General features: G+C 38.7%; 3 protein-coding genes and 1 long non-coding RNA gene across 6 annotated transcripts in view; 1 reads left to right on the plus strand and 3 right to left on the minus strand.

Moving 5' to 3' along the window:
- Window positions 1–1392: 1392 nt before the first annotated feature.
- On the minus strand, window positions 1393–11039 carry mettl14 (methyltransferase 14, N6-adenosine-methyltransferase non-catalytic subunit). Its single transcript, XM_007551845.2, has 11 exons — window positions 10697–11039; window positions 10275–10363; window positions 9031–9118; window positions 8045–8122; window positions 6542–6629; window positions 6368–6458; window positions 6149–6290; window positions 4845–4937; window positions 3832–3948; window positions 2031–2241; window positions 1393–1887 (listed from the first exon to the last, which is right to left on the minus strand). Exons 1-11 carry the CDS (start codon window positions 10760–10762, stop codon window positions 1583–1585), a joined length of 1368 nt encoding a protein of 455 aa, XP_007551907.1. The 5' UTR covers window positions 10763–11039; the 3' UTR covers window positions 1393–1582.
- Window positions 11040–13918: 2879 nt separating this feature from the next.
- Window positions 13919–41809, plus strand: prss12 (serine protease 12). Its single transcript, XM_007551846.2, has 13 exons — window positions 13919–14399; window positions 17376–17514; window positions 18406–18578; window positions 19370–19520; window positions 20095–20273; window positions 20881–21022; window positions 21122–21342; window positions 24981–25122; window positions 30237–30442; window positions 31010–31088; window positions 32867–32989; window positions 38313–38608; window positions 40703–41809. The coding sequence occupies exons 1-13, from the start codon at window positions 14072–14074 to the stop codon at window positions 41023–41025; spliced, it is 2502 nt and encodes an 833-aa protein (XP_007551908.1). The 5' UTR covers window positions 13919–14071; the 3' UTR covers window positions 41026–41809.
- A 2309-nt stretch (window positions 41810–44118) lies between these two features.
- Window positions 44119–98377, minus strand: ndst3 (N-deacetylase/N-sulfotransferase (heparan glucosaminyl) 3). 3 transcript variants are annotated; one of them, XM_007551849.2, is made up of 15 exons: window positions 97931–98377; window positions 93155–94417; window positions 78450–78537; window positions 77438–77592; window positions 75106–75291; window positions 67434–67562; window positions 58103–58285; window positions 57538–57634; window positions 56112–56235; window positions 55407–55581; window positions 54209–54379; window positions 53856–53965; window positions 48006–48108; window positions 46299–46409; window positions 44119–45277 (listed from the first exon to the last, which is right to left on the minus strand). In XM_007551849.2, exons 2-15 carry the CDS (start codon window positions 94151–94153, stop codon window positions 45248–45250), a joined length of 2661 nt encoding a protein of 886 aa, XP_007551911.1. In that variant the 5' UTR covers window positions 94154–94417; window positions 97931–98377; the 3' UTR covers window positions 44119–45247. The 3 variants fall into 3 exon arrangements, with proteins under 3 accessions (XP_007551911.1, XP_007551909.1, XP_007551915.1); XM_007551847.2 differs by lacking the exon at window positions 97931–98377 and adding an exon at window positions 96296–96591; XM_007551853.2 differs by lacking the exon at window positions 97931–98377 and adding an exon at window positions 96296–96591 and having other exon boundaries at window positions 44119–45282.
- A 30901-nt stretch (window positions 98378–129278) lies between these two features.
- Window positions 129279–144179, minus strand: part of LOC107836202 (uncharacterized) — a 39202-nt gene continuing 24301 nt past the window's right edge. The window contains exon 3 of the long non-coding RNA XR_001662068.1: window positions 129279–129474. This is a non-coding gene — a long non-coding RNA (uncharacterized LOC107836202). The remainder of the gene's footprint in view (window positions 129475–144179) is intronic.

Below are 144179 nucleotides of genomic sequence, written 5' to 3' on the forward strand. Positions count from 1 at the left end.
CAGTCAAAATGTCAAGTTAACAATGCATACTTAATTAAGGGAGTTAACAACTGACAGTCTTAAAATAAAAAAGGGGGTGGCATTTCTTGAACAGACTCTCCCTCAGTATGGCATTACTGGAAATTTGTCAGTAACCAATCACCTTTGAGAACTATTGCAGTTGGTGCGCATGCAGAGCACCATGTCAAATATGTTGGCAGTAAAAACTGCAATGTGAGAAAACACTACATGTGTGAAGCCAAAGCGACGACACACAGGGAATGTTGTAGAGCAGACACGGTTTCACCCATGGTTTAAAAAAACAATCTGCACTGCTCAGATTTGATGCTTGTGTCTAGATCGGAAAGATATTCTTTTGAATTTTACAAATACTTTAAGCTCAAAATATTATGGGACCTAGACTCACCAGGCACTATTGGTGTGGTGGTTATGTCTCACCACAATTGAGCCCTTTTTACCTTCAGAGTTCTCTTAATTCTTAATCGCACAGGTTCAACAAGGTATCTGAAACTTTTAGATTTTAGTTCACATCACGCAACCGTAACAAATATGCTTTCTGTGATGCCATCACATCCCAAAGGTGGAACTGGACTGAGATCTGATGGCTGTGGAGGCCACTGAAGTACAGTGAACTCATTGTCAAGTTCAAGAAACCAGTTTGAGATTATTCAGCTGAAACTCGCCATCAGAAGATGGTTATACTGGCCATTGTGGGCTGGATGTGGTCAGCAAAAATACTTAAGTATTTTCTGGTGCTGAAACACAGCTCAGTTGGAATTACTGATATTTTCTCAGCACCCACAGTGTACTGAGAAAATATCCTCCACACCATTTCATACCAGGGAGCAGCTTCAACGATAAATGCAAAACAAAATCGATCCATGCTTCTTTTTTGTTTATGCAAAATTCCAACCTGGCCACCTAAATGTCATTGGAAACTGGACCGAGTAACAATGGCTTTTAAGCCACCTTTGACTTTCCATCATCTTGGAAAGATGATGGAAAAGATGAGAACAGACTTGTTCTCAAATGAGAGAACAAGTCTGCCTGTTCTCATTTGACCTTTGACACCATCAAGACATATTTATTCATACAAGCACCATTCTCCACCAAACCCCAGAAGTTTGGCTGTATGCAAAAACTCCTGTAGATCAGCAGTTCATAATCAGACCAGTTCATCTGATTATGAACTAAAGATCATGCCACATTTAGTCACCTAAATCCTCTTTCTTCTCTATTTTGATTCTTGCTTTCAACTTGAGCAAATTGTCACATCTGGATATGCAAAAATGCATAGAGTTGCTGCCATGTGATTGGGTGAGTTATTATTTGAGTTTACAAGTGTATAAATACAAACATCACACAGAAAGAATCTAGAAAAATACAGAAGCATTATGTGAAAAAAAATTTATTTTTAGAAACATTATTTGAATCTAATCTACAGAATTTCTATGCAAAAATATTCAAACTGAGCAGTTTTAAAAAGATCCATACCAGTAAAAGTTTGTTGGATTCTCACTGACCACAACAACTGAGTAAAAGAAAAACCACAAAAAAGGAGCATCAACAATCACTCATCATTCTAGCGTGGCGGAAACCCCCGATGTGGCCCTCCCCTTCCCCTGAACCCCCCTCTGTCTCCACGGAAATTGGGTCTGTTCCGTTCTCTCCCTCTGTCTCCGCCTCTCCCAGCATTTGGCCCCCCGCGACCCCCTCTGGGTGCTCCACCTCCACGGTCCGACTTGAGTTTCACAGGTGATTTTGGCCGCAGCCTCTCTATTTCTTCTGTGCAGCCAGATAAATGGGAGTCGGGCATGGGGAAGTGTGAGGCGTAGGTCTCCGGGTTAAAGTTGGTGTTCGTTAATGTGGGACCAACAGTCACCCAGCCTGGAAGCAGAAAGAAAAACAGTAGTTACATAACCAAGATCAGCTATAAATCAAAAAGAGCAAAAAGAATTTAATCATGAATCCAAATATTTTTAACATTTTTTGTATTTTTATTTTTTACAATAAATGTCTGACTATCCCACCTGGTCTGATGGTTGAGTCTCTTCCAAACAGGTGCAGCCTCCTGCGACCCAAACAAAAATGCTCAATGATGTGGAAGATCTCCACCGGTTTCTCCACATTTCCCATCTCAGGCTCCTCAGTAATAATCAAGTCAATGTCCACATTGGCATGGATGAAGTCGCCATCAGTACTCCTTCGCACAGTTCCCTTGATTCCCATCAAGCAGTGCTCCTGGAATAAACACACCTTACTCATAAGTACATTTTATACCACATTGACTCGTAATATAAAAACCTAACTTATGTCCTAATGTGGAATATTTTCAGGCATAAAGATAACAGGTAAATTATTTTATCACGATTTTTTTTTATTTTTATGAAAGCACACAATGAAACGGCAGCAATTAAAAATGTTGCTGTTACTTGGGCAACAGAAAACTACAAACAAATACATTTGTGACGTATTCAGTGGACATTCGTCCCTCTAATAATACCGATTCCTTCCAAAATTGTTCTGTGTCGCCCATCTAATCAGCAGTCATCATTCTAGTCCCTTCATTTAGTTTCCTTAAAAACTAGATAAAGTGCAGATAGCTCTGACAAGAAACAACAAGAAAGTGATAGAGCAAACTAGTTGGTTTTCCTTCCTGTTCCGTGTAGAGGTTAAGCTACCAGGAAAAAAGTTGGGTCACCCCATGATCACTAAGTCTTTTTAAAAGGTAGAGTCTCTGAGAACAGTTCTTCAAAATATAGTCAGTGTTTTTGGCAAAGTTGAGCTGACTGTCCAGGAACGACCCAAGGTATTTAAAATTTGGCACAGTTTCAACAGGTTGGCCATCGAGAGAAACTGGAACCACTTTAAGATCTTGTTTAGATCATTTAATTAGCTCTACATTCTTAAGATAATGAAAAATTAATAATAAAGACTTTGCGGTATTCTGATTTAGTAATGTAATTATATTAGCTGCGTTACCACCCCCACGGCACTAGAGGCAGTAACAACCCTGAAAACATGCGACTAAGGAGCAGATTTAGAAGTACACCGAAAGCTACAGAATCAGAGCTCCTCCGCAGCACTGATTGGCTCAGCAATGTAACGTGATCCTCTGCAGCAAGTGATGGCAAAGCGGGGCGTCATAACGACTTTACACAAGTGTGTCTTTACCTCCGCGGCAGAGGCTCCGCCGAACCCCTGAGACCGACTCATCGAACCCCTGGGGTTCGATCGAACCCAGGTTAAGAACCACTGCTCTAACATGAAATGTTCCTGTTTTGGTGGGAACAAGTTTTTCCAGAATGGCACTGCCTGAATTCTTTAGACAGTTTCACTTCAAAACTCTGGACTTTTCCAGATTAAAGTTTTTTTTACATTTGTCAAAAAATGTGGGCTATTTACAACATCTTGGTGGAAACATATTTGATATTTATGAATGTTGAGTTCAGACTAAAAACAGAAACTAGAGATGGAGCAGAAAAAGACTTATGAAGAGAATAAGTGACCATTATCTTTACAAAGACTAGGCTGCCAATTTAATCTTGATTGTGGTTGAGCATTGACCTGGAAGTCAAATACTGAAATATCTGATTTCTTTGTTTTTTAGCCTTGTCATTAAATGCATCACAATTAAGAACTACCACAATTATTGGTGTAAATAGTTAGTTACACAAGATACTTTTTTTAACAGTGTGACAATTAGGGGTTTGAGGAAAATTTTTTTTTTTTACCTCGTGATCAAAATCCGCAATTTTATATAGTAGTTTACATGAACATACAATTGCAGCATATCAGTTTATTTGGTTCTTATGTGTATGTGCATTGTACCTTAGTCCTCTGAAAAACTGCTTTTGGGTCCAGGGCCTTGGTTTTTCCTGGGTTATTCTTGTTGGTTTTGATCCAGCATATGTCCTCACACCTCCTGAAACCCCACTTTCTCAGGCACTGAAATCAGGTTAAGGAGTTTGTAACAAGAGCATTTGGTAGCTCATGCCAACATCTGACTTCTTTATTAAAAGGTTTGATAGTAAGGTTTCCTTGGTAGGATGTAGATCAGTTATGCTTCCAGCAGTACTTAATTAAGTTAAACAAACACCAGACAGCTGCTTTCGTGCCAGTGTGGCCAGTTACTAGGTCATCAAAACAGCTTGAAAGCTATAAAAGTAAAACAAACTTATATAAACTTTGAACTTTTCTTTTATACTTGTTACTCGTTCAAAATGAGAAAATCTTAGAAAAAAAAAACATGCTCAGAGTCAACCAGGAACTCTAAATTTCTCTACTTAGAAAAAATGTTCAGAGTTTGCATCCTTCAACAGATTTAAACACACAACCTAAATCTCAAGTCCTTTTTAAAATGTGAAAATTCCTGCAGAGTCAGTACTGAAACAAAACAAAACAAAAACTGTTGCATTAAACATACCAGGACATGTAAAAACCACAATAAAAGACATTTTCATCCCACAGGGCGAGGCTGTGACTCATTGTGACTGATAAGTCTAATGGATTAACGTCACAACAGTAGACAACTGTCATCAGGAAAAATAAAGGTCTTTGTGAGTTGTTTTGCCAAGCAGGAAATAAGATGCCTATGGTGGCGAACAAATACCAAGCATAGTGCAGGTATGAAGGAAAACACACGAAAGGCGCCAAAAACCCAACAGTTAACATGTTACCAAGGTAATGGGACAGGTCTCAGTGACAAGAAATGAAAAAAAATAAGTTAAAATAATATTTATTCATGCAAACCAGGAAAGAGGAAGAAGTATGTTTTAAAGTATGATGAATTAGCCTGTTACCAACAGCAACTGGTGTCTGAATTAATCACATAAGGCTGTTACCATTCTGCCCAGGTCCAGACCTTCTCCAGAGCCACACCAGAGAAAGACGAAGGAGCGTAAAGCTGATATCTCCTCAATCTCCAATCTCATGATCTATAACAGCCACAATTGGAAAATAATTAAAATAATAAAAATCCCCATAGTAAATATATCATAGAAATGAGTAAACATTTTATATAATACTAAGTCTTAATATTATAAGCTCTAAAAAAAGTTTCACTAGTTATCAAACAGATCATTGCACAGTCTTGTTGTTCTTTGTTGCTGTTGGAAATCTTTATCAACACAAACCAACCAGTTTATTTTGCCGTTTTGTTTTACACAGAACAGCTGGCTCATAGTAGTCACATTTTCACATATGATTTTATTACAACCATTTTTTTTATGTTTGTTTATGTTGTCATTTGTGTTTGGAAGTCAGATTTTTCAAACTTCCCATCAAAAGCTCAAGAACACCTCTTAACATCTAAATATCCCCACATGTGTTACTAAAGCCACCCAAATTCAGTATCCCATATAGCTGGCATCCAATTACGTATCTTTTAAAAGAGATGGAAGACTGTTTCCATCACTTTTAAACCAGTGAGACACCAACAACCTCCATTTGCCAAACTCAACGGAAAACGGAGGTTGTCAGCGTTGTCTACCATTATTATTATATCTTTTAACTATGATGTTCTCTCTCTCTCTTTACAGAAGCTACATTTGGTCTGGCATTCTGTTTAGCTTTGACACTTTCCTGCAGGTAGGCACTGGCTGAAATACTTAATACCAATAACTTAACATTCACATTTGCTCTATAGATTTTGGATCACTGCTTCTGTTTTTATGGGTATGCTTTGTCTTCTCAAATTGTGGGAAGTTTGTTCCTCTTAAAGGGGAGTTTTCCTCCCCACTGTCGCTACATGCATGGTCAGTAAAGGAACTGCTGTAAAGTCTACAACACAATGCAAGCGACTGTCCACTGTTGCAAGTCAATGCAATCTGCTGGGCTTCCTTAGATATAAAACTTAACTGCATTGTTTGATAAATAGGATCAATTAGGATGTATGGGTGACTGGATTGACATTTTTTGTTTGTCTTTGTAAACCATCTAGGGACATGTGAAGTGAGGCTATGTAAATAAACTGCACTGAATTGAAAGCTTAATAGATTTAAGTTGCTTTTTACAAGAGAAGTCAAAAGCAACACTGTTGCAATAAATTCTAGTGCCCCTCCAAACTAGGTCAAATGATATTCAGAAATGAATGCACTGGGTGCAGCTACTAAATAAGAACCAACGATAAAATAAATTATGTACTGACATCATCCCAGGTCCAGAAGCGTTCTGTGTGACTGATGCCTGACTCCCTGTAATATTCCTCCAGGGGAGGCTCAATCAGGATCACGTCAAACTCGCTTTTTAATTCCCGCAGGTCGAAGTGCTCCGGATCCGCCTGGAGATACCTGAACACAAATTTGTATATTTAATACATATTTGAAACCAGGTTAAGCATCACAGCTTAAGTAGTTATTTAACTTACATAGGAGGAATGTTGGTGCTGGAGATGTGTTCATCTTTGAGTCTAATCAACTCTCGCAGTTTAGGATACTCTTCAAATCGGTCAGCCAAGCCTTAAACACAGAAGACATAGTTCGCACAAGAACACAAGCCAAAAAAACACACAAAAAAAACCAACTATAAATAATATACTCACCAACGTCCCTGATGAAATTTTGTGGTCTGTGTCCAGTGTCTACAAAGTGCTGACAATAGTCATTGTGGGGGTTCAAACTTTGCGTACCCTGAGAATTTTAGAATGGGAGAAAGTCAGTGAGGAGGGAAGGAAATACATTTGCAAAGTAGGGCAAGAACCAAAAAAACATTATTGGGTGTTTTTAACCCATTTTACAATTTAACTTCAATGCACATGAAAATACTTAATTGTGCCACAAGGGATAAAAATGTTATAGATTTCATATGAACAAAAGCTAAGTTGTCCATCATTGCCATCATTTCTGAGTCATGTACGTTGAAATGAGTGCATACTTGACAATGAAATGAAATACCTCATTTACTGTTAGAATCTGCATCTCCAAAAAAAAAGAAAATTGTCATATTCTATAAAAATAAATACAGTACCAAGCAAAAATAGTCATTCTAGGGAGTTTAGGTTAAATGCATGGACTAGAAGAATATCAACGTGTGACAAGGCGGAGATGAAAACTGAGCCACAGTTTTGCTGCAGATTCTCTGCTGGATTGAAGTCTGAACTTTGACACCTTCCACTGACAGTAAGTTAACCGACCCATCAAAACTTGTCCTTCAAGCTGCAAAGTCACAGCTAAAATAAGACTTGTTTATCTCAAGAGCGTCACCGTCTGAAAGACATGAATGATGACCAGTCATGTGTAACACGCCTCAAGGTGACAAAACATAGCTTTTAGTTTGTATTTATTTTCTTTAGCTTTTCATGTCTGCCAAATCTAATGTAGTTCAGACAGATTTGTGATTTTTTTTCACATCTAGTTAAATTCAAAATCCAGACAGACTGCGAAGCAGGGGTCAATGTTATATACCAATAATTTTGTATATTATTATTATAAGTATCCAATAAGAATTGGATATTTATTGGTATCCAATAAGTCAAAATTGAATACCAAGATTTATGGATGTTTTTTTTTTTTTTTTTGCATGTCATGAAAGAAACTAAATGTAATGATTACAGGAGATGACAAAAAACTTGAATTAAACACGTGAGTGTCAGTAATTAAAGAATATAAACTCTGTAAAAGTAGTTTTTAAAAAGGTAAAAATATTTTCTGTTTTTTTCCCCGAGGACCTTAAATGCCTTGGCAACTCCACTTTATGTTAGTCAAAACAGAGTTATTTAAAATCACAACTTTCCAAAGGGCGAAACTTGTTGCAGGACATACCAGTGCCATTGACGTCTTAACTAGGAAGTGCTGCAGACTTCTGGAGAGATTCCAGCATCATGTGGTTCTGAGTATTTATCAAAATCTTCTTCCTGATACTGTCCTGTAAGGAGGGGTTTTGTTGACTTACCCAACACTAACCAATTAAAAGTTTCATCTACAGTTATTGGAAATTATGACGTAGTTAATGCAGGGCACAAGTTCTACTGCCTCAATAAAATAAACTTTCTAAACTAATCCTCTGATGACATTTTTGAAAAAGGGTGCAAAAAATATGTTCCAACCTTGAGGAAAGTACTGGAATCCTTGTATACTTCCTCGTACGGGTTGCTCTCCTCTTCTTGCTGCACTTCTACTTCATCCTAGCTCACACAAACACAGCATGTACAAACACACAATTTAGAATGAAGACATATGCATTTTGTGTAATACAAGCAACACAATATTGATATATTTCTACAAATGTCAATCATTTGTTTAAAAGAAAAAAAAAAAAAAGAGAGAAAAATCACAATCATTGTGAATTGACTTTTATGGAGCCACAATTATTAATAGTTGGATTCTCTGTTGTGATTATATATGAAAATACAACAACGAGATTAAGAGAACTGACCTTGAAGCCAAAACAAAACAAAACAAAACGAAAACCTAAGAATTTGGAGTAAGAAACAAAAAGGGGAAAAACATGATTAATTTTCTTTTTCTGGTTTAGTGGGCAGTACTAAGAGTGACATAACACTGAGGTCACTAAATGAGTACAGGTAGGCTGACCCGATACCAGACTGTGACATAAAAAAAAAATCATGAGTTATTGGCTGAATCACGTCACAGCCCTTAAAACATTTCCTTGTACTCTAAGAAAAAATATAAAAACACAGAGATCAGATATCGGATATGCAAAGAGCATCCTAACATTTAACAATGTCCTCTGACTTGTAATGAAACAACTTTAAGTGAATTGTAAAATGGAGTCAAAGAGAGTGTTAGACAACCAGTGCTTAACATTTAACTTAATCTTCAGCAGAATTCAGGAGATTGTGTTCCCTGCAGGTTTATTATTTGTAAAAATACAAATGCATTCGTGGAAACTTTACAAGAAACATGATTCAGAGTGCTGTTTGCCTTTTAATTAACTTGTACCAAATGCTTTATACATTTTTTGTAAACTCTGTTTCTATTTTATGCCATCAGTAAGCCTGTTTTTAAAGATAAAGTGGACACTTCTTTAAGTGGTGTATATGCATGACAAACATCGAGTCAACACACTCACTTTTTGCTCTTCTACATCTTCCTCTGTTTCCTCTCCGTCTGTCTGTGGCTTTTTTTTAGAAGGAGGGGCTGAACTATCATATGAAGCTCTGTAAAACAAAACAGTTATAATGTCCTCAAGTGCCTGCACATTCTAAACAAGATGCGACCTTTGACAGTGATCATATTTTTGCTTTGACAGACTGCATATACGGTCATTTTTATTCCTAATCGCACCTGCTACAAATTAAACCATTCCACATCTCAACTGCGTTATAAAAAGATGCAATGCAGGACAACTGCTTCTCAGAAAAAACAAAAAAACAAAACTGTAGGCAAAAACCCAACTGTACGCATGCAAGTGGTATTAAATGCACGTGCTTGTTTTACATCTATGGAAAAAAAAAAACAATGCATTGCTGCTTAACAAAAAAAGTGCCTTCCGGAAAGGTGATGAAAAGAAACAGAACTAACCACATTGTGTTCATACCAGCTTTGCACATACAGAGTTTGAATTTTTTCCAGTTCTTTTTTTTTTTCTTCAAGGATAAAACAATATTTAGTTGTTTACACCTTCCCATCCTTTGTGATCAAAAAAGCTTTCCCACAGTACAAGATCATCTTTCACTGTGAAAAGGACATGTTAAGGCTAATGTCCAGTAACTGTTTTCCTCCACACTTTGCACTTTTGCATGTTGGCCAAAAAAATTATTCATTATATTCTCATCTGACCAGAGTTCCTTACATAGTTTTAGACAAATTTCAAAGCAAATGTATTGTGGTTTTCTTTCAACAACAACTACCTTGAGTACACAATCAAAAATTGTCCTGTTGACAAATTCTCCCCGGCTCCGACAGAAGTGACCACAGGTCTGTTGACTGTGATAACTTAGGTGGACACCCATGTTTTGACAGATTTACAGATGTGTCTGTACTCCTTACTTTTCAGGTGATGCTTGTGGATTATGACATGTCATAAAACTGGGATATAATTTTATATCTTAACTCTGCTTTAAACTCAACAGCTGGAGTTATAATATGAAAATATGTGAAAATAACATTTATTATGCACAATTCTTGGTTCAGACCTTGTCAAATTTGGATTAAACGTCTACACCAAATTTTAAAATCCTATACTGAAAGAAAATATAGATTTGGAAAACTAGGCTTTTTAAATTAATCTTCTTAATCTGATTTTCACTTTTATTTCTTTTCAAATGTATTAATAGCTGCAGATATTGTCTGTGTCAATGTGTTTTATCTTACCTGCATATTTCTCTTGTCTCTTCTATCTCTTTGAGCTCATCTTTACTGTGCAGGACAACTCCAATGCGGTCTGCGCTCTCAGCTCCTAACTGTTGGTTGAAAAGAAGAACAAACATTACAACTATACAGCATAATGTTAGTAACGTGTCTTAAGCTATGTCTCCCGTCAGTCAATATCCTGCTTTTTTGTTGTTGTTTATTTTTGCAATGTTTTAGCTTACTGTTAGCTAGAGTCTCGAAAATCAATCCGTTGCATTAATTTACACAGGAAGTAAAACTAGTACCCGTTTTCTTCAGATATGGGGGAGTTATGTAAGCACCTGTCGATCAAATTAAGTTTTGTCCGTGATAAAGAGTTTATTCATCCAGTATAAGCCTGCAGCTATTGCTGCTAAAGCTAACTGATTGATTTGTATACTTGCCTGCTGAGCTAAGAGTTGCCTCCTTAGCTTTTGTCTCTCGCGTATCTCTTGAAGTCGGCTGTTCATTTCTTTAATAATGGCTTAATAGTTTCTTAAAATGCACATAAAGAAAACTCAGTCAAGATGCATTTAAATCTCTCCATACATCTAACAGTAGCAAGTTCCAATCAAAACCTGCTAAGGGAAGATAGCCGCTAAAATTCACAATAGGTACGCTTGTTATGTACACTGGAACACACGACTTTCTCGATGTTGAAATCTCTTCAAGCGCGGCTTTTGAAACTGGGGCTCTTTCTTTAAAGACAAGTCTAACTCTGTGTTCAAGTAAGGAATTAAAGAAATTGAAGTATTAATTGTTCGACTGTAGCGGCGAACTGAATATTAGTTTGTAACCCCGCTCACGTGGGCGAGTACCGGTGTAAGCCGACTTTGTTTGCCAGTTTTCAAATGGTCGCCCCGTGATGACGACACCTATGACGCCGTTCTTGGCGTTCACAGATTCCCCTTCAAATAATTTTGAAGACACCTCTTTTTAAAAGAACATTAAGAGGTAGATTATATTTTTACCGATTGCTGTGAAATATGAACATGTAAATACATTTCTTGAAAAATATTCTAAATACTTTGGTGCTTAGAGAGCAAGCGAGGACTTCAAAATATAAAGAGAAAAGTTGTGAACAACCAGTGCGCATTACCACTGTGCTCTGGTAAGCTATCAATTGATTTAGTTTTGCCCCACATAAAAAAAGGCAAGAGATCAGTTGCACTTAGGCAAATGACTGACACTGACTGTATTTATTACAATGGAAGTGTGCAACTCATAGGCAATTCTTGGCAGGAGCTGCAAGGACCACTGCTTCTGAAGAACTGGTCCTGGCTCCTTCAGCCCCTGTACTGAAGAGATGAGATAATACTAAATCAATTTCTTATGCGTGCTCCCACAGAAATTGTAACCTATTTTTTTTATTTATTTATTTATTTATTTATTTATTTATTTATTTATTTATTTATTTTACTTTTACGGTTTTACTTAAACAATGAACGAAATTAAGCTGTTGCACTTTTACCTGCAGTCGTTTTGAGATAGTATTGAAGTTTTCATCTGCTAGATCAGGGTTATCCAACCTGCAACTCTGGACCTGTAAGAGACTCTTTGAATCTCTCTCACTTAATATATAAAACAATGAAATACTGCCCTTTCTTTTTTCCCTTCCCCCTCCCCCAACATTACTAAATGTGGTAACACTTTATTTGAAGGGGGGTGAATAAGACTGTCATGACACTTTCATAAACATGACATAACACATGTCATGAACATGAATAAGCCTTCATGAATATAAAGCGTCATTCGGTAAATTATGACACTTTTAATACAAAGTTGACATTATTCAAAATGTCTTTGTTATGACAACTTGACATTAACCAAGAAATCATCACTGATCAAACTTTACCTTTAATAACATAAAGTTACCTAATTTTTAAAGTGCAATCATTGATACTTTTATAACAAATTTATATCAGTAATGATTTCTTGGTTAATGTCAAGTTGTCATAACAAAGACATTTTGAATCATGTCAACTTTGTATTAAAAGTGTCATAATTTACCGTATGACACTTTATGACAACAGTTATAAATATTCATGAAGGCTTATTCATGTTCATGACAGGTGTTATGTCATGTTTATGACAGTGTCATGACAGTCTTATTCACCCCCCTTCAAATAAAGTGTTACCCTAAATGTTCCCTAAACTGCTTTGAAAGTCCATTTAAGACAAATCTGGATAAATAAAAGAATTGAATGAACACAAAGTGTCCATCCTGACACAAACTCTGAAAGAACCTTCAATGATGCTTGTCTAAATGTTCCTGGCAAACCCATTACAATTTATAACATAACTTTAAGGGGAAACTTTAGGAACTCATGATGGTTCTCCAAACGTTACATTTTGAAAGTTGATGATAATTTTCACAGAACCTTTAGGGGGTGTTCTCTGAAGGTTCTCTAAGGGTTACACAGTGAAAGGTGTTTATACTGTTCTGGAAACTTTTAGGGAATTATTCTCTGAAGGGTTTCCATTCGTGTATTGGCTGAACCTGCTTATCTTTTCAAGGTCAAGGGGGAGCTGGTACCTATTTCCAGAGGCCATAAAGCAAGAGGAAGAGTACACCATGGACAGATCGCCAGTAGATAATATTCAGTGAAGCTTTACAACTTTACAACTTTCCCTGAAGATTTTCAGGGAAAGTTTCACAATGTAAAAGTTACATTGTGAAGGAGGTGAATTCTCTTTAGAAGAACTTTGGGCAAAATTCCCCAAACAATCTTTAAATGGGACATTGTAGATAAGATGGGGGATCTTTAGGAAATTCTATACTACTGGTTTTTTATTAGGGTTGCATTGTAAACATTGCAGATATTTTTTTTTCAGAACCTATAAGGAATGATTTGATTTGAAGTATAGTAAATGGTTACTTTGTTAAAGTTGTAATCTTTTCAGAATATTTTGGGAACATTAAAAATGTCCATATATTTTCACTGTCCGATGTTGAATATAACCGTTTAATGTTCCTTGAGAAGGACGCTTTAATAGGCAAAACTACTTGGTCATAACAGGCAGCCTCCTCTGGTCCATGAACAATAATGGCTCAGTGCTTAGACATGACCACATGATCAAAGCATAACAAATAAAAAACTAAGTAATATTTATGCCTAATTACTATAAGTTATTAATTAACTTTTCCGAGGCTAGTTCATTTATATGCAAGTCCTCGTTTTATTTTTGCTATTAACGTGCAATAGCAGCAGATTAAAACATATCTATAGAGATGTATTGTTGTCACACTGCATTAGTAGATACATCACAATCTATAACATGATGCAAGTGGTCTGACTGCATTAAAGTCCAAACCCAATTATCTGTCAACAGATCAGCAGGATGCAGTGTGATCATATAGTCTGTGGAAGAGCAGAGAGGAAATCCCATAACGTCAAGAAGAAAAAACAAAACAAACAAACAAAAACATTTGCACTGAGAACATCATCATGTCCGAAAAAGAAAAAGAAAGCTTCAAATTGATTACGCTGTAGTTATTTTGTCAGATCTTTTAATCTTTAAATTCGCCGCTAGGTGTGGTACAGAATAAACATGAATGAACTTATTCGATTAATCACTGATGTTAATCCCTTTTTTCCACCCCTCGGTGAGTTTCCTCCCCATCAGCCCACGCAAAAAAGGATCAATCCTGGTCGTTTTCCTCCTAACACTCTCTTCCCAGTGCAAAGCGCTGAAGCTGACTGGATGAGTGAGAGCCCGTCAGCTGATGAGTGAATTAGATCTCCGCCGTTATCAGCTGTTCGGCTCACAGACCTAACATGAGTGCGGCGTTTCTTGCCTCAGTGGTCGTGTTTGTGTTTGCGAGCGACTGTTATTCCAGCAGCCTCCCCTCATTCATCCTGCCGTTCACAGACTGCGCACGGAGCCCGGGAAAGGATGGTTCATACCGGGGAGCCATCGACGTGACCGAGTCCGGCAGCCGGTGCATGAACTGGACCGAGGTGGCCGGATTCAAAGAGCGCTATCCGGGCAGAGGGATAGGAGAGCACAACCACTGCCGCAACCCTGACGGCAGGATCCGTCCCTGGTGCTTTTTTAGGAACCACAAAGGCAGAGTTGACTGGGGGTACTGCGACTGTAAACAAGGTAAACATGCAGCTTATTGCCAATTAGATGTTTTGTGTGTGTGTGTGTGTGTGTGTGTGTGACATGACCAGCAGACATAAACACGCATAATTCACGTAATCTGATTAATTATTTAAAAATTGATGCAGCTTTAAGAAAAAAAAAATCAATTCTGTTATGTGTTGGTAATTTTGAGCTGATGGAGAGAGGAGTCTGCAGATGTTTTCCAGCGGTGTGCAGCGCAGTGCCTGCGGGGCTTCCTTTATGAATGGACGTGTACTATTTAGTTGCGTAGTATCAATTATAATCATGAAATGTGTTTGTTTAGGTGGAAGAATGTGGTTTGTTACTGAAAAATGGCGACAGCAAACCTTGCATCTTTGAATTGTTCTAGCTTAATGAATACTTAAGCAGTGTCTCTATTTGAGGCGTTTTTTGTTTTCTGTTACAAAAGGAGGGAAGCTTCTGACAGAGTTTTCTCTGCAGCAAGTTCAGATCTGCTGAAAGCAAAAAGAGGCACACCTTTTCCTCCCAAGCCCAGTTTATGCGTGTTTGTGTCGACACAGGCATACCCATAGATATTGTGTCTTCTTAATTTGTGATATTAAAGAAATGATCTTGAAGGTACATGTCAATAAATTTGAATGTCAAAATGTTAACTTAGCTCAATAATTCAGTTCAAAAGGCAAAACGTATAGTGATTAATTATGCAGAAAGTGGCATGTGCAGAAGTGTTTACTTTTGTTAATTTGCAACATCATGGCTTACTAATGAGACCTAAATTCAGTTCTCAAAATATAAACTATATGTCCTGTTGTACAGTGTGTTCACTCAGAACTCTTTTGTGGCTCCTTTAGAATGAACTATTGCATCATCATTGTCTTGAAAAGGCCCAGGTTCCTTTAACAGGGGCTGACAGGGGCTGACTTTGGACTTGATAAAACACAGTGAACCAGGAGAAGTTTATGACATGGCTCACCATATAATCAGTGATATATAAAATCATACTGGATCAAAAGCAGCTTGGATTGTACCTCTTTACTCCTTCAAATAAAGTGTAAAATTCATAGACAAGATATGCAAATTGCAAGCAGAAAGAGCCCAAGCCCTGGTCCTTTTTGCTGCAAGGTACCAGGTTTTTTCTTGTCATCCATATTTTATGGGAATATGGTAGATTTTTAGCAAATCTACCTACTTGGCTGTTCAAGTCATGCATATTAACAGGAAAAAACACACATTTGAATTACAAGCATGCAAAAAAAAATGCTAGCTATATCAGCTTCTACATGACCAAAAATGACAATATTTCTTAGTTTTTCTTTGTAATATTAATATATCATTCGTGCAAGATCTGCATGCATCTAAAAGTGCTAAAGGCACTTAACAAGTTTAACAAGTTTCTACAGAAAGCTCATTGTTAGAGTAAATATTTTTTCCAATGAAGTATGCAGTGCTGTGACAAACTACTACTAATAATTTACCAAAACAATATTTTTTTTACTACAAATAAAGTGTATTTATTTTGTATTATTGTTTTTGAAAAGGATGAAATAAAATTCAGTTTACATGCACTTCATAAAAGTGTGCATTTAAAAACATACTGCCATAATGTATGTTCCCTAAATTCTGCAAGAAACCAAATTTGTAGAGCAGTGTCAAACCAGAAAAATGTGCATTTCTTGCAAAAATGCAATGTAAATGCTGTAAGCTGAATTTTTTTAGTGGGAATTGGAGAAGCATTTGAAGTCAACTGCAGATGACTTGCAGGAATGGAAGACATAGGCCTAAGGAGCAGAATAAAGTCTGTAAAACGCAAATAGAAAAACTGTAGAAGAGGAGTGAGGAGTGACTTTTGGTCAATACAAAAATCCCACCCAAAGAGCAATAGAAATGCGGGTTTTACTTTGTAAACAGAATTTACAAAGTAAAACAATAAGATAACAATAGTTTATGAGCTAAAATGAGCTAACAAGCTAAAGCCAGCTGAGTTAAAAGGAGTGTAGGAGTTACGGTTAAGAATCTTGGAAGAAGTTTGGACTCAGGGTTAAAAGGAGAGATGGATTTTGATTTGGCATAAGGGTTGGAAGGATTTTATTGGAATCTTCAGAGCTAGAGAGCCATTGTTTTTTTGTTTGTTTGTTTTTTGTCTGAAGACTGAGCATAATGCAAAAAACTTGAAGATCGATTTCATAAAACCTGTAAAAGATATGGAAAAAGCTGAAATAAACAGTAGTTGACTACACTTAGAAGTTTGAATGGTATTTCTGTCTGAAGTAGTAGTTACCTGTGAAAGAGCGCAACGATTGTAGCTGAACTTTTCAAAAATTATGTAATGTTCCCTTCATTTCTAAGGGGCCGGAGATGTTTACAGAAAGCTGAATATTTGATAAGATGTCAACACGAAAAGACAGTTGTAATGTCCTGAATAAGCAGAATATGGTAAAAGTTGAATGGTTGAAATAGCACAAATTATGCAGAAATATTTAAGTAGAGATGCCTACAGCATTCACGCTAACAAGACAACATGACGCCTGTACTGTCAAAAGTGAATTACGATACATAAAGGTCACTCACAAAATCTTGAGTCATTTTATGTTGCCAGGACAACCGCACATGCCTGTGTTCTGCCTGCCTTTGTCTTGCCTTTTTAGTCTTGTATGAAATACTCAAAAATCAATCAAGTTTGTTCTTCTTGTCTTGTTGAAATTTTGCAACAAACAGTTATTGCTTTAGTTTTTTTTTTGTGGAAAACATGTGGCGTGGTAAGCACCTGAGATAAGCGAATACTTTTTTGCGTACAGAGCAATAATCTCTATAGCTGTCTCATTCCTAGATACTGATGTGGTGTTATTTAAAAAAAACAGTTCTGTTTGTTTGAGTTCTCTGTTCTTTACAAATTTTACCGAACCTTAATGTCTCCACACTTATCACGCACCTTGTCATTAACGGTTTCCTAACTTTGCAAGATTATTTTCTCCTGTCTCTTCTCCACCCCAGGCTCGGTCCGTCTGCAGGGAGGTCGCTCCAAGCTTGACGGCAGGGTAGAAGTGTATCTGGGAGGAGTTTGGGGGTCCGTCTGTGGCAACGACTGGAAGGACGAAGATGCCGGAGTGGTCTGCAGACAGCTGGGCGAGGGGTGAGAGTTAGCAGCATGCATGCATTCACATGTGTCCGTTTGCTGCCTTATCTTCCCACATATGTGTTCAAACAGAGGTGCAAAGGGAGAATCAATATCTGTCATCTGTTAGAAATTCACAAGCTGGGGCTGGCGCTGTTAGCAACTCATCAGGCATATGTTCTAGGAACTGTTCTCATTTCTTTCCAAAGTGTGTGTACTTTTCTTTTATGACCTTTGCATCCCTTTGCCCTTTTTTCCCTTAGGTATTTAATTAGCTCAGTTATTTACATTGCTGCAAGCTCACTCCTTTCCCCAGCCGACCTTTGCGTGCGACTCGTCTCGTGATTCTAACTATGAGGTATAGGTATGCCAGAGAAAGGTCTCAGGGGAGCCTGTAGAGCAGTTATTCATATCAGATCGGTTCATAACATGGGGCACACTTGCTCCAATGAGGAATCTGCTTTCCCTGGAAAACACAGTCACTCTATATGCTTGCTACACATGCTGTCACTAACACCAGCACAGACCCGCATTCTGACACTAGTGCGGGTCTGTGCAGCATGTGTGCGTTCACACAGAAGTCAATGAAAGCACACAGTCAAAAGGAGGGAGGGCAAATGTCAGCCATATATTAGCTGGAAGTCTCGCTGATGACTTTCCCATACTGTTATTGAAAGCTGCTGGTGAGCAAACTGAAAGCTGGGGATTACAGCAACCAGTTCCCAGAGGCCTGTAACCCTAATGTCGGGATGGACTTACTGAATTTCCAATTGATTTCTTATCATGTAGCAAGAAATACATTTTTTATACATATAATTGTTTAGCATTTAACAAGTCCAACTGAAGCATTAGACTGATGTTAGTTTTGTTTTGCACAAATAACCTATGTGCCCAACAATCTCCTCTTAGGGTGTCTGGTCTTGCTCGTGCAGTTCCTGTGTTTCGCCGCCCACAAGCCAGGCTTCACTGGTTGGCGGTTCATTGTCAGGGAGAAGAGCCAGACCTGCTCCACTGTCCCAAAACTACCTGGAAGGGCGAGGAGTGTTCTCTGGCTGCAGCGGTTACCTGCACCCAACAGAGGGGTAGGCCTGCCTCATGTGTTAGGAATGATTCTGCGATTGATGTATCGATGTTTGTTTGAATAAAAGAAGGTCTGAAAAGCCAGCAAAGTCCCACAGCTCTAAAATAGTCAACATGAACTCAATACTTTATGTAATAGACCTACATAACCTGTTGCATGCTAAAGTATGCCTGCACACACACACACACACACACACACACACACACGTACGCTCTGTGGTAGAACTTTTTTCGAGCGCAGTTGCCCAGGAAGGCAATGGCCAGGCTAGTGGTGCATGGGTCCAACTGAATTTTTTTCTAATATAAGGGGGACACGTCCCGTTCACACAGAATTATTGTGACGCCCATGTTCCTCCTAACTTACCTAATTTACCACAGATCTCTTTGCTGCTTCTTTATTGAATGCTCTTCTTAGCTAGTTATTAGTTTAGAAAGACAGCTATGTATTGGTCAGTTATTACTTGTGTCATATGCTTTCAATGTTCAATGTCAACTGTGTGATGTTTTACGCTTAGTCAATAGTTTTGTAACCCAGAACCTTATCCCTAACCTGTGCCACCTGCCACCCTTTTTCAACATACTTCCATTTAACAGTTTTGTGCTAATTTGTGCATGTTTATCAATTAAAGTCCCAATTAACATTTCCCCAATTCTGGGTTTTATACAGCAAAATCAACAAAAGTCCAAGTGTGTAAGCTTTTATTAAGAGTGAAGATACTAATGAGTCAAGATACAAAGATCCTGGTATAAAGATGTGTGTAAACTTGTGAATTTCATTTTGTGTGCACATAAGTGGTTGGGACCCTTCCTTTACGGTTGGTTGGACGTCAGTCAGAGTCAGAAGGCAGGGTTGAGGTGTTTCACGCGGGACAGTGGGGTTCCATATGTGATGACCAATGGGACGACAGTGATGCAGAGGTGGTGTGTCGACAGCTGGGGTTGAGGTAAAAGTAAGGCAAGACACACACACAGACATATATACACAAACAAATTATGTTGTTTGTTTTATTTTTATTTTAATCCAGAACATTTACTAACAAATTGTACCGCAATAAACAGGAATACACATTTTTAGTATTGAGGAACACGTATGACAGAAGGAAAGTGAAGCAGAATAAATGTGGGTGGTGAGCCATCTTTCTCTCCACGTGCCTCTAAAAGTATGACAAGTATTCTTTCCATTCGGACACAGAGAGAGGAGTGAGGAGTAAAGAACATCTGGGAGTCAAACAGTGAATCAGTCTCATTGTTCCTGCATGGATTCTCACACCATGGAGCTATGCATATTTAGCAATACTATGTTCTCTGCAAATGTGCCGCAATGGTTGTGATTTACACAATCGTATGTGACAATGAATTATTTTGTTTAAAATTCTAAAATGCATACAGTTTAAATATGAACTGTGTCTTACACCGTGTTTTTTGTGAGGCACTATTTGTCACACATCAATTTTGCGCTGCATCAGAGTTACTGCAGGGCAAATCATCTATTTTCTGTACATTGTGTTTTCTTTTCAGTGGAACTGCGAGAGCTTGGAGCCAAGGACATTTTGGCAAAGGCACACGCCGCGTCTGGCTGGACGAGGTGCGCTGCTCAGGCAATGAGCTCACTTTGGAGCAGTGTCCAAAAAGTGCCTGGGGAGAGCACAACTGTCTGCACTCTGGGGATGCTGGAGTGTCCTGCAGTCCTCTCACAGGTAGATCAACAGATTCCCATTCAAAAGTGATCAATAAACTAACATTTGTCATGATAACTGAGCTCTCATAAGAAGATCCAGCTCTTCCTGTTTTAACATTTCCTCACAGTCCAACAAACCCTTAGAGGTAATGCAGGTATTTTGACTTGACAGGTGCAGGTGAAGGAGAAAGTATGACTGTACATATTAGTTCAACAAAAAATAAAATAAACAATCTGATATTTAGAATAAAACAGTGTTGATCCCATCAAAATAATTCACAAAAAAATCATGAAATCAAAGTAAGAAAAAATACTTCAAAGTAAGTAGAAATACTAAATAAAAACATCACATCAATAAAAACATCACATCTTACTGGACCTGACAACACAAATGCATTCATGTCCTTATTTGGTTTTTAATGCTTTGAATTTTTAAGATTTATTTTATTTTGTGTCCTGCTATGTAGGTATTTGAATTCTTTATATTCTTTCTGTGTTTTTGACTTTGGTATTTCACACGAAACACGAAAAAAAAAAAAACACGAAACAAGAAAACTCTTCAAAAACAAAATGCAAAACTATAGTCAACACGAGCGCTTTGCTCTCTTGTCTTCCCATCTCGACAGATGGTACAGTCAGGTTGGCTGGGGGGGCTGGAAGCCACCAGGGACGTTTAGAAATCTTCTACCACGGTCAGTGGGGGACGGTGTGTGACGATGGTTGGACAGAGTCAAACACCCAAGTTGTGTGTCGACAGCTTGGTTACAGGTAATTCGGCATATTTATTTCATCTCACTTATGATTTACAATCAAATCCTTTGAATACGGCTTTATCTGTGGACGCATGACCTACGTATTACATGGCAGGGTGGGCGAGACGCTCCCTTCTGAAGGACTCAACATGAACCCAGCTCCACGGTTTGGGATTGGGTCAGGTCCAATCCTTTTGGACGACGTGAGCTGTACAGGAAAAGAACCCAGCCTGTTGTTGTGCAACAGAAAGGAGTGGCTCCGCCATGACTGCACACACCATGAAGATGTTAACATCGCCTGCAGCTCTGAACGAGGTGCCGACAGACCTCCAACTAGTAAGAAAGCATTTTATCTCACTGTCATGCATGCCTTGTTGTTGGCATGTAAGGGTGCAAGACAGGAAAGTTTTCTGAATGCTTGCGATTGTGATTAGATGTTGCCGACCATAGCTGAAACCAGCTTAGTGTCATATTAACATAAATGAAAGTGGTATATTATTGATGACTTTATGAAGAAGTTTAAGTTAATTTACCACTCAGTCATGGCAGTGGTTTCCATAAAGGTGTTGCTGAACAAGTATTTGCCTTCAGGAAATGATGATGGTGTGTCTCAAAAATTCATATCTGATTTTTACATTTTGCACAGAAGAAACTGAGGGTTTTGTAATTCTTTAGTGATCATTAAAATGCCTTTTTCAAATCATTCAAATCCATGTTAATTTTCAACAAGTTAAAAGGAATGTATTGTTTTAGGTTATTAGTTTTTAATCTTTTATATGGCGGCTGCTTAAATAAACAATAGCCTACAGGGAAGTGTAGTCCTCAGCCTTTTAGTGTTTTTAAAAGGCTACATTCTTTAACAAAAAAGGAAGAAAAATGACACAGTTTTTATATTTTTTCACAAATCTCCAAAATATGGTGTGCATTTGCAAAAAGCATCCCCTAATCATGATGTTTCTCGTGCTACATAATGGGATATGGTGTGTTTAGGGTGATCTACAGCATTAGCTTTTCACTACTGCATTTTATTGAGGGGTGTCAGAGTATAAGAGAATGAAAACAAATGCATTCAACAGTTTTAAAATGTATATAAAAACAGAAATTCTTGTCCATGAAATTTTACACTAGTACTTTTATTTGTCAAATTAGACTTCAGTCCAGTACGCCACACTATGTCGCAACAAACTGTTAAAACAGTCAAACTTTTAAAAAGAAATGCATAAATGCATCTCTAGTTGTATAACCCCAGTTTATAAGCATTTTCTTGTCACTATCCAGTGTTAGCATTAATCCAGATCATCTGCAGACACCCTGGAACTGAATGTTGCTGGTAGCAGTTCACTGGAAAAGAAAACACAAGCTGATCTGATCTGAGATCTTTACCAAACTGAACCTACAGACAATTAGATTTCAGATTAGGAGAGGCAACATTCTCGATGTGATACAAGGAAGAAGGTGAGGTCATCCATCGTAATCTCTGCAGCCTGTGCTTTTACTTCATCATTCTCAGCTCTCCTTGTGAAATCACTTTATTAAACCTACTCATTGCCAATGTTAAATAGGTGATTCGCAGAGTTTCCACACATCCAACTAAAAAGGCAAAATTGCGCCCAGCACCAGTGTTATTCTACGGCCTACTGGAGCAGCTTTGTCACCATGTAGTTGTAGCTCTTTATCAGAAGAGGCTTGCGTGTCATAAGCAGCTAAACAAGGAGAAATGTTGAATGTTAATCGTGTTTGTGACTGCAACTTTCTGGCACCAGTAAAGTTGCGATAAGCCTAGAAAGGAGTATAAGAAAGTACATTCAGATTTCACATGGTTATTCTCGATAAAGGTTTTATGAAGCTCAAAGGGAGAGAGATGGCGTTTTCAGTGTGTGGTTTTAGGAGGTAGTGTTGGGAAAGAATCTGAAGAACCGCCTCTTCCCACAAACCCCCACTTAATATGTGTTTTAGAAGTGCAATATGTATGTGAGTGTATTTATGTCTCAGTGTTTGTTGGTATGTGTACAGCTCTCTCCTTCCCCTCCTAGCATGCCAAAGGGAGATTTGTCTGGGTTTATTTTGGAAATGAATTAACAGCAGATCAACCAGGCAGTGCTATGAACTCGCTCCTTCTTTCACTCTTGTTAGAGATCATTACACAGAGCTTTGTGGGAACATTGGTGCTTTGTGTTGGTGGTGGTGTGTAGAGGTGGAGTGTGACTTATAGAGCCTACCTAGAGTGGAGCGAGGGTTTAACAAAGTTCAGTATATTGTATTCTGTTGAATTAATTTTTGGGGGCTTGTTTTAATTCTGAAATACTGCTAAGGAGAAAGTGTGGTCCAGTAATTTCGGCTTGGATCAGTTTATGAATAATCCAAGCATACAAAAAAATTCAAAAAAATCTTTTGTATTTTGAGCGTTTCAGTCACTTTTACACTGATGTTGAAACACACAGTCAGACGTTTGCTTATACTCATCATGGCAATAAGTCTCATTAATTTTTGCTCAAAATTTTAAACACCATTTAATCACTCTTGGAATTTAGATTTATTTTAAATAGGTTATTTTCCAGGCACAGACCCAGTTATTCAGGATAGTCGGCAAATCTTCAGTACACCTAAGGTCAAGGTTTCAAGCATTTACAGTATTTCATTTGTTCATGACTTGAAATACGGTTAATAATATGGCAAATTCACTTACTGCCAAAGCTGCACAATGTTCAGATTTGTGACTCAGAAATGTTTCTTTGTATGATCTACAGTATTTTACTCAACAGCATTAATTAAAAAAATAAAAAATAAAAAAGCTATGAAAGATCTCTCTGTCATTGCTTGTTTTTGATAAATTTGGTTGCTATCAAATTAACAGAGAGGATCACATCTTTTGGAAAGTGACTTAAGTTAATAAATGATGGAAACACAAATGAATGTGTGTTTGTGTTAGCTAATAGCAACAGAAGTGTTTCTGTTTTCTGGGAAGGAACACAAACATTTCCTCATTCACCAGCACTAAGCGAGGAGGAAACATTCCCACAATTATCTCCTCAGCTTTAATCTCTCACACCTATTGTTCTTTAAGACAACAAGTTTTTTTTGTTTTGTTTCTTTTTAAATGTCAAATTCTGTTGCGGTTATACTGAAGGCCGCAAAGAGTATGTTTGTGTTATCCTGGAAACTTACTGTCTACAACATTCATCTTGCACATGTTCAATAGCTTTAAAGCATTCTCACAACCTATTTCTTCTCAAAGCAAACATCAGAAAGTCTGTCCAAACTTTGACTTAGTAAGAGTGTAAACTGATAGGTTAAATCTCCACATGGAAAACCCATCGGTGTCTACTCAGATGGCATCAACGTACGTGCATATGTTTGAGCAAGCGTGCACACCGAATAACAGTCAACATAAAGCTATGACTGATGTGACACACGGTGTGTTTGTGCATGTGTGTGAATAACTTTTGAGAGAGACAGAACAGGACAGATAGAGGAAAGAGCAGAGAGCGAAGGAAAAATAAAACACTCGTCACAGACTGAAAAGACTTTGGGAGTTTCCCGTTCCACGCTCACACGCGCAATTAACATTTCTGTAAAAAGGCAGACAGGTGTGCCCACTGCTACCCTGTAAAGTGCGTGTCAGCTCAAGCTGCCTTTACAGAAACATTCTGCCCTGGAGGATCAGGTTTGTCAGGAATGCGTGAGTAGTTCGTTTGAACCTTCCCAAACTCTGTTTGAAGCGTCTTCGGCAAGTAGAAATGAGTCTCTGTCATTGTCACAGCCTAAATTAAGACAAATGTAGAACCTGTTTCATGTCAGCAGAACTATTTTTCCTGTCACCAAAGTGCTTCTTACGTGTGAAAATACTGGGTTCCTTACTGGAAATCCTGTTCTTATGGTACCTTGTAAAGTTTTCTAAAACCGCCTGTAGTCTTTTCATATTTGGTCATAAATCAGTCTGGATTTAATAGAGCTGCTTTGTGTCCTTTTTCCAGGTATCCCTGTGCGGCTTGTGGGAGGGGAAAGCTCCAGGGAAGGTCGAGTTGAGCTCTTTCTGTCTGGACAATGGGGGACTGTCTGTGATGATGGATGGACTGATCAAGACGCTGAGGTGGTGTGTAGGCAGCTGGGCTACAGGTATTGATATTTGGAAATTGCCTCTATGACAGCTTTGTACTTCTAGACACAAGGCTGTAAAGAGCATGTCATGAAATCCCCTGAGGTTTACTCAAGTAAGATATATTGTTCGTCGTTTGGAAGTGTCAGTGTCACACACACTGCTTAAATATGTAAAATTCCAGCCTGACCAGTGACAAAAATGAATTAGGTTCCTTATTTTCTTGGGTTTTAAAGACCTACAAAGAAACTCCTCTGTTAGTATTTGCAAATGCTCAGTTTAATGGTTTTCCTGCCTCCACAAGCCAGAGTGGCAATGAGTAATCTGCTTAGGCTGAACTAGAAGTTCTCAAAGAAATACAAACTTGAACACGGGTGCTATTGCCAATGATGCAAAAAAGAAAAATTGCAAATAAATTGGTAGGAAAGTGAAACAATGCCAGTAAATGCGACCTGTATGTGTTCTGCAGTGTAAACGGGCAAACGGCCTGAAAGTGTCCCGCATGCGCACTAGAGGGCGCAATAGCGTCAGCATTCTAAGTGTTCTGCCAACTGCCATAAAAAGAAGAAGTGCTCGGTGTTTGCGGAAGTAAACATAGAGGCCAACGGTGGAGCTTAGCTTACATATTTGAAGTTGTTGTCCGGGCGGAGCAGCATATTAACAACTTAATCTTCATTATAGTCCATCATGGTTGTTGTTTTTCTTCCCACTTGCGCTTATCAGGACGCAGAATAGTGAGATTTGTTGTGAATCAGTGACGTTCAGTTCGGATGAATTCGGCCTAAACGTTAGGTCGCATTAGAATCGGATACGTATCGGATATGGGTCACATTCGAAAAAGAATCCGACCTGTGCTGTTCACACTGCCATGGAAAGATCGGATACAGGTCGCATTACATCAAAAATATCGGAATTGAGTCACTTAAGGCTGCAGTGTGAACGCACCCAATCTGGTATTTTGTTGCAGAATGATAACTGTAGCATAGTTGGACGGTAGAACGGATTTTGCTAAGCAGACATTAAAGAACAAGCAAGTAAAATCTTTGTATTTATACTACCATATTTTCCGCACTATAAGACGCACCAGATTATAAGGTGTACCTTCAATGAATGGCCTATTTTAAAACTTTTTTCATATATAAGGCGCACTGCATTATAGGGCACATAGAATAGACGCTACAGTAGAGGCTGAAGTTATGATATGCATCCAGTAGATGGAGCTGCACTAAAACAGTCCGACTCCGTTCGGCGAGGAGAGCCTTCCGCGACTGGGCCGGGGCGTGGGCGGACGATGGTCACCCCTCTCCTATCGCGCACAGCATGTTTGTGGAGAGCATGGTGCTAAATTACCTGCAGATGACCTGATTCTAGACGGTCGGTAGGTAGATAGGTCAGTCAAACTTTATTAACAAACCAGCTTTCTGACAATTATCCCAGCATGCAACGCGCGCTTCTTCTTCTACGGGTGAAAATGAAGTCGGTGGCTGCTTACCGTAGTTGCTAGACCTGTTGTGGCTCAATATTGGCGCACCGGATTATAAGGCGCACTGTTGGGTTTTGAGGAAATTGAAGGTTTTTAGGTGCGTCTTATAGTGTGGAAAATATGGTATTTGTTTTGATAATTTATAAATGTTGTAGCTTTAACGTTTACAGAAAAAAAATTATACAGACTTGTAATTAGATGCAGTTTAACTTCATTCACAATTTCATTATTTCAATAACATTAGATATACATATCTTTACATATACAAAAATCTATTTTTCCTTTGAACCTCTTGAGGAGTAGGTTTCCACTTATCCAAGATGCATAAAGCAGCTAATCTACATTAAATGGGAACAGCACATGTTGCTGTGCTTGCAGCAAGATATCATCTTTGAGAGTCACCTAAATCTCATAGCATCTTCTTAAACCATTTATTTGCAGTTGTGGTCAAGATCAGGATGTTGGAAATAGGGTCAAATTCTGGAGAAATACTTAGTTTGATTTTGTGGCTTTGGAACATCGTCATGTTTTACATTAGGCCAAACTAAGTGAATTCAGACTGCCTGCTCTTTTTGCACAATCCATCAGCACCTTTTTAGATCTGGCATGTGGGTTGTGTTTCTTTGTCTGGTATGTTTTTTCCACTTCAAACTCGATCACAAATATCCTCGCAGTAGTTCACGCTGAGTTGCAGGCAAGCCATCTAAGCACAGGGAGTAGAACCACTGCTTCTCCTCATTAAGACAAGCCAGTTGAGGGGGACTTGGTGTCTGGGTAGGATGCCTCCTGGTCGCCCCCTTGGTGAGTTAGGGCTTACTAGAGCTGCTTGCAGGGCATGCTGGAAGAATCGCGGTTTTCAGCTGGACTGGGAATGCCTTGGGAATCAACAAGCATTCCCAGTCCAGCTGAAGGGAATGCAATGAGAATCCCAAGGCATTCCCATTTGAGCCACTTGGGAGTTCGACCAAATGGCTCGGGAGAGTGAAGTCTGGCCCTTGCTCCCAGGCTGCTGGCCCCTCGAGCTGGCCCCAGAGTAAGCAAAAGATCATGGATCGCTCACACTGAGTTAAAGGCAAGTCAGCAGAAAAAACAATCCTTCAGCTAGTATTAAATTAGGATAATATATTATTTTTTTTCTGCTTTCTATATGCTAATAATTGCCCTCTAAACTTAATAAATGCTTGTGTAAACCAATGTGGTGGCAACAACATTCACAAAGTGTTTGTTCTGAGTGGTGATAAGTCTTCCATATTGGTGTTGATGAATCCTATTTGAGGATTGTTTTAATTTGGCCATATTTAAAAGATTGCAAGCATGAATGACATGTTTGTGTCTATGCCACAGCATTTCAGTCAACTTTAAGTCCAGACTTTGGCTAGGCCTATCCAAAACCTTATCATATATATGTCTTCATTCAGAGATGGACATGCTGGTTTGATTTGTATCATTGTCTTTCTGCCTAACACTGCTAATGGCCATCATGGATCATTCAAATTAGTGTATAATTAAGGACCTGGGTGGTTTTAATGGCCATTTTCCCTTAAAAATGTAATCAGCTTTTGAAATGTTATTATTTTTATTTGATCAGGTTATGTTTATCTGTGTTGTTTCATGAGCTCAAACATGTGTGACAAAAAAAGCACTGTAGAAACTGCCAGGGCTAACAAATGACCAACATTATAATTTTGCTTACTTGTGAAGCATCTTTGTTCTTTTTGAGAAACGAAAGTGCAGCGATGGAGAACTGAACAAAGACAAAAGGTTTTCATTTTTCCTGACTCAGTAAAAGAAAAAAAACAAACAAAAAAAACGGTCTCTCAGCTACGCTCTGCTGTGAAATATTCTTTTCCAATACAACATCTGGAGAGCATAACTCTGGAAGAATTAAAGGCAAAAAAGCTGAAGGTGTATAACATCCATGCTAGTTTCTGCCTTTTGTGTCATGCTGGGTGTGGTGATGGCTTATTACACAGGTCCCTAGATGTAAGGAAAGTAGTTTTAAACGGACTAACACATAAAATATGCACACACTGTCATTGTAAACTTGCATCTTGATGTGAAGGGAATTGATATACATGTGAAAATATTTTTATGTGGAATTTTGAAGAATTTTGTTACTTTGTTTAAAAGTTGGAGCATTCTGTAAAATATAAATCAACATGGAATATACACCAACATTTATAAGCCTATATTTAAATAATAAAAATAAAATAAAATAAAGGAACAACATGAGATACATTGTAATGTTTATCACTTTATTGCTTCATGTTTTCAACTTAACACATTGGAGTTGAGTTTCAACTCACAAAATCTGGTATTCATGGAGAGTGGCAAGAAAAAAACTCACTGTTAAAAGCAAACATGTGGAAGAAGGTCCTCTGGTCAGATGAAATTGAGAATGAACTTTTTGGCCATGCTAAACCCAGTGCTAAATCCATTTGAAAATTTGTGACAAGATCAAACTACCGCTAACTCTCCATCTAATTGCACTCAGTTTGGGCTATTTTGTGAAGAAACATGGGCAAAAACTTCAGCCACGAAATATGATAAGCTTGTAGAGATCTACTTCAAAAGCGGTTCTGCAAAGAATTAACCCCCACACGACATTTGATAGACTCCAATTTTAAAGTTTTCTACTATACTATTAAGTTTTCTACTATGCATACGGTAATTATATTTGCAGGACCTTGTGTTGAGAGAAAAAAAAATATATTGATATAGAATGATGAAATCGATTATTTTTCAAACTATTAAAATTTAGGTCTCTGCTGTTGAAGGAACTTTTATAATATTCTACAAATATTTATGCGTCCAAGATGAATTTTGTCTCGTTCCCTTTTACCATTTATTATTTTTACACTGGTAAATCATGTAGAAACCTTTCTTAGCTCACTTTTGTTTCCATGTAAGGTGGGATGTTAATTCATTTTGGTTGGGAGACTTCATGAATTTATTGCATTATCACAGATGTCTTCAACTCATCAACCACCATTTTCACATTGACTTGATCATTCACTTCCCCATTCAACTGTTAAAACAGATGTTCTAGCCGACATGCCTATTGGAAAGAAAGGTGTCCACATTGTTCAGTCGGTAGCATGGAGTTTCCATCGAAAGCAGATTGTATTCTACTTTATCAATTACACATGTGTGTGCTGTTAGAGAAACCCACAAACGAGGCATGATGTCAGTTTCTAGGCTTGCTTCCAAGTGACATGAAGGTTCACCCTCTGCATGCTAAGTATTGCTCGGGGAGCTGTCGGAGACACACATGCATAACAAGATGACTTTGTAAGAGACATCAGATCCCCAATGGATGACTGGGGTTACAGGACTTGTCACCCACCAAACTCCAGGGACGCAACATAAGAAAATCTCTTTCAGCTATCTTTTCAATCTTAATTAAAATCACAGCTAGAGACCATACATTCACACCCACAGCCTAAAGGCTCCTGATATCACATTGTGTACTAGAGCAGATTGTCAAAGTGTTTAACCTGGTTTGGATCACAACCTATAAATACCACACTATTCCATCCAAGTCACCTAAGTTTTATTTTCTTTCTGTTTTTGTTTTGCAACTTTTTTTTGTTGTTGTTGTTGTTGGTTGCAGAGGTTTCTGTTACATCTCATGACATCTGTTCTATCCAGAGGTGCTGCAAAGGCCCGTGTGATGGCATACTTTGGAGAAGGGACCGGTCCCATCCACGTCGACAACGTGAGATGCAACGGCGAGGAGCGTTCGTTGGCAGACTGCATCAAACAGAAGCCCGGCACGCACAACTGCCGCCACAGCGAGGACGCCGGGGTCATCTGTGACTACGGAGAGTCGCAGCACAGCAACAGAGAGGTCAAAGGTCAGTCAAATTATCAACATAAACTTAGATCTCATACATATTATTGATGATGGATTAAACAGTGCTGTATATGATTGACCCATTTTGTGTTGATCTATGACATAAAACCCCAATAAAATACGTTAAGTTGTGTGGTGACGCCATGACAAAAATGTAAAAAATATCAAGGAGCACAGATACTTTTGCAAGGCCTCCCGATGGCAAAATGGTCGATCTATGTTTTTGCTTCATCCTGCAGTAAGAGCTAGTTTACAAAACTAGGCATGGTCTGCACAATTCCCATTAATTAAAGCCAGTGACTAGATGGTTTTTCCTCACTGCTGAGATTTTAACACACATTATGTTCAGACTCCGAAAAGGAGCCCTAATTAATTATATTTCTAATTGATTTCAGCTTCATATTTTGTATTAAAAGGTGAATTTCAAACCTCTTTTTTTTTTTTTTTTAACCTGTCTAAATATTTAACAAAAGGAAAATCCGAGCTGAGGTTTATGGTACAGCAGTCATCATCTTTCCACACATTCTCTCAAACACACGATCAGCGGCTCCTCTTTTGTCCCTCTCAGATCCTGTCAGCTCAATTTGCGGTCTGCGTCTCGTACACACTCGCCAGCGCCGGATCATAGGAGGAGAGAACTCTCTGAGGTAAGATGGAGGGGACAGATGGGATTAATAACAGAACAAAGAGAACCAGTCAGAGAAAATGACCACATTTCAAGTTTACACGTCGCAAATGAGTACCAGCTGATTCAAAGGTAAAATATGTTTCCAGCTCTGGGTTTTGTGGGTCAGATCTAAATCGATGTATGCTTCTTATGTATTAATAAGTTACGCAATGAATAAAATTTCCTTTACCTGAAGAAAGATATTTGTCCTTTCGTAAATATCAAACTAATTGCAACAGAGGAGGCAGATTTTTTAACAAGGGTACCTGGAGAAGTCAGGAAGTAGCTTTAATCTTTTTTATAGTTCTGGGTTCCTTTGGAAAAATCAAAACCAATTATGGAAGAATGTTTGAGTTTGCTGATTATATTCATTATTACTTAAGATTTATAATGAATGTCAGAATATCTAATAGACAACAACAGAATCAGATTTATTTAATATTAACATATGTTTTAACGTTTGAAGTTTACCTCTTTTATACAGTTGCCGCATATCAAGTGAATTTATATATGTGGCATTTATATATGTTTGCTAGATTGTTAAATCTAGCAAAAGATTTAACAAATCTTTTGCTAGATTTGTTAAATTATTCTTATTCCCTTTTTTCACTTAATTTCTCAGCTGTATGATGCAACCCCATTTGTTTCAAATAATAAAACCAGCTATCAAAAAAAACAAAAAAGAATCGACATCAAAAGTTATATATCTATATATGCATAAATATATTCACACACACACACACACACACACACACACACACACACACACACACGCGCGCACACACACACACACACACAGTATATAATAGTAATATTGCAAAGCATTTTTGAGAAAAGTTATTTTTTTAAAGAAACTTGACTTTGACTTGAACTTTCTTCTGCTAAAAAGTTGTAAGCAATTTTTTTAATCATTTTGTCATCAGTTGTTGTTCCAGACTCTTGATCTAAAGTGATTTGAACCCCAGAAAATTAATTTTAAGAACCTCTGTCATTTTTTTTTTTGATATGTAAGAACCATTTTGTTTCTTTTTGGCACATACAATTACCAGTATGTTATGAAACTTTAAATGAATTTTTAATGAGCTGTCAATCAGCTGGGATAAAATAACAGCTTCTCTTCATCTAATACCCTTTGCTACCTTTACTTCTAACATAAAGGTTATGTTTCCAGTTTGAAACTAAAACCAAGATTTTAATTTACTTGCTTAAAAGTAATGAATACATTTGAACTCTGAAGGAGAAAAGTTTAGGTATGTTGGTATAGGAAAGAGTAAAACAGAAAAAATGTTTTGTAGAGGGAGTTGTTAAGATGAAGGCAAATATAATTTAAAAAAATCAAAAGGCACATTTGTTGCTGACTAACGAAGGTAAATCTACGATAGTTCTGCAGATGTCAGAGCGAACTTCTCGTACGTTTTTTATTACTGTGGTTCAGAAGTGAATGTTTATACTTCACTTTGCCTCTTGTGAACTCTTTCTGACAGGCATGTTAGTGTTTCCCCTCCAAACAACCATGAATCATGTGCTCATGTTACTATAATGGTTTTCTGTTTGTGTCTCTGTTTATACATATGTCTGTGGAATGGCCACATGCACCGATTTAATTCTAATTTGTTGCGTTGCCTAAATGGAACTAAGTTAATCTTAAATGCGACCCTGCAAATTTCTTTGTCTTGTTTTTTTTTATCAATTGTGTAGTTGCTCTGTTAGTGATAAGGAAGTGTTTGTGTGTGCGGGTGTGTGTGTTTGTGTTTATAGGGGCGGCTGGCCTTGGCAGGCTGCCATTCGTTTGCGAGGATCTCGAGGAGATGGGAGGCTGGTTTGTGGTGGGACACTAATTGACACATGCTGGGTCCTAACCTCAGCGCACTGCTTCAAAAGGTCAAAAAACAAACACTTTATCATGCTTGCTGTTTTTCTACTAAAGTCCTAAACATAATTTAACTGAGGTAAATGTGACAGTGCTTCTGCATACATTGACTTTAGCATGTTTGGCCTTCGGTTGATGCATGAGGCCTAAATTCAAATGAGCTAACTCCACAGGCTGTTGCACACTGTTTCAGGAGTAATTGACGGTGATTTGGCTGTAGCATAACGCAGGTGAAAGGAAGCATGGTTACATGTGGTTCAGGATCCTTGACATGGTCCCAGAAACATGAAATTAATCACTAAGCAACGACTGAAGAGGAAATAAGGATTAAGGAAGACTAACCACAGAGTCTGCAGTTACTGCTTAGAAAGTACATGCTGAGATGTTTCTTAGGAGGAATATTTTTCGTTTCTTTAGGTTTCAGGTTAGGTCACTGCAGTTAATCGCAGAACCACAACTTGCTACATGAGACGCTCCACCGCTATAAATCTTGATGTTTCCACATTTCAGATGTTTCCACTTACAAGTCCAGTTTCTTCCCTGAGAAACCGGACTTACATTTACAGTCAGATGTATGCTTTTCATTAAAAACCTCTTTACTTTCCAATATAAAAAACACCATAAAGAGCATTTGTGTGGCAATTTAAGGACACTTTGAACTCCCAGAATATGTAGGACTTCATAAAAGTTCAGCATTGACTGAAATGATTAACATTCAGCAACATTTACATTTGTTGGTTTCCATTGTGAATAAGTATAAAAATCCTTGCAGGAAATACGTCTTCTACTACAGTGCAATAATCTCACACTGAAAAGAACATACTGCTGCATTTTTTAGTAAGCTTTAGAGATTGTTTAACCTACCTTATCGTGTGGTAACCAGATAAACATGGGTTGTAATCCAACCTCATTCGTGTTGTTTGAAGTTTTTGAATTACAATAGAACCACAGACTATCAAGTATTTCAATGTAATTACACATGGAGGGAAAACAAAGTAGTGCATAACTCTAAAGTGGAAAGAAACTTAATCTGAAACTCCTGATTTGGATTCAGTGCCATCAATTGTTTTCAGGAGTTGCAAAAAGAAAATAGAGGTGTTGTTAGTGAGCAAACAGCACAATGACCAAGGAACACTGCAGGAGTAGAGAAGAAAAAAAAATAAAGCAGGTAAGTTTTGAACTTCACATTTGCTTAAAATAAAACATTCAGGTTTTTGACTTTAAGGTGGTAAAATGTGAAAAAGTTTAAGGGGGTTAGTACCCTTTTAAGGTACTGCAATGATTTAACTGTACATATAAACTGGCTTAGGCGAGTTGCTATGTTCTTTTATCTTTCCTATTTTGAAAAGTGAAAAATAGGTTTCTGTGTAAGCTTACAATTATACCCAACGAAATTTGAAATTGAATTAGAAGCTCATCACTTGTCAAGCTACCTTCAACTTCAGTCAAAGGTAACTGTTTCTTTTATTTTCTACAGACTGAGTGGGATGACTAGTGATGTTCATTCAATATACAATATATATATTTCCTTTAATGTGGGATTATTTTCTCCTATAACAAATGAACTCAAACAAATGTTGGAGTTTCTTTTTAAAATAGAAGATGATTTTTTTTTTCTCACAGTTCTTTACCAGTGGTGATAGAAAATGTAGAAGGTAGCTGTAAAGATGTTTCAGATAGCAGCACTGACTTATTCATGAGCCCTTTTCTCTTTTGCTTTAAACAAATCATTACGTAGTTTATTTAGAGAAGTATTACTGTCTCCAAACAAATCATTACGTAGTTTATTTAGAGAAGTATTACTGTCCAAAGCTAGTTGACAGGAGAGTGTCGTCACGGGAGAGAAAAAAACATGCAGGCCTTGTCTAAAGTTATGACAATCTATTATGGTGTGCGTAATTAATGAGCTTTAATGAGCTGCTTGCACACTTATTGGCTTGGGTATTGCTTTTGTATTGGATACCTTCATAATTGACCAACTGAGTCACGGTATTGAGTAAATTATATTGTTATTACAGTCAGGAATGCATTCAACACCAATAGGGCATTGTTATCCCTTTCAATTTTGTAACATTTCACAGAAGCTAAGAGCACACCTAAATACCAGGCATAATATAATAAATTGTTACAAAATAGAGAGGGGTGTGTACATGTCTTTATTGTTATAATGACTCTGACTCGTTTCACGTAGGTTGTCGTCTAAGTGGTTTTGAAAAGCTTTTGCTTATCGTAGTTTACGTTGAGTAAGCGTGACAGTATTTAGGTGGATTAGGAAGGATTCATGTAGGACTTAAAATACACTGCCAATACTTTTTGCGAGGATTTGAGTTTCTGTGTCTATTGAGTCTCCGTATTGCCCGTATTGTCCTGTCTACCCCTTGGTTACACCTGTTCCTTGTTTCCCCTGATTGTCTCCCTGTGTATTTAATCCCCACCTGTGCTCCTTGTTCCTTCTCGGATCCTTGTCTTGTCTGCCGTCCTGTTGCCTGTTCCTGTCATTATTACACCAGTTGCTACTAGAGATTAGCTCCTAGCTTTTGCTCACTCTGTGCTGCCTGGAATCTTGTATTTTCATCATTAGATCATCATTTACTCTCCATTACCTGGGTCCGCTGTGTCTGCCGCACCACTCTACTGCTACATTTTATGACATTTTTCAGTTCTATGTTATCAAAATCCCTCTTTGCTATGTCACAGCTCAGTATGAACACTTCTTTGTAAGAATGTTGTAAGTACCTTCAAAGGTCAAACTATTGAAGCTATTTGTTGTGCCTGCCCTTAAATTACTCTTTCATGCTCCAAGCTGTCAGTCTTGACAGCTCGGTATGACAGCTTCCAACAGTCATTTGCAGCATGTAAGTGGGAGAGTGCAAAGACCAAACTGGGGACTTTTGACTTCACTGCATCAAGTTTGGTAACAGCCAACATACATTATGGTGGCAATATCATTCTGTGGGGGACACTTTTCCTCAAAGATTACAAGAAAGCTGGTGGCAAAGTGATAAAATCTGAAAAGGTTTAAGGGGCACTGATCATTTTAGAAAACACTGTGTTGCTTTCACTGCAGATGTGGGCAAGTTTAGGAGAGTAGCTACTTTCTTAAAGCCACACTCCTTTAATGGTACACCATGAAATTGCTCACATCTAATCTCATTGTGCTCTCTAGCTTTTCGGTATTTTTTTCTTTTGTTCTCAACATGATACATAGTCTGCAAAGATCAAACTGCTGGAGCGTTTTGTCTTGGTAGTCTGATCACATGTTGCTCTTTCATGCTCCAAGCAAATGACAGCTTGTAACAGTCTTCTTCAGTATGCAAGACAGAGTGCAAGGGCTAAAAAAGGGGACCTCCTGCTCTCGGTCACAACCTCTATGAGCGGTAGCAACTAAAATAAGCTAAACCACACAAAACATTCATAAATTCGAAAACAAAAAGCAGTCGGTACATAACAACAAAACATAGGTTTCATTTGTGCTGAAGTTAGAAAATTGTTTCACCAAACCTATAGCAATAGTAGATGCGTAAAAGCTGATCTGAGGTCAGCGGTCACATGCATCCGGCACATTAAGTCTATTTATACATTGTATCTGTTCCGAAGAGCTTTTGCCAGCAGTATTAGAGGAGATACTTTCAGTAACAAGAGCGTGAAGCGAAATGTAGATTTGCTTTTAGGAAAGGATCTTGAATCATTTATTACTCCATAACCACTATTAGCTTTACAAAGATTGCACATGTCTGCGAATTTTAATGTACTTAAGCGGTTGGCCAGTAGTGTCTCCGCACCCCCATAAACACATTGGCATTCGCCGGTTGAGAGATCTTTCCGGAAACACTTTGCCGGGTGTAACTGGACACAAGTGGAGACTTGGCTCCGTCTGAAGGCCTGCTCCTTTCACTCCTCGTCTCTTCTTTCTTTTCCATCCTTCACTGTCCCTGGCTCACTCTGCCCCACCCTCCATCTCTCCATCTCATTTCGAGAAAGCCAAACGTGCCTGACAGCTACAAATAAAGTGACTGCTGAGAACATTATGATGATAATAGACATATGAGTCACATGAAACCAGCACAGGCACAAAGCAACAAATTTGTGCTATTTAATCGGTTTGTTTAACCCAGGGTGCAGCTACATGGTGTGCAATCTTTTCTTACCAAAAAGGCAGATGCACTAAAATGTTGAAACATGATTTCAGAATGTACAAAGTGAGAAAGCCCTAATATGTATTGAGCTTTTTCACATCTTGTCATTCTACAACTTTAAATTAGGACTTTTCTTGATAGAACAAAATGTAGAGCATAATAAACAAGTGGAAGAAAAAGATCCATGGTTTGCCAATTTATTTACAAACGTGAAAAATGTGGTGCTTTCGTCTTCATCCTCTTCTGAAAACCTTAAATAAAATCCACTGTGGTCATTTGCATTCAGAAGCCACCTTAACCTCAGTATAAATGGAGCTGTTCTTTAGTGAACAATCAGCATCACAGAGCAAGGAACAGCAGCCAGGTCAGGGATTAAGCTATGCAGAGGTTAAAAGCTGGTAGGGTTAGGTCATCAACTATCCCAAGCTATGAAAAGCTGACAGACCACTTTTGAATCCATCATTTAAAATGACCAAGAATATAAAACTACAGCATACCAACCACAACATGCCATGAACTTAAACTGAAAAACAGATGAACTGTGTTGCAACAGCTAAAATGAGAGATCTGTTAACCTACTAGTCTAATGTCAAGAAGGAAGATGTTTTTCTGTTTAAATATTTGTCACAAGCCGTGTAAGGGAAGAGCAAGCACGGGAAATAAAATGTTACTTTTGGTTTTGGTTCTCCCTCATTATACCTGGTGGCAGCATCATGCTCTGGGAACGTTTTGCTTAAGGAGAGACGGGGAAGCTTGACAGAGTCGATGGAAAAAAAAAATAGATGGAGCTTAGAATGGCCCCATCAAAGTCAGACCTAAATCCCATTGTGATAAAAACTGAAAACTGATGATTTCTGGTGAGAGGTTGGCTGACCTCCATCCAACCTGACTCAGCTTGGGCTATGTAGCAGAGTATAGTGGATAAACATTTTTGTATCTAGTTGTGCAAATCTGGTAGAGGCATAACCAAAAAAGATGTACATATATATAAAAAAATATTCTATGAAATATATAATAGGGTTTGCTGAATAAAACTGCATGCTTCACTGTGCATATTCAAAATGATAGCTCGTTTTCCTTCTATTTCCCAGTTGTACACACAATAAGTGTCTTCTCTCACATAAATTCCCAAGAAAGTACACTTTTGTTTTAGGTCGCAAAGTAAAATGTGAAACTAAAACTTTCTTGATTTCCACAGGTACGGAAACAGCACCAAGCAGTATAAAGTCAGACTGGGGGACTACCACTCCCTTGTTCCAGAGGAGTATGAAGAGGAGTACGGCGTTGATCAAATCATCCTGCACCCGAACTACCACTCCCACAGCAACGATTATGACCTGGCCCTGGTCCGCCTGTCACCGGGGGCGGTGGGCCAGGCGCCAGGAGAGTGTGTGTCGTTTAGCCGTCATGTCCTTCCCGCCTGCCTGCCCATGAGGAAAGAGAAAGTGCTCAAACAGGCCAGCAACTGTCACATCACAGGCTGGGGGGACACAGGTCAGTTTAATGAATACGTGTAGAACAGTTTTTCCTCAAGTTCCTTTGAATACAACGACAAATACACAGGATTATTTTTATATTTAAATAAATATATATAAAAAAATAAGAACAGAATAAAAATGTTCACTAAAAAACAAAGTTTGATATGAAACAGTAATACGTGAACTAAAGTATTATTAAGTCATTTTTTGATTGAAAGTATAGATTAATAAGTGAAAACAAACTAAACCACCAATTGTGCGCAAAGACATAATTGCGCACAATTATGCGCAATTATATTATGCGCGATAGAAAAACATCGTCTGAAAATTCTTGTGCCTTTTCTATTACAAAGCCAGATATGGTAGCAACGAACGTCTCTTGTAAATTGCACTCGTTCAACTTCACCCCGCGCTTGCATGCGCGGACACACACATCTGTTGGTGATCTTTCAACTACATGCTGGTGTCATTAATCACCTCAAACTTATCACGGAGGCCTGCACACTGTCATGCTTCTACTGCGCAGCAACAGCTTGTACTCAACACGTGGAAATGCTTTTTGATCTTCTTCATGCCCGTATGATTCCTAACTGATAAAATATCCATGTTTGAGTGAACAGGTGGGAAAGTTTTACTGCTTTACTTAAGTGAGGGCATAGAGGCTATTTAGAGTCTGTGATGTTCAGCAGTGAGTGTCTGACTCAAGGCTTCATGTCTACTTTCTACAGCTGTTTATGTTTGGCTATCTGCCACCGCTGATATCAGACATGCAGGCAATTTTCCACACACACTCACTCACCAGCCAAGGCTGCTATGGATATTTAATGACGGTGTGTGTGTGTGTGGCCTCTGAGACAAGACAAAAACAATGCCGCCTCCTCAGCAGAGACTTGTTGCAGTTGTAGTTACCCCAAGTTTCTCTGCTACCCCTCAAAGCCAGGATGGCTCCTGTTCATGCCGCCCCCAAACTCTGAATTATGGAGCAATCATAATATTTGAACTTTAGCATCGTTAATAAACTGAACTGAACAGCTTTTTTGAAATGTCATGAGTGACCCTTTGTTGAGTTTTGCTCAACTATAAGGCTTCTGTGAATTTCTAACATTGCCATGTACATCTCTGGAAATAATTAAGCGACCCCTGCACTGAACCCCATTGAAAACCACATTTTTGTTTGGAATTTCAGAGACATGTTGTCAGTAGTTTGTAGAATAAAATAACGATGATCATTTTACTCAAACACATATAAACAGTAAAATCGGGGAAACTGATCATTTTAAGTGGTCTCTTAATTTTTTGCAGAGCTGTGTATTAGCGGATCTAAAATGTGTGCTTAAATGTTAAAAAAAAGGCACATTTTGGGTAATTGGGGAAGCAGTTGTGTCATTTTTTTGTGTTTCTTTTACTTACATAGTGCATGCAAATAGGGGTGTAAAATGTACATGTACATGCTACTATTGTATCAAAAGATCAAGTAGTAGTTTACTCTTATTCTTAAAGTTATTTTTTATGTACATCAAAAACATCTGGCTATTATTTCTGGTACAACAGCCTAACGCTTGCAGTGTTTCCCAGGTTGGACTTCAGTAATTTGTCCTGCCTTGTCGCACGTCAGCACTATATGCCTTGTGTGATTTAAATTGACCAGATAACGTGTAAAGTGACGCGATGCACTGCAGCGCTCATGAAAAGTGCATTTCTTAAAAGTGAACCCAGGTGTTGTAAAAAGTTTTAACTGGACACAGCGCCACAAGTTCTGGTTGCGTTCAGCTGCCGATGTGAGCGAAGCCTCAGGAGTCCATGACAGAGTATCTGAAAAGTGCAGCATTGAAGTACTGCTGTGATTCGATTGTTGTAATTACATTTGCGAATAACTTTCATGAATGGAAAGCGTTTAGAGGCTGTGCTAATCAATCCAGTTGTGAAAAATGTGATACTAATTTGTCCTGATAATAAATTTTTGTTGAAGACGTCGTCAATGCAGATGTTGAAATAGTACGAAGAGCCATACGCTACCCTGCATTTTGAACTAAACCCATCCTTTTTTTTTATACTCAAATGTTACCAGAAATCACAAAAGCCTTTAACTCCTATCTCTTTGTTTTTCCAGGACGTTCATACTCAAAGACCCTTCAGCAGGCCACGCTGTCCCTTCTCCCACGCCGCCACTGCCAGCAGTATTTCCACAGTGCTTTCACGAGCCGCATGCTCTGCGCCGGGAGCTTCCAGTCAGAGAGGCGCGTGGACAGTTGCCGGGGTGACAGTGGAGGTCCGTTGGTGTGCGAGCGACCAGGAGGGGGCTGGGTGGTTTATGGGGTCACGTCCTGGGGTCATGCTTGCAGGACACAACAGTCCCCTGGTGTTTACACCAAAGTCTCTGCCTTCAGCACGTGGATTCGCAAAATAACCGGACGTGATGAGAAAACACGATGAGGGCTGGCAAACTGAAAGAAGTGACCACTCAGGACTCTATTGGTCAAATGAAAAACAAGGCAGCAATACATTTCACTTATGACAATCTGTTGTCACGGTAATATACATATTGCCTGACGAAAAGGCAAAAATAGGATTTTCAGGTTAAAAGTGTTAAAAAAAACAATGCTGAAGTTTCTTCACACTTATGAGTATGCCATAGCTGAAATATCTGTTGTTGTAAAATTATCCATTATTTAAATTATGTTTTGTGTGCAAGCTTTTATTGTGACCTTCTTGTCATTTTTGATACTATGTAGTTTGTCTTAAAAAAGGGACCAAACATATAGTGAACAGTCTGTCCATGAATATGCATACTTGCACTAAAAATCACCTTTTTTTTATTTTTATTTAACTGTGTGACGCTCAGAGAAATGTGCTCTCAAGCCCCATTTCAGTCTTGTGTAATTTCTCAGTTGTGTTTTAACTTATGCAAGAATCTTATTTCATGTCTTAATATTGCTCAGGCCTTTATCTTTTATGTTCAGTAATGTATTGCGTTTGATGTTGTGTGCTGAGTAACGTTTGCACAGATAGACAATATTCCTCTATCGAAACGTAAACGGCATTTCCAAGTGGTTCTTTATCGCAGCCACACTTTCTTCTTGTGTTGTAATTACAGTGTTGGACACTTCTGTTACTGAAGAAAGACATTAATGTCAATATCTCTTTTACCATGTTTACTTTGTTTATTGTTATTTCGTTGTAATATTTACTTATAAAGGAAAACATTTGTAAGGATTTATAATGTGTTATCTCCTTATTTATCACGCTATAAATATTTTTAATAGATATTTTTTTAATGTTCTAACATATAAAGAATATTTTTTGTCCATGTCTTAAAGTCAGAATATAGTCAAAAGTTTCTGAAGTTTTGGCAATATTGTTGCATGGCTTTGATAGTTGCAATGCAACAATAAATGTGTGGCAAAATGTTTACCCAACACAAAAGTAGTGATAATGAAGTCTATGGCAGCAGATTTCACAAAGTATCTGCAGTCAAAAGAATGTTTGTTTCATAAAATGTCTTTTTAAATGTAACTTCCTTCTTTAAAACACAATTGAAATGTTAAAAGGACCAATTATGGATATTCTTTCATACTTTTCAGCTTCAAAGCCCTAAAATGTAATAACTTATGTTTGGGTTTAAATAGCCATAAGCTATTTAAACTTATCGTTTCTGCAAAGACATGTGATTAGGTCGTTGAGTTTCACTTTGGATTTTGTTTTGATTGTCGCAGCTCTAGCAGGTGACAAGTTGCTGTAGGGACAACATTTTTTTAGACATGTTTACAGCAAAGTGTCAGGAAGAAGCACTGTTTTAGACACACCGTCACCTACACGCCCAGTGGCAGAGGAATGTTGTGGAGCGTCGACATGAATAGCAGCTTGTTTCCTTTAAATGAAAACAAGAAAATGTCCCAGCTGTTACACCAAGTAGCTGCATCGTATAAAATGTGGTGCAAAGACACATTTTTAGTCAGCATTTGGTGTTTCATTGGCTTGAGTCTTTATGGTAAGTACTATGTCAGTACTGTAAAGAACAGGTAGAATGTGTCCCATAAAGCTTAAAAAACAATAACAGTATAACTTCCCAGGTAAATGGCACATGAGATCATTTCAAGCCACAATTTTCGTCTACAGAAACTTTAATGTGACCTAAAGTCCTAAACTTATAGAATCTGGTATGCACTATTTTAACGGATTACTCAGAAAGTGCTGGTTGGATGACAATACACACATTAAACAAAACATGGAAATAAGAAAAGGCTTACTTGAATCAGCCAATGTGGCATTGAGAAAAGAAACATTAAACTTGAAAGTTACCATGAATCTCAGGGAATGCATTATTATTTGTATTTTATTTTTTTTAACCAGTTAATCTTTTGCTTAGGTCACCATCTCTGCCAGAAAAGCAAATAATTCAATTTCCGTTTTAAATCTCAGTCTGCCCTCATGTGGCCACTACTACACATTACAACGATCAATTGCAGATATTTACAAAACCTTTTTAACTTAAAAAGGACCATACAGTCCTTTTTAACTTACCTTCGATCTAAAACAGTTTCTCCTCATGTGCTCAACCTTTAACTGGTAAGTCGTTGACACGCTTTCTCATTTGATTTGCACATGCAATCTTCTCTAGTTCCTACCTGGCGTCGGCTATTGTGAAACTGATAATCAAATTCAGTTTTATTGATGTTTCCTAATTTGGATTCTTTGGCTACGTCAGTAGATGACAGCAATAGTTTCTTTGTCGAAGAAAAGAGAAAAATAAAGAGAATTTTTTTATTATTATTATTCCAGATTCATTATTTTACACACAAGAAAGATAAGGGTAATTGTAAAGAGATCTTTCAACTTTAAAGACTTAGAACTCATTGCAATAAACACCAGTAAAAACACACATAGGGTAATTATCAGAACTGTTTGATTGCTGTAACAGCAAAAACGATCATTCCATTTATTATTAAGAAGGTTATAAATCATTTTTAAACTGATTTTTAAACCGATAGTGCTTCTACACCCTGCGATGCCAGTCTCATTTCTTATCAGAAACAAACATCCTGTAAATATATTTACAGTATATTTTTCCCTAGAGTATGGAAAAAATATAGAATAGTACATGCGAGACAAAATTACTTCTTGATTTGTGAATTTGTTGACTAATGTGTGGCTTCAGTTTCATTTAGCTCTATAGTTATGTACGAAGCTGTCAGTCTGCTGGATAAAATCCCAACACATTGAAGTTTGTGGTTGTAACAGGACATAATGCGAAAAAGTTGAAGGAGTGCGACTCATTTTGCGTACCAGTGTTGAATCGTAGGGTATTTGTTCATTTTACACGTTATTATCTGATATAACATAACAGAAAACAATCTCTGGTCTCTGTTTTGAGATGATCAGGGAAATGAATTTGCAAAAAAAAAAAAAAAAACTTCCCATACACTCCTTTTTAACTTACCTTTGATCTAAAACAGTTTCTCCTCATTCATACAGAACAGACGTATCCTTACAAATGGGTCGGTATGCTCACCAAAAACACAACAAACATTTTATGCTGACAGTCATATGCATTTTTATTTGAGTTTTGGTTTTGTAATTGACAAGTAGGATTGTTTGCATTCAAATTTAGGCTAAACTTAGGCCACTGGTTTTCAAAGGGAAAAATAGGTTTAAACCTAAATGAGACACAGACAAAAAAAAAAACAAAAACAACAACACATAATCTTCTTCCACTTTAAAAAAAAAATCCTAAAATTAAATGTGTTATTTTATAATTTCGAGTAGTTTTGGTCATGTCTTTGCAGTTCTTAGAACTGAAATAATTCTCTAATAAATGAACACAGCATACTCCTGCATGACCTGCTGGGAAAATCTTGACCGAGTTTCGCTTTTAGCTCCAGATGCTCATTTCCAATCCAAACCTTCTCCCATAGAAGTGTCATGTGATGCACTGTGGGTTGAAACAATGCTACCAAATCTGCCTTACACCTGTTTTACCAAAAAGATTCATCATTCAAAAAATAAAAAATAAAAAAATAAAACAAGGAACAGCCTATCATTCACCCTGAGTCCACCTTGTCTTTGCTTTTTATTCTTACATCATACAATAAGATCTAAATAAAACAAAAGGGTAAAAGTAAACCTTCAAAGGTATGTATTATTTTATCCTGGTGGGAAACAGAGAACAGAACTCAGTGCAAAGGAATCTCTAAGTGAACCACGCACAGCTGACCAGCGCTGCCCTGGTATCATAACTTAGCAGAGATATCAAACAAACAAACAAACAAAAAAAAGAATCAAAGTCACTCCAGGTCTGCATGAGAGTCAGTTCAGAACAGGTTTTGGCCATTCAGAACCTGCCAAATCCTCCATGTCTCACACAGCTCTGTCTGTTATTAGAAGTTGGCGCTTGGTTTTAGTCCCAGTTTCTTTAGAGATCCATTCATCCATCCATCCATTCATCCATTTATTCATCCATCCGTCCGTCCATCGAAGCGCACAAAGATTCTTCGCCCCATCACGCCTCTCCCGCTCTGTCCAACAGCGCCGTAGCTCGCGGGTGAAACGAATCCACCCGTCCTTGGCTTCACCTCAACGTGCACAAAAAGGCCACAGACAGCGCGCTTTTGAAGGTCAGGAGCTTCTGGTCACTTCCCGATCTCTGATAGCTCGACCTTTACCCCTGGCTCATGGACTGAAATGTTATCTAACCTTCAGAAAGGGGTAAAAGGAGGGAGGGTTTAAGAGAGGGAAACAGAGGAGAGGGAGGGGAAAAAAATGGAATGAAGTACTTTAATTGCACTGTTGTTTTTTTCCAATTAGAGTCAAATGTTACCTGGAAAGGGTAAAGCCTGACTGGCACAAATGCCCATGAAAACCAAATGGCATGTTCATATGAAACTGAGTCATTTGAAGAGCGCCTGCCATCTGATAAGGAGGTTCTCTGGAAGATCCCTTTGGACATGCGCTAGTTTAGAGCCCTTCTTTCAAACTTCGATCTGTCAATTCTGTCATAAAAGTCCAAATTTAAACTGAATAGTGGGTCCAACAATGTGTTAATAGAAATGAATACTTTGGCTTCATCACATAATGGATAGTCCCTAGAAAAACTGCTGATACTCCATATCAGAAGGAATCACTTGAGGTGAAAATATGACAAGAATAGCCACTAAATGCCCCACTCCCTTTCCTTACAAACTCCTTTTGATGTGGAGAAGCGGTGGCTCTGCACTGAGCCTCCCCCGTGGATAATGAAGCACCTCCTGCTTTCTCCAAGGCAAAGCCCAACTACCGTAAGGAGGAAGCTCAGCTGAGTCAGCTGTACCAGATATAGATTATGATTGTTCTTTCAATCATAATCTATACCTGGTGATGACTGGAGCAAACCAAACAAATAAAAATTGAAATGGTTTTATCACAGGACAATGGATGGAGGTCTTCTCATTGTTGACTTTTCTGCACTTTTGGTCACTGAACTCTCTCATTTTAGAGAAGTTCATTAAATTATTTTGGGGGGAAGAAAAAAAACGCAAGATGTCACACTACAAAACAGAAAGTCAAAAAGTGTAAAACCTGTAAACAAGTAGATTCTAACAAGTAGACCGGTGCAGGTTTTGCCCAAGACTTTGTAAATGGCTGTTTTTTTTTTCTTGGTTCTTTATATTTCATATCTGTATTTTTAACCTTTAAAAGTGCATGTTCACTGGTGAGATGAGCATGGAACTGACCTTCTGCAGCTCCTCTCTCAGCCATGAGGGAAGGGGCTGTCCGAGCCGATGTAGCAGCTTTGACAGCTCTACATTGTGCTCCCTGTAATATCTGGAGAGATATGCACGTGCCTGAGGAGCGGAAGAGAAAGAGAGGAAAAGACGTTGAGTGTGTGAACAAAGATGATGGCAGTCAGGTGGCAGAAGTAAGGAGAAAAAAAAAGAGTCAGGAAAACCAAAAGTCCAGTCATGTTTCAAGAAGTTAAAGGACAAGAAAGCATTGCAAATGATGGTTAAACGTTCAAAAACATGCAACAAATTTTGTAAGAGCTCACTGGAGGCTACAATTTACAGACTGGCTTGTTTAGTGTTCAGTTTTTAAAGTTTTGCTAACGATTCTCAGTTGGTTTTACTAAATCATCCTAAAACAACATTAATGTAAACCATTAAATTGTAGCGTTAGCTGTGTGTTTAAGGCTGATGTTCCCACATGAAAAAACTAATTCCCAAAGGATGATGTCGCCACCACCATGTTTCCATAAGGTGTAGAATCACTGGAGGGTAAGGCTAACAGTTGTCTTGTCTAGAGATTCTCCCAACTGAGCTGTGGCTCTCTCTGCTTCTCTGATTCATCCTCTGTTTGAACGGCCTGTTGCATCAGGTGAACCGTCACGTGTCTGCAGGTCTGTCCCGCACTTTCTGTTCATGGATGTTTAAAGGTTGGGATATAGTTTTATAACCTGGCCCTGCTTAAAGACTCACAGAATTCTCCCTGATCTGTCTGCTGTGTTTCTTGGGCTTCACAAAGAACTTTTGTTCAGTAATGTTCTCTAATAAAGCTCCTTCACGAGACAGCTGTATTTATAGTGAAATTGAAATGGATACAGACAGATCCTATTGACCAATTGATCAATCAAGGAATCAAGTTTATAGAACAAGCTACAAAGTTGAAAAGAAAACACTATACAGTCAACAATTGAACAAACATTACGCTTTATGTGTCAAATTAATAAGGCAAATATGTTGTGTTGGAGTAATTGAGGCTTCCATTTCAGAATCATGTTTATCATGTAAAACTCCAATAAAATACGATTAAAGTTTGTGGATGCAATGAGTCCAAATATGAAAACAGTTCAGCGGGTGTGAATACTTGAGCGCCGCTCTATAATTATTTTCCTCTCTTGTCTCTCTGCCCTGCTGTTCACTCTGTCGCCTCCCCTTGGCCTCTCCTTGTGTCTCCTTGGTTGAGGCTCAAATAAATTTTAATTACAGGTGACGCGGAGGCACAGCCGTGAGCCATGCGTGAACACGTGTGGAGAGAGGATGTATCTACGCGAGAGCAAATGTGTGATTCATCGTCTGCAGCCTCTCTGTGGAGCCATGAGGGAGGACAAAGATTTATGGATTTGGGTTTTCTCCTTCTATCTTTCATCTCCCTTTATCCCAATCTGCCTTGTTCTGTTTCTCATTGTGGTTTTTATTAGGTCCTCCTAATTAGGTTTAAAGCGTCTGGCTGGATCTGATAGGGTTACAGTGGCCACCTCTGCTTTGATTCTTGTGGGGGGATATTTTTGCCTCAATGATCGAGAAAGAGATGGGTTGTCACTGCCAGTAAGCTGGCTCGATTCCTTTTTGTTTCAGTTGCTCTCTCAATCCGTCACATTGCAATACATGCACCATTTTCCCCCTGAGCGCAAATGCCTTTTAGTTAACAGGAAACAAAATTACCTCTGGGTCCATAGGAGGATACTTCCTTCCTTTGCTTTTTCCCAGACATTTTGTCTTTCCTCCCTCCAGGAGCTGGCACCAGAAGCCCTTCTGAGGGTCAAAGCTGAGAACAGAGGAACACAGAAAAGAGGCAAAAGTGTCACTATGAGCGGTGGAGGGAATGGTTTCTTTTGGCAGTTTTGGGTGTGAAAAATTATTTTTATAAGTTTAATGTCATTTAATGTCTGTCTAGGACAGAACATAAAAAGAGATTTGTCTTGGTTATTATTAAGCTCATGAAAAATCAATAACCTTGAGAGCAAAGTAACCCAAGGGCTGCACATTATGCTTGTCATCTCCAGACAAATGTACAATGGATACAATTAGAACACTTTCAATTTTCACGAAGTCACACAGCGCCTTGCAATTTGTACACGTCAGACTTTTGTAGTCACAACCTTATGTGAGAGACCAGCGGTAAGTTGTGGATATTCGTGAAATGGAATTACAAGAAGATTTTCAAATTTTCAATTGATACAAATACAAACCTAAAAAAACATGATATATATCTGTGTTAACTCTCTTTTACTTATTTTTTGTTTTAAATTCTACCGAAATGTAAAAGAAAAAAAAAGAGGGGTGCAACTACTTTGCTGAGCAAGGTGGGGGTGTATTTATTTGTACAACACAGTTCTTTTTCAGATGTCTGGGAGTTTGTTCCACATTAGAAGAGCATAGAAGCTGAATCCTGCTTCTACAAGTTGGGTTCTGGTTCTGGGGATTCAGGGTAGCCTAGGACAAGAAGACCTGAGAGGTTGACACAATGAGAACAAATAAGATTTATAAACTAACAGAAGTATTTTAGGTTCTATTCTCTGAGCTAAGGGGAGCCAGTGTAAAGAGTTTGGAACTGGGCTGATGTCCTTTATTATTTTAGTGAGGATGCAAGCAGCAGCATCCCGGATCAGCTGCTGCCGTCTGATTTACTGCTTAGGCAAACCAGTGAAGACACTATTGCGGTAATCAATTCAATTATATATATATATATATATATTTTTTTGAGATCATGAAATCTACACACATTAGTCCTTCAATCGTGGAGATGTTCTCCAGATAGATGACGAACTTTGTAATTGCCTTTATGTGTCTCAGAAGATTTGTGTCTGAACCCTGAATCTGGATGACTTCATCCAGATTTCAGGCCTGATCAGTAACACATGCCGTTGTAAAATCTATGCATATTTTAAAAGGTTTTATTAGTTTGTTAAAATTATTAGATTTTTACTAGCAATTGATTTTAACTTTAATTATGTAACATGATATTGTGCTCTGTTATCACCACTTTCTGAAGATATTCTTTAGACCAGATGGGGTTAAAAGATGCAAATTATTTCTTAATCTGCATACATTTTTGGGCTAGTAAAGCAAAACAAGCACTAAGAGGTCTGCTTCAGTCACAAAAGATGAAGGAAAGAAAGAGAAGATTAAAACATAGCCTTGAGTGTTAGGAATCTGTCAGACTGCTGGTGTGTCAAAAAAGAAATGACAGGACAAAAGATTATGCTTTTGTCTAACTCCATCCTCAGACAACACACAAACACACACACACGCACACACACAGAGAGAGCATCCTCATTATTCCATCAGAACCTCTTCCCAAGTTATTTGTATGCGTGTGGGACGGTGATTGAAGACAGAGCCATTCTTTGTCCTGGTCGGAGCCACAAATTCTGGATGTCACTGTCTTGAAGCTTGAAGCTTTGCAGGCTGATTGCATTCTGATGAGTAGTGCTTGAGAAATAAACTGTTCCCCACTCATCCAAAGCATAAAAGCTACATGTTTAATTTATGTCATCACACATCATGATGTGGACACACATATAGGAATGTACATCAGTCACTAAAGAGGCGGAGTTTGTGGCTGCAGCTCAGAAAGACTGAGGAAGCTGGGCGTTTAAGGTTTTGTCATTTGTCTTGCATTAATGTCTCTTGTGGTTGTGCTGTTTTTGATCAATTTAGGCTTTTGGACTGAAACACTGCAGAAAAGTAAGCTTTGTGTTTTGTACTGTTTCAGCTGTAACTCAGACAGGCAGGCGGTGAATACAAGCAGTATATACTCTGAGGGGCAAACGTAGAAAACTATTTGCAAATGTTTAATGTTGGTAAAATTACATATGCTTCCACTTATGCAACTAGATGCCAAGGCAGATCTGTGCACTTCACTTTGAGCATTATACATGAATTTGTGTAGAAACTCCGCATAGTTATGTATTTTTACACATTTTACAGTCACAGCAACAACCTTGCCATCCTTAAAAACCTGAGCTGTTTGTGTTTTGCAGATTGATATCTTTTGGATTTATTATGTTTTTGACTGGACAAAGTCAACTGTGGCCTCAAACAGAAATTGCAAATTACAAAATCCTCCCCTCACTCGTCTGAGACAGGAAAGTAACTGAAAATTTTGGAAAAATAAGTTATGAAACTCCAATAAAACCATATAACAAGTTTTAAGCACTGTTCTATGTACGGTGCTATATTAGCGCGCATGTTCTGTTCATCAATAAAAAGCTTTACACAACGCATGCAGTCAGCTTAAAAAATATAGTGGGGCAACGGATGAGAAAAGTTTTAATGTAGCACATTTGCTCCCTTTACCATAGCTTTCAGAGATGCCACATGCCTGCACATCATTCCTGTTCATGTACTTACATTGTATTAAATTTTAAATGACCTCGACTAAATTAACTTAATTCAGCAAAAATCTGTGGCATTGGTCTTATTTATCCAAAGAAACTGAGTTTCTGCATCTCATTAGCTGTAAGTAGTGAAAATGAAACCTTGAAGTATTCTCAGTTTAATTAGTGAAATTCTTTACAATTAAATTACTGAAATAGCAAAACTTTCAAGCAATTCAGTGAGATTTACTGGTAGCATATATTGTCAAGGCTTCAATTTTCTTACATTTAGGCATTGTGTTCAGTTAAATTTCTCAAATGTGTTAACACACTCCACTTCTTCTGTTTTGTTATTTTACCCAAACAGCAGCAATTAATTAATGTATCCATTTCTACTATTAGCACTCTCTTATCTTTAATTTTTTTCTCCTGTTGAAGAAAGGAGAACATCCTTCCATCACCAAAAACTAATTTGCTGTGTAATAAACAGCACATTTTCCCTCCAATCAAACCTAACCTAGAAACACTAAAATCTGAATATGTTTCCAAGATAAATAGCAACACCAGAGCTAGTGACATAAAAAGCAAAATAAACCAATCAAGAAGGCTGGTTCTGTTTTGAGGACGACTCTGGAACATTTGGAGATTATTGTGCAAGAAGAATTCTTCATAAAATCAAGAAAATTCCTCAACAGCAACAAAGAGTCTCAGACAGCTACAGGAGATCCTTTCTGCCTACAACAATCAGCATCTACAGCAATTTTTTACAGAAAATTGTATGAGTTACAACATTTAATTTTTTCCATAGAATTAATAAAGTATTTTAAAACTGAACATAAATATGGAGTAGTAAAGGTCCCTTTGAAAGTCCACTGCAACCTGGAGATCTAAAAGACAAGTAGCAAAATAAAAAAATGCCACAGATCCCCTAATATTTGGGACAAAGAGTGCCGACAGGTTGGCGACACAACAATCATCTTTGCTTTTCTCACTATGTGGGGTAATTCAGGGCAAGCAATATTTCCAAGCAATTACAATAATAATAATAATAATAATAATTTACGGTTTTCCTTGATAGCTTTGATCCACTTAAAGAAACTGGAATGAACTCAGATTACATCTCAGCAGAGCAGAAGACACCTCTTAGAAGTATATTAACCCTTTCTCATTGGTGTATTAACCCTTTCTCATTGGTGTATTAACCCTTTCTCATTGGTGTATTAACCCTTTCTCATTGGTGTATTAACCCTTTCTCATTGGTGTATTAACCCTTTCTCATTGGTGTGACAGACTCTCCTCAACCTTTTGCAGCAGTTAACACAAAGTGTCAGTTCAGTCGCTCCAAATTCCATTGTTTTGGTTATGGTAAATAAACAGAAATCACATGTTCCCAGCTACGAAAAACAACCTCATTCTGTATAGAACCACTGAAACACATGTTTCACTTTCCTTCACACAAATCTTAATCTGTGGGCCTTAAAAGGTGTCATGTCTATATTGTTCTTCATCAGCATAGCTGGAGAAAGAGTCCAAAGCAGATGAGGGTGAGTTATTGTACTGCAATAGATATTGTTTTAATCCTCATAATTTCTTATTTTCTAAGAAATTTCATTTTGGTTTACATTTAATTTTTTAATTTTTTATTTTTTTTGCAATACTTACAACATTTCAGTTTCCAGCCACATTTGGACAAACATGGCATACAATTATACAGCTTTAAAGCATTTCTGATTCAGGATCCAATTTGTCACAGTTTATGTAGAAACATACTAAAAGGCACTGGAATGAAAGAGATGTAATGAGCTACAATGATAAGCAATGGTGCATGAATGCTGCATTTTGTTCCCCATTATGATCTGATTGACTGAAAGAGCTCGTACACTTGTTTCGCAGTGTGTGTTGTTTGATGGCAATATTTGCGTTTGCTTCTCATTTTAAATGCTTTGGCACAGTTAGAACCTTCTGTCACTTTGACCATGAGTGCCACTGTTTAGCCGTTTTTGTGTTAATTGTTTTGAAAATGTGGAGTTGACAGCTGCATGACAGCAATCAAGAAAAAAAAAAACTGTAAATGATACGGTTAAGTTACGCATTACTGTAAATGAGTACAAGACGATGAATATGTATGCTGATGAACATTATTACTGCACGTGCATTTTCCAGTTCAAATCTGTGCACAGCGTTGTGCAGAAGCAAAAGTATGAACTCATTTATGACAAACATAAGAAACACCCAGCTTTGGGTAAACCTGTGAGCAACTGTAAACAATATCATGAGTAGAAGCTGAAGTTCACTTGAGAGAAATTGTTCAATTCAGGAGATATTTTCAGGAAATAAAGAAATAAATAAAATTAACAGGCATTTACAACTACTTCAACATTCTTCTTTGCAATGACTCAAGTAACAAACAAGGACTTTTAGTCTTATTTGGAATTATTATTCTGCATTCATAAGCATAGTTCACTTTAACTTAAGTAATACAAGCAAATTATAATGTTTTAAAGCTGCAGAGAAATGGAAACAATTGATGCATGTCCAAGAAGATTTGCAATTTGTCCGAAGGGATGAGAAACTGCTGCAACGAACTGTAGAAGTAACTAAATGTTGTGGCGATTTAAAGGAAAAAAAACTGAGGAAAATAGTTTTAAATATAGGTAAATGAATTAAAAACAAAAACAAAACAAAAATCCACTTAACATGATGCAGCCACCACCATTATTTCATGCTGAAATTTGTGGGGAATTTGAAGAGCTGAAAATATTTTTTCAAGCGACAGCAGGCAGAGTAAAAATAAATGAATTTGAGGAAGTTTTGAGACCGCTGGTGAACTTTATGCAAGTTGCGGTGCACAATAATCATTGTGGCACCCAACAATGAGAAAGAGAGCTGTGTTTTTTGTTGCGTGTGTTTTTATCACTTTCACTTAATGTTGTTTTTAAAGAAAACATTTTTTAAAACATGATAATTTATTGTTTTGTCACTGCTTCAATTAGCAGTCATGTGATATCGCTGTCGTTTTTGTTTACGGTGCGACTCCGAGATGTTGATGGTGAGGATCCGGATCAAGCTGTTTACCAGCAGATGTCAGGATTCCCACAGATTTGGGATTTTGGGAACTTGTTGATGAATCCAGATGGAATAGCATTCATCCCACTTGTAAATTACAGGCAAGCGCATAGAGTCAGACACTCACGTTAAAGTCTGGGAGTAGTTAAAGTGAGGAGTGACACCCAGAAACTTCTGCACTTCGTCCATCACTGCTGCGGGGTCGTTTCTAAGCTGATGGCCGTCAATGATCATCACCTGCACACACAAAGACGTACAGGGAGAGGCTGCATTAAGAGCTGACACTTCAGTACCTTATCAATCCTGATGTTTATAGATAAAGTGTTACAGATTAAAAAAGGCATTCAAAAAAAAGTTAAAATGCAATTTAAATGATGTAAAAAAAAATATGCTAAAAGGTCAAAGCAGATAAACATTTGCCTTTAAGTTTGTTTGGAATAATAATATCAGTCGCTGGCTTGCGTCTGTGACTGTACGTACCTGGTTAGATGGATAGTACATCAGCCACCTCTCCAGGTGTGTAGCATAGAGGCCTGGTAGGAGACAGCGACTCTGCAGGGATCGCAGCTCTGCAGGCGCTCCCTTTCTTGCACTGATGACCTCATAGAAGGTGAACTGCAGGGCTGCGCGGTCCTCGTGAGCTCTTTGATGCTGGAGAGAGGTGCACAACAACAGAAGAGGCTTCAAAGATCAAGCTTTGGTCATCAGGGTTTTTTTTTTTTGTTTTTTGTTTTTTTCCTTATTCATCGATCGATGTTGAAGAAAACAACATAAAACTGGAGATGGCATGTTTGTATTTATTCCTCATTTATCAAACAGGCTTAAAATCACAGTTTCAGAGGTTTATGAGACGTGGATATGCAGATGCACCAGACAAACCCGATAACTCAGCATTAATCGGTGGCATGAGCTCCGTCTTAGATAAATACCTCTGTGTAAATAGAGACAGAGGCATTTCACAGCATGATGCAGGCAGCTACTGCAATTCAGTACAGTGTAAAAGCATGCGCATGTTTTGACATTATAATCACAACCCTTAATGTGTTAAATCAGGGATTTATGTGATAATCCAAGACTAAGTGGTGCATAATTGCAAAGTGGAAGGAAAAGAATACATGTTAAGAGATCAACAGCTAAGTTGTAAATTGGTATAATGACTCACTGAAAAATATTTTAGATTTTGCTGCAGTCACAGCTTTAAATTCTTTTGGGGTCATGTTTCTAGCAGTTTTGCACATCTGAAGGCAGATGTTTTGATTATTCTAAAAAAAAAAAAAAGAAAAAAAAGGCCTCTCATAAATGTCTTACAGGCTGTTTGAGATTTTTGTGTTCCAATCCAATCTTCCCAACAGCTCTGACCAGTTTTTCTCTCCTGACTGAAAGAAGCATTTCCGCACCATAGTGCTGCCTACGCAGCGCTTCACCATGGTGTTGGCACTCCAACGGTGTCTGGTAGTATTCTGGCACAGGCTTGCCATGTAGGCCACAGAGCTTAATCTTAATCTGACCACCAGATTAACCTTTCTTCTACCTATCAGTGGTTCCCCTGAGACTGTGGTTTTCCTTGTTGCTGTGACAAAATGTGAAAAACATCAAGGGGTGCGAACATTTTTAAAAGGCACTGTGCATGCGCCGTCATGGTCAAACATGCGAGTGCGTTTGTGCCGTGTGTGTTCACCTGATACCAGCTGTAGGCCCTGTCAGACGGGTTGATGAGAAGCGTGATGATCTTGGCCTTGGGCAACAGGGCAGCAGCTCGCCGTGGGGTCTCCTCTGAGGGAAAGTAGTTGGCACTCTTCTCAAACATGAAATCTGTGCTAACGTTGGACGGCACGGGGAAAAACTCCATGTACCTGAGGCAAAGCAGACATCATTTTAAGATGCACACCACACTCACAGACATCTGCAATTAATCAAAAGCACTGAAAGCCATGGCAATACAAGGCAGCGGCTTTGCACATCATTTCAAAGTCAAATGCAGTCTGGAAAGTCAACACGTTCTAGACTTTATCTGTGCCTTTAAGGAGTCTGATGATACGGCTTAAGCAATTTTCAATGAAGAAGTGTTTCTGGAGGATGCGACAGCTGTGTCTGTCAGCTAAGTAACCCATTTATGGGTCATTTTAGACCGACATATGTCTGTTGGCTTACACTACAGGATTAAAATCTCATTTTGAGGACACTGTTGAGCTGTTTCAAACTGCCTGACGCATTACTAAAGTCTGTACAGGCAGGTGAAAGCTAATAACAACCTCACAAAATGAAGAAAAGGTGGGCTGTTATCTTTTGTTTCACCTTAGGCACTGACTAATAAAAGACAAAGAAATGAAAGAAGGTGAGAAGTGTGTGTGTGTGTGTGTGTGTGTTGCGCGTGGGCGCTCACCAGTCGATTCCTTTGTGGTAGTTGTTGGTGTTAAAGAACTGGACCTCCTCGTACGTCTTTGGACTGGGGAAGTTACTGGAGATGGAGGGATGCATGAGCAGGAAGAGATAAAGTGCCGTCGTTCCTGGAAGAAAGGGCATAATTCATAACTGGCTCGTTAGTTCGGCTCTGCGGAGTGTGGGTTTGTGCGCGCGAGAAAGTGTGTGTTAGCGTGTGTGAGAAGTGTCGTCCACTGATCCATACTGGAAGATTATTATTATTATATATATATTTTTTTTACTCCTTTTCCGAGATTTATATGTTGCTGAGAATTCACAGAGGGAGTTCTTGTGTGTCTGTGTGCAGAAAGATCATAGCCCTTTCCTTCCAAATGATTCAGAAGCGTTTGACACCAATCAGCAGAGGGGGAAATGGTCCTGCCCTCTGTCTCACCCTCTGCAGCTCTTTTTTTTTTTTTCCACCTGCTTCTCCTGTGGTGAAATGGGGATTTATAGTAATCTAATTGTTGTTAGGTTGCTGATGTCGCTACATTGACCTCTCCCTCCACGTGGGAGATTATCACCCAGGTAATTACTGTTTGTGCCTCACCTCTTCACCTCCTACTGAGAAAAAAAAAATTCCCACTATTTAAATTCTAGAAATCAATTGAATGTATACAGGGTGCAAATTGTATTGTGCTCGAAGATGTGCTTCAGTAAACCGAAGTTTTGCAATTCTCCACAGGTGCTTTTGTTTACCAAAATATGTGCCACCTATTTTAATTAGACTGCTGCACATCCAGCACTTCATAGGCATGAAACACAAAGTAATATTTTATCCTGTGGTCACCAACAAATTATTTGGGTTCAAAAGTGGCTGAAAATCAAACACTCAACATACGAGAGCAGATGTGCACCGCCTCTTTCATGATCTGTGAAAAAGTATCTTTCTCCTTATACATTTATTCCATTTTGGCCCTTTTGTATAAGAAGCAGTTTTCAAATGATGATTCAATTTATAAACGCTCCTCAAACCAATTGGACCAGATGAGAAGATATATGTCTATATATTTCACCTTAAAAATGCTTTATCTCCCCGAATTTATGTTTTTCACCTCTTTTGGATGGATCCAAGTCTTATCTAAGAAAGTCCCTTTCCTGCCCTGCATCCAGAATTTACACACATTTTTAATAAGCTCCTCTATTTCAGTCTCTTTGATGGAGTCAAAGCAAAAGAAAGACAGAGACACTGGTACCTCTGTGCGTCTAAAGGAGAAAGCATGTGGGTGGAAGAAAAGAGGAAGGAGCCTCCTCCTTTGTCTCCCTCTGACAGAGGTAAAGGAGCATGGGGGATTATATGAAAAGGCTCTGCTGCAGACACCTGTGCACACAGGAGAAGCCTCTCTGTTACATGTGCATGTCTGATTGTTGGCATATCTTCATCTCACCTGTTTTCTGTGGGCCGACCACCATGAATTTAGGCAACCTGTCGCACGTTTTCTCCTTAGACCAGATGTCTTTGTGCCGTTTGTCATCACACGGATTCTACAAAACGGTGCAGAAAGATTAGACGTTAAACATAAAGAGAACAAACATGCCAAACTAACCCACCTCAGTGAGGAGATATAGAACAGAGTGACATATAGCAGAAGAATGAATAGTCTGCTGAGCCCTTTCTGGCTTTGAACACGGCACAAATCCATATAAGCTGTAAATGCCTCCTCAAACATTTCCACAAAGGAGTCAGAATGCAGTAACAGATTCAGACTTTAGTTTTCTGCAATAAACTTAACGGATCCCTGCATCAAAAAGGACAATAAAAAAACAAACCAAAAACAATAAGTACTATCTGTTTTATCTATTCTTGTTTTGTTCTCCGTGCATCAGAATACTGCATGACGTCTTCGCAAATTTAAATACAAAAGAACATCTTTTCAGTAACAAAATCAAACGCAGAGCAGACGCGGCGAACACAAGCCCATACGTGTGTGGCGTGCACCCGTGCAAACACACCTGCCAGAGCGGGTTCCTTTGTTCGGGAAAAAGCTGAAAGTACTTGTGTGCGAGCTGAAGAGGCGGGAGGGTGTGGAGCTTCAGGTTGGTCCAAGAGCGAAGGAAGGACGCCAGGTGGACGAACGTGTAGAGACCCAGTCGATCGTTGCCGTAGTTGGAGAGGTGGGTCATGAATATGCTGATCTGGAGAGGAGAAAATATAACAAAGTCAAAGGGATAGTTCAGAGTTTTTGGAATTGGGATTCTGTAATGTTTTTTTATAAATAATTCAGTAGATCTTCTATTACCTTGCCACACTACTGCATATCTGACTTACATTTCAGTGTCGTAGGAAAACAAACAGCAGTAGGTAAATGATGCTTTAGCAATGTGTTCATGACTATGCCAGGTTGCTCCTAATTTATTTATTTATTTACTTTTTGATTATGTTTAAAAACTACATAGTATCAGCATATATGCAAATGCTCAGTTTGCCCTTTTATGAAGGTCCAGAGATTTAGATATGTCCTAATGCAGTGTTGTGTCCCATGGCTATAAACACTTTCAGTCAGTTTTTTTTTTTTTTTTTTTGAAGGGGTAAAAACTGATGGGATGTCTGACCAGCTGTGAACCATCCATTGCTTTGAGGATTTATTCCCTTTTCTACAAAGGAACTGTGATATAACACCTTCTGCTAGAGGCAGAAGGTGTTATATATCAATCCAACTATACCTTTTCTTTTTTTTTTTTATTTTAGATCAACTGCTACAAAGTACGTTTTGCTAGATAATAGCATGAAAACAATTTGATAGGCTGCACTGTTACATTTAAAAAGATAGTTATATTTTTATTTCTCCTCAAACATTAAAAGCCGTGCGTCTGCAGAGAGAATTCTCTGAGCGCCGCCAACTTAAAAAAAAAAGCCCGATTACAAGCAGCAGTGTGTAAAAAACGTTTTGGTATGAGAGCAGGCACTTTCGTTATTTGGATACTTATATTTGCAGAATGACCGATAAAGGAAAAGCTTCAGTCTCACCCAACAAGAGTGGCAACCCTTTTTATAGGTAAGGGAACTATTACATCTATTGCAACTCCTTTATCATTACAGAACCTTATATCAATCCAAATCCTAAGTCTTCACATTTACCACTATAACCTCAAGACAAAAAGATTATTTCCATGTATGTGCGTTCAGCTGTACGGGCCCAGAGCATCTCAGCTGTCCTCCAAGAATCAACATCTCCTATCAGGTGCTTCTGTTAGGTGAAATCTCACATTAAAGTTTCAGCACGACGTACACAGTTTGAAGTGCAAAAATAAAAGGTAAACAGATAAAATGAGACTGATGCTTTCACTGCTCCTGGTAGATAAAGCTGAGGACGCAGCACGATACTCCTCGGAGGCACTGGGAGATGGGAGAGATGCGTATACACGCGGGACAGTGTGTCAGAGTGTGTTTGCGGTGGTTAATGTGTGTGAGGAGGAAGGAGACACTCAAAGCGAGCGGAGGAGCAATGGTGTGTCGGTCCAGGCTATCTGTCCACGCTTCACTGCTTTTATAGGCTGATCAAAGAGACAAGCTAAGATAGCTGTTACAGACAAATGCACACACACACACACACACACACACACACACACACACACACACACACACGCACGCACACATAAACTTGTGCTGTACTCCTTTTTGTTCACAGAGTTATGGAAACATCTTTAGATAAAACGTTACCATCAGCCATTAAGATATGAATTATTTGTTGGATCTAATGATGGTGTCTGGATTCGCTTGAGTTATGGTGTTTCAGTCTTTAATGTTCTTCATCTTAAAAAGCACCCACTCTCTCCTCCACACACATACACATGCTAGTCTCACGTTGGGGGTATATCCCATTAATTTTTCATTTAATTCTAGTTGATCCTAGTTAAAGTAAACTGTATTGTATCGTTTTGTTTAAAAAAAATGTATTAGATATGTCTATATGTAGGTAAGTCATCAATGCAACATGGGGGACATTACACTTCCCCTCGTTTGTAGAGTCAATCAGCCAATCAACTCCTTGTTGAAGTAAAAACAAAAACAAAACAAAACCTAAATATATCGTCCTGTGTAATGAATCAACATAAAATGTGACTTTAAAATTGTGAATCGAATCGCTAAAATTAGTTTTAGCAAGTCTATGCAGTCAATTTTCTGCGGATAAAAGAGGGTGCGACTCCCTAGCAGCACAGATTCCCTGTAAATATAGAGAGACACGCTGTCGGAGCTTGATAGATCAGCGTCCGGCTGACCTGGAAAGTTGTTGGGAACACTGCACACTGATGGAAGGAACGCGTGTCAGCGTGTGAGAGAGTGAGAAACAGCAGGAGGGTGAGCTGATGCATGTATACAGACTGCTTTTCGAGGGAAAAAGAGCAGATGTGAACGTGTCGAAGCAGACAAACATGTCAGCACAAATGTTTATGCATTTGTGCACTGATGTACGCCACAGCACTTTGTGGATCTGCTACAGCCCTTCTTATGGATTTTGGGCAAATGAGCAGTGCAGCATTCTGGCTTTCACCAGGATTGTGTCAATGTAGCTGATGTAAGAGCAGGATCGCGGAGCCACTGTCAGACTATCGCCAAGCACTCTGACAGGAACATGTGATAAATACACCAGGAGAGAAAAACGGTCCACTTGGCTCTCATCTCCAATAAAATTCACTATCAAAAACCTGAGATCTCCTCCTTCAAAGCTTTCAGAAACAACTCTGTAGGAATGTCTTCAAGTTATAACGAAGACATAATATTTAGCAGCACCCTCCAATAAAGGTGGACTGAAGGGGATCCAAACTGTGTAGCAAGTAGAAGAAATCTGAGAGCAGAGTAGATAAAAAAAAATAAAATAAATAAAGTCTCCATTTTTGTTCTGCGCCTTTTTCGGAAAGGAAACACGGTGATCAAAAAGTGATTTATGTCCCCTTCAAACCCCTCAATAGCCTATGATGTCTGACTCTGCAGGCTGTGTGGAAACAGGTTGCTGTGTGTGGTTGTGTGTGGGGTGTTTCGCAGGTGCATACAGTTAGGACAAAGAGAGGGAGAAAGAGAGAGGGAGAAAGAAGAGAGGTCTGGCTGTGGCAGCACATGGAAACATTCATTATGAGGCCTGAGCGGTGGCAGCCAAATTAAACAGAGGGGGAAAAGAGGGGACGATTTGTGTTTGTAATTGAAGAGCTGCAGAAAAGAGGAGGGGCGAGGGGAGAGAGAAACAGAAGAAAAGAGAGGAAATGGAGGAGGTGACAAAAAGAAAATAACCTTGGCAGGTGAGTCTAAATTAAAACAGAAAAAAGTAAAAACCCACTTGAGAGGGTGTTAATCTCCCATTGAGGTAAAAACTCCGAGCCCCCCGGTGGAAGAACGTGCTGTGGCTAAGAATTCAATTAACTGAACCATCCAAACCTTTTCTCTGTGTTTCTTGAGCACTGAATTGCTCTGGGTCCCATATGGGCCTTTAATAAAAAGGGAAACTACTTCAAAATAGAACTGGACTCAAATCTTGCCTGGACTGGCAGTGTTTCGAAACATATAAATACAACCTCTCAGCCCATCACTTTTAATCTTTACTCCTCATCTTTTCTTCTCATTGCTACTATGCAGCTCTATTTCCCTCCGCTTCTTTCATCAGTTTGATGTCTTACTCTCACTTTTTACTCTGCTCCAAAAAGTCACTTTATGCTTTTTTTTTCTTCTTTCTTCCCCTCCTCCTCCAGATCTTGCGCTGACCTAGATGCCCTAATGAAACATGTCAGCCCGACATGGAGTGATGTTCTTCAAAGGACATGCATGCAAGAACACGCACGAGCATGCAGAAACTCAGGCAGACAGTTAGCGTGTCTTGCAGGATTAGAGGAACATGTGTTCTTGTATTTGAGCTTGTGACATATTCAAATCCCGCTTAATATGATTGCGTTTTGGGAAGTTATTACTTGATTCTTGTTTGAATCTGTTCGTCCATCCTCCCTTCTGACTGTCTGTCAGCTTGTCTGGTTCCACATTAGGGATCGATAAAAGCAGTCATGGGCTTATTATACTCTACTTTAGCAAATAACACACAAATTTGATAGTATATAATAATGTTAATTAAAAGGGAACCTATTATGTTTCCTTGAACCGTTTAGGATAGGTCTATGGGTTATACAAATCATATTCAATACTTTTTTTTTTTTTGTTGAAATCATGAGATTTTGCCCAGTTGGTTCTGCCTATTGTGATCTTAACCCATCACTGATTTGTGATGTTATATTTGTGAAGTTTTGAAATGGCCAAAAAACTTGAATTTATTTCCAGAAAACAGCTGGATGTTTTTTTTGTTTTTTTTTTTAGTGCTTGGACTGTCTCTAGAAGCAGTAGAGACCAAAACGGCCCTTTAAGTTCAAGCTGGGTTATGCAGACACTTTGCAATGATAAAGATGCACTCCTCTCATTGTGCACTAGGCAAGTGGTTGACAAGGCAAGAGAATTTGACTTATTTTCTGAAAAGTTCAGGTAATAATTATCTGACCACTTTTAGAGACTCAAGAGCTTTGAACTCCCATCCCGACATGGTCAGGGAATGTTTAAATGTAATTAAAAAAAAAATAAAATAAAAAAAAAGCAACAAAGCCATGACATCAGGGTGAAAAACCACTATCCTGATGCAATAGAACAGTGTTAATTTTACACCCTTTATCCTGATACTCATGCAATATGCAAACTAGGGTTGCATCATAAGCTATACACATAACTGTGAAACATTTAATCTCCAAATTATTGGTGCAGCTCTGCAGAAACAAGTCATGTTTCTCCCTCGGATATCGGAAGTCTCTGATATCAGTAACTTTCTAGTAAAGTTTAGATTTAAAACCGGGACCAGTTGAAAATTATATGATTGGTGGTCGGGTCGGGCTCAAGCTTCTGTAGTACATTCTGAATAAAAATACATCCAGCACAGAAAAAAAAAACAAAAAAAAAAAACAAAAATAACAATACACAATATAAAATTGTAGTAATCTACTTATCAGAGTCTAAAGAGAGGAGTAGGTAGTTTAACCTGATGAAGAAAGAAATAAAGGAAAATAAGTGCAGATCACACATGCCAGAAGATTTGCACTCGATTCCCCCCTGTTACACTTCTTCTGGAGTAACAGAAGAAGTTACACTATTTATTCAAATCGCGGTCTAAAAACAACAGCAGTAAAACCTTAATTAAAATAATATATCGGGTTTACTTCGGGGTCGAACCTCTAATTACAGGTGGTCACATTAGCTTGGGCTCAGACACGACGTCTATGGGCTCCGGCCAGGTCGGGTCAGATGTTTTGACTGATTTACAAAGTACTTATTTGACTTGGTTTTTATTTATTTATGCCCTTTTCTTCAAAAACACGAACATTAGTTCAACCTTAAGGTTGAACTACGCTTTATTACTTCAGTTCAAACAGAAATGGGAAAGGAAGCTTTCAGTTTTTGCCTGGAATGTCATCGAATCTGAACCGAAACTGTCCTGTTGAGTATCTTCTGCACTCTTGTGTGTGTGTGTCCGATTGCCTCCTGACTGCCACTGTCACCTCATGTTCATTTAAGCAGCTGAGGCCCGTCTCCCATTACCGGCCACTTAGTTCTGCATACATTTCACCCTGATTGAATTGTTATTACTCCTAAAAAGATAACTGCTTATCCCAGCCTCACTCCTCCATTCTGTCTCATTTTCAGTCATTGTCCCATGTCTTCTTACCCCTGCAGTGCCTTTTTTCTCTCTTCCTCTCGCAGTTCATCTCAGTCTGTTTGTCACGCCAGCAGACAACTGAAAGCGGCGCGTAAGTACAGCAAACGATCTTGGTGAAATGTATTCTGTCTGTTTCTGTCAACAACTACTGTCCCTTTCAGTTAGACCAGCTTTCGCTGCTTTTCCGTCGCTTACTAATGTCTTCCCAGTTTGTATTGTAGTTCACTGTGTGCCTGTGTGTGCGCGCCTTTGTTTTTGAGAGAGCTTGTATGTGTTGATGAGATGCCAAAGCCTTCAGTTGCGATCAGCGGGACTCCAGAGAACAAGAGGGAAGAAGTGGAAATGAGACAAAGAGAGGTGTGGAAAGATTCACACGTGTGAGCAAAGTCAACATGCAGAGGTTGAGAATTGCTGAGATGAAAAAAAAGAGGAGGAGAAAATGGAGAGAGAGAGAGAGAGAAAGAAAGAGAAGACACCCAAAGCAGTGACAATATCAGTGGTCTGCGTTGAGGGTGAGAAGTGGCTAAAACACAGGAGAAGGGGAGATTGTGCTGATATTTGGTCTTCGGCTAATAAGCTTAGTGGTAGAGCTAAGCGGAGCTAAATGTCAGACCTGATATACGTCTAAAGCTCTGCTTATGCCAGCTACACACAGATATTTCTAAAACACACACACACACACACACACGCGCACACACCCACACACACACACACACACACACATACTTGGTGCTTTCAGTCCACAACAATATTCTCTATTGTGTGTTTGTGTGTGTGTGTGTGNACACACACACGCACACACACACACACACACACACACACACACACATACTTGGTGCTTTCAGTCCACAACAATATTCTCTATTGTGTGTTTGTGTGTGTGTGTGTGTGCGTGTCGGGGGGCTATATGTGCATCATTTCCTCTCTGTATGTGTCTGGATTCTCAAGTGACACAAGATGCCGTGACCTGAAAATTAAATCTCAATCTGTCTGCCACCTTCTCACCCGGCTTCCCCGCCCTCCGCCTTCCCCACCGCTCCCCATCTCCTCCTGCTCCCCTCTCCTTTCTCAACATCTCTCTGACCATTTATCGGGGAATGACTTGTGCCCTTTTGGCTATTTGCAGAGTCCAATCGATTGTCGAGTGTACTGTGTACTGTACGTAAGAGCCGAGCTCCGTGACCGCGCTGCATGAACACCTTCATGCAGCCACGCCATCACACATGCAAACACGTCCACGTGCTTTTGGTCACCGTCCGTGGCAAACTGCCACAAAATGCCAAAAGTGATTTAAAGCCATTCGACAGGAAGTGGCACTGTTACCGACGGGCAGATCATCAAACAAAGGGAAACACCCAGGGGGACTTAAGCAACGAGCCACAGAGCACTATTGATTAGGCACAAAGTGCGCACACTAATTAAGCTTTTGTGTCTGCAAATTGAAACACTGCACTGAGACACTAACATGAATCATCTTTGCACCTGTATTGTATGTGTGAACTGTGCATGTGTATCAGTCAGGGCAGACAGCTCTCATTTAGGGGGAAAAAAAAATTACTGCTTATGTTTATTAGCGGTTTTATTGATGGTACAAAAGTGTCTCTTAGTGTCATTTGTTTTGGCTCTGAGGAAGAAGGACAATAGATTAGAAATGTGAGAGAGGCAAAGTCTAGCAACCAGGGGCGTAAATCTTTCACTGGAGTTTTTTTTGTTTGTTTTTTTAGCTCAAGCTAAAATGACTATATAAATTAAATAAAGCACTAGTTGCACCTTTGTCTTATAAGCAGTAAAACAAGCCAGGCTACAGCATAGCATTTGTTTCATTCTATCTGCACCTTATCTTGTTTCAGCCTAGCCTACCCTATCCTATCTAATCCTGTGCTACCATACAGCAGATATTCTTATAAAATTAAGAAGGTACCAGTACCACAGCAACCACCATTTCTTACATAGTTTTTTTTTGTTGTTGTTGTTTCCATCAAACACATTTTTCAGTCTTATTTCTAATGGCACCAAATATCAAGCGCACACAATAGGTACAGAACTCCATATTGATTTAAACTTTAAAACCTTCTTTTTATTTCTTTCTCTTGACTCAAGGTAACCGAAAACATACCAAAACGTGATCTTTGTGCATCATTACATCCCTTCGGGTGACAGTAGTCTACAAAATGATATTCTTTAATTTTTATAAAGCACTGCAACTTCAGACACTTTGGCTTGTGCTTACATAAATCTCTTAGCGTAACAATGCATTCCAACTAACCCCACTATCCATGCTTTTGCTGACTAGAAAAAAACATAGATAACCCTTCTTTCATTTTTTTTTCTGCTTTGATGACATTTTTTCTATGTATTATTAGAAACTTGTCATCGCTGCTAGGGGAGATGTAAGACCTCTTTGTCTTCTAGAGATCCTTTGTCCAAAGTGGGAGCTGCACAATACAAAGCAATTAGGCAATTCTTTAGAGCTGGATAGGAAAGTAATTTCTCTTTTCTTCAACTAGTAAGCAGGAAACCGCAAGCATTTTTCTGCCAATATCTATTAGGATCTTTTTAAACAGGCAAGACCTTCTTCTCAGAAGAAGAAAAAGGGGATTCACTTACACACACAGAGGCAGAGGAAGGGGAGAGAAAGAACAAAAGGGGGAAAAAAGAATACTTAGTAAATAAAACCTTAAAGAACACAAGAAAGAGAGAGACTTGAGAAAGTAAGGAAAATAATGAGACAGGCATAAAGAAAAAGGCATCATAAAAATGTGACCAAAAAAGACAGAGAAGAAACAAAGGGGGGGGAGAAAAAATAGCTGGAAAACAAAAAGGAGAGAGACAAATTGGTGCAGAGACAGAAGAAAGAGCCAGACTGGGGTATTGTAGGGAGCTGCACTTGACTCTGTGATGTCGGGTGAGTTCTGACAGCTCCTCTGGTTCAGCACTCCCTTACCTGACACTTCAATACAGCTTACTGCCGCTCTATGAGCATCTCTGTGTGTTTGTGCATCTGCACGTGTGTGGTTTAAGGCAGAGAAAGAAACACAGACAGTGAAAGATAATGTTTAGGGGGACACTTTCTTTGAATATCCAGCCTCGAGCCGTGTGTGCGAGCGCGCCCATGCAGGCGTGCACGTGTGGATGATTTTTTTTTTTTTCTTAAACTCCCACCCAAAACCTAATTCTGTTCCTTAATTCAAAGCAGAGTCAAGTTGAGCTGACATACACAGCAGGGGTAAGTGAGAGGTGGAAAACCTGCTTGTGAGTGTGTGTGTGTGTGTGTGTGTGTGCGTGTGCACGGATGTATGTGACAGCAACCCCCCCGGTGGAGAGACCTAATTTAAAGTGGAGAGATGAACACAGCTCCAAGAATGAGACGCTGCCCATGACAGGAGAAGAGGCAGACAGACAAATAATGCCGAAAAAATTAGATTGATCAAAACTGAAGGAAGTTACAGTTATAGTTAAAGCAGTAAAACCTTGTGGCGCATCTTCAAGGCCAAGAAAAAAGAAAAAAAAATGTTTATCAGTCTCTCTTCGTGTCTGTGTGTGTGTGTGTGTGTGCTTGTGTGCGTCCGTGCTTGTGTTTGGCTGTGTGCAAGCTTTCGCTGACTCACAGGGTTGAGTAGCACAGTTAGAAACAGCTCTCCCCCACGAATGCTTTTGTCCAGTTCCTTGGGTCCACCAGGATATTCCTTATAGTAGATGGTGTGAGTAAACAAGCCACACGTCTGACGAGGCAGCACCTGGACACACACAGAGCGGCATGCAGTGAAAGAAGGACCTATTACTATGTTTCACATCTACAAAATAAACTCTGACGAATAAAAGCAGATGGATTTGAAAACACCAAAAATACATTTGCACTGACCTCTTTTGCTCTAGAAAGCGTTCATTTTTGCCTTCACGTGCTCCAGATATTTACATTTTTTGCATAATTGATGGGATATATAGATAATGGGGGAGGACACAGTGTGGAAGAGCAAACATTTTTTTTTCACATTTAGTTTTCTTTTTCCATCCTTATCCAGATTTAGAACGTATCTTAAATAATCTCTAAAATTCTGGAGTTATTTAAGTCACCCAGAAACCTTTTACACCACTGCTTGTATTCACCCCTTTGAACACAGAATAGATTTATTCAGAAGCATGTACTTAATTTTGGTTTTAACCACTACATTATTTGAATCCAGACAGATGAACTAGCGTTACCGAATAAAGATCCAAACAGAAAGCTGGTGTTAACCACAATCAACTTCATTGGACCTGACCGGAGACACACTGGTGAGAAAATAAATATTTTTGTAATTATTGAATGCACCACACAAGCACTTTACCCATAAACTGACAACACTGAAGTAAAAATTGTGGAGACAACTGTCATCCATTAGTCAGTAAGACAGCTAGTTACCATGGAGACCAAATGTGCGCTGTTGAAAAGACATTATTGATAGAAGAGTCACTCTCATTGCTCCGGCAACAGGTGTTGCTTCCCTCCCAAGAGCTTTCTGATTTTCTAACCTCCAAGGCAGAAGAATACTTGATATGGCCACTAAAATGTGGCGTCTAAAATGAGAAAAATGTGGTATAATTCCAATATGTTTTTTTTCTTTATTATTTTCTGTGGAAGCCTTGGATATCTGAGCAAGCATTTTATATAAATCACTCTGCGAAAACATCAATTTGCTTGTAGTTAATTCAGTCCTAATTTCCTATGAAATTAAACAGTAGACAGGGAAAGAACCGCAAAGGTCACATATCACTATATATATACAGGCTGCCAGAGTTTCCTTTTCAAACTCAACACTTTCTAAGTGACATCATCCAGTTTTATGAGTCCTTGTTATGTTATTCTTATGACCCCTTTGAGAGCCACTGGAAGCTTTATGCTTACGCTACACTGGTGCTCACATTTACATCAGCAGTCCACGGGAACTGTAAAAACACCCTAATGTGTCAAAGAGCTCCCCATAAGTATGACAAAAACCAACATGATTAAACTGTTTGGAATTCAAACTGCCGCTTTGTGGAAACCTGTAGCTAAATACGAAATAAAAAGTAACAATATGAACGATGAAAAGCACGAGATCGTAGATGTAAAGGTGAAATGATTGGATGAGACGTGAATATATGATGCACTGCTTGAATTAATGGTTGTTCTGTAATGTAAAAGACAGCAGAATGCATTTGGGGTCATTTGTTTGATACCGCATATGGCAATAGTGTAATTACAAATGGCTCACTTTCATTCAGGTAGTCCAGTTTCAGGTTCTTGGCGGTAAGCATGCTGACTTGCTGCCACCTAATCCGCAGAAGCCATTATTAACTGTTATTGGTTCTACCTTTGCTTTCCCTATAATCGCCAGCCAACATGGCTGTTATGACAAAGAGGTCCAAAGAGCCACATTCATTTTGGACAAGGAGCCTCTAAAACCTAATGACATGTGGCTTTTGATTTCAGTGAGGAAAAAAAAAGTTCAACATGTATTTAATCTTGGAAAATGTGAATAAAGACTTGTCACCCTGTCAACTCTGTAATCTCTGCAGCAGGCGGCATGCGGTCAATGAAGGTTCGTTGCCTTAGTCTGCCGCTTCAAGCACTCTTTGACATTTTAGCATGAAATTCCAGCTGCCCCACTCAGGTGGTGCTCAAACCTAGTCATCCAGACTGCGTCCAGAAGATTTATTAAGAGAGGGATTAGGTGTTAGCGAGGAGGAGTTGTGTCTTCACAAAAGCACAAACTAGAACTCCTGAGTCGTGTATCTGGAGCCCTGGATTAATTCACAGAAGGAACAAATAGCAGAATAAACACGGCACAAGTGCAATCTCTCGTCATGAGTTAAAACTTTAACTGTATGCTGTTACAGTGGTTCCACCCATCCCTCAACTGCCCTTGTATGATGTTTGGGTGACTTGCTGTTTACCAAAGGAAATGAGAGCAGATTGCTTTTAATCCCAGCTCAGGAAGGAATAGATTTCTCCCAGGGCAATAAAAAAAAAACATCCAAATACACCATACCCTACGTGAGCTGCATGCTACACCCTACCAGTGGAAAAAGGAGTCCAAGATAGGTCTTATCAAACTTAAGAGCAAATTTGACGTTACTTTGACATTAATACTAATACTAGTTTTTCCATTTTACATCGCCAAAGCAGCAACATTTGTCAAACATTTGTAGACGCATTGTTGGCTGCAGTCGTCATTCAAATGGAATTAATTAGAATGTACACTGTTGAAACTGATGCACACCAAAACAACTATAAAGAAGCAGTAGGGTGCTTGTTAGAAGGATCTGGCAGCTTGTGAATTCAAAGCGTTTTTATTAGTTAATTAATAAAGAAGAAGGGACGAAAAGAAAAGAGACAAACATCTTTATAGCAAACTCCTTGTGGAGCACTTCTCCGTGTGAAATAGAGTAAAGGCTGGAAGCGCAGATATTGGTTTATCTATAAAATGCTGGAGACTTCACGCACACACACACACACACACACATATACACACACGTATGCGAGAAGGCCACCATTGCCACAGACACTCAGCACTATTTCACCAAACCAATTATCCACAGTGCCATAGCTCAAACTGATATAGTACATTTTAAAAAGAAATACACACACACACACACACACACACACACACACACACAGCACAGCTCCATATCTCAGTCTGATTTGTTCTGATACTGTAGGTCCAGTGGGTGGCTCTCAATCTGCTGACAGAGACGCACAAACACCAATTTTACCGCCTTAAGACAACTTCCTGTCCTCCTCTGAGCAAACGAAGATGGAGCACGCAGGGGAGGAGAAAGAGATTAATGGGTAGGAATAGCTGGGAAAATTGGGCGTGAAAAATGTGAAAGGTGAGGAAAGTGGGTAGGGTGCTGTTGATGTCTCAAAGTTATCTTCCGGGAGGGCAGGAGGCTGTGAGCGATCAAAATGAGAGAAAAAGCCTGGAGAGCATATTGACTTTTTAATTTATATTGTTATTTTTCTCTAGATAGTAGGGTACCTATTGATATAGTGTGTTAGATAACCTTTTGTCCTCATAAAGTTGAGTTATTGTGTATGTTTTTCCTCACTCAGAAGAGTTTTTATGCAATATTTCCCAATTGTAAAACTTGAGAAAAGCAAAAACATTTCTGGTTACACCTGTGTTTTAAAATGGTTCTCTCTCTGAGAAATCTTTCAATGGCTACTTGAATCAAGTCACATTAGAAAAAAAACACTTTCTCTTGTGGGATTCCACCAGGATGTATTGTTAGATTTTTTTATTATTATTATTTCTGCAACTATACTACATCGCAGTGTACTCCTCTGTATCATCATGTCATAAATCAGCTCAAATTCACTTTAACTAAAACCTTATTCAGATCATTTTTTAAAATCATAGTAAGGTTCTGTTTACATCATGTTTCCAAAAACATGTTCCATTTTGTAATCAAAGAAATAATAAAGACAGTGAGCAAGCCAGGCCTGTAGGACGCAGTGAAATTTGGTGGATTTTCTGATCCAGAAGGATGTTTTTGTAATCTTTTCATGCATTTTGCTATTGGGATAAAAGGCATAAATGCATGTTAAAGAAGATTTTGCTTTAACATTTTAAGTAATCCGAAGAGCACAGCAGCAAAGACAGAACACAGAGTTAGACCAAGCGCAATATGATGTGACTGACGTCATGGTTAAAATGCGTTCGGTTTGCCTTTACATGAACACGATCATTTCGCAATTCTAAAAGGTTTCACAGTGCTGCCCGTAGTCAAACCTTTACGTGTTTGACCTGCGAGTTAACGTACGAATAAGAGGCCAAAACGCAACAGAACCTCTGTGCTGTACTGTCCTGATGTTGTCATGTAAACAGGATCTAAGAATGGCGGCTATCAAAAGTTTTTTTTTTCATGATTAATCATGTTTTAAGTTAAACTTACCTGGACTACTGTAAGAGTTTGTTTTTTTTCAAACCAGTTTTAACAAGCTAATTTTAGACTGAGTTTTATAGATTGTAGACATAGCTCTTCCTCGTGGCTTTTTACATCTTGAGGCCATGATGCTGATGGTTCCACACGCCCCCTGTTAAACCTGCATGGATCAATCTTTCAAGTGAAGCGCACATCCTCCTTCTCTGTTTTCTCCATAGGCGTTATTGACTCTTTGAAAAGCAGCTGAAGCCACTTTTATGTACACCGGTCTCCACTCTGAATCTACAACCATAGTATATATGTGTATCACACTGTATTTATGTTGTTTTTTCCCCCCTTTCTTTACCTATTTTATTAATTTATGTTATTTTCATGATTACATTCTGTTGCTTTCTTCTTTTTACTCATCTACTATTTATATTTTGTGATGTGTTGGAAAAAAATTTAGTAACCTTTCTTTCGACAGAGTTTGTACAAACATTTGTTTTTCTACTCTCATCACCCTTCAGCAGCTGTGCTTAGACAACAACACTGAGAAGCACCACTAAAGTCATTTCCTCAATCTAATTTTCATACTTAGACACATACACACGCACGTCTTTCTATCTTCACAAGGACTTTGGACTGACTTCCATTCATTTTTCAATCATTTCTGTAGCCTAACCCAAATCCTTCTTCTTATGGGGCCTTGGTTTGGGGCCCAAAAGGAGCAGCTGGTTCCCACAACGTAGTATGTGTTAGGAAAATGGTAAGAAGCGGGATCAGTAACTTCCTGTAGCATTCTTTTGTTTCCCTTAAAGCAGAGAAATCTATGGTAGCTAAGGGAGCCTGATTTGCACATAATTAAGTTATATATAAAAAAAAACTGATATCAGAGTGTAAAACACAATGTGTACACAATCTGTATTAAATTGACGTAAATATCAGAGTAGTTTTATTTCATTTTTCTTTGTTTATTTTCTAATTTATCCTTTTTTTATATAAACTGTTAATCAATCATCTGTCTTCTGTAAGTTGTTATTTTATTGAATTCGGTGAGTCACAGATGCTTTTCAATACCTCCTGATTAAAAATGCATAATAACATCTAACAGCCTGTCAAAAGGCCTGCTTGTCATTGTGCTGAAAAGATGTAGGATTAAATGGCTGTCTTTTACAGCACTGTGACAAGACATCAAGAAATAAAAGCTGGACTGATTGGAAAATTGATATAGCCGTCTCTTTATATTGTTCGCTCAAGAGCCAAATATGGCGAAAAAAAGAAAAAGAAAACTTACTGATAATTAAGGTGCCAGATGTGATTGGCTCTTTTGTCAATAAAAAAAACAGTTGGCAGACTCACTAAGAGTCTGAGTGACAAGTGAATAAAAAGAAGGAGGAGGAGCGAGCGGGCACGCTGATTACAAACGTGCATATTCGAAATGGCTTACAAAAGTTTTATTCTAATGCTGTCTTAAGCGATGATTGATGATTAGTTAAAAAATAATTTAAAATGTCTCATTGCATATGCATTCAGTTTATGACACATATGCTGTTATATTCAAATATGCAAACTCACAAAAAACAACAAAAAAAAAATTGCCCTTTCTCCAAGCTCTGGGAAACCATTGAATATTGAATTAAGAGAGCGAAGCGTGCTGTTGTGAGAGAAGGTCAAAAAGTCCATACCCATAAACAAAGACAGAAACACAGAGGTTGCCCACCACGTGTGGCATTGATTTTTTTTTTTTTTCTGTTTGGAAACGCAAGAAACAATCAGCACACAATTTACGTTTAGCTTCAACACCTGTTTCAACAGAAAGACAGAAAGTAAACACTCCTATAAAAAGAGAAAGAACACCGAGAAGCACTACAAGCTGTCAAAACAGACACTGTTTTAATTTATCTGCTTTAAAAATGTATTATTCATTGTTTCAATATTAGTCTGGATTTTCTCTTCAATGTTAACCTAGGCTGGGTGAGAACACTTTCTCCTCTCCACGTCTGCATTTATATTATAGCAGGAGTAGCTTGACGTGAATGTTTACAGTGTCTTGCAAAAGCGTTCTACTTATTTAACCTTTTCATACATTGTCATATTAAAAACCGAAAAGCAAGTATTTGCAGGAAAGTGCCCTGGTCAGATGAGACAAAGTGTCATCTTCGCAGCCTCTTTGCAGGATGCTTTCTGCAGTGGGAAAACTAACGCTGCACATCACCCTGGATACGCCACATCTATGGTGAAACGTGGCGGCATCATGTTGCATTTCTTTATCAGTGACAACGAAGTTGGTTAAAATTGATGGGAATATACATAAAAGTAAACCGGTTAATTTTAAAAAGAAGATATGCTGAAGTGCACTACCAATGCAGGAACTTTTTAGGAACCGCTGCAGTTTTCTGATATAATTATTATCCTCTCTGCAAGAAAGGAACCAGAACCAAATCAGACAAAAGTGAGCAGAAATGTAGCAATGCAGAGTTTGCTTTGAAATACCTTGATAAAATCTGCCTATCTTGGTACAAAATATTCAGTTAAAGGAACCAGAAGCTTTCAGTTTCAGCGTCTTCACTGACAGAGAGATTAACATTCTCATCAAAGACTTTAAAGAATTTTTTTTTTACTGATAAATATATAAATGTTTATTTCAGTGTTTATGCTCTGAGACACAGTTAGACCAACTGTCCAGGAACATTCATTATTTATCCATTTTAAGCTTAAGAGGAGAAGACCTGCTGGTGATACATGTGTTCATGGTTGCTGTTAATGAGAAACAAATCTTGATGACTTTAATTATTAAATATCTGTGGATTATTTCAAGTTTCCTCTGATTTAGAACTGATTTTAATTCAGCTACACAGATTGGATGCAAGTGAAACTGTTATAGAGGATTTCCTTAGATGGCCAACTCTGATGCTAATCACAGCTCTCCTTTTTTCCTTTCTTTACGGGGGATGGGATCAGCACACTTGATTTAAAATCCATTTTACCATCACATTTTCAAACACTTTGGAGTCATAGTCCATGCCTTTTAAACCACAATTGGTACCAAACAATCCAATATTAAGTCTGGTTTCACTGTTCTTTAGTGACTCTGCCTTTGCAGTGGAAGGAAGTTTGTGTCTCCAGACTGCAGTAGCACCCAAGACAGGAGGAAGGAGCTGCTCACAGATTATGATCTAAATAAACTGCACAGGTTTTGATCCCAGGAAAAACATACACACACAAAAAAAATAAGAACATCATTTTTTTTTTTTTTTTTTTTTGGAAATTTAAGCTTTGTTAATGTTTTGAAGCCAGTGGTCAAAATTTGCAAAAGACTTAAGAACAAATCTGAAGTTGAACTTCTAGCAGCACAATGACACTAAGCGTGCTCATTGCGCTCCCTCTCACCATTATGTTGTTGTGAATGAAGCCCTTGCGGTAGCGGGCGGGCTTTAGGTGAGGGTACTCCTCGGTGCTTGTGACCCGTATGTTCCACACTCGCCTCCACGCCTCGTACAGCTGCAGATGCACCGGGTAAACGCCGGAGTGATGAGGGGCCACGGCGTAGCCCATGTCAACTGGGATGTTGTGCTCCTGAGGAGGACAGGGGGGCACATGCAAAGAGTCACACATGAAGGTTTATATATAAACTCAGAAAATTATGGCACACTTACAGCTCTTTGTGTCATATAAACACACAAGGCCCAACGGTGTGACCTTGTAGGGGAAAGCACATGGTTCGTGTTGAGTTGAGTTTTGTTATTGTATTGGCCTTCGGGTTGGAAATTAGAAAAAAAAAATACAGTTTGCGTGAGCATGAGTGCGTGTGTGTGTGTGTGTGTGTGTGTGTGTGTGTGTGTGTGTGTGTGTGTGTGTGAGCTTGCAGGCTGCATTCGGAAGACTGATAGTGTTGTCCTTTGCTCTGACATACACCTACGCACATTGTCAGGACTAAGCATCAGCGGTTCAGAGGAAATGTGAATGCGTGTGTGCGCATGTGTACAAAAGAGTATAGTAATCACACTTCATGTTTAGGCTCACCTTCAGTAGGATGAATGAACCCTTTAAGCAAACCAGCATGTGTGAGAACGCAGCTCAATACGGTCATAAAAATAACCCTTACTAAAACATGTGCTCTTATCAGACAAAGCAAAGTAAAGCAGGTATGAAGAATTACGGGACACATCTATCTTCAAGTTTTAAAACTTTTTATATACAACTGAAAAAGCCTTCTCCAACAATTTATCACAAAAAGTTTTGCTTTTCTATCAGCCTAAAAATGAATAGAGTGGAATCTACTTTTGTGCCTGTTATTGACTATGAAGACTTACACTGTATGCTTATGTATGCGTTTTGTCTTTGCATGTTGTAAAGTTTAAATCACAAGGCTGTGAGGTTTGGGCTAACTATGTCATCAGTGTGTCTGCTCTAAATTAATAAAACTGGTCACATCACTACATCAATATATATCAATACATACATATCAATACATACAATATATATTGCAATAGACACATGATTAATATCAATATAATACATCTGATAGACTATTCAATATTAAATGTATAGAATATTCACTGAATCAGCGAACGACAGAGGCAGAAGAAACACTTTAGCTGCTCAACCAGTCATGACCTGGTAATAAACCAGGTTGGTGGTTGAAAAGCAAGTTGCTCAACCTGGTGAGAAACTTGTGTTTAAAAATAACCAGCAGCTCGAGTGAAAACTGTGGATAAAAGAGGAAACGTCACAACACCAGTTTGGCAGCATTTCAGATATTTAAAACAAAACAAAACAAAAAAAAAAAATCAATAACTATCAGTACTGATAATTATCGATTAGTTTTTTGGTTATGATATAAAACACCTATATCGTGATACGTTTTTCAGCAATATCGTCCAGCCTCGGTTAAGCTTTCCTTTTGTTATCGCAGGAAGCAAATTGCAACCATTAGGCAGTTTTGAAAAAGCGGATCCACTTTTCAGTGGATAAAAAAAAAAAAAAAAAGATTTTTGCCTTTTTTTTAGCTCCTGGAAGTTGGAACGATCTTTAACCTGGCTCATATCTGCAAAATGTATCATCTTTGAATGTTTAAAGCCCAGATGAAAACCCTCCACTGTGCAAGTCATTTTTGGTATTTTTTAATGCATTGTTTACTGCTCTGCTGTGTGAGCTCCGCAATTAAAGTGTGTTGCTGTTATCTTGGTCAGCTCTTTCTTGGAAAAGAGATCTGTTATCTCAGTCAAACTAAAGGAAATTAATTAATCTACTTACTGTACAGGTGAATCTTTTTCCCACTGCATGAGAATGTAACGGGACAAAATACCAGTTTTATAGAAAGTGCTGCAAATTAACTTAAGTATAGCTTCACTATTGAAATAAATCCAACACTTTGATAAAATAACCTATTAAAATGTAATTTGCACATTTTCATTTTTTCCCTTGCATGCAGTTATAAATCCTTTAAAGAGGCCGTAGCTGAGAACATTTAAAAGGTTCTAACCTCGGCCGTGTTCCGATAATGAGTATTTTTTTGCTGCAGACGTTGCATCTTACATCACAATAGAAGTAAGACACAAGATGTAGAGTCTGTTATTTCTAAAGAAAATAATAATAAAAGTGACAAGACGCCAAAATAACTAAATCATGAGGGAAGGCATGATTAAGAGGACACATGAGAGAAAACAACCACAAGCCAAAAAAGCAGCAAGGAATGTTCCTGCTTTTGCATCCATCTCACCAGAGCAAACTCCTTGTTGAGGACCATCTGCTCCAACAGAGAGGACTCATTGTGGAAGAGGTGAGGCTGCATGTGGCTCCACATGTGGGGGAACCACCAGAACTCATCTACATACTTCAGTAGTAGATCATCTCCTTCATCCTCCTCCACTGTGCCTGCACGCATGAAACGCACACACACACACACACACATTCTCAAGGACAGAAGGACACAGAATGAAGCCTGCTCCAAAACAAGGAAGTTTGGGGAAATTCTAAACATTATAAATTCTTGCTAATTAAGTACAGAGTGTTACCAAACTTTGAGAATGCTGCTATAATAGATGCCATAAAACTAAATTACATGAGCAGGTCAGTCTTGAAAATGAGACTTAATTTCTCAGTGGGATTTTCCTGCATAGATAAAAGTAAAATAAAATAAAAAAAAATAATAATATCTAAGTTCACTTTCGTTCTAGTTCGTTCTGTACATTCTTGCTCTTGCTGCAGAACTATACATCTAAACAAAAACAAAAGTTCATTCTTTGTGTCACTACAGTAGTTACTGCACCACATTATGTCATGACCTCATAAGCATAATTACATAAATGCTACTTTGTAGCTCTATAATAAGGACAAATATACAATTAGTCTTTTATGAAATCGAAACAAAGGTGGATGACAAAGAAATAGCTAGAAAGTGGTGCTCTCTTTGTGAAATACAAGACATGAGCACATAGTTGTGTGCCGTATACTTCAATAAAAAACCTGGTTTTGTTTTACTGTGGTTTTATGCATAACTGAAAGGTGCATGATGGCAAATAAACAGTGCCTTTTATGTGTTCATACACATCTTTTCCAAATAGGATGAAATGCATTATTGAAAGAAAGTCGAAAGATCTTTTGTTTGTCACGAGCCGCGAATTTGACAAAAGCAAACAGGTGGAGGAAGGTGCTCTGCTCAGATGAGACCAAAAAAATTGCATCTTTTGGTCTCCATGCAGAAAATGTTGCCTGCACAAACAGAAACCCACCTGTATGGTAAAACTTTCCAGAAAAGCCCAGATTAAAAGTAAAATTGGAGATGTAGGAACGCAGCTGCTTCTGGGTCTCCAGCAAAGCCTGCAGAGGGACGGCATGACATTAAATTAGATCTGGATAAACAGATAGACAGACAGACAGATATTTAGAGATAGCGAGAACTGGAATGAGTAATGATGTTACACAAAAACCAATTCAAGTATTTTAAACAGTACAAAGTACATGACGGTGTATTCGGCTCTCTTCTCCCCTGCCAGCAGCAAAGATAAAACACGGTGTGATTTAGATGTTTTGTCTCACTGTTGTATATTTAAGTGAACTCGGGTTCCTTCGAGGACTATCACGATGTGTTCTCATCAGCGCTTACCCTATGGCCCGACAACAGCGACTGTCAACGACAGGCTGTTGCGACATCTTTCTTTTAGTCAGGTCTGTTATACGCTGTCGTACGCCCACAACTCCTCCGGTGTTTCTTCCTCTCTGTCCTCAGTGCTCCTCCAGTTTCTGGTCTCAATACTTGCATCAGGATGTTCCTCACTTATTTAATGACTTCATTAGTTTGCTGGCCTTTAAACAAAGACTCCGTAATGAGTGTTAACTAAAGCGAGTTGTACACTGCGCTCGCACGCTCACGCACACATCCACACGACGACACTAATGCAAGTTAATGAAGGTCAGTGCATTAGTAGCCTCTGGAGGGTAGACTAATAACTACTCCACCCACCCATGCACACGCATACACTTACACACACACACACACATTCCTTTCCTTTTCATCATTTCCTCCATCCGTCCCCAACGCTACCAAGTGAAACCCTGAACCCTGCCGTCACCTCTGTGCCGCTGCCTTCCCCTCACTCCTCTTCTTCCTCATCTCTCTGAGAACCTGCTGTCTCCTCTCCGCTGCGCCCCCCTCCCCAGCCCCACTCCAGTTCCCGCATTTGTCTTCCACACCTTCCACCCTCCTCTGAACCTCCATCTCTCCCTCGCTTGCTCCGTGAAAATGTCACATTCTCAGGAGACAGGGTTGTACTAATTTGAAAGGAAGGCTGAAGCAGCATGGAAGAAAGATCGCTCCCTCTCCCTCTATGACTCTATACCCTTGCTTGTTCTTTTGCACTCTACAACTTCGTCTTCTTGCTGTTGTGGCACCTCTCGCTGTTTGTTCCCACACACACACACACACACATACATATATATATTTATATATGTATAGGTGTGTGTTGTTTATAAATAAAGCCTGTACTTTTCCTTTCATAATTCAGTCATCTGGGTCTTTCTCCTATGCCACGAGCCGAACCCAAACTACAAATCTTTGTCATGCTGCTTTTAATCGATCCCCAGGAACCTTTCCTGATTTATGATACCTGAGCAGCTGGAGTCAGAGCAAAGAGCCGGTTCCAGGCACTCACAGTCTCTCCTTCTTCTCACCACCTCTCCTCTTGAGAGTGAGTCTTCCAAACTAACAAATACACAGACACATGCAGGGAGCGTCTTCATTAGCTTTAATCTAATGGTGGAAGATGGGCTGCACGGTGACAGATGTGCACAATCCCCTAATCTGATCCCCTGTCTCCTTCCCTAAGACATCCTCTACGTCTTGCGGACGTGCACTCACGGAGCCAAATGTGAGGCTACAAAGACTTAAGAATTAAATTAAGTTAGTAGCTAAGCACTTTGCATTGTAACTCAATATACGTTCCCCAGTGCGCTCGGTCAAAATGCATTATTAACGTGTGTTGGCATGTGTGAGAGTGAGTGGAGGGGTGTGACCAAGTGTGCAATATATTAGTTTAAACATCTCATTTGTATTCTGCCAACTAAGATCTCTAACAGAAAACAGCAAAGTCACACCATAGATATTTGTGTCTTCTTAGTGGGACACATAGCAGCTGCTTTAGCATGTTTTTAGCTTAAACTGTGACAATCTGTTACTCCCATATCTGACTTTTCAGCACAATGCTGCTGTTTATCTGGGTGGAGCACCGTCAATCTCAGCAAAAAAACTATTTGTAATCTCCTCTTTTTTTGCAGCAGCAGCAGCAGGTAAACTCGAAGGTGGGGTACTGCTTATCCAGTCAGGCAAATTTTCTTTGAATAGACATAGAGAAGATAATGTTGGCACTGAAAAAATGTAAGAGTTTAGAGTGTGACGATCTGTTCAAGCCACAATATTAGGTTCAAGAGAGCAATGAGATTTTGGCAATCTCTTTGCGAATTGTTTTTGTGAAATGTAAATGTGTTGGATTTATTTGTTTAGGGTCAGGGTTTACAAAAAAGGAGCACCGATTTTATGAATCCTGAACTAGATTTTGAAGTGTCTGTTGTAAAAGTACAATAATTCACTCCAGGTTTGAGTCGTCTTTAAATCGAGGGTTTTACTTTTTAGTGATTCTAAGGAAGTGATTCTGAAAACATTAAAGATGTTCTCATTTTATTTTATTTTTTTACAAAAAATTGTTTTGACTTTTTTTTAAACACAGGTTGTTTTAAACAAGCTCTGATTTACCCAGTTTTTTGTTTTTTTTTAGATTTTGACCAAGTGAGGATACACTCCTATGTTATTAGATTTAATGTAGCACTGATAGGAAGCTCAAAGGTAAACACAAGTTTAGCATGGTCTGTTTCTGATGGTTACCCACTTGTTATCCTCAGAGGAACCTGTATCTCTGTCACAATTTCTTTCTTCTATTTTTCGACCAGAATGCTGCCACACAAAATGACTTCAACATGGTAGAGGCTTTGTGAGCTTTGAAATGGAGAGACTTAAGCCAGCCAGACATGCAGATTGTAAGCAGGCTGTAAACAAGAAAAGGAGGATTTTACTGATTATAGAACCTCAAACTCAGGAGAAGTAAAGTACCAAAGATGAAGCAAGTTGCTAAGGCAGATAAGATCGGTGGATAAGGCCTCACATGTAAGTATCAGCTGATCAGCGTTTTCCTAAAATTAAGAAAATTGGCACCAATAAATCATCTGGTTGATAAATCGGTGCACCCCCAGTAATTTTACTCAAGGATGTCATACCATAAGAATCTGCTACTGAGATACGCAATGGCTTAAACTAGGTTTAGATGGGACATATTGGCTAAAAAATCTGTTTTCGACATTTGTTATTGCTTAAATTAAGACAAGGATTGAAAAATCTTAAGCAGCCTAAGGGGTAGTTTGGAGGGCAGATTTTTTAACCTCAGAAAAACTGAAAAAGCTTCCACTGGCAAAACATACTAAAAGAGATAACAGAGGGAAAAAAACCCTGATCATTAAACAAGCACAATGTGTGCCGTTTCACCAACAGAGGCATCATTTTGCTATCAACTTTCATATCCACATGAAAGAGAGGAAAACCCTTCATATCTGCAAACGCACTTGGCAGTGGAACTTTCACAGGCAAGAACCTGCTCACAAATGTTTTGTCTAAACCAAGCTTCAACCCACAAATGACTATCAAACCATTTGAAAGCTGCATTTCAAAGAACTGGTTTCCAACTTCAAACAACTCAGGGACTTTTTTTTTAATGCGTAGACATCAATACACTTGTCAAACCTCAAGCTTACTTTCAAAAATAATCTTAGAAAACGGCGTAATAACTCCTGAGACGTCAACAACACCTTAATAATGAAAAACTGTAGCAAAGCCAGCTTATATAAAAACATCAACGTGTGGTGGGTTAATAATGACAGGTTGTCTTTCTGAGCAGCAATAGTTATGAAGGGATTCGCTCCGTGGGGACAGCAGAACTCTTTCTCCAGATGTCTCGGCTCCACTCAGTCAATTCTCTGTTCACCTCTGTACATGAACACACTCTTTTCCATCTGTTGAATTATCTCCCGGACCATCCTCTCTTGCAATAATCTATGCACCGCTTCACTACTCTGTACCAGCACTGTATTAAGAGTTTGTGGCACGAGATTCCATATTAAAATACCATAATATTTCTCAGCAAAGGGAATTGTGTCTATTGAAGTGCCATAACAGTGCAGTAAGTGGCTTTAACTTGCGAAGTAGACTAATCTTATCAAGCTTAGCATCTTGTACATATGTTAAGATTTCCTTTTAAAAGCAGAAAAGGAAAAATGTACACCTACTCATAACTACACTTTGTTTAATTTTTTGCTTTTAGTCATTTAATATTGTACTACATTGGACTTATATTCATATTACCAGTTGACACTGTTACTGAAACTTAACTTACGAAAAATCTCTTACTAAAGCAAGTACAATTTTATCTCTATCTCTTATCTTAGCCTTTTCCCTCCATTCTGCATGTATTCCATCAATGCATTTTTTTTTTCCCCCTCTGCTGCAGCTACGTTAGTGACAGAGCAATCATTATGATGTCTAGTTTGGCGCACACTGACGTTTTACATCAAATAATGTGTGGAGATGGACCACAAAAACTCAATTGGTGCACGGAATCGCGGTCACAACAACAATATCTCGTCTGAAAACTCAAAAGTTTAAAAAGGAAGTCAGCGAGGACCTATTCAGAAAGGAAGTTGTATTTTCTACAATATGCAAAGCATGTCTACAGTTCATTCAGGATGTGAGAGAGAATGAGTGAGGTTTTCAGTAGGTAACAGGAAGAGTCAATGGTTGCTCTGTTTCATCTGTTTTTGGTTTCAACCTCCACTTTTGAATGCTGGGAATGATTGGAGCCTCTTGAAAATCTCAAAAGTATAAACAAAGAGACTGTGAAGCTAGCAACCATAATCACTGATATAACAGCGTAAGTCAGCTGTCACAGACAATTACTGCCTACACAGTAATGTAGTATATTAAGTCTTCAGGTATCAACTTCATAAACAGGGTCCCTTTCCTTCAAGGGTAATTTGAAATTTGAATAAATCTTATCCCAGCTGCATGGATCTGCAAGAGTTCCTTCTGACTTGTGTCTGAGGAAATTGTGCCTTGTTTAAGAAAGCCAATCTCACTTCTTCTTACTTCAAGCTCAAAGCTAGGAATTGTTTTAAAATAGCCCCTAAAAGCTACTTTAAAAGTAAGCAGGGAAGTATGGATACGCGTAACGTAGGACAGTTTACCATATGAGTGATCGTGACAGTGACGAAAGTAAACACACACCAGCATTAGCGGTTTCCAAAAACTGCGATTTCTGCGCCCAATCCTTCAGCCCCCACAGAAGGCTAATGTGAGAGGCAATGCTGTTTTTGTTTCAGCGCCGATGCAAGTGACAGCACGTCTGTTTGTGTGTACTTGTATGCGTGCGTGTGTGTGTGTGTCTGTGTGTGTGTAAGTGGAAGTGGTGCCAGATAGATGTTGGGGTTCAAACAGATGGGAGACAGGCATCTGGACAGCTGGCATTCACCGCCTTTCAAAAACCCCTTACGCCAACCACCTCTGCACCATATCCCCATTCTGTCATTCTCTACATCACGCTGTTTTCCTCTTTTCCTTTAATGGTCTTAAACCTTGCTAGGGGAATCTAAAATAGCAAATTAATAAAAAAAAATTATTTTGTTGCAAGGGATTTAATGCACCAGCAGATTTAGAAGCGAGGAGAGGGGGGGTGGAGGGGGGAGAAAACTAGACGTATTTGAAAAGCAAACGTAAATCAAAATTTTTGATTCATCTGCATGAATGTCTCATATCTGTGCGTGCATGTCTGTGTGTGTTATATTAACGCTAGACCTGCAAATTTAACTGGGTCAGGCATCTCTATTTGATGAGAGGAAAGAGCGCCTTTCCAGTTAATGCCAGTCTTCCCAGCACTCAGCCCCCTTCTTTTCCGTCTCTCCCAAAGTCCCTCGGGTGAGATACAACTCAGCAGAGCTTTTTTCATGTTTAAGCATTTCACAAATTCATCTATTAACTTGCATTTATGTATCCGAGGTACTTGTGGTCTCTTTGGTGTCGCTATCCTCCTGCTAAATTCTACTTGGCAGCCCCCTCAAGGATTTTAGCTTGAGTGATTGGTGCGGCTGCAAAAAACCTGCCTCATTTTGTGGAGGAAAATTCATGGCACATAGCCACAGCCTCCAGAGTTTATTTAGAGTGGAAAACCATCCCTGGAAAAAAACAATAAAAAAAAAAACATTAATGAATCAAAATAACCAATTAGGATTTCTTTTGTGGACAAAAACATTACACAGAGTGTTTATGCTATGCCTTTTTCACTTTGTGTTTTTAAAACAAAAAACCTCCTCCACTTAAATCACATTTTTTTTATTGTTCCACAAAATTGAAGGGACTTTGACACTCTAACATGAGAATGTGATTTGATTTAAACAATTCCAATTTATTATTATTAATTATAATTATTATTAGAGATATAATACATGCTATATTATTCAAATTTGCCTGAAGATTTGAAACACTAGCTTTGTTTCCATTAAACTGAGNGGTGCCCAACCCTTTATTTTATTTACTGATGCAGAGAGAAAGACTGAGAAGACTGGGTAATGCAGCTTCAAATTAAAATCAAAGTTTTCTCACTTAAAAAAAAAGTAAGAGTATGAGGGCCATGCTAAGCAAAATAGAAAAATAAACTTTACTGGAATAAAGTAATAATGTCACTAGAATAAGGTTGAAAAATATGAACATAAAGTCATAATATTACGAGAATGTAGTCGTAAGATTACGACTAATCTTTAATCTTTTATTATTATTATAATTATTATTAATAATATTTTTTTAATGTATGTGTTTATCATTGTCAATATTAAAAAAAAATATATTATTTACATAATTATCCCAAAATACAACAGAAATAAAACCAATTGTCTGTTTATGTATTTATTTCTCCTCTCCCTCCCTCCCTCCCTCCCAGTGTGATTCTTAAATCTTTCATTGAATGTTTATGCTTTTCCTTCATTAACTATGAAATGGCATTTTGAAAAAAAAAAAAAAACTAAACTGATACCAAGAGAAAAAAAAGCTTTGTGTGATTGACTTAATTAGTTCTAAAGATTAACTCCAAATTGAGCAGCAGCATAAATGACACAATGCCAAGCCAAAACACTTCAAAGAAATGAGAACTGAGCCCATTCTGGGTAACACCATTCTTGTGAGAGATTTTTTTTTTTTTTCAGTAAGAAGTATGACAAAAAATTATCACCCAGGGATTTAAAAAAAATAAAAAATAAGGCCAAACACTGATATGTGTGAATTTCAAGCATCTATTCATTCATTGTTTGTGGTGCAGTCAAATGGAAAATAACTGAACCCCTTGGCAGTGTAAGATCTGAGACGTTGAAACAAGTTCTTTGTTCAGTGCTCCAGGCAAAACAGAATTCCTGTGATATAACACTATGTAGAGTTAATAAACACCCGGGCACCTAAATTAGAATAAGTAAAATAACAAACAGTGACATAAATTGTCTTCTTTTCCTTTCTCGAGGCTGACAAAACACAAAGTTCTAATACCTGCAATAGGTAAAGTGCAGGTAAAGTTTTACTCAAAGAAGAATCGGAAAAGTGTGAAATGCATTTGTACTCAGAACCGTTTAGACTAGCGGTTCTCAACGTGGGCGGTACCGCCCCCCAGGGGGCGTTCGGAGGACGGCAGGGGGCGCTGGTGGACATTTTTACAAAAGGGGGGCGCTGGGATGCCTTTGGGGGGCGTTTGGTCGAAGGTAAACTTTACACCTTAAATGCACAACAATACCAGTTTAGACTTTGAGCAACTTGGTAAAACTGTATTGTGTAACATTAAACCATGCTTGGCTGCAACTGTATCGATGGCAGCTCTTCTTCTATTCAGTGTTTGTAGCTTCTGTTAGCTTCTTGGCGCAGCTCTGCTCCTGCTACTGGTAGCTAAAATCACGATACCCTCACTGTGTCTCCCTCTGAAAAATTAACCCATTTAAATAAAGAAATAAAGATTAATCTATAAATCAATAGACAGGTCTATATAAAGATATAATCCATGTTTCTGTCTCATATTTGTATGGCATTAAAAGGACCTGGAACTTTTGTTTTTCCACTGAAAGCTCTGGTTTGCACAGTAAATGCCATGTGGGTGAAATTTTATGGATGATACTCTGATGTCCCATTCTCCTGAAGGCAGCAGAGAGTTGCGTCACCAGAAACCTACAAGAAGAGCTATGATTAATGTAGTTACAGTTCTATCCATGTTTTAATGTTGCAGAGCTCAGTCGTTTTGCAAATAGTTCAAAGTTTAAATTGGCATGTTGAACATCTTTTATCTGGTCACTTTGGGCAAGATTTAACAACAAGAAAATGGCACAAAATAAGAATATTTTTTCCACTGAATGGCTGCTGCTAGGCCTACCAATTTTAACTTGAATGTTCATTGCATTTTTCATAGACGCCTGTGAACATAATTTCTATTCCCATGAGTTTTTTGTTCTCTGGGAAATTATTTTCGATCATAAATACAGAAACAAGCATAAAAATCAAAACATCTACAATAGTGAAAGTAATATTAATGATAAAATAATGGTCAGTGCAAAGTAGCCTACAAATTCTTTGGTGGGGGGCGGTGAGGGACCTGGATAAAGGCTAGCGGAGCGCTGGCCCAAAAAAGGTTGAGAAACACTGGTTTAGACAATACTTCGGAGAAACACTGACGGCAGCTGCAAGTCTTTTAGGTTATGTCTCTGTCAGCGTCGCGCATCTGAAATCTAAAATCAGATCAGATGAAGAGGGCCTGTGAGCATCAATTCTCAAGTATTGCCACAGATTCCCAGTTTTGCTTAAGTCTGGACCTCAACTGGGCCATTTCAACAAATTATCTAAACTACATATTTGTAGCTCTTGTCGGCCACTTGCAAGGTGACTCTCCGCTCCAGCCTCTTGCTGCCTCCAACAAGTTTTCTTTCAGGGTTACCTTTTATTTAGCGCCATCCATCTTCCTATCAGCTACAACCAGCTTTCCTATCTATGCTGAAGAAAAGCATCTCTGCAGCATAATGCTGCCTCTCCCTAGTTTTATAATGGATATTAATGTTTTAAGCTCATGTACAGTTGTAGTTTAGTGTTGCCATCATGGCTTGTGACAAACCGTGAGCATCCATCTCTTCTTGCCACTCTTAAAGAGCATACATGGAGTCCATGATTGTCCTGTCAACAATGCACTGAATTGTACTTCTATTACATTCAGAGAGAAGGTAATAGACTACTTTTCATGTTGCATTTGCAAAAAAAAAAAAAAAGCTGTTCTTTTATCATAAATAAAAGCCTAGCAGACTACATTGGGGTCTTAATGTGGAAAAACTATAGAAACATTCAAATGGTTTTAAATACTTTAGACAGAATTTACAAAGAGGTCAGTTTTAAAATCAGGTCTCGAGTCTCTGTTTGACCTCAGTTATTGCAGTAAGGTCTAACAAGAAAATACCTTTCAGCCACTCAATCTATGTAGAAGGTGTGTTTCATCTAAGCTTAGATAACAACCCCTGAAGAAGATGCCTCAGAGAGAGAAAGAGCAAGATCAAGCTGAGAGAGGAAGAGAAGAAACGCAAGAGAGGCATACAAACAGGCCGGTGATAATCAATGACTTAAGTGAGCAAGGAGAGAAGAAGAATGTAAGTAAAGGCAGAAGGTGATCTGACCCATCGCTGCCGAGCTCCCTGAGAAAGAAAGAGGCCTGCATGCACGGGTTGGAAAAAAAACACCAGCAGAGAATCATTGTATATGGGTTTTGACTGACATCGCCCTTCATTTTGAGAAATGTCATCAGTGGGGTGACTTCCTGTGAATCATTTTAATAGAGGTAAAGCAGATGTGTGTGAGAGTGTGAGGGTGCACAGACTGAAGTGGGGTAAGGATATTGTTTGTCACCGCAGGAACAGGTGGGGGTGAGACTAATGAAGAAAAGAAGGGTGGCATTTAAATTGGCCTTGCCTCGATCCCGTCTTCCATCCTATTTCAACCAGCATGTGAGCTGTTTTTTTTTCTTTTTTTTTTTTCCAGAGGAAAACGAGGATTCCTCAAACACTGTGACGAAGTTTCCACTTTAACTGTTTATCAGCCTCCAGGCACATTTTACATTTTCACATTGTTTGTGTGTAATTCCTATTTATTCATTGTAGAATGTTTTGCCATCTGGTATCTTGTAACTGCTAAATAATTCTACAGTGTCAGAATAATATTTCCATCCTCCATGTTGTATATTTTCCTCACTAAAACTTTATCCGCTCTCCTTCTTTTTGATGTTTTGTTTTTTTCTTTTTTGATGTAACGTGTACAGGAAAACACCTAAAAATGACCTTATTGCTATCACTTTTATATAAAAAATCAGAATTCACAGAATGTGCTTTATCTAAATTGACTGAACCCCTTCAGAAACCATGAACAGAGTGAAGTGGGTATGTACAATTTTCAAAATGTAAAAAGCTATTTTTTTTTTTTGCATAGGCATAAAGAGTACACTTTAATTATTCTAATATTTTACCATTTTACCATGTGGTAGCAGATGATAATAAATATATTAAACCTGAAAAATCTTCCATCCATCATTTCAGCAAGAATAAAAGTCTTCTAAAATCAATCATTTTCAAAATAATTGTGGTAGTAATGTCAAATAATCAAGGGCTTTTGAATTAAACTGATTTCTTTCAAGAAATATAAATAAAATCTATTTGACTATTTCCTGTAAAAACTACCATTAGCTAAACGTGTTGCACTCCAAAGACCAAATGTACGAAATCCCAGGAAATAAGTAAAACATACTGTTATCAGTGTCAGTGCCATGCGGCATTCGTGTCCCAAAATTCTAACTAGGATTGCCACAATACTTAAATTTCAAACACAAACAGTAAGAAAAAATATTCAATACTCGAAATCACTGCAAAGTTTTTTTTTTTTTTAATGAAATGGGTTTTTTTTCTAGTTAACTCCAAAATATATAATGAATTGCAATTTACATTTTTTAAACTTTTCTATCAAAAAGCAAGGGATATTTTAGTCCTTGTTAAAAGACATACATAATTTGAAAGTGCCACCTCACCTCTTTATCTTCAGTGTGCCAGTGTTTGCTTCAACAGCCTGGGACAAATAAAGGTTCATTTTCTACTAAAATTGTATTTCAAAACAAACGCGGGTCTGGAGCATACAAAGCATATTTTTAACTAAGTACTCAAGGATCTGATCCATGCAAATGTATTCAGCAGCCCTGAACTATTTCTCTGTTTCTGGTAATTTTGCTGGGTATTTTCTTTAATGATCAACTACAGTAGCCTCATAAGAAACGTACCTCGGAACAAAGCTTGTCAGCTAAAGAGGATCGCATATGTTTTTTTTTGTTGTTGTTTTGGACGTACTTGCCGTGTTTGCGTAGTTTGAAACTTCCAGCAGTGGCCTATCGCTTTGGTCAGATGAGTGGCTGCAGGGAGGCTGAGCTGCTGCTGGAAGAAGTGCGATAATTTGGGCAGACGAGAATTGTTCAGTTTAACAATTTTGACTCAAGAGAGCGTCTTTAATACCAATATGTCAATTTTTCTTTGACAACCTTCCTCACAACACAAGCAACTGCCTCATGGAGAGGAGGCTGTTCATTCAAATACTTAGAATAGTTTTATGTTTGTGTTGTTTTTATTGGCAGAAACTCAGTCTTCAAATTGACCTGCTGTGAGAAGCAATTAGGTAGACTCCCTGGTGAAGTTCTTCCTGATGTCTGAACTCACACTGACTTACTGTAGGCAAGACAACTCATAAGACACCTCCAACTTCTGAACAAACAAACAAAAAAAATCCGCTTAAAATGCTGTTAAATTTAGTACATTATCCAACAAATTTATCTTATGTGACTGGCATAAAATTACAATTAAAGCTACAGCCTGTGGCATTATCTAGTCAACAAATTAGATTTTGACTTTAACGTTTCACAGCTCAGCCACCAACCTTAACGCGCGTAACAACAGAAGGTGCCCACAGCAACAATTTTCCCCTAATAAGTATCCGACATCTAACCAGGATTGTTTACTATAAATGACTTCCAACAAAGAGACATAAAAATATGAAATGAATCTGTTCATGTCACACCTCGTTTACCCCAGCTCACACAACCATACTGTAATCTGACAACTCTACCTGAGGCTCGTCATCAATAAGGCAAGAGCTGCTAAAAATATTTCTACTCTGCCGCTTACCTTACTCTATTCCCTCATTTCCCCTCAGCATTTTGTTTCACTGAAATAGCTAAGTTTGCTACAAGCTCCTCTACAGGCACCTTGCTCTGCCTCTCCTCTTTCCCTCTAACTACATAATCCTGGAAGTTTTTTTTTTTGTTTTTTAAGAGAAAGTCTTTCTCTTTGTGGTTCCCAACCATCCCAATATGTGAAGGAAGTGTTTTAAAAGGCACTGCCTGCACTTTTATGCTGACCCTCTCTCTGACTATCTCTTCCATCTCTCCCCCCCCATCTCCCTTTTCCCCCATCTCCCTTCCCTTCTGTTATGGCTCTAGTTCGCCCTCATGTATATTTATGCTACAAAGCTGAAGAGTCAGGCAGACTTAAAATGAAAACTCCAACTAGAGAGTGCTTGTGTGCTCATTTTCTGAGCATGTACTGTACATGCACAATAATATGGTGCACAGGATGTGTGTGAGTGGGAGAGGGAAAATGAACTCTCTTATCTTTTTCCAAGATTTTTTTTTTTCATATTCAAGGGTAGAATTTTTTTCTCTCCATTTCAGCTTCGACTGCATATTTTCTTTTCTTTTCTTTTCTTTTTTTTTTTTTTGCCCATTCTCGCATCCTCTTCCTAACTTACAATAAAGAACATATCACTAAATTTCCTCTATCACCTGTCAGGAAGGATACAAGTAACAACTTCATCTAAATAAGTGACTAAGCAAAGGCTATTTAGCAGCATCGCTTTCGGGAAACACTTGTGGTTGCAAACAGTTGTAGCCTGGAACGTAACTCTTCTTGAAAGGATTGCTGAATTTTTGGAAGTGAGGTTGTGAGAATTTAATCAAAATGGTTCCCTAACTAGTCAGAGTTGAGGATGAAGCTATAACAATGTTTAGCTTTAAACATTGTTAAAAAGCCCCAAAACAAAGAAATTCTTGGTTGGCTAGCAGTCTGTCAAATACTGGGGGGAACCAGCCGAACTTGATTGGACACCCAAACCTATGAAAAGTGATTAACAAGTCACAACATCTAGCACTGATTACAGTAAAAAAAAAAAAAAGAAGAAAGAAAGAAAAAAAAGAGACAGACACGATTTAAGATTGTCCTTTAGGTCCATGTGCAAGTCGATGCACACAACATGTGCACCTGTGCAGGCAGTTTGTGGAGGGAAGTGGCCGGGCCCTTTGGAGAAACCCACACCTCAATATTTTTGCAGCAGTTGGCGGGTGGCACATAACAAACAGGAAGAAGAGCAGTAAGGTAGCATGTGAAAGGATGTTAGTTTTTCCCAGCATATGCATGCGTGAATAAAAACAGAGAGGGAATCATTAAAAGTAAAAAAAAAAAAAAGGAACTGCTAAGTAGTTACAGTTATGAGGCCATTCTTTATAGAGGAAACTGTATTAGGAAATAACTATAACTTCAACGATATGTTGAAGGTTATTACAGATCTACACTGATGAGGTGTAAACCATAAACCAAAACATATATTGTATTAATTAAACTCACCAGCTGTAACTCCTGCCACAAAAATGTCCTTTTTTCTAAATTGTATTTCTGCACAGCAGAATTTCTCTCTTCGATAAGCAAGAGGACATTTTCCCTTTTTATCCACCTGACTGGCAACAGGTGAGGGACGGACAAAAATTCGGGAATAATTAGTGAATGAATGCTACTTTTATCCCAGCATTTTGTCTAGTATCGCACTGAAATGAATTTAAAATTAATGATAAAAATGTTTTAAAATCTCTTGAAACCTTGGTTTCAAGTGACTGAAACCAAGTTAGATAGTTAGACAGTTTAGTAACTATCTAACAGTGATTTAACAAACAGCTACAGAAAAAAGGAAAGTCACATAAACCCACTTTTCCCTTTTGTACGCCTACAGTGAGCTGGGCAAACACTGTTGTTCTTAGTTCATAGACCAAAACAGCTCAGCCTACCTCTAAAAAATATGAAAAGCTTTATTTATTTTTTTTACCATAAATAATACATTATAACCTGAATCAGTGTTTTAAATGCCTGCAAATACAGTGCTTTTGTTGCATGTAAACATGAGCACGGAAAGCACATCTGCCTGTTTCGGTGTGCTTGCTCGGACGAGCGTGTGCTGAAACAATAGCTATCTCGAGAGGCGAGCGGTGCAGCTGACTCTCCTTTAGTTTCCCTAAAAGGAGGAACGTGGGAAAAGAGGAATAAGAGCCATTCATCTTCTCACTGCTTCATTCACTACCTCTCTTTCTTACTCACCCCCCTCCTCTTTCCGCCTTTCACACCACATCTTTGTTCCCCTAAATGGCCTCTCTTCTGGCTAAACCCCCCACTTGAAAATGCTCTGTTGTTGCAACCCCGACAAATATGCACTTGATGCAAACACAAAGAGGCATCGCACACATACACTCTCACACATTACTCTTAGAAAAAAAAAAAAAAAATCTCCTGAAACAATCCTCTACTGAAGTGGCTTACGATTCAAAGAGAAACCCTTCCTCATCTTCATCATTGCACAGCAATTGATTACTGGATTTACCAAGTTGATACCTGACTCAGGGAGTCAGTCTGATACTACTGACCCAATTCATCCTCTATCCGTCTCTGTCTTTCTCTAATGCGCGTTATCCCCACACTCATCATCCAATACCTTCACATCCTTGGCGTTCATGCGTGTTCCCTCTTTGCCGACAAAAATATCGTCTATATCCACCAGAACATGCCGGTCCAGGCCCAGGGTAAGCTTTCTGTCTGTGAGGTAGGAGATGGCATCCACCAGGATGAGTCTGTGGAGCCAGTAGCCCAGTCCCTGGCCAAAGAGCACTCGTCTCACTCCGTCATACAGCCCCATGTCCTGCACCACCGTGGCCTGGAGGCCGAGGCTGAAACCAGGTCCAGCATTGTCTCCGCTGCCTGCCCCCGCTCCCTCTTTAGCCCGCGCTAACAGCACAGCCTGATATGTGGAGTGATTAGACGAGAACGAGGTCCAGTCCTCCCCAGGTAGGGCCCCTCGATCTGTGCCGGGCTTGGTCAAATGGAGGAGTGGTGAGGTGGACACCACGCAGCAGTCCCAAAGAGCCTGGTTGGTTCTCAGAATGAGCGGCAGGCCTCGCAGTTTGAGCACAGAGGGGGAATTCTCTGTGGAGCGGTAGAAGCCAATAATGCCAACTCTATACTCAGTGCAATATTGATGCAACAGCTGTCTGTTCCATGTATCTGCATGTGCATACTTCAATAGATTCTCATAAATGATGAGCGAATACCGTCCCCGGCCTTTCTCTGTCAGCGGTGGAAGGTCCCCCTTTCCTGAGGCTATCTCCATCCGAAACTGGAAATGGGCCGACTCCAGTATGGCCACGATGTCCTGGCCCAACTGAGAGTACTGTGACTCCACTAGTACCAGCACCACCGGATCAGTGTGGACATGTGTGTGCGGGGGGTTAGGAGGGTACGGGTAGGGGAGCTGACGGTACGGGGACATGGAAAGTGGCTGGGAGCAGGCAGGCTCGACTGATTGTCCAAGATGAATTGAGGGGGAAGAGTTTGAGAAAAGGAAATAGGCAGATAGGAGCAGGGAAATGAGGCAGCACGAGGCCAGAAGGAGCAGGAGTCTACGTAAGTGGCGCCGGAATCTCACAGCCACTGTCATCTCGAACTGCGGAGGTACTGTCCGTCAAACTAATAGATGTCTTTTTCAGTTTCACAGGCGTCTAGAGGTTTAGGAAAACCCAAGAGATTGTCTGTGTGTGCAAGACAGGAGCATAGCCACTCAGGGGTATGTCATGTCACCATGGCAGGTGAGTAAGGAAGCAGAGCCGGATTTTGGAAGAAGGGCCTTGATTGAAGAAACACAGTCGAGGTTCCTTAGCTTCAGGTCCTCACAGAGGAGTCACACAGAGGGGTTGACTAATATCTGCAGAGACGGGGGACAAGAAGAAAAGAAAAGAATAAATTCATTGCACAAGGTTGAATATCCTGCATTAGTTCTGTGTGCATTTGTGAGTGAATGTGTACCTAGGCTGTGCCACCCTGGGGAATGTGAGGGCACAGCTGGTAACTACAGAACTGATTGAAAACAACTTGCATCCTCAGGGCTTAGCCAGCCTCTGACACACACACACACACACACACATACATGCAAAATGACATCCCAGTTAAAACATGACACAAAATTCAATCCACACAAACAAACAACAGCTGGTTGTGTGTTAATGTTGTCTTGCAGGGAGGTGAATAGGAGCTCAACTAATCAGTCCCATAAAGCTCCGCAGAGATTTCCTCTAATTGTGCCAAACTCTGAGCACCTCTGTCCTATTTCTGAACCTAATCATCTGAAATACCACAAAATTAGAGCTGGAATCCTTTTGCCAAGAGCACTAATCTGAAGGGAGGGAGGCCCGTGACAGCACAGAGGAAAAGAAGTGCGAGAATGAAAGAGAGCGAGAAAAGTGAGAAGGAGAAAGGAACAAAACGCAATGAATTATAGAAACAGACAAAAAAGAGCAGGATTAGCATCTTAATGTATGTGCCGGGAGCCAGGGAGAAGAAAAGATCCCACAGCATCTCTTTCTTTCTCTCGCTTTTTCTCTCCTCCTCCTCCTGCTCTGTCTCTCTGTGGCCCTCTCCTCCACTTCTTTCAGTTTGAATATCAATGGCCTCTTCTTAGATTCTCCATCTCTCCCTTTTTTCTTGTTCTTCACTTTTAGGGAACACAAGCAGGGAGAAGGTCAAAGAGGAGGGATTCCAGCCATACTCCTGAAATATTAGATCAGTAAATGAGAAAGGAGGGGAGCAAAAAAAAATGGAACTGCTCTTTGGAGATCTACCAGCACAAGGATGAAAACGGCATTACTTATGCCAGTAACTAGTGTGAGTTGAGCTAAATAGCACTTTCATGAAAATACTCTCCCCTCCAAAAACATCTTGTTACATATCACACATCAGCTATAGGTATCAAAGTATACCACAGTTACAAAAATGTTCAAAACCAATAAGATTTTCCCACACACCCTTCTTTCACGTTCAAAGTCCTTTTATTTACGTACGAAAGAAAACTCATGTGTCTTCGGCTGTATGGAGTAGTGCAGCGCTGACTCTTCTCCAATTTTTTTGCTGCACACTGGAAGTCATCTGGCTGAAATACCTAAAATGCTTACAATTTTAATTCAAGGTTATCAAACTGTCAGAATCTCCTGTCTGAGATTCAGGAAAAAAAAAGGAGACGGGCGATGAAAGAGACGCTCTGAACTCTTTAGGAATAAACGGTGCTTTAGGCAAGAGAGGAGGCGGTTTATGGAAGCTGGTGGTTGGAGCTCTGACTGAATGGAAGACTGATTTAACATGTTAATAAAAGGTACAACTAGGCTTTCTCGCTAAGACACAAGAGGGCGCTCGCAACGGTTGAAAAAACGACTTCACGTGGAAGTTTTACCCTCAGATTAACAACTTTAGTTGCTTAAACTAAAAAAAGATAAAATATCATCTTTTGTTCTTTTCTATCAGTTAGCAATTTGTTATTTAACTGTCTTAATATTACAGTTTTAACAAGTAATTCAGTGGTGCCGCGCAATAGTGTAAACAAAGGAAAGGCAAAAGAAAACAGCCCTGTTTGACTTCATTTTCTCCTCTCGCATTGTTTTTCCTCTTTGCATAATTTGATTTAATGCACCTTCTAATCCAACATTAGCAAATTCCTGCATAAAGTCTAATAACACGTAATTCAACAGTTTCCCGTCCCGCTTCACGCTGTTGTAGTTAATGTTCGGGAACCTGCACAGACTCGCCCACTTACCTCTAACCCGGGCTGAGCGGCTGCCGTGCGGGAGGAAGCGAGGCGGTGGAGCGGTGAACGTGATGCTGCTGCTGCTGCTGCTGCTGCTGCTGCTGGTGGTGCCGGTGATGGGTCCGGGGCTCCAGTCTCGGTGGTGCACCCGTGTGTTTTGGATGCTGAGGCGTTGTGCCATCTCTCGCTCCCTCCCTCCTCCCTTTCTTCCCCGTCTCTACAAAAGCAGCGGGGTCGTCCAGTCGGAATGATCCTCTCTCCTCCCCCCCATTCATCACACTTCTGTTTCTCTTCCCCCCACCCCCGCTAGCTATCCCGCCCTATACTACGATATCTGTTTGTGAATCTCAGCTCGATATGCGGCGGAGCCTCGACGCATCCGGCTGCCCGCTGACGACTGGCTGCCGCGCGTAAAGGCTGCTGGTTTGTAAGCGCCTGACTAGCGGAGGCGATAGAGGGAGAAAACGTGGAGGGGACAGAGGGGGGAGGAGGAATAGAGAGAGAGAGAGAGAGAGAGAGAGATACGCGAGAGAGGTAGGGGTTGATTGACACAAACAGCCTTTTTCTCGGGCATCAGCTATCACGGGGTGGGTAAAAGCTCTCGGCCCGTTAGTTGGTGTTGCTCGGATGAGCGATGTCACATGTGGATGCGCACCGGTGCGGGCTGATCGCGCCCCTCGCCGATTCCCTCTCGCTGTTTAAAATAACTTTAAGCTCTCCGCGTCAAATTTACGCAACAGGNCTTTCATGAAAATACTCTCCCCTCCAAAAACATCTTGTTACATATCACACATCAGCTATAGGTATCAAAGTATACCACAGTTACAAAAATGTTCAAAACCAATAAGATTTTCCCACACACCCTTCTTTCACGTTCAAAGTCCTTTTATTTATGTACGTAAGAAAGCTTATGTGTCTTCGGCTGTATGGAGTAGTGCAGCGCTGACTCTTCTCCAATTTTTTTGCTGCACACTGGAAGTCATCTGGCTGAAATACCTAAAATGCTTACAATTTTAATTCAAGGTTATCAAACTGTCAGAATCTCCTGTCTGAGATTCAGGAAAAAAAAAGGAGACGGGCGATGAAAGAGACGCTCTGAACTCTTTAGGAATAAACGGTGCTTTAGGCAAGAGAGGAGGCGTTTTATGGAAGCTGGTGGTTGGAGCTCTGACTGAATGGAAGACTGATTTAACACGTTAATAAAAGGTACAACTAGGCTTTCTCGCTAAGACACAAGAGGGCGCTCGCAACGGTTGAAAAAACGACTTCACGTGGAAGTTTTACCCTCAGATTAACAACTTTAGTTGCTTAAACTAAAAAAAGATAAAATATCATCTTTTGTTCTTTTCTATCAGTCAGCAATTTGTTATTTAATTGTCTTAATATTACAGTTTTAACAAGTAATTCAGTGGTGCCGCGCAATAGTGTAAACAAAGGAAAGGCAAAAGAAAACAGCCCTGTTTGACTTCATTTTCTCCTCTCGCATTGTTTTTCGTCTTTGCATAATTTGATTTAATGCACCTTCTAATCCAACAGGAGCAAATTCATGCAAAAACTCTAATAACACGTAATTCAACAGTTTCCCGTCCCGCTTCACGCTGTTGTAGTTAATGTTCGGGAACCTGCACAGACTCGCCCACTTACCTCTAACCCGGGCTGAGCGGCTGCCGTGCGGGAGGAAGCGAGGCGGTGGAGCGGTGAACGTGATGCTGCTGCTGCTGCTGCTGCTGCTGCTGCTGGTGGTGCCGGTGATGGGTCCGGGGCTCCAGTCTCGGTGGTGCACCCGTGTGTTTTGGATGCTGAGGCGTTGTGCCATCTCTCGCTCCCTCCCTCCTCCCTTTCTTCCCCGTCTCTACAAAAGCAGCGGGGTCGTCCAGTCGGAATGATCCTCTCTCCTCCCCCCCATTCATCACACTTCTGTTTCTCTTCCCCCCACCCCCGCTAGCTATCCCGCCCTATACTACGATATCTGTTTGTGAATCTCAGCTCGACATGCGGCGGAGCCTCGACGCATCCGGCTGCCCGCTGACGACTGGCTGCCGCGCGTAAAGGCTGCTGGTTTGTAAGCGCCTGACTAGCGGAGGCGATAGAGGGAGAAAACGTGGAGGGGACAGAGGGGGGAGGAGGAATAGAGAGAGAGATAGGCGAGAGAGGTAGGGGTTGATTGACACAAACAGCCTTTTTCTCGGGCATCAGCTATCACGGGGTAGGTAAAAGCTCTCGGCCCGTTAGTTGGTGTTGCTCGGATGAGCGATGTCACATGTGGATGCGCACCGGTGCGGGCTGATCGCGCCCCTCGCCGATTCCCTCTCGCTGTTTAAAATAACTTTAAGCTCTCCGCGTCAAATTTACGCAACAGGAGGAAAAAAAAACAAAACAGAGACAAAAATCAATATCTTGCCCATCAGAAACGATAAAATCATATACAAAAAAGAATATATATATTTTTTAATATAACAATTTGGGATATATCTGTGCACTGAAAAAAACAATAACTTTGGTAACTTAGATGCACAGATTAAAAAGATAAACATAAAAGTAGAGGTTGTTGCACACAGTTCAGAATTTATTAATTACTTTTTTATTCCATTTTCTTCCCCTGCGTATAAATGAACATTTTTAAATTCTGAAAATGTAAAAAAAAATTTAAATTAATCAAAAAAGTTTAATTCTAATCATTTTAAATATACTTTTACTCAAATTATTTAGTTTCTCATATATTTAGCTTTTACTTATTCTGCTTCATATTGACGTATTAAACTTCACATAAACACAACAGACATTGATTCCCTTTAATAAAAAAAAAAAAAGAAAAGAGATATAGGCCTACAACGCATCTGTACAATCAAGAGCTGATGTTAAAATTTTAAATTTGACATTTCAGAAGAATGTTTCTGACTTTACATTGAAAGCAGCCAGACCTTTCTATGCAGTCAAATTTAAAAATGTATGTTTGGGTAAAAAAAATAAACGTCAATTTTGCAATTTGTATTTTACATGGATGTCATAGAATATTTGATTTGTATGCGAGAAAAGTTCATGGGTTTAAGAAAATGTGCCTGTTGCCATCAAATCATTGACAGGTAGATAATATAATGAACCCATTTTTGTATGGCGATTATTTATTGAACAAGTGGCATGTGTGTTTGGAAACTAATTAGATAGGATTCCAACAAGAAGATAAATTGATTTGTACCAGTTAATTTGTCAGTTAATTATCACCCTTTGCCTCAGCGTCTCCATCCACAGCATCATTCATCATGGCTTGGATGCCACTGCAGACAAACTCTAGCTTAAAGGATACCTATTATCCAAATTATTTCACGTTTCGCATGTTTTTGTACTTCCACTTGGGTCTCTTCTTTTCAACAGGACAAGCACTTAAAAACATCATCCACACATTTTCTGGCATTAAGTTAATGTTCTTTTTTTAAGTCTGTAAAATAAGCCATTTCAAAAACCTATTAAGCCACAAGAAAGGCCCTGTCCCATTGCCTAGCAACCCCATTCGAGCCCAGCCCCTCTCCTATCAACCCACGGGGGTTCACATCAGTCTATTTATTCATTTCAGTAACTTTTCTTTCCCTCCAACTCTGTATGCGCTGTACAATGGCTGGTGGAGGACAAGTGTTTTGCCATTGACTTACCATTCAGAAACCACTGCTGCATCCTAGATGGTTGTGCAGGAGGCTCCGCTTCCTCCGTTTCTGACTCTGGGTCAAAGATATAGCTACAATTGTACAACTGTACATCTTTTTGCAGACATTTTTACATGTATAAAATGGCTGCATTTTATACATGCCTTTCTTTTGAGTGTAAGAAATGAGTTGGGTGGTGTGGCCAGCTGTATCTTATTTGGATTTACATTGACAGACGTCTTAAAACAGCTCATTCTGAAAGGAGCTCAAAAGAGACAGAACTGAGCAAAAATGATATCTTATCTGACAATAAATTTTACAGAAAAATATAATGAACATGTTTTGTATAACCCATAAACCCCTCACAAATTGTTCCATTTTGTTCCCCTACCAGCTCAAACTTAATTTAAATGCTTCAGGATTGATGTTGAAAGCTTTCAAAAATTGACTATCCTCAATAATTTATTAATACTAGGTTTTTGTGCTTCTTGTGATGTAATCAGTCAAAGTACACAAAAAGCAGAGATGGCAGCATTTTTCTCCGGTATGTTTTTAAAAGAGCTACAAGCGCAGATCAATCATTTGCAATAACTCCTGATTAATAAAAATACAGTCTTAAGGATGTATTCATCGGTGTGCCAGAACAAATTTGAAGGATTTTCCTTCATGACAGCAGACACCTCTGCCAACAGGCATCTTTCCCATTTCTGAAATGGAATTATTTAATGTGTCCTCCATTGCAAAAAGAACAATAAATAAATAAAAATAAAAACGGCTTTGTGATCAACATATAAAACATTTCAAAATAGTAGCCAACTTTTTTTTTCAGACAGCCATGGTTAAAGTGTGCTGTGTCATTAGCAATGACTGTCTCAGGGTTAAGACCCATTAGCACTTGCACTGCACCTAAACTAAATGAAAGTGGATACAAACTTAAATTGTTGCATTAATGGAGCCTTAAACATTTATGTCTACAAAGTTACTAAAGTCAATGATATCACAACCTATATAAATATTTCATCTTTAACGTTCTGTACTGGAGTCTACATGACGTTAGCATTGGCACTACTGCTATATTGGCTAAAGTTGGGAACAAACTTAACTTTGTACTTCAACAAAGAAACTATTATATGACAGATAATACATTTTACTAAATGAATAGTGATAATAAAACTCATACAAACACATCAGTCTTACCATTATTTGGACACCAAGTTCTGCCTTAAAGATTGTGGCTACACTAACTAAAAGTGGAATTTAATTATTTCACTGCCACAGGAGCTTTTTAAACAGCCCGCCTTGCAACATGCCTCATCCTTCACTAAGCTGGTGTACATGTTCATAATGCAACCTACATCAATAGGGGTTGACTGAACAATCATATTCTGTTGAATTTTAATCTTAATGTTAAGATTGGATATGTTCCCAAAAAAGTAATTCACACTGTAAAATTCATCCACAAGGCTTATTGCATGTTACATTTTCAAACTTGCATGCTTAACAATTTTAATGGCCAGCATTCAATACTCTCCTATGTTCCCTTTTATGGTCTCTGTTTTTTTTTTTTTTTTTTTTGCATATCAGGTCTTTCTTTTGAGTGCCGATCAAGGAGCTACTGCTTGTCACTCAGTGTTTTAACTTGATTAGGTGTTCTCCTTTTACTCCCTGCCAGTTCATCAATCTCTCCAACCCATTTGCTTTGACACACTCTTACTCACACAAACCTCAGTAGAGCTAGCGCAGCCCTCATTCACATTATAATGGCTTTACAATGGGGCTTATTTAGTGTGTGTGCGCGTGTGTGTGTGTTTGTGTGTGTGTGAGTGAGTGAGTGAACACCAGTCAGTATGTGAAAAACAAAATGCATAGACTCCAAGGGAGACTCACCATTGTAGTCTTATATACTGAAGTACTCACTAATAATGAGGCAGACTGATTTGTAATTGAGGTCCATGCAAAAGCAAGCAAATTCTGTCACCGTGAAGAGAGGTAAAAGATGAATCTGGAATCCTAAATTTTGCTGAAAAGTATATCTGACAGAAATATTTTCCAGGTATGAATATGAATAAGAAAAATAGAGCAAGGAAAAATATTTCCTGTAACATTTACAGTAAACTGGAAACTGAGAAGTACCAACAGCGCTTCACTTTTTCAACCTTTTGTTGAAAAGAGATTATTTGAACTGAGTTCAAATAATCTCTTTCCTCAAAATTTTACACACAATTAACCCATTATGATGAGGAGGAAAGATGGTGTTTGAGTGCTCCTGGAAAACAATCCCTTAACATTTAGGAAAAGTGCACCGCATCTTTTAATTCCATCCGTCCACCTGACCTTGAAGTATATGTGGTCAATTTGTGGTGAAATTTGTATTTACATGTTAAAAACAACGTAAGAGTAATTCAAAGCTCTTGAAATTTGAATCTGGAAAAAAAATCTAAACTTTTGAGATCTGTTTTAAGAACCCTGAGAGTTGATCTACAAAAGGCATAAGACATCATAGTTTGTTAACAAATTTTCTGACCAGACAGGAGTCCTCTAGCTGTGCTTTCTGGGACTGGCTTCTCTTCTTTCAAATTACTTTGAGATTGTTGCGCTGTGAGGCATGCTCTTGTTTTTTAAGATCTATCCAGAGGTTTTTTTTATATATATACATTACATTCTGGTTGGTAGGCTGTGATAGCCCTCAGCTTGTGTGTCCCCAGGTGATCCATTGTGGTTTTGAGCTGCTTTTATAGTGAAGGGATTTTGCTACTGAAGCCATTCTCTTTTTCATCAGATTTTTACAGACGTTGTGCCATTGACTGCTATACACGACCAAACCATCATCAATCATTTTATCCAGCAGCTTTTCTTCCCTTCCAAATACCTCTGTGTTCATCAAAGGCAAAAGTTACAGTGTTCATCAATGCACAGGGTTGTTTTAAATTAGGTGCTCCGTTTGAAGATTTATGACAAAATTTGATTGCAAAACTGAAGATAAAATTAATGACTTTTATAAAGACTTTATGACAGAACTTTGAACCAATCCCCTTCAATAAATCAAATCTTTGAAGATTTTGTTATGCTGCTTCTTCACAGGGAAAATTATAATTACAAATATGTTTGGTTAATACAGCAAGCAAAATAACTTGCAATGATCACCCAATAATTTTTAAAACATTGCATGTTAGATTTATTTATTTATTTTTTTTAGAAAAACATTGACTTTATTGTGTGTAACCAGTTTCATTTGAAGCATAAATAAAAAGCTCTCCATATTAAGGGAATGTCTGGGCTAAACATACCACACAGTGACAGATATTGATTTTTGTTCTTTTGAAAAGAAGAAAGAGGGGACTGAGTTTGCAACGATGTCACATTCTCTTGCAATTCAAATACAAGCAGGGACTTGCTCATAGTCATTCTCAAAGCAGGTATTTTTCATTTATACAGTGAACTGGGGTAATTGTTTCCTTGAAACACTTTTTGATTAGTCTGTTCCGGCTTCGTGTGCAACAATTACAATTTTCAGAATGAAAGAGATGCCGAGAGGTTTGGTAAGTCATGGCACTTTATACTGATTAACCTTTAAAAGCACGTTGAGGCAGAAGGTATTACGCTCTCTGCCACCATTCTGTGGTCACTTTAAACAGACAGCAAATCCTAAGCATCAGCCTGTACTCTCTAGGCATTTTTTCTCCATTTTTCATCAAATTTACTGGTGGCAGCACAGCAGCTTTCTGTGGGACTTAGAGGAGTCCGATGAGGTAAACAGGCAGGCGTGCTTGTGAAACTTCAGCAACTGGACTCACCTTTGCCCTCAATCAACCTGGTTTAATGTCCACTGTCTGGATAACAAAATGGCCAAACTGCCGCTTCCAAAATAAAAGAACTCAAACTCAAACTGCAGATCATCCACAAAAAGAGCACAGATTCTTCTGCAACACACAATTATGTCTGCAGAAAGGATCATCAGGGAAGATCCTTCCTCTCTCCAGGACCTATAGGGTGAAATTTTTTGTTTGTGTGAACAAATCTTGCAAATAAAGCTGATTCTGATTATGGAGGTTAGAAGTTTTTTCAGAGCTCATTTTATTCCTAATGTGCTCGAATTTTGCTGGAGAGCTGAATATCAACTCATTCCCCACTTTTAAGATCATTGTTAAAACAAAAAAACGGAAAAAGAATAAAGCAACATATATTTTTTGCGTTCATTTACGTATGCACTACTTTGTGTACATATGTAACAAAGTAGTTGATACGCAAAAGTAGCAAATACTTTGCTAAAGTAAGAAAACACATCAAAGTTTATCTGGAACAAGTTTAAGGAGCATGAGAATGACTTTGTGCAAATAAGATACATAAAATAGTAAAAGAATATTTATCTAATTTGGAAATCAATTTGTTGCCTTAGTTAACAAATGAAGCAGGTGTCAAAATGTTTGCATATATGATGAATAAGAAATGATGAGAACAAAAACTTAAAGAGGTTTTGTTTTTTGTTTTTTTGGCATCACATCCCTTTATAGTTGTCATTTCCTTAGTTTGTGATATTTGCACATTTTCTCAGATTGTACTATCACTTGGAAGGCTACAATTTGTGTCTCGCACTTAGTGGAATGACTAAGCAGCCGTGTTGCGAAACAAAGCTTGAATGAAATATAACAGCCAAAATATCATGCCCTACAGAATGGAATCCAGAGATAATGAAGGTTTGGATTGGAGCGCAATTGTGTTTGTATGTAAATTAGTGTCAGTGGGTGAAGTGTAATTAGAGAGGCTGTTCACCCATTTCTTCTGCATGACAAGAGAAGAGCCACTCCAGCATTGGTCCTGGCTGCAGCAAACAATAAGCCAGATATGAATTACCAGACATCAGCACGCAGGGTTCAGTGTAAGCTATACGTTCCCATGCATGTTTGTGTTGACGTTTCGCGTAATTACAGCGACCTTCTCAGCCGCAGACCGCGCAGCAAGAACTGCTGAGAGAGCAGAGAAAGCATGAAAGCACATGTGTCATCTCTTACTCACAACGGTGCACACGAGGATGCAGTCACTCACAGAGACGCATGTGAGAACAGACACAACAAAGCGCTATGTGGAAAGTGTCAGAGCTGCCATGTTCAACTAGCTCTCTGACTGCTAAACAGAGAGGAGCACGGAGATAAATGAGAGCGAGCGTGAGGGAGAGCGCTTGTTGTCTTCATCAGAGGCTTTTGTTAAGTGAGAGATAAGAGAGGAGGCGCGACTGATTCCCCGATCGTCTCTTTGCCCCGCTGAGAGCTAAATGGTGGCTCTGTAGAGCGCCGGGTCCCTCTGTGAGGCCTAAAGAGACTGGATGGATCTGGAGTGTAAAAACTGGGAGAGATTACCATCGCCTAGCATCATGTGATGGCAGAAGTCATGGTGGCAGGTATTCAGCCAGCGTCCATCCCAAGGCACCCTAATTAAAATCAAGACAAAAAAAAAAAAAAAAAAAAAAAAAAAAAACTGGGCAGATTGTTGATCTTAAACGCCTTTTTGGCAGAGATTGCGATACTTTAACTTACTTGATTACAGAGCAGCAGAAGTGCCAAGTAGAAAAACTAAAAGGAGATATCAAGGAGGTTTCATTCCTCAGTTTAGCAAAGTGTGTGCACAGTTTGGCTTTTTGTTTCTTCGGTTTAGGAAACTGAGTGCGAAGATTAGCCAAAATTAGATATTTTTTTCATTTTTATTTTTGTTTCTTTTTACGAACATACAGCATATGCTACATGCTCAGACCTCAGCATAAATATTCTCTAATAAGATAAAAACATACATATTATTAATTTAACTCTTCAACATTTCGCAACAACCCATTTGTCTGATTAGTGAAAAATGGCTCATATTTTAACACTTCCACATTTCATACTTTTGCGGTTTTGGTTGATCTTGACTTTTTGCCTTCTGAACAAAGGACATTTCTCCCATGTGTGCATCAAGTCACACCCATTTTGAGAGCTGAAAAAATGTACATTCTAGCAGTAATTTTAAGGTATGGTTTGATCAGGGCCCATAATTTATAATACTTTACAGGAAACACACTCAATGGAAATATAATTAGAATATGATGAGAAGTTCAATAAATATAATACAATTATGATTTCATTTGTCCCTAAAACTATATTAGTAATGATGGATGCAGTTTGTGAGACGAGGTGATATACGGTTGCTGAAATTATAATTTAAAGAATCAGTGATCAGGGGATGGTTAAATGGTGGTGCTCTTGGTAGCACTGTTGCCTTTTAGCAATAAGGTCATGGGTTCAAATCCCAGAGAATGATTTTTTAATAACATTATTCTCATACTGCTACAAATAATTGGCATGCTGTCTGTCCATCTCTTTCAGTTTCTTTTAGCTGGCAGATACCAAATGCTACCACACTAACTATTATATTGTTTTAGTTTAGCTTTATATCATGCTTTAATGTTATTCCCTCGTCAAAAGAACGTACGTGGAGTGTTACTTTGATTCTTTTATGCATGTTTGAGAAACCCTATAATCTCCAGTGGAATCCATTCGGGGGGGAGGATGACTATCCATAAAGTTCCTCTTTGGAGCTGCAGTCCCCAGTTGAGTCGAGTTGAGAGTTTGCAGACTCATAACCATTGCTTTATAGTTGTTGTTGTTGTTGTTGTTGTGTGGACTTCTGATGCATATATTTAGATCCGTCTGTCCCTTAATCTCAGCATTGAAAATGCAGCTTAAAATACAGACCTGCTACACAAAGCAGTTTACTTAACTGTGTTGCAGATTTGTGGGTATGACTCCTTAAAAAAAAAAAAAAAAAGGATGGATTTTATCAACATCCAGTTTTATTTTTCCGTTTGGCACAAGCTAAGTCCCATACTTGCCTGTCCGCACTAATTGCCCTAATTACTCAGACTATTGTTCAATGAGATGCATCAGCTCTCTGCCTGCTTCCATAGAAAAGTTATATTTCACTCTATGTCAACATGCGCCTGCAGCTTGGATGTTTTGCCTGCTAAATGTACTGGATATTTTTGTTTGTGTGTGTTTGTTTCCATAAGAGAGAAAGAAATAAACCAATCTCATGACTCCTGACCTCTTTCCGAGTCTGAAAATGTTGATAGATGTTCTCCTCAGAGCTCACAGGCTAAGTGAGTAAGTAGCCATCACCACACACCTCTCACTCCACATTCCCCCGGCAAATTATAGGGAAACATTTTTTGACCAATCATTATTGTACCTTTATGTTGATAAGCCGTAGAAACGTACATGCACTGCAGCACACACGCATGCAGAAACAAAGGAGAAAAGTATGCCGTTCTCCATTTTTGGATCCGGCATATAGATAAACCCAACCAGGATCTTTCTATTACTGGATTGCTGCCAGTGGCAAGATTTCCATAGCAACATACAAAGGCAAACTATGCTCTGTTTAAAAATAAAATCACATGTGTTATTTTTTTTTCCATACCTTCACATTAGATGTTTATGAATATAAGTTTTATGTGAACTTAATTTTATATCTATTTATAGGCATGGTAAAATCTGCTGTCACCTCTGTCATATACAAAAAGTATAATCTCACACTGATAAACGTAGAAAAAAGGAGTATTTAAGTTGAGTGCATTTAGTTGGGAGATGGAGAAACTCGATGTTCAGAAATAACATTTTGAGAAATTGTGAGTATTAGTGGGCCCTGTTGTCAACCATTAGGACAACCACTTTTTGCAATTTGGAAAGCACTGAATCTTTTGTATCTTTTCACCATTTCTCTCTCTACATTGCTTGCAGACTCTCCTCTCTTTAGATCACCACACAGGCTGTCTATTGGATTTAGGTCTCAGGGCTGATGTGGCTGTGAAAGGTTTATTTTGTGTCTGAGTTTTCCCTGTATTGGTTTGGATGTATATTTTGGACCGCAGATCTGCTAAAACATGCAATGACGATCAATACTCAGATACTGGTAGAGTCAATCAACTTTTAAATTAAAATTATCTTGATATTAAAAAAGAAAAAAAGAAAAAAAGTTGAGGTTCCATGTACTCAAACGAGGCTCCAATGGCCTATGGAAGAGAAACCAACCCATATTATCATAGATAATCCATCATTTATTTAATTTTTTTGCCTTCCACAGTTTCCTGTTTGGATGATGACAAGATAAAGGAAAAAGTCAAACTCAACAAGTCAGAATGTGTTTTGACGAGGCTTGTTTGCGCAATTAGAGATACCTTTTAAAAATAACCATTAAGCAGGTGTCAAGCATGCTTTTCATTAAGCTAATCTTACTCTCTTGAACTACAATAACTTCAGTGAGAAGCTTCTTGTAATCATCTACCAATCTTTATCACCAATCGGATAGTTTGTTCCACTTTCCACATTCAGCTGTGAAAAGTTTGAAAGGCTTCTTGTATGCATTGTAAGTCACCCCACAGCATCTTAACGAGATCAAGATCTGGGCTTCTGACGGTATTATTTCATAAGTCCTGGTCTTTCATTACATTCTATATGTCAAACCTTAGTCTTAGTTTCCTCCTTATTCACGTCCCTTGAAAGTTAAACCTTTGCAGTCTTTTTCTGATTCTGGAAAATTACACTTTCATATCAAAAGTTTGCACTTTCATGTCAAAAGTAACAGGAGCCAACTAGGACCAGTGATGACATCTTAGGGCCTGTGTGGACTTTTATCAACATCTTGTGGGCTGCTCTCAAGAGTTAAATTTGCTTTACAGCCAGACCTAAGCATGTTGGCAGTTACTCTGAGTGTCCTCCACTTGTTGACTATTTTTCATGGAGTAGAGTGATTTCAAATTTTTTGAGACCTCTTTGAATCCCCTACCAGACTCATAAGTTGCTACCATCTTCCTTCTGGCAGACCCAGGAAGCTCATTTGATCTCACCATGATGTTCACTCTCACTCTGTCAGTAGTATACCAAACTAAATTCATCAGGCTTTTGAAGTCACAGTGTTGGAATCAGCTGCACTTGACGTGTATCCATATGTAGTTTTTCCAAGAATATTGAGGTTCTATGTCCTATTTTTGCTTTGCTATGTGTGTGTGTGTGTGTGCAGAAGTCTTAAAACCTTTTTATAACTTTTTTTCAAAGTCAAACTCCACAATCTACTTTCGCCTTTCTTTCTTTAATCGGGAATAATGTGTTTGCAGGTCACAGCTAAAAAGTAATTACAAAACAGTGAATGGTCACAGGAAGGAAGGCATAATGCGACTACAGTGCAATGAAGCGTACATGAGTAGACCTGGTATGTTTTGGTTTTAGCGTGTTTTTCTTTGTGACTCATTGAAAGACAGGATGTGGTTCGCCAATAAGAACAGAGTTTTTTGACATATTCGGGAACAATATTGCCTCTGCACAAACAGAAACACACATAAAGGCACACTACGCGTACCCACAAGATCATGTTTGACGCCCACACGTCTCTGTAAACAACCCTGTGCTCCCACACTTTTTACAAGCCACAAACGCCGGCAGGGTTGTTGCTGCTGGAGTGACAGCACGCACCTTCGTTTCATATCACATCAACATTTCATCTTTAGCACTGATTACAAGTGATGCTTCTGACAGCCAAAAAAGACACGCGGAAGCTGGATGTATGCAGCAGGGAACGCATGTTTTCGCAGTTGGCACCATATTATCACATGAGGATCTAAATAAATAAATATATATAAAAAAGAAAATAGGAACAAGTGCAGGGGGTGGGGGGAGAGAAAAAACAGAGGATGTCAGAAAGCACAGGAGGGATCGGATCACATCACACTCAAGGGAGGGAGAGGTAAAGTGATCTATCTTTGTCTCTCTCTGACCTTGTTCGCTCTCGCCTAAAACCTGCCTTACAACCCCAAACTAAATATGATACCTCCACATTCGGTCTCCATCCCCCCACCCCCTCTGTTCCTCTTGTAATAAATCGTGCTGTAATTACCAGGCAGGATCAATAACAGTCGCATCACTCCTCTCTTCAGTCTCACAAGTCCACATCTGACACTGACGTGCTCATCTCTTGCTCTTGCTCTCTTACAGATCTGTGAGCGCTACATTCTATCCTGTTTTACATGTAAACACACACCGCCAAAAATAAATGATAATAATAACAATAATAATAATAATAATAATAATAATAATAATAATAAAAAACAGGTGTACACTAAAAAGAGACATAAGAAGAATCCAGGAGAAAGACAGTTGGACACCATGGGGGGTGGAGGGCAGGTGGAGGCCATAGGTCTCAGTTGCTATTGGAGACGTTTCTTCAGCTGAGCAAACCACAAAGAATTACCGTTCTACCCCAGAATAGATCGCTCCCTATCTAATGAAAGGGAGGACAAGGATGAGAATCACTTGGTCAGTCATGCAGTGTGAACTTGGTGAGTTTGTCTTTGACAGAGAGAGAGAGAGAGAGAGAGAGAGAGAGGGAAAGAGCAACCCAGAGTGTGTGTGCGCGTGTGTGTGTGCGTGCCTGTGCATAATCATGTGAGTGTAATGATATTTAATAGGAAATTAAAAATATCCTGGGGAGCAGGAGCAATTTTCACACCTCAGAACTGCTGACTTGAAATAGTTCCTCACACCTACATTTGCACGGACACTTGATGGCTATGCCGTGTGTGTGTGTGCGTGTGTGTGTGCGTGTGTGTGTGTGTGTGAGAGAGAGAGAGGGTCGAATGTGTGTGTCCGGCAGGATATTATATCAACTTGAATAAGTACAGGGAGGGGTTAGCTTGCACATAAAAAAAAAAGAGAAAAAAAAAAGAAGTGCAGCGCAGAAATCTCACACCATCCCTTGACCTTGTTGATTTTATTTCCTCTAGCGCAAACCTTCTTGTAATTTTATGATCATTTTTCTGTCTTTACACTTTGAAATTTGACATAATACAGGCAAACCTACCTTAATATTCCTTCATTTGGTAAATAGAAATAAGTGGTAATTCTTTGGTCTGAATTAATTTTACACGCTTCGAAAACACACCGTGTCTTGTTGTACACTGTATATAAACACCTATTACAAAACCGACTCAGTAATTGTGCAGTTACTCAATTAGACCTGTAAAAAATACTGGTGAGTGAAAGATTGGGCTATGTTCCAAAGATTAAAGAAATATATGTCACCTTTTAGACCTGTGCTGAAAAACTGAGGGATATCCAACCTCCAAGTGATGCAGCATTTGCTGCTTCTAGACTATTTCAATTACCTGTTATCAGGATGTTCAAATTACTTTCTGCCTCCAGCTGATTCAAAATGCTGCAGTGAGAGCACTGTGATCTGCAGTGAGAGCACTGACGACCTGCAAAATATAATTACAGTAATCTTCTTATGTATAAAGTTCCAAATGATCAAGCTTTATCAAATATCTTAGGTGTTATATATTATTATTCCACTACAGAATTTTAGTCTGCTTGGATTTTGGAAGCACATGTCCTCTGTTGTGTTTATTAAACCAGCTCTTCTACTGCTTTTTTTCCCCACCACTTAACAATTGCATATTTAGTAACTCAGTATGTCGTTGTTAAGTTTCCATTCATCCATCTATCTATCCATTCATTATCTTCCGCTCATCAAGGGTTGAGTCACGGGGGGCAGCAGTCTAAGCAGAAAGGCCCAAACTTCCCTCTCCTCAAACGCCAGGCCTAGTTCGTCTGGGGGGATTTCAAGTCATTCTCAGAACAGCCAAGAAACAAACATAGCCCCTCCAGCATGTCCTGGGTCTTCCTCACCAGTGAGGCGTCCAAGAGGCATCCATAGTCACTTCTACTGGCTCCTCTCAATGCGGAGTGACACTGACAACAAAGAAATTACTTCGTTGATGCCCCTTTTTTTTTCATGATAACAGTAACGATAACGGGGAGGCGTGGGGTCGGGGGTCACTGTGGGTGGACGCTGAGCTTTGGGTAAATAAGCGGCGCATCATATGAGAAGGTTCAAAAGGCGACAACAATAACCGAGATGAGATCCAAAGAGTCCTCAAGCACGCATTAAGGTTTTTTGTGCAATTAAAGCCACAAAAGTTTTGACTGAGCACTGCATGTGATGGACCAAAGTAGTTTTAGGTTTTTGTTTTTTTCTGTACACAATTAAATGTCAAAGGTTTGACAACCATTTGTTTTTAACCCTCTTCATAGGAACCTGTTTGCCTGCTGCCAGCAGGCAATTTTGTTTTAAGACATTACAGGGAGTACAGCTGGAATACATTGAAACCTTTTCTACTGCATTTTTCTTAGGTTTATAGTGAGAGAGAGAAAGTAATGGCCCTAGCCAGAGGTTTAGTGGAATGGTCTGGATCAAAGCATATCTATGTGTTAAAACGGCACAGTCAAAGTCCAGAGCTTAATCTAATGGAGAATCTATGGCAACACTTGACAGTTAAGATTGTTTCCATCCAGTTTGACTGACTTCAAGCTGTTTTTAAGAGCAAACCTTTCACATTCTAAATGTGCAAAACCGCTACAAACATCCCCTGAAAGACTTTGTGACCCAAGGTTCTTCAAATATTTTTTTGCTCAATCAGGCTGGACACAAAGCGATGCATTATATCCCTCTGCTTCATAACTTGCACTACTGTGTTGGTCTGTCACCTAAAATCCTAATGAAATACCATTTGTAAATTCCAAGGCACAACAACTGGAAAAGCCAAAAAAAAACAACAACAAAAAAACAAGCACATTCTATGACTACTAACGAAATCTAACACAGAAAGGATTCAATGTGGAGCTCAGGCATGAATGAGTCACATCTCTTAGAGCTATGTGTAAAGCAAACGTTAAGGTTGCTTGGCACTGAGCTGATGTCTACAGCCTAAAGATAAGTAGCACATCAGTGGTTGTGTAATGTGTGTGCATATAGACTCAGCTACTAATTGTGGTCCTTTGGTTTTATTCCATTAGCTATAAATGATTTTTAATGGTTCTTTACCAAGTGCAGCAGCATTTACTTTGAGTGCATTACAGGGCTGGTGTTTTGTCAGTAATGACTGATTCAATGAAACACTCGTGGAAAAAAGGTGATTGGAATTATGTGTGGTCTAAAAGTTGAGGGTATTTCTATAGATATTCAAAGAAAAAGTCACCTTTTATTCATAGAATGAGTTTTTTTTTTTCCTGCACCATGATTCCAGTTTAAGATTGTTAAACTGATGTTGAAATAGATTGTCTTAGGTCTTAAAAATAAAAAGATTGCCTATCAAGACTGAGGCACGTTTACAAGCTCTGAACAAACTTGTTCAGGTAATATTGTTCAAATTGAGTGTATGATGTGGGTTATTTGTGGGGTTGCACATTGGAGAGATTAGGCACTCTAGTGAAAAGATCTTCACAAACATCCATCTCACAGTTAATTTCCTGTCAGATGAAAAGCTGCAGAGGTTAAAACATGAGTGGAAGTTTGTACTTGGAGTTTTTCTTCCTCCGATTGGACCTCGTTAGAAACACTTGACAAGTCTGTAAGCACAATTTTGACACGTGCTTTCAACATCTCAAGACTGAGCTATGGGTAGTTTGTTTTCAAATTGGAAAAGATTCCCATAGTTCCTCAAACTCAAAAAGAGTTCAGATAAAATGTGGTCATATGTCCCTACAGCAGATAAAATCACGAAACATGACAGCTGATCAGATATGACCAAATTGTTGTGTCTTGCTCTAATTTTTCTGATTTGTTTTCTTACTGCAACAGTTAAGTTTTACGCATTAGTTAAGTCTTCTGCAGCAAAAAAAAAACAAAAAAAAAACAAGGATCAGAAACTGAAGTCTGGGGATGGACTGTGAATTTTATGGACTGATGAGAATATGTCAGAAATGTAATGCCATCGTCTGCTGATGGTTTTACATTCACAAAGAGCCAACTGAGTCAGTCCCCAGCAATGATCATAGATTGTATGTAGGGCTTAAAATACTAAAATAAAATTTAAATGGAGGAGAGCTATTATGCAACTGACCAGGGGTTCACAAAACATGTAAAGAAATAATCACCACTTAGTCTAAAATAAATTAAGCAACAATTCTTTGATTAGCTTATATTTCCTTGTCTCATGTTGTGTAAATATCTGTGATATGGATGAATGTACTATGTTGCTATGTGTCATTATATATCCGTTTCCTGCCATGATTCATGCTAGCCTGCTCACAGCCCCTCCTTTTTTCNCAGCTGATTTTGGTGGTGCAAGTTCAGTCATCTACCTCTACCACAGAATCCATACCCAGTGACGTCATCATTCCTGGTTTCCATCACGTAGCTTTCTTTTCTATAAAGTACGACGATTAATAAGTCAATTATTGCTTGTATCCCTATTGCTTGTGCAGTGCTTTTTTGCAAGTGGTCTAAAATTTGTAAACAAAGCCACACGGGTGATGAGCATCGCTCCCATTGGACAGAAATGTCGGAGCAGACTCGGAAAAACAAACTTTTGAAGTACTGCATTTCTGTTGTGCAGGTTTGTGCTTTTCATTACAACTGGAATATAATTTTGAATGTCAAGAGCAGCTTATTCAATTTAGGTTTCAAAATGTATTTCTAATTATGGAACACAGTCAGCAAACGCATGCTGCAAGGTTAATGAGACGAGATGCTCTGTCTGCCCTGACCCACAACATGCTGGCAGCAACACCGCAAAGCAGAAAACAGAGGATCAGGTACAATAATTAGTAGCATTAGCAACACTAAGGGAATCATTTTTACCATAAGGCCCAGCAACGGTGGCTCATGAAGTCCAAAAAGACATATTTCCTGAAGCTGGTTCAGATCAAGACCAGTCTGTATTCTCACCAGAATTTGTTTGGAAGCGGATCGAGACCACCTCTAAAAGTGGGTCTCCGTCCAGTTGTTTGGTCTGCACCAGACTTTACATGAGTGTATTCACTCCTGCACCAAAGGTCCGGGGTAAGCAAACTCTGTTCTGTTTTAATCAAATGTGGATCGAATGTGTCTGGTGTTAATACCCCCTTAGTCCTGGGTTATAGGGTCCACATGACACCCCAGAGTTTCCTTCCTGAAACTCCTCCTCTTCTTGATGCTGGAATCAATGTGGGTTAAGGCAGTGTGTCAATAGTTACACCAGCCTCCTGGATTCAGTCATTTATGGCTGGAAGTTCAACGGTGTTAAAAGCCAGATTTGATAAAATGGAGCACACCTTTTAAGTGGCTTCAACCTACATTTAAAAGGTTTCTGCCATGGAAAAAAAATACATTTCATACTCAAACTGGAGGGTAGGTCTTTGCGAGTTGTATGGATGAATGAGGTCAGTAAGGTAAGATGAAGCTTCCACATCAAATGTCTTAAACTATCAACAAACCAAAACCAAACGCACACCCAACCTTTTAAATGTCTCCAGATTTAGCGGGGTCCTGAATATGAATACAGGGAAACATGATTTATGTTCGGAGTTTGAAGTGCTTTGTCTGACTATTCTTTGGAACCTCAAAGAGGTGTTTTAAGACCCACTTTTAAAGTTCTCTCTATTAAAATCCTACATCAATGTTGCTGACAGGAAGTTCCAAATCAAGAAGAATTACAACCATCTCAAAGTGACAGTACATGGTTTGGATCAGAAGCCCAAAGCTTTAGACCCTGCACATATTAAGAAATACAAGTTTTTGACTGTATGGGTGAAGTAAAACTTTTTGTTGTGCATTTGGTTGTAGGAGCAGTATATAAAAACAACTAGTTGCAAGTACAGATTTTTGTAAGGTACCACTTCCTACCTTTAGTTTAGGAACATCGGCTGCATTGATTTCCCTCTGTTCACTCAACTCTTGTAAGTTTCTTGAGCTTTTTGCTATATAGTTACCAGTGACGTGCGGTCAGGGGAGGCAGGTGAGGCAGAAAAATAATATATAATAATAAAACCATTTATATTGCTAATTTCACCCTGTGGTTTGTACTATAAAGTATCTATTTTTTACTTAGCTTAACCAATTCTGATTATTTTTGTCTTCAAAATCGCTGGATTTTCGCATTTTCCCATTCAAATGCTCAGAAGCGAAGCCAGTGAGGCAGCAGCGAGCTGAGCCTCACCTGGGATTGCGCAACCTCTCACTAACTGCACTGTCTGCCATTCTATGTGAGCATGTTCCTCCTGTCTGTACGCCAGCAATAAAATGGATAAAATTCATTTAATATATGGACTGATTTTCCATAATTTCGCTTATGTATATAATGTACAGTGTCTTTTTGTCACCAACTGTGTTTGTATCGTGTTTTGTGTGCGGAGGAGCGATCAGAAACGGCAGAGAACAGATTCTAGGTGAGGCAGGCAGTTCTCTTGCCTCATGGCAGGGGGCGCTCATGATCCCAGATATTGTGACTGCACAACTGTAGAGTAAGACACAGTGAGCTAGCCATGGAGCTAGCCATACAGTAAATAAGTAAAGTACAGCGATATATTTGTTTTCTCCTCCCTTCCGACATAAACACAAAAGACTACATTTCTACACTTAAACAGTTTTCTAAAGTAGATTTTCAACTGAAGCAGGAGATAACTAAAGGAAGACCAACACTGGAGCTGAAAGTTTTGCTTCAAGACCATTTGATGATTCTCAAACGGAGTAGAAAAGTCATGCCGAAGATAGACTTGGCTTTGGATGAACGGATATTTTTGTGCAGAATTAGCGGTGCATGGATTTCATTGATAGATAAAGGTAAGACAGCAATAATATGTTTTTTTTTTATGAAATGTGCGTTTTGTGAGCAGTTTGTATGTCTAAATAATTCAGTAAAGTAGAAGCGGTAGCTAATCTACCACAGCAATTATTTATTAATTAAACATTAAGCCTAAAACGTACTACAACAACAGACTAAATGTTCTGTTCTGTGTGCAAAATTCTTGAATGTTTTTTGGTGTTAAATCCTAAAACATGAAGTGGCATTGTTGTCAGTTGCTATGGCAACGAGTCTGCGTAGCTTGGCGAATACAGATCACTTTGCTGTGGATCATAGCACGAAATCAATGCCTACATTTCTAAGTTTCACTGAGTTAATGCGGCTATGGATGACATGTAAAAGGTTAGTCTTTTTGCCCTCCAGCGTTGTATGCCTGCGCAAAATTTCCATACGTAAATTAACATGCATGGTGTCCAAGTCATAAGTCAGTGCCTCACCAGCAATGAACCTCACCGCACGTCACTGATAGTTACGTATGTCATTTGGAAATTAGATGCACAGTAACTGCAGCGGCCAGCTGTTATGAGTTCTCTCCATCTATAAATTGTGTGTGTGGTGTGGCCTTGCAGTTTGCTGGTGGGCACAGTTCATGAAAGCTGACGGCCAATATTCCAGGAGTATTTAAGATGTTGCTCTAAGTTAGGAAGGTTTGGCCATTTACTGGGCATGTAGGAGTTTTCTTTGTCTTGACATTCTGGCCATGTTAGCTCTCCCTTTCTCTCCATTTTAAAATATTTAAGTGGTGGCTATCTCCTTATGCTTCTTAACCCTTGTGTTTACAAATGGGGTCCAACCAACCCCACACCCGTAAAACTTGTATCATTTGCCACAGTCCTCCACGTTTGCCTCAGTCCTTGCACGCACAAGGGTTAAAGGCAATATTTGTGAAAAGCACAATCAGTACTTGTCACATTGATGGATTCTCTCACCTGAGGTGTGGCTCTCTGTAGCTCCTCTAGGGTTACCATGAGTGTCTTGCATATTACCTCTTTTATTGTTACCGGTTTTAAGTTGTGCCACAATTGCTCCATGTAATTGTGGATAGCTGAATGGGTTTAGACAACAGAAATCCTGGTATTTTTAATGCTCTGTTTTGATTTCCATACTTATCCAAACCAAAAAAAAAAAAAAACAAATCCTTTAAATTCAATACTTCCCCAGACTCCACAGGAACTTTGTTCACACTTTTCATTCTTGTCTGCAGTTTGAACATATAAACTGTTTTTGAAACTATACTGTATTATTTTGTATTTTACAATGCACCCGAGTAAGACGATACACATGCCAAAATCAAATGAAGCGAGAGAGACATATTCTTTCTTTGGCTAAAAGTAAAGTGCATGCAGGCACGTGCGCACCCATAGGATGAGACCTGCAGAGCCTATGATTAACTGTTCTGTCAGAGCTGAGGAGCAAGTGTGGTGGGCAGAGGATGAGGAGGGACTGAACAGAGGAGGGGGTGAATTGGAAAGGGAATGGAAATTACGATGCAGCCTGAAATCCCTGGGGTCTCTAAATAGAGGTCTCGTGGGATTGGGGAAGGCAAAGCCACAGCCAACTGTTGCTCCCGCTGCCGTCGTACATGCAGGTGCTTCAGTGTGTGTTTGCAAGCTCTCCCTTCTCGTGTTATTTCCGCTGAGTCCTCTTTGCAGATTATCCTCCGTGCAATCTATATGCAGAGCAGAATGGGCAATGCAGTGTGGGATGAAGTTGCTGATTGGGTGAATGATTGGGTGTGTGCGTGTGGGGTTCCTTATCACAATTCTGCAGTACAATGGAGACAGGATGGTCAACTGAATCTATCTTTCTCGACAAATCAGAATGGCAGAAGTGTAGCTGAGGACTCGCATGCGGGAGTGCACACCCACACACATGTACACACATCGCTGCTCCTCTATTTTCTCCCATTCGTCACAGGGCTTGTTGTTCTAATGCCACAGATAGGTCTGGGTTCAGGGTCCCCAGCTTTTCACTGGTGATGACTGCCGTCTCGAGATATCTCCCTGAGTGCAGGGAGTTGAGAGTTGGGAAAGGAAGGAAGTTGACCAAAAAAACAAAACAAAAAACATGAAATGATTAAGGTAGTATGACCTCTTCCCCCCCCCCAAGGTTCTCATGTTAAGTGACCACACACAGAAAAACTAAAATCAGAATAATACTTTCTGTGCTCATTTAATCTTCCCTCGTTGCTTTCTCACCCTGCTTTTCCGGACTGGTGCTGAGGTGTTTTCTGGCAACAAGCAGCCAATTTCCAAAACACGGCGCCCCACTTCACTTCCAGATCACACTCCTAAATGGCTCCTCTTGTGGCCTGTGAAAGGGTATTGTTTGCCCACTACAGCTGATATGGCCTTGGAGCTGTAAATCACCAGTTACTACTTAGCTTCCTAACACTCCATTCAGGAGCTGGGCACAATAGATCCACAGCACATTCATTCATCCACCCACCCCAAAGCCCCTCCCTGCCTCCCTCCTATTCAACTTTCCTCTACAAGAGTGTTCTCCCGATATTTTTTCTCTCATCCCCCCTGCTACGCTAACCTGATTTCTCTCTCACCTTGCCATTCCTTCACATTTACTCCACCACTCTTGTTTCCAATGTAGTTTAGTTTGTTACAAGGGTCAGTGGTTTCTCATGTACTGGTTGTAGATAAAGTCCCTTGCAAAATATATTCATGCCCCCTGAACCTTTTTCATTTTCTCACAATCGCAGTGCATTGGAACCAGTTTTCCTCGATCAGATTCCACATTCTTCTTCGTAGATAGTTGGAGCGCAGTAGATTGGTAGGCGTACACCATTAGATTTCCGTCATTTTAAACATTTAGCATTAGGCCAGAAAGGTTAATTTTGGTCCAAACTGATTAGAATGTTTTATTCCATGTGATTGCAGTGTTTCCAACATTCGATTGTTTCTATGAATAATTTGAACAAATATTTTATATTTCTATTTAAATATTCTGAAAACACAAACAATTAAGTGCACAACAGACAGTTCATAATGACAGCAGGACCCCCCAACAAAAAAAAGAATCTGTGGAGGAATTAAGATTAGGATGATAGCAAGGCAGGCTTTGAAGCTCAAAGATTTGAAGCTTATCAACAAAATAAATCCTCAAAACAAATGGAAAGATGCAAAAAGATAGTCAGCGATTATAAGAATGGTTTGTTTACGAAAAAAAGTACAGTTTTTCCAGATTAAGAATATGAAGAATATTGTATACGACATTCCTAATTGTAAATAAAAATGGTATTCATTTAAAATCAATCTATTTTCTGAGGGACATCTGTTTCATTCTCATCAGAAACAGATTTCAGAGTTTAATGAAACTAAAATCTAAATCTGGCAAAGGAATGAACTATATTGGGCTTAACGATTCTGCTACTATTCTGTATTGATGATTCATTTTATGCAGCCTAATAAAAACCTTTACCTTCAGGTTGAGTTTTGGGAATGATAATATATTTTAATTAATTACACTGATATTATATGAGATACATGGTACAATTAAATAGTTTATCATCTTCTACAGTCAATTACAGGGCATTATCACATCTAACAAACCCGGCAAAATGCTTTAAATATTTTACTAGTTCATCGGTTAAAAGTAACAATGTGTGCTATTGCTGTTTGAACAGTGACAGACACGAAAAACAGACCAAAGCGCATTGCTGAGAGAGTCTTCTGATTGGTCTTGACGTTTCAGCAGTATTATCTTATCGGCTGTGACACTTTAACAGTAAGCAGTTTTTCTTTATATCTGTTGGATTTTGAAGCAATAAGAGCCACATGCAAAGAAAACCCTACCTGGTGTGCTCAGACATGAGGCACCAGCACTGAATGTCGGTCACAATCACCTCAGAGTATGCGTTCACATCCATGCTGCAAGCCAGAGAAATGAAGGAAGAGGGGAGAAGAAACAGAGATAAAGAAAGAACGAGAGATGCCAAGCAGTGATTTATGACCTGAAAGGACAGATTAACTCCGCTGGCTGCCTAACTGGCCCTGAAACAAGCTGAATTACAGCCCAGACCAGAAGGAGAGGGGGGAAGAGAAATAAAGGAAGAATGAAAATAAAAAGGTCAGTGGTGTGGCAGGAGAGACAAGGAACAGACAACAAGATGAGAGACCACAATGGTATAAAGAAACTCTGAAGTGAAAAGGTCAGATGTAAAGAGGAAGACAGATTGAAGACAGCAGGAACGAAGAGGGATTGAGAGGAAAGCATATTGTCCAAAAAGAGAGACTCCAGCAGATGTGGACGTTATATTTGGGCCCCAAAGTTTGTCTGATCTGTTGAACCCTATCAGATTCGATTTCTGTGGCATGCCACAGGAAAGCACGCTTTAGGTCAACTCCATTTCACCTGCCTCACGGTGAGAGGTGAGAGGTCAACATAGGATGTGGGAGCAATTCACACAAACCATCTGAAGCACCCCCAGGTGGAGCAACCTCTGTGAGTTACGCTGAAGCAATTTTCTGTTGAGAAAAGAGGGGAAAACAACAAACAATCTTGTTCTGTGTCATATTAGGTTGAGAGGCTATGCTTTACTTTAGCTCTCTGTGCTGGTGAGTCATGAAAGAGAAAATCTGAGGAGACCCAGGATGAACCCACCCGACTAATATGTTAGCATTACGCTTTTAATTTACATATTTTTATTTAAGAGCCATGTCAGTAATTGCCAAGTTAACAATAATCAAGAAATGTTTGTATAATAAAGGCTATCCTGAGTCTCATTGTTCATAGTTAGTGACTGAAAATGAGAAAAGCAAACTTGAGAGAGAAAGTCATTCTGCTTGTTAACAGAGGACAAAGTAAAAAGAAAAGAAGCCAAGGAGGATAATGTAGAAGCAAGCACATGTTGAAGAGGCTCTTCAAGTACTTAAATGCATGCAGCTGACTTCATTAAAGGGTAAATAGATTGCGTGCTTGTTGAGCACCTATTCATATTAGAGGTTTGAAAATGACTTTACATTGCCGCTTCTCATTCAGCTATTCAAATACAGCTATCGGCGAAACTTGGGCTGCTCTCCACGAGCACTGAGGCAAACTTCAGCTTCAGTGCTTTGTCCTTGAGACAAAGCACTGTTTGTGTCTTTGAGACACAAACAGAAAAAAAGCTAAACTACCAACCTTTCAGTTTTTGACCAACACGGGGCAGATACTAGGAAACAGACTGATGTGGTGAGACCTGAGGGGTGGGGGGTTCAATGGACAACTCTACACATATTTTCATGTATGTATTTAAGAGAGGAAATAAGTTCAATGAGTTACAACAATCAGATATTTGTGGGCACTGCATTAAAACAAACCACCATTCTGAGTGCTACATTTTCGGACAGGTCACATTGGGGGGAAAAAAGGAAATGATGCATGATTATACGTCTACCCAGAAGAAATCAGAATTCTCAATTCAGGCTGCGCCATCAAATTTATCTAGAAATTACCAATTGGTAAGCATAATTAAATGAAAGTTCAAAAAAATGTTTTAATAAATATATTGAAGGAAACTTATTTTTTTTCACAAGCTTTTCCTTTGAATAAAATATGCATCTGTGTGCGTCTGCCCTCCCAAATAAGTGCAAATTTATCCATCGGGTATATGTAAGATTATATTATTCATGATTATAAAAAAAAGTTTTGTAATGACATAGGCTTAAAATCTCCATTTAACTTGATCATGAACAGGTGTACTCCATACCTCCAGTTTGTAGTTTGACATACAAATCGTCAAACTACGCTCTGTGACATTTACTGTTAGAGCGGTATATACACAGCTGGGGAGAAGGCGTCAACTGATGACGGCAAGCTTAAAATTAAATATTTTACTGCAGAGCTGTGTAACACTAACTGCTCTTTCTTTGTCTCCCCCGCACACAAAGTGATGTCACCTGAGCTCCAATATAATTAAGTCATCAATCACAGCAGAGAGGTTTCTTAAGTCTCCTGTTACAAAAGAAAAGGAATGAATTAAATCAGAAATGGTGCACATTACCAGCATTGCCAAAAAATATTTACCCAACTACTCTATGTTGGGTTTAACAGATAAACTTAAGCCCACAGTTAATCATGCCTGGTGTATTTGGATTTATAATCATTTTCATTCAATCGAGATTTGACCTGCAGGATTTTCCTTTTGACGAAGTTTCAATTGACACATTCCTATAAATGAATAGAGAGACAAAATTGTAATTTTTGGATGGTTTTTAAGAAATCATTGCTTTCTTTTGTTTATTGTTATATAAATAGGGTAGATCAGTTTATTTTTCTGTGTTTACGTAGTATTTTACTGTTATTTATAGTTTTAAAAGAAGAATCAGAATCAAATACAGTGCTGGAAATTTACCACAAAATATTTGATTGTTGCATCTCAGAGTTCAGTCAAAACTGATTTGAATAATTAAGACACAAAAACTTTACAACGATTTGAAAAAAGGTGACGCCGACCTTGTTACGGCAACTGTCACAAGATGAAACGTGATTATAGTTACACGAAGAACAGACTACGCCGTTAAATAAAGCGCCTCCTACACAGGCCTGAGACACAAACAAATTTAGGTGAAAAGCACCATTTGTCCTTAGTGCATGACAAAATTGATCAAAGTTTAGACAAAACGTGTGCTTTTATAGTGAGATGTCTTCATTATGTTTGATCATGTGAAAAACTCTTTCCTCCCGGGTGTTTTCCAATTCCAGTGTAGCTAAATAAGTGTAAACAAATGACAGTGAAAAGGTCATAAATACGACATGCTGCCTTTCAGAAAGCTTTCAATAACACCTGCTGACAAATGAAATGGCTGTTCACCAATTGCCCTTGATGTTGTTAATGTCTCTTGGGTTTATTAACCAACACTTTTTATGGTCATCCCATGTTGTATTTTTGCATACACACACCAAACACATGCACGCGCACACCCTATGACGTGTCTTGTCCCATTAGACATAAACGTGTTTATGCGTGCCTGTGCATGAGTTATGCGACTGGTCGCTAATTGCAGACAAATCGCTTTGCCGCACACAATCATTTCTGTTTTTTTGATGTTTAATTTCACCAGTTGATTACCGGCGGAGTTTAGTGGCGCCATTCCTCTTCCCCTGCCATGGGGACGACTCATCTGTCTTCTCACACTCCCTCCTTTGCGCATACATAATGAGCTCGCTTGGACGAATAGAGGGATGGATTTCATAAATCATGTTCTTGTTTGTAACAGCTTTTCTCTCTCTTTCCGGCTCCCTTTTTCCTTTTCAATTAAATCAGCGGAGCCCATTCGAAATCTGGAGTAGCTAGAGACAGTCCAAGTGAATGATTTCCCATATAGTTTGTGATTTTGTCCAATATCCTCCTCACTACAACTGCCAAATGACACTCCAAAACACTGGCCGTGCTTCTCTGCCCTTATATCCCTGTTGACTTTGCAATAAAAAGTGCCATAAAGAGAGTGAAGCACAGACAGCTCATAATGACAGCAGGCCAGGGCTAGAGCTGCAACATTGCATCACATGGCAATGTACTGTGTGTACCTTGCAGTGTGATAACAGGAATGTATGTGGAATGATTGTGCATTGGCTGGGTGAATGAAAACTCAAAACATGAACATTTCAGTAGTTTCTTTCAAAAGCCTACTTGCATAACTAAAACAGAAACACAACAATTAGGTGACAGTGACTCAGGGAGTAGGGATTTGTCCTCTAAACGAATTGACGGTTTGCTGATTCGAACCCCTGTCCATCTTAGTCGATGGGGTTAAGACACTTCACCAGTCTTGCCTACCGGTGGTGGTCAGAGGGCCTGGTGGTGCTGACTGTAACACTTCTGTCAGTTTACCACCATGAGCATGTGTTGGAGTTCATTCATTTTTGTGTGGTTGTTACGCTTGGTGTGACGGTGTCTTCTAAAAACTGAGATTAGTTCTTCTTCTACCACTATTTTATTGGAAACTGGCAAATAATTTAATGGGGCATTACTGCCACCAACTAAGGAGTGTGGAACCACAAAAATACTCAAAAAAAAATAAAAAATCCATCATAGAAATTACATTATATTAAAAATAGAATATGCCCTGAAAGGTTTTACTACTCGAGTCTTTCTGAAATAGTTCAATAGTTTTGGCTGAAATTGGATGCAATAAACCTTTGTGATTTTTTAAGACTAAAGCTAAAACTTGCATCCAGACTTTAAAAAAATGCATGGGTTGGTGAGGAAGAAATTTATTAATGGACTTCCTAAAATATTTGAAAAAATATGCTCATCCATAATTTTTAGTCAATCTTCAAATCATTTTTATATTCCGGTGACAGGTTGAGAAGAATGTGAGGAGCTTATGTTAGAAATATAACATTTTAGTTGTCATTACTGCAATATTTACTATTGCCAAAGTAACTTTTGGTTTAAATTTATTGTCATGGCCCAAAAAAAAAGCCAATAACCCATCATACTAGTTTTTCTGGCACTTTGGAAAAATAACTGCCAACCCATGGAGGCTTGTTTTTGGAAATGTGGATTTTCTCTTGATCTGAAAAACTATTTACATCAAATATAATTTTACAGATCCATCTGGCTGGAAGCTGTAAAATACATTGAAGAGCTGTGTCTGTCTGTAAGGTGTTTTACTCATAATCCGGTTCCTTCTGTTGTGCTGTCCGTGCAATTTACTGCATCTGACCCCTTAAAAGAGATTTGAGTTGAGGAAAGAGCCAGTTCTTTGGAGGTTTTAGCATCTCTCCCTCACCACTCTTGCACTAACAGGTTCAATCTCATCAACCAAATAAATAGCAGCTCTCAACGCACCTCCAGGCAACAGCAGTTTAGTTCTACAGTGCAGCAATCTGAAGTGCAGTGGGATATATAGAGAATGGGTGGCTTGCACCTTTTCTCTTGTGCTCCTAATGATGTGGTAAGCTTGCCTTTGGCACTGAGGAAATTGGTGTTCGATCCTTAGCGAGGCTGATGTGCCTTTAGGCTTGCTATTAGCCATGTGCTAAGCTAAAGCAATGCAAATACAGGCCCATGGTTGGGCAGAGGATCATTAGCAGGCCTTCAACCTCTGCAGCTATACAGCAAGAGATGAATGGAAACATCGAAGAACTGGTTTCACCAATTGTTCCTCAATTAAAGTCCGGTGACAAGCTTAGCTAGCAAGAGGTCAAAGAAAGTCCACAACTAGAGAGTACTTAGAGAAGAGGATGTAGCCCTAAATATAATTGTAATAAACTCTTAATACAGTCTAAATGCACAAGAAAATGTCACATACAAAGAAACCTGTAAATTGAACAGTGTAAATCTGTGTGAGGAGTTTGTGTGATCTGTAAAAAATTTGCTGCTCAACATAAAAGCATTTCCTTAGATCTCAGTTTTCCAGCGGGACCCATGTCATGTTAGCAGGAAGGAGGAATGATCTCGACAGGCTTCTGACTGCAGGGCAGCCATTAATCAAAAGCTGTATTGACCACCATGTTTTACTACATCTGCACTTCTTTTTTGTTTGTCTTTAAGATCTTCCTTCTTTGTCGATATGCCTTTTTTGCCTTTGGAAAAAAAGGCAACCAACACTTCCTTCTTTTAATCATTTTTCCTTATTTTTATTTGGCTCTTCCTTTCTACCATCTGTTCTTTCACCCTTCTTCTGCCTTTATGTCCTTGCTGCATTTCTTTTGTTTTTATTTCCAATTCCTGATATTTCTGTCTATCCATTCATTCCTACTTATTGTATACTTTTCTGTTTTTCTTCATTTATTTTCTTCTCTTGTTTCCTTTCACTCATTCTTTTTTTTAATCCTCATGTCACTATTTCTTTTAACTTTGCTTCATTCTTTCAAGAATATTTTGTGGATGTCATTTTTAACTTCTTGCCATTTAGTAAAATAGATTTTTGTGTTTAAAACATTTTTATGTGTTGAAACTAAAGCAATGTTTTGAAACTGGTACATTTTATTTAATTTTATGGTCCCTTCAAATGCACTGATGGCTCTGTCAATAATCCTTACACTGTAGGGCTTCACTTAAAAACAATGGTTTTGTTTTTCATGTGTTTTGTGTCTGATGATTTAAAATGAGATAAAGAGCTGTTCTCACCATCAGACGCTACTGATGCATAAGCACATGTAAAGTGTTGATTCCGGCCACCACTGATGTTAATTCATCCAGACTTTTGCCACTGTGAACACTAATAGACTCTGGCTGTGAGTGGGCTTGTATACTCAAAACTCAAAACTCACTGGGCAGCTGCGGCTCCCCAAGTTTATCAAAGAACAATTTGCACATTAATATACCATCACTGGCCTATTTTATCAACCTCACCAGGTTCTGTGTATGCAAGTCTTCGTCCACAGGCATGCAAACACATTTAAAGGCGCATGAGCGCATGCACAACAGATCTGGTTGTTCCAGTGATTTCCCTTTCTTGCAGACAGGAATGAGCTCATTGTTGTGCTGGAAGTGCGGTGAGTTGAGACCACTGAGGAAGAGAGCCGAGGACAAGCAGAGAAAGAGCAAGAGAAGGGATGGGGGCACACTGGACACCATCCATTTATCACTCTTGTTCCTTCAGCCTTCTGCCAACGAGAGGAAAAGATGAGAACAGCCAAAGGATCCGACGATAAGGTGGAAAACAAAGATTTGGATGTTTTCTTAACTTTAAGGCCTATTTATGCCTGCGCCTTTCAGCATGGCATCCACCCCTCTTACCCTCCCTCTAAGCTGATTTGGTACAGCAGTAGAGGATAAATAGAAAAGGAGGAGTAGTGGGGGTAATGTGGGTGAGCTGGTGGTAAGGTGGCTCCCCACTGAGAAAGCTGCTGTTTCCAAGGAGAGAGTAAAGAATTGTAAATTTCCCAAGAAAAAAAAAAAAAAAATTAGTCCAGATAACCAAATGAAAAGAAGCGAGCTTTAAAATAAAAGCCTGACGATAAACAGATCGATATCCAGCAAAAATAATCTGATCTTCAACTCCAAATTTACACATTTAACTTCCATATCTAAACTCACTCGCCTTACCATTTTCTGTGTGTGTGAGTGCGCACAGCTGCAGGGCATACTCAATAAAGGTTTTTATGCTCACAAACCAATTTAAACCCTGAAATGAGATCTAAAGTACCGTCTCACCACGCTCTCATAATTAATTGAAAAAAACTAAAATAATGATATCTAGGGAGTGATCCTGATAGACGTGGTTTATTTCTGACAGCTGGCGTCATGCTGAGCCCAGAAACCCTTTTTATTTTCAAGCCAAAAAGAACAAAAGATTTAAAATCTCCATGGTTGCTCAGCATGCCTGCACTTTTTATTATTAGGATTCATTTCTTGTTGGATTATATTACTGACATGGAGGGAGGGCGTAACAAAAACAGAAACCTAATGTTGTCATATTTACATGGTCTTAGCTCGAAATGATTTTATTGCTGCTTTAATTGATAAAGAGAGAGGCCGACAGAGGTACAAGGATGTTGGGGTTCTTTTCCACTCGGGCAAAGGTCTCCGGCACCAGCAGGGTGATAAATTGTCCAACTAAGAAGAAGGGACACCTGCCAGCTACCCCTTACTTAGGCCAGTGCTACAAAAGAGGTGGCAGCCTTATGAGAACAAACACATTTTCTCTTTTTAACACACACACTGAAATACAGTACATGGAGCTCACATCACACAGAGCAAACTGAATTGATTGGAGGTAGCTGTCACCTTGAACTGTCGCTTCTTTCTTCCCAGAACACGAACTGATCTGTCAGAGCATAAATGAAGTGTCTATTGCAAACATTCAGAATGTGACTCTGTCCAAGCCAATGTTTCGGTTTTAAAGATCTGAACTCCTACTCTAACTCAATTTGCCCCTCGGCCAGTTCGTCCCTGCACTTTTTACCAATGCATTGTCATTTCATCCCAACCTATGCCCATTTTGGGCCATAAGACGAGATGTACGTCATTGCTCCCACAATGGGGAAATTATTGGGCAGCCTAATATATAGGAAACAGAAAATATACTCAACATAAATAAAATACAAGGCAAAATGTGAATATCTATGCAATATAGTAAAAGCTTTGGCTAAAAGTGTACGCACTTATAAAAAATATGTACTGTGGGTGTTTGGTTATTATTAACTCAAGTAGTGTTTTGATATTGGACTCCTGTGCTCATCAGGGATTGACCATAACACACCATGTCCAAGCATAAGGTTATCCTTGTGCTTCTTGCACCAGGACACCTGGGCAGCAGTTTGAGGATTGACTTTATTGTCGTTTCATCTGATCTGCAGGTGCATGTCTTGGACACTCAAGTGAAGGCAGGTTCCCGAGCTGTCCACTGACCAGAACCTGGTGGTGGTGAGTTGGCTTCAACGATTGGGGACAATGCTGGTGTCCATTTTCTCAAGCAAATTAATGGAACCACATTCCCCAGAATTCTTTGTTCTAGAGACTTAACAGATAAGAAACCCACCCCCACAATAAATCTGGAGCTGGACAGATAAGAGTCGTCTCATTCATATGTGACAACTGTTCTTCTAACCAGCTAGGCGGAAAGAAGACCCTTTAAAAACCTTCAAAGTATCACCTGGAGAACTTTTAGCAAATACGGTCTGTCTACCCATTTTCTAAAGGTACAAAAACAAATTGAGACTTGCAAGCATTTTTTTTTTTTGCACTCTGCCTCCAGAAGTCCTCTGAAGTGGCTTCTGCAACTGCCAACAAATAGGTGTCCCTTCAGTTTTTTACCAATGGTACTGCTGACTCCACAAGAACCAACTATCTGACTGTGTTATCATACCTGAATGGGTTTTTTTCAGTACCTCTAAAACTGAAACCATGGTATTAAGCCAGAAAACAGCAGATTTTCTTCTCAAGTTGAGGGCCGAGGTCTTACCCCAAGTGGAGGAGAGGGAAGTCTGGGCTTCTCCTACGCTGCTCCCCCCGTGATCTGACCCTGGATAAGCAGAAGATGACAGATGGATGGATGGATGGACACAGAGAAATTTGTCATAATTTTGAGGAGTCTGCTCTAGTTGCACAATATAGCACAGCACATACTTTTGTTAAGTATTTGCTCTTCTGTTTTGTGTATTTTGTTAAATATTGGCTGTTCTGTTGCTGTTAAACTGTTATCTTCTGTTATAGGATTGCCATCAGCCTCGACTGGCTGTCCTCCACGAGTTCATTAAAAGTCTCTTAAAAGTAGAGTAGATCAGAGTCATGCAGAGTGGAGAATCAATGAGAATGAGTTAAGCTCAGTAAAGCATACAGTAGTGCAAAATAGAATAAAGAACAATGGACAAATCCAAAGAAGAAAAAGCAGTGGTCTTTCAATCATATAAACTCCACTTCTTGAATACTGAATAATCTTTGGAAAAGATCCAACACACCAGCAAAAAAATATGCATTCATGTCAGCATCAACATTTAATCAAGGGTGCTAGATAAATAGAGCAACACAACATAGCACACAATTGTGAAGTGGAAGGTAAGAGATCTTTGTTTTTTTCCAAAATTCTTTCCAAAACAACTTTGTAAACCCACATTTTCTTGTCATTCTAGCTTAAAGTCTTTTTAGAACTTTTCATCCCGACAGTTGATTTTTACTTTACAAAATTAATTAAGGTGCATAAAGTGTTTTCAAAAAGTCGTCATGTGCTTGCGCTTTCAGTCAACCGAGTGCTGACAAAATGGACAGAAACTCTCCTGTTTCGTACATCTCAGTGGTCCTGAATCTTTCACTAACCTTCAAGTTATGTATCTTTTGGGAAGACGTCTGTGTTTCAGAAAGCTTTATTTTTGCCATAGCTGAGCGGTTCATTCGTTCTATGTGGAGAGGAGAGAGGCGAGCAGACGCCAAGCCAAGTTCCACCAGATAATGGCAGGTACAGGAGCTGCAGTGGCCAAAACATTACAGAAGCTACTGTGTGTGGAATTGCTCCCTACTGGTCAGGCTGAGGACAGATCAGGCTCAATTAAATACCCTCATTTGATATCACAATATACATTTTTTTCACTGGTGTCAAAAAATGCATTGGTGTTACTGTAAACAAGACAATATGGCACACCCCTAATGATAACCTTTTCCCGGTCCCCACTTTTTTTGCAGGTCTACTCTGCCTTACTGGTCAGGTTTAGAGTATGTCCTCAGTTTTAATAGAAGAACATGGATGTATTTGTGTATGAGACCTAGCATTTGATACATCGTAAGGACCTTTTTTCTTTACACAAACCACATTGTTGTGACTGAAGCCTCATCTCCACAAAGAGCAAGGCTGATTTTGGTTTAGGGTTTAGGCTTAGCACTAAAGTACATTGATCGGGTTAGGTATGCAGTGTAATGGTTAGGTTAACAGTAAGGGTCATTAGGCTGTAGAAATGAATAGAATTCAATGGAAATTACCACCAAAGATAGAGAAACATAACATATGTGTGTGTAATTGAAATCCTAAATTAAAATTCACCTTCTCTTGCAAGTATAAATGTAAAATGTAAAGTTACACATGCATACATTAAGCTGCATAAAGATATTCTGTCGTTTTTTGTTGCTTCTTAGCTCTGTACATCACAGGTTCTGAAATATACTTGTCCAAAGGTTTGAAATAGTCACTATTAAATCTTCTGTGTTCAATTTAATTCTGGGATTCTAAATAAAACTAGGCATTCTGCAGATGTAATTTTAGAAGAACCTGAAGTTATGCAGAACACCCTTAGCAAACATTTTATAACTACAACCACCACATGCTCAAAAATAAAATGTTTAGCATAAATTAAATGTCAAATAACTGCATATAAATACCACAGCGCTTTTGAATTATTCATATAAATGTGTAAAAGGAATTCCAGATTAGCCGGATGTTTGAAAAAGCTGCAGGTTTGAGAAATTCTGCATCATGCCATGCCACGCGTTTTTATAACTTTTAAATATGTCATATTATTTATGATCTCAATATAATTGTGCGAAATGTCGTCCAAGGAACGGCACAGCTTATGATCCATGACAAATGGATCATAAGCTGTAAATGATTTTCACTCATTTACATACTGTGGAAATCCCATTGGAGTCTTATTAAACATTTACACACGGTTCATTCAGGTTTATCCCACAAAAACCCGCAGCGGGATTATTATGGGTAAATGCCTAAAAATAATGATTTTGATACCATTAAAATAAGAATTCATCACAGAAGTATTCCTTGTAAACATTTACATGCCTACAAAAATTACTAATTTCTGATACTTGCAGAATACAGATTCACAGACAAAAGTTTAGATGCATTCATTTAACATTAAAATATCTTTTGTACTGTATGAATTAATATTATGTAGCTTTACAGCCTTTACTAGTCATCTCTTACTGACAGCAAGCATTACAACATCTGTGACAAGATAAAGTGTTACAGATAAATTATGTAATTAAATTATTGTTTTATTCAGAAGCTTAGAAGCTTAGATTAATGATTAACAATGAAAAACAATTATATCATATTCCTCAAAATCTAACTCTCAAGAGTTGGGATTTACTTTCTTCATTTCATCCCATTGGATTAGGAGGACAGTAGTGTTAAAAACAGTAAAAATTGAGATAGTTCTTGCAAACTTCAAAGGACTTCTGATGCATACTGAGAGCACCCGAGCAGAGAATAGAAATATCCTTTATTATCCCACAATTGGGAAATATCTGTGCAGCAGCAGCAAAGTGACAGGCAATCGAAGAGATTACATTCACATAAAATATACAATACACAAAAAATACAGAATGAAAATACTGTACAGTTATTGCAAAATATCAACATAAATACTGTGTAGCTATAACAAATGGTGTAATTCAGTCCAAAGAAATTAAAAAATCTACAAGATTCGATCAAGCACCCATTTACTCTGATGTTCCTAAATAAAATTCCATGCACTGCTTTTGGGAATCATCTACTAATTATGTTTAAAGTGATGGCAGACAATTCTACTACTCACATTGCAGCAAACAGTGCTTACAGAGCTACTTTGTATGACTTATGTGGTATCATATACTGTATTGCTGCAGACATGTGTTTCAGGCAGTGTTAAAAATAGCTTCCTACAGGGAAACGAAACACAAACCGAACGCATCAGACACCACATTGGTAGCCGTTGCGCACATTATTAAAGCGATATTGTCATGCTGCGGGTCCTGCATGACCTTCATCTGATATAAGTTGACGCACCCAATAGCCTTACAATTTGGTTAGACTTTTTTATTATTAAACGGCATGTGTGGAGGCCTTTCTCCTTTTTAAAGTTCAATATAGCCAAATTTTGATGGTGTCATGGCTTGTCAGTTCTTATTGTGATGCACTTACTTCAACTTGATTCCATTTAGATCTCTCAAAACTTAAATGTAATTATCGCAAAGCCGGTGGCAAAAGGGAATAGAAAAAAAAAAAAAAAACTGACAAGAAGCATACTCTGCAGAAAAACAGAGCTTGGTACATTAGCGTATAGCTCCAGGGCATATCAGTGGGAGGCTAAAGAGAAGGTTAACAACTGTGTGAGCTTAAAGCAGGTTATTAGTGTGTCGTTTTATTACAGTTTTGAATGCCACCTATCTGTCTGGATAAATGCGTTTAAAGTGAAAAGAGGTCGATGCAAATAAGTAACTCTGGCTTTCATTAGATTGTTCCGTTTCTAGGATTCATCATCTACCTCACATCTGTCACATCGGTGGGCGTTGCTCCCACCTCATCCTTCGGCTTCCTCTCATTGTTTCTCATGCCGAGTCACTGTTTATCTCTTAGTGTTAGATTAAATTGCATTGCCTCCCCCCTGCAGGGTAAACTCTGCTTTTAGTTTTTAAAATAGTTGAATCACTGTGCACCATTATACATTATAATATTACTGGATGCTCTCAGACCTTCTGACCTATAAGAGAAAAAAGCCAAGGGCAAACTGGAGCAGAACCAAACATTAATTTTGTATGTCTGTTGTCTTGGTAACAGAGAGGAAGAAGAAATCAATGCAGAAAACAACGAATTCCATTGGGAGTGATGTAGTTCTTAAACATTGTACTTTGGGAGGAGTTTTAAAGGTATGAAAAAAAATAATTTTTTTGGTGAACAGCTAAAAATATCAGGTTACTGCATTTTGCCATCTTGCAAATTTTAGGGAAAACTTTTAATGGCAAACTTTCCTTCTCCCTCTTTTTTCACCCAACATTCATCTGTCTCTCTCCACCTCCTCCACCCGTGTCTCTGTGACTCTTTTCCTTGTTCTCAAGCAATGAGAAGTGTCTCCAGTTTTATTTTGTCTTGACCCATTTTAAAGAGATAACCATTGAGTATGCAAGATAAAAGTTTTCTGTGCGTTTGCGGGAGCAGATGTGTTCAGTGTGCATGCGGCAGGGACCAATATTTTTATCAGCAGGAGCTGAATTATCTTGATTAATAATTCAGGTGATAAAATCCCCCGGCTTCCTTGCCTCCCCCTTCTCTTTTTTTTAAATGCATTTTCCTTCTGCATGTTTTTTATGTTGTCTTTCACTGATGTTTCACATAAGTGCTGCCATAAAACCGTAAATTGGATAGCTACAGATGAACAGTCATCTTTAAAAGACAGCTTGAGAAGTCTCTTACTGATATCTCCAACTGTATCCATTGTGAACCTTTGCGTAAGTAGGAAGCCCAAATTAATATAATTTATAGTGGAAGAAAAAAGTAAGACAAAGCAACATTTTTTATGTCTTGCCAAAGTGCTTAAAATGGTGCGCTAATCAAATCACTGCGATCCAGCAAATCTCCACTGGTGTTTGTGGTTACAAAGCAATGACAGCCTCTGCCTTCTCATGAATGTTTTAGGAGGACATGTCCAATAGACAGGATCAATGTGGCAGCAGAATTAAATTACGTTAATGTCCCTGCCCTGATCTTAGCTTGGCCATTCAGAAGCAAGGAAATATATTCAATCATGGACTTGCACATATAAAATTTCTCAATCTTATTAGTACAAATTTTATACACTTTTAAAGCTGCTAGGTTAAAATGACAGAATACTGATGCACCCATAGCAATGAACCTATCAATCTACCAAAGACTGGAATTATCCATTTTATCTCCAAACAGAAGAGGTTGGTGATCAAGAGGTGGAACACAGAAAAAAAAATCCTAGATGCAATGCATTTAAACAAAGAGCTCCCACTGTTTTAAGTCTATAAATACAATCAATGGAATGTGCTGTAATTCTTGAGCAAAATAAAAATCAGGTAAAGGCTACAGACACGTGATTAAATGCACAGATGTAGAAGCCTGTATTGCCTTTACTTTTGGTTTAAAAATACTACCTATAGGAAAAGACCTGCAACACATTTTAGTCTCTTGTGTGGTGTGCTCTGTAAAATAAAAGCAAATGAAAAAATGGACAGGTCAGTGTTGGTTGCGGCAGGTGAAATCTAGAAGAAAGCTGATAATTGTTATAGATGTTATAGATCAATAAAAGCCTGTTCAGTGAATCTACAATTTGGGATTATTTTACTAAGCCCTGGACCAAACATGGACCAGTCCATGCCTGGGTTGAATTAACAAAATGAGGTTGGGATATAGGTTTAGTTACCTCACGTAATAAAATCCATGATCTATAGACAAGTGTATAAAATTAATCAGATGTTTTCTCTCAATTTATCTCACATGAAGCTATGCTTTATAATTCACTAAAAAAAGTAATGAGTGATAAATGAAAACTTAACCAATGTTTAGGTTTAAGAAAAAAAAACTGCCATTCTAAAATATTGCCTAACTACTTAGAGGGGAAATCTGAAAGGAACTGAGAATAAACGAGAATTATTAGGGGACTAAAGATTAAATTGATCAAACCATATTTTTCTCTAAGCTCAAGGTTGTCAGGGATGATTCAGGTTATAAATGACTGCCTGAGGGCGGGAGAAGATGAGCAGAAACAAAAGCAAAGCTCGATGAAAAAAATCAGTCAGTAAAACATTGCAAACTGATTTTAAAACGAATCGGTCCATTGCGGCAATCAGGAAGTAAATCAAACTGTGTCCAAATATTTTACCGTGTAGGCCAAAATCTCCAAGTTCGTTGTAATTGTGAGCCACAAAATATAATTTTTTTTGTATAAGAAATGCTATAATAATTTTAATGTGATTTTGAAAATATATTTAACTTGCATGAAATTATGATTTTTGTTGGAAAAACAAAAATCATAAAACCCCTTTTATCTAAAACTAAATAAAAAGGGTCTTAAAAACAGACTCACTTGGCTTCTAATTTTAATATCTAAAAAGCCTTTTGTCTAATCAGCAACAAAAATAAGATATTGGTCTCTCTGAAAATCCTTCCTATTTTCACTCGTGTTCAGTATATTAAAAACCATCAGTGGATGTTTGTCCTCCTACTTAATATGAAATTCAAATAAAAACACTTAAACTTTGTGGTACAGCTAACATTTTCCTTTTAGCAAGTAAATATCTTGCAAAAAATATATATTTTTGCATCAACTGGGTGTTTTGTATGGCAACATTTGAAAAATTTTCAAATTTTGGTCAGGGATACTATAATGCCCTCAGAACCATACTTTGGATTCCACTGCATCACCACATTGTGAGGCCATCAGATGCAGAACACAGAAAAGTCATGTAGACACTGCTTTTAGTTGCATCCCAGGACCTCTACCAACTCCTGGCAACAAAACTGAGGTTGTGACTGGGTTGTGCAGGACTCCACTTCAAAAATTCAGACATGTTGAATCAGAATCCCTGTTGAATCCCTGTTCAGCGCTCTGCTTTATTTGCCTCCTTTGTCCTTTGCATCCATGTCCAAGAATACCTCAATATCACATTCCCACTTCTTTCGGATATCTAATAAAGTCTAAAAGGGCACGACATTGATTTTGCTACAGAAGAAAGACTAAACTTATCCGTTTCCTCTTTTTATACTACCCTTGTAATAAACAATAGCTCATCTGACATTCTCACCACTGGCCTCCCAGTCATGAGTCAACCTGACGTCAGTCTTTCATTCTTGTCTTTGAAGTTGTTTATGAACGTTTAGCAATTACAGTCATTGATCATCAAATTGAATAGCATCAGTCAAAACACATATGGTGTAGATTTTTTTTATACAATTTTTAAAGCTACATTATAATTATATTTTCAAGATCCAAGTCACCAAAAGTCGAATCTTGACAGCTTTTTAAAGCTTTCAACTCTTTGCATGTGGCAGACCAGCCTAATATAAGGAGAAAAAGAAATCCTATTAACTACCAAAGCAGTCAAACACATCTTCTTTTGTGTAGTAATGCATGAAGCTGGCCCTTGCTAAGAACATCGTTTATCTTTAAACCTTGTTTCCTCAAAAGCTAAGCACACATTTCAGAAGTCAATTTATTTTACAAAGTTGCATTTCTTTTAATAACATATTTTGAAAAAACACTTTATTGCATCTATACATTTAAAAGTAAGCCATTTTAGTTTTAAAAGGTCTTACCCACACATACAAAGTGTGTGTCCCGTTTTCCATTGAAGAAAGGTGACAGGTGTGTTGTTTGTAACCGTGTATTTGTGAGAAGGTGCTGTTGGGTTGCAATCATTTCCCGTCTCCTGGCTTAGGGAAGATGTTGGCATGACAACATGACACTTGGGAAGGGATGGAGGCTTGACAAAGACGGAAAAGAGGAAAGCACTGCTCTTTCTGACTTCCACAAATAGACAAATAGAATGTTGCATTGCAGTTGTGAGAGTGAACTTTAAGCTAAACATACCTTAGAAGTCCATCTTAGTTAGGTCTAAAAATATTTGTGTAAGATCTAAACAAGAAAATGTGCTGAATAATTGAATAATATTTTTCAGAGTAGCCTCAAGCGACGAACTCCCCAAATAGCTGCTTGGTTATTTATAACTGTATCACTGGGTTTAAGTAGGATGGGCTGCTGCTAGCCATGATCTGCATCAATCAAGAAATAGTCAAAGTCAGTGACTATAGCTACTTTTCATGTTCGTTCGTGTTTCCGATTCTAATTAGTCAAAGAAGAATATTAGTTTGATCACTAATAGGTTAAAGATTTATTATTTGAACAGCTAGTTCCAAAATAATCAGTTAATTTTAATTGAAGTGTCAATATTGTGATTCTAAGAATATATAAAAAAAAGTTTTTCATGATCTATTCCTCTCGTTTATTTATCGGAGCAATTAGGGCTCATTGGTTAGGTAAAATAATTACCCGGCTCATAGTTTTTGATAGATTGTTGAAACTGATAAGAAAACTTGCATACTTCATGAATAGCACTGATAGAATTTTAATACACAAAAATAATTAGGTTGCTTATCATTTACCTCAGTGAATGGTCCACTATTTATGAGGCATTAAATTTCCTACACACTGAGCTGCTTGTTCATCGTGTGTAAGCTTTATGAGATATTATTCATTTCTTAAACTATGTCAGCCATACAATACATCAATTGCAGAAAAAAAAAAGAAATTCTGCTCTACCTGCAGCAGCAGCAGCAGAGTTCATCAATTGAATGTAGCATTCATTATATGATCTAAAAGGAAAAACTGCCTTATTGGATTATAAACTTTTGGATATCTTAATGTCTTGTCCTTTTAGTTTCTCTGTGAAAGATGTGTGGCTGCAACATGAAAGGTAGTTCTCAATCATTTTGCACAAAATCAATCCCCACCCTTCACTTACCCCAGTGCTCTCACTTGAAGCCCTTCCATCTATAGTTTCAACACATTGTTTTGACAAATGGAGAAAAGGTCATAACTCACACACCGTTTCATAAATGATCTGTAATCAGTGTAGAGTAATGAAGTGAAGTTTTGATTTGTCAGTAAATAAGGGTTTTCATGCCCGTTTCGATCTAAGATGGACTTTTTTCCCTAATGCACTTTTCTTTGTTCTCACAAATAGAAGGAAGGCTTCAGAAATCTCAAGCTGTGTTTTGAAATACTTTCTCTTCATTTTATTATAACCCAGTGAATGTTTGATGGGTCAATGTATTTCAGATCAACTACAGTCAAAAATTATTTAAAAACTAAGAAATAATCCTTAACTTTAGCAATATATTAGAAGCTGTGGGTGACGTATCGTTCACACCTCCTAGTTGCAGTAGTTTTAAGTAAGACACTTTACTTTATTTCTTTTCAAGTGCTTTGGACATCCCCCGCTAAGATACTGCCCTGGGGTGAGAGCCAAGTTGTTCATATCCAAATCCCCACTCCTCATGCAGTAGTGGATAGTATTCACAGTTTGAGAATTCCCTTGGTAACAATGACCATATTTGTTAAATATATATACTTATAGCCCCAAAAAACTTCAATCAATTTTACATGTGCTTAGACTGTTTGGACAATTTCTTAACAGGAAATGCCAATGATATGTGAAAATTACACCATTTACAGAATATTTTGACACAACACTTGCCATGGAAACAATGGCACAGGCATGAGAAAATATATCAACTCATAAAAATGAGATGCAGTAAGTATTTATTATTCAATCCTTGATATCGCTAATTAGAAGTGTTGCATAGTGTTAACGTGATTGTTGAAGATGACAATTCTTTGCTTTTTAAGCTCACATTACCAATAACAAAGAAGTCAACCTTTGAAGGGTGGAAATGTAGTACCACCCTACAAAAAAAAACAAAAAAACAAGCAACTTACGTGAATGAAATATTCCAAGAATTCTGTACTCTGAGAAAATAAATGTCATCTTACAGTAGCATGCATACTTTGTTCAAAACTAACTCGGAATACTCAAAGTGTTTTGGTCATTTTTCCAAATCATGTATCTTATATACTGCATGCTCTCCAGCAATAAATTTACATAGCTGTAAAATAAATGTAATCAACCAATAATAACATAGCATCAACATGCTACACTATGCAGTCCCTCAGTCTGCAGGCTCAATGCTGGATGCAGCTGAGATGAAGGCTCCTGGAACTATTTAATTGCTAAGCAAGCTGAAAAAGGTTTTACAACATTGCAAGACTTATTGACTGTGCATAAAATACCAAAATAGACTCCTGATCGTACTTTGCTTATGCATTGGCAGACTGAACATTTTAAACAATCAATTTTATATTACAGGTGCACATTATCAATTACACATATCCTTCAAAGTCTCGAAGCTTCACAAATTGATCTCTTTTTTTTATACTTTGAGTCATGTAATGTGTTTTTATATTTGCCAACATACTTTGTGCCAGCAGCTTCAAAACTATTATAAGCAACAGAATTATTTTGAATGAAGAGGATGGGATTTTTTTTCATTTGACACTAATGAACTCAGAACTTGTTTTTAATGTGTTTCTTTGAAAGTATCCTAACTGAAACAATGAAATCTGATTTTTTCCTCTTCTTTCTCTTTTACACACACGCTTTTGTGTACACGCAAACACACACACACACACACACACACACACACACACACTCACACACACACACACACACGCACACACACACTCATGAATCAGCCAACGGTTAAAAGCAAAAATTATATTTATGACTGTATACACATCATTCCAAAACTCATTACTCTAAGACCGGTCTTGGCAGGATTAATATAGGGCCTTGCATTGTGTGTGTGGGTGTGTATTTGTGTGCGTCTTGCAGCAGTGTGGAGTTTGGACTGATGGAGGCCTGATTGATTTGATAAAAATGAAAGTCATTGATTCTGTCATGAATTTACAGCACCTCATTTACATAATTCAGAAAGCTGAGTTGCATCTTAGCACTGACATTAATGGAAACAGTACACCCACAGTTGGCCCTGTGTGAGGGTGTGCACACACATGCACATTAATATTAACCCAGCTGTCCAAATGCACTCCATAAAATAAATGCTTACCAAGCAGTTAGATGGTAAGATACAGATCGTTTTACGCTCGTTTGAAAGAGCTTTGAGCCTCAGGTAATGGATAAAACCATAGAAGTAATGACTAACGCTGCGTTTTAATCCTTGTAGGTGCATGTGGAATTCCGAGCATCAAGAAGATAAAACAGCATAAAGACAATGATGTTTGAAAGGTGCAAAAAATAAAAAATAAAACAAACAATCTAAGAATATGCATTACATTCTTTGCAGATAAGCAACACTCTGTGTTCTTGCTACCCATTTAGCTAGGCACCTTCTCATTACCTCATTGACAAATCTGTTATCTATTAATTCTACTAGGAGAATTATATTATTCAACCAAAGCAAAATGAAGTTCAAATCCAAGTTCCAAATAAATTTGGAAAATCTTAACTTAAGTTGCCTTAAAATCTGCAAGCAACTCTTACAGTTATCATTTAGATTTGTGTACATGGAGAAACTAACACTTTAGAAATAATTAAAGAAACTGCATGAAATGAACACAACCATTGGGGAGGAACTGGATTACTTATAAATGTTATCTTTTTAAGTTTATCAGGGTAAAATGTTACCAATGTCTTTTTCAACCAGCAATAGTTCGGCATATACAGAATACAATTTTTGACAAAGTCAACCTCACTGTGTGAAAACACAATTAAATTACTGCAATCCACGAGAGAGTTCCAAAGTGAAAACCACTGCTGTCCAAAAACAACACAAAGGCCTGCCTGAGTTTTGCCAAAACATTCTGATGATTCAGAAATGTTTGAAAATATTCAGCGGCATCACAAAAGTTGAACTTTTTGGGAGATCTGCATGTCCGTAACTCCAGTGTATAACAAATGCAGCATTTCAAAACACAACCATCGTATATATGCACTTTAGTTGGCACAGCGGGTTGTTTATTTTAGAGGGCAATTATTTCTAATTGCATCAGGGTTGAATAGCTTTTCAATTCAATTCAATTCAATTTATTTATATGGAAATAATTCATATCACGTCATCTCAAGGCATTTACAAAAAAGTCATTGCAATTCAATCATATACCTTCTAATTGATTCTACCTAATAACCAGTGCAATAGGTTCAGTTAATTAATTAAATTAGTTTACAAAGTTTTGTACCAAATGAAACCTAGCAGGTTGCATCAAGTCATTGACTTAGGACGAGCATGTAGCAACAGTGAACAGCTTGAATTGTGTTTTTTTTCCTCTTAAATAAAATTATTATTTCAGATATAAATTGTGTATGTACTCTGATTGTCTTTTTCTAGTGCTATAAGTAGCTTATTTCAGAAAAAATAAATGTGACAAAAAAATGTTAAGTTGGGGTGCACCGATAAATCGGCCAGCCGATCGATCGGATCCGATTTCCTTAATTTAGGCCGATAGTTACATATGAAACAGATCTTAGCCACTGATCTATCTACCTCCGCAAGGGTCTCAAAATCAGTTGTTGTTCCCTTTTTTTCTGCCGTTAGAGAGAGCCGACTGAAAGACCCGCCCACCAGGTCGTGTTTGTACATCCGTTGTCACAGTTCACAGGTCACCAGGAGCAGCCATGTCATTTGTTTTGAAGTATTATATAGTTAAAGAAGGAGACAAAGAGCTTGCAAGTTGCGATTCTTGCAAGACTGAAGTTAGTCGGGTGGAACCACATCCAAAAACTTTAATACTACAAACCTCGTTAAGAAACCACGCTGAATATGCAGCATTTGAAGAGACCAGTCAAGCTAAGGCTAAAGCGAAAGCCAGCGGAAGGAAAGAGTCCGTCGGTGACCCGCTATTCGCTCTTACGAGCAATAACAAAAAAAGAAAAAAAAACTACTAAGAGGAAAGGAGTTCAAGGCATTGGATGACCAGCCATTTTCTATCGTTGAGAAGCAGGGTTTCAGAAACTTGATACAGCACTGGAGCCCACAATATAATATGCCGGGCCGTAATATGACCAAAGTATTGGATGATGACAACTTGAAAAGTTTACCCTGCCTGGCACACATTGCAACACGTTGTAAATGAGGGACAGCTTGCGCAGCAGCGGCACAGCATCGCAGACATTGTTGCAACGAGGAGGAGAATTGTTGGACATTTTAAGCATTCGTGGCTTGAATATTCCCGACTCTACAAGATACAAACACAGTTCGGTCAGCCCAGGAAGCTGTTGCAACAAGACGTTTCAACGAGGTGGAACGGCACCGTCTACATGCTGTTGTGCACTTTATTTTTGGTAAGAGCCTTAAAACATATCTCTAGTCTGATCTGTTGTTCAAAGTTTTGTTTTTTGAATCTGTTTTACTTAAACGTTTGTACAAAAAATCTCTAAACTTTGTGTGTCAGAGCTCTACTTCATGGGTAGTTAAAACAAGTTTATATTGCTTCACGGCTATTGTTCAAGGGTATGTTTTTCAGTAAAATAAGATTGGAACATTGAAAGTGAATTGTGACCTTGTAACGCAGTGTTGGTTATAAAAAAAATAAATAAAAAATCAGTATCGGCCAAAATCGGAATCAGCAGGTCAGACTTCTTAAAGATCGGTGATCGGAAATCGGCCAGAAAACTGCAGTCGGTGCACCCCTAATGTTAAGTAAATACATCTTCACAGCAAGGTACCCCTGAATTCTTCAACTTTCTAGCTGCACAAGTATAACTACTGGCATCAATGAATGTGTTTTTGATCTTTGTTGTTGCTGTTGCTTTCTGAATAATTGTTCTATTTGGTCAACTCAGGCAAAACAGGAATTTTTTATACCACAAGATATGGGTTGAGGGAGAGCATTTGGCAACAAGAAGCTCTTCTGCTTGCCTGCTTGGTGGTGATAATGTAAAAACCCTGGAAAAATCATGTCCTACTCTGCCAAGACAGGCGCTCCGTCATTGGCATGGGAGCATTTTTGCTTAACAAGCAGGTCCTGCTGTATATTTACAGTTGGTTCACTGCTACGATATCCAGAGAGCCATCAGTGATAAACATCTGCTACTCAATGTAGATTATTACACAGTACAAAAAAAGGACAAACACATATGTGGAGACCAAATCTAAACATGTCAAATAAACATCTTCAAGTTGATTAGAATAACAAAGGAATAAACAGCATTTGAAAAAAAAAATGTCACACTTCTTTTTGGGACAAAAACAACAAAAAAATCATCAGTGATGTCACGATCCAGTTCCAAGTATGAGATTGGTGTCCCAATCAAAGCATATTTTAATGATTGTTAAAGATTAGCTGACTCAACACCAAATCCCTTTTGCCACCTCATGGTCTCTGGGATGTTTTGTTAGCTGGACCAACTCCACCTCCAGTATCTTTTTACTAATTTAATTTGAAATTTAAAATTAAAATATCCCAAATTATACAAGCTTATCCTCTGTAAGCAAGTAAAGTGAGGCGAAACACTCAGGAGGAAACTCCAAAGAGAAAAGAAATGTTTCCAAAGAATCTACACAGGGAAAAATTTTGATCAGGAAGAGTTAAAGCTTCCAAGAAGTCCGGCTTCAGCTGCCACAATCTTTTAGTGTCACTAATATGATGCTGGATCTTTGTTGTTTTCTTTCATAACTAAAACAAAATGAACATGTAGCTTTGTTTTACCACATTTCCACTTTATCTGATATACTTTCACTAAGTTTGATTACTTTTAATTTTCTATGAAAATGAAGTTTATTAATTAAAATATTTAAAATGTAAGTAATACTTAAATTACCAAATTACTGATGCTTATTTCTATTTGTTTCATCTCCACTCACGCTGTAAAAAAATTATTCTGATATCTCATCTATGTAACTAATTGTATCAGATTTTTTTTTTTTATATA

This window comes from Poecilia formosa, unplaced genomic scaffold (genome assembly GCF_000485575.1).
Source record: "Poecilia formosa unplaced genomic scaffold, Poecilia_formosa-5.1.2 Scaffold44, whole genome shotgun sequence".
NCBI lineage: Eukaryota > Metazoa > Chordata > Actinopteri > Cyprinodontiformes > Poeciliidae > Poecilia > Poecilia formosa.

What these genes read in the sequence shown, in the direction of transcription:
- mettl14 (XM_007551845.2), bottom strand. Translation starts at nt 10,762, where the DNA reads ATGAACAGCCGACTTCAAGAGATACGCGAGAGACAAAAGCTAAGGAGG. An exon ending in AAGATGTAGAAGAGCAAAAA is followed by an intron (nt 8,123 to 9,030) that starts GTGAGTGTGTTG and finishes TGTGTGAGCTAG; the next exon opens with GATGAAGTAGAAGTGCAGCA. An exon ending in ATTCCAGTACTTTCCTCAAG is followed by an intron (nt 6,630 to 8,044) that starts GTTGGAACATAT and finishes TAAAATTCTCAG; the next exon opens with GGTACGCAAAGTTTGAACCC.
- prss12 (XM_007551846.2), top strand. Translation starts at nt 14,072, where the DNA reads ATGAGTGCGGCGTTTCTTGCCTCAGTGGTCGTGTTTGTGTTTGCGAGC. An exon ending in TGCCGACAGACCTCCAACTA is followed by an intron (nt 21,343 to 24,980) that starts GTAAGAAAGCAT and finishes TCCTTTTTCCAG; the next exon opens with GTATCCCTGTGCGGCTTGTG. An exon ending in CAGCAACAGAGAGGTCAAAG is followed by an intron (nt 30,443 to 31,009) that starts GTCAGTCAAATT and finishes TGTCCCTCTCAG; the next exon opens with ATCCTGTCAGCTCAATTTGC.
- ndst3 (XM_007551849.2), bottom strand. Translation starts at nt 94,153, where the DNA reads ATGACAGTGGCTGTGAGATTCCGGCGCCACTTACGTAGACTCCTGCTC. An exon ending in AACTACTCCCAGACTTTAAC is followed by an intron (nt 48,109 to 53,855) that starts GTGAGTGTCTGA and finishes CTCTGTTCTCAG; the next exon opens with CTTTGACCCTCAGAAGGGCT. An exon ending in ATCCTCCTATGGACCCAGAG is followed by an intron (nt 46,410 to 48,005) that starts GTAATTTTGTTT and finishes TCCGCTCCTCAG; the next exon opens with GCACGTGCATATCTCTCCAG.